The 144,179-nt window shown below is 39.1% G+C and overlaps 4 protein-coding genes and 1 long non-coding RNA gene across 6 annotated transcripts in view; 3 read left to right on the top strand and 2 right to left on the bottom strand.

The window, feature by feature from the left end:
* Positions 1–28,188: 28,188 nt before the first annotated feature.
* agr2.S (anterior gradient 2, protein disulphide isomerase family member S homeolog) lies at positions 28,189–35,015 on the top strand. The gene is given in 8 exon segments (NM_001088696.1): positions 28,189–28,215; positions 29,602–29,703; positions 30,587–30,650; positions 31,416–31,468; positions 32,185–32,258; positions 32,817–32,880; positions 33,180–33,263; positions 34,754–35,015. Coding segments are annotated over 7 exon segments (480 nt in total). The 5' UTR covers positions 28,189–28,215; positions 29,602–29,612; the 3' UTR covers positions 34,804–35,015.
* Positions 35,016–42,190: 7,175 nt separating this feature from the next.
* On the bottom strand, positions 42,191–69,959 carry tspan13.S (tetraspanin 13 S homeolog). The gene is given in 6 exon segments (NM_001095046.1): positions 42,191–42,746; positions 45,359–45,463; positions 47,693–47,806; positions 48,865–48,945; positions 51,444–51,611; positions 69,776–69,959. Coding segments are annotated over 6 exon segments (606 nt in total). The 5' UTR covers positions 69,839–69,959; the 3' UTR covers positions 42,191–42,671.
* A 4,932-nt stretch (positions 69,960–74,891) lies between these two features.
* LOC121395017 lies at positions 74,892–85,824 on the bottom strand. Its single transcript, XR_005962173.1, has 3 exons — positions 85,432–85,824; positions 82,204–82,374; positions 74,892–77,755 (listed from the first exon to the last, which is right to left on the bottom strand). It is a non-coding gene; the product is annotated as an uncharacterized LOC121395017 (long non-coding RNA).
* Positions 85,825–87,929: 2,105 nt separating this feature from the next.
* ankmy2.S (ankyrin repeat and MYND domain containing 2 S homeolog) lies at positions 87,930–113,713 on the top strand. The gene is made up of 10 exons (XM_018269210.2): positions 87,930–88,358; positions 96,590–96,654; positions 99,815–99,953; positions 103,110–103,208; positions 105,630–105,790; positions 107,389–107,603; positions 108,954–109,089; positions 110,989–111,117; positions 112,663–112,804; positions 113,229–113,713. The coding sequence occupies exons 1-10, from the start codon at positions 88,295–88,297 to the stop codon at positions 113,426–113,428; spliced, it is 1,350 nt and encodes a 449-aa protein (XP_018124699.1). The 5' UTR covers positions 87,930–88,294; the 3' UTR covers positions 113,429–113,713.
* Positions 113,714–132,871: 19,158 nt separating this feature from the next.
* syf2.S (SYF2 pre-mRNA splicing factor S homeolog) overlaps positions 132,872–144,179 on the top strand; it is a 12,965-nt gene continuing 1,657 nt past the window's right edge. The window contains exons 1-6 of one of the 2 annotated variants that reach the window (XM_018268560.2): positions 132,872–132,977; positions 136,973–137,074; positions 138,131–138,256; positions 138,622–138,739; positions 140,730–140,820; positions 143,690–143,788. In XM_018268560.2, coding sequence (XP_018124049.1) covers positions 132,897–132,977; positions 136,973–137,074; positions 138,131–138,256; positions 138,622–138,739; positions 140,730–140,820; positions 143,690–143,788 — 617 coding nt within the window. In that variant the 5' untranslated portion in view covers positions 132,872–132,896. 2 annotated transcript variants of the gene reach the window in all.

Genomic DNA, 144,179 nt, shown 5'->3' with positions numbered 1-144,179 from the left:
ACTCGAGTTTAGTAAATCTGCCCCTAAGTGTTAATGACTTTTACTACATTACCCATCTAGTCTTTTCTCGTGTAGTACCAGTACTTGGAGGCTGGTTAACTAACCGAGATGGTGAACTGCACCAGTGCAATTGCCCATAGAAACTAATCAAAAATCAAAACAAAGGCTAAATTGGTGCAATGTAATATCTTTATCTGTAAATCAAACAACCATGAATGTGGCAAGAATTGTGATGGGAAAGATCAGCAGTTTAAAGGAAAACTATAACCCCAAAATGAATACTTGAGCAACAGATAAAGAATCTTACCAAACTGGAATATATATTTAAGTAAATATTGCCTTTTAACATTTCTGGCCTTGAACCACCATTTCATGATGGTCTCTGTGCTGCCTCAGAGATCACCTGACCAGAAATACTGCAGCTCTTACTGTAACAGAAAGAAGTGTGGAAGCAAAAGACACAACAACTCTGTCTGTTAATTGGCTCATGTGACCTAACAAGTATAGTTTGCTTGCTTTGTTTGTGTGCACCGTGAATCGTACAATCCCAGGGGGCGGGCCTTATTTTTTAAAATGGCAGTTTTCCATTTATGATTACCCAATGGCACATACTACTAAAAAAGTATATTATTATGATAATGGTTTATTTACATGAAGCAGGGTTTTACATATGAGCTGTTTTATGCAATATCTACATTATGCGAGGGGTATAGTTTTCCTTTAAGGAAGAACAACAATGTTGACCCATGGTTGGGCATGTTGGACCCAAGCCAGCAAAACATTTATTGGCAGCCAAAAAGCTATACCCAGAATAACTAATCTTAGATTGTATTTGTTTTTCCAAGGAGTGACATACCAGTAGAGGAAATCGTTTCTAGTTGCATAAGCAATAAGTAAACATTTTACATTTCAGTCACTCAGAGCTCTGGGGGGGGGGGGGGGGTTCTGGCTCCACTCAGTCCTGAGTTCTGGGCGTTACATTGAATAGTTAAGCTAAAAAGTATTTTTTTTATCCAAAATTAATTATATACTTCAAATATGATACATTTATATACCTATTTATTGTACAGCGAGGCAGAATATGCTGGTGCTTTGTACATGATAATAAAAACAACAATAATAATTAAGTCACAATACCTTATCTTCCACATAACCTTCATTAGTCTCATTGGTTAACACTGGGTTATTCACAATTTAAGACACCTTCATGGCTTTGGCCCAATCAGCATTAGGATGACCAGCAAGAGGCCATGTCTATTTATGGAATGTAGCTTGGCCTGTTTGCTTAAATTCTTAAAAGGTCATTACCAGTCACAGCTCAGAGCTCCTACTTACATTCATGGCTGTATGGGATTTATTTAAGAGCTCCAAAATAAAATGGCCCAATTCTTTAACTGCTTCACTTCTGTTCGCTCTAGAGCTATTTTAGGAGAAGCAGGAAGTAAGGTTCATGTATTAACACAAGCATAAAGCGACAGTTTGAAGACAAAATCCATTGTACATTGCTGGCATTCACAAACGCTACTTGTATCCATATATGGTTCTAGCAACCTGTTCAGCCTGTTCTAATGATTACAGGTAAGGTGCATGCATGGGTGCAAGGGAACTCTGGAGCCCTAGTAGAAGGAAGTAGAGCCAGGCACTCGCAGATCAACTGCAAAGAATTTATTACTTGATAAAGGGCCTTGTCCGAAACATGTTGTACTAATAAAACTATTTGCAGTTGATCTGTGAGTGCCTGGCTCTAATTCCTTTACACAGATTGACTTGTCTTATCTGGACTAAAGGTGGCCATACACGAAGAGATCCGCTCGTTTGGCGATGTCGCCAAATGAGCGGATCTCTCCCCGATATGCCCACCTTGAGGTGGGCAATATCGGGCTGATCCGATCGTGGGCCCTAGGGCCCAACGATTGGATCCTAACAATGCCTAACGGGCAGTTGGATCACATTAACGAACAGATGCGGCCGCGATCCGACGGGATTTTTAGACTTTCGGTCAGATCTCGATCGTGGAAGCCCATCGGGGGGCCCCATACATGGGCCAATAAGCTGCCGACTCGGTCTGTCGGCAGCTTTTATCTGCCCGTGTATGGCCACCTTTACGCAGAGCTTTGAGGCTCACCAAGGCATTTTGGAACCAGTGTCTACATACATGAGCCCTAGTATAAGGAACAGGCTGTTGTGTAGCACTCATCTTCAGGAATCCCAAGGACAAAGTGAAATCCATAGTCTTATTATAGCTAGGGATGCACTGAATCCACTATTTCGAATTCGGCGGAACCCTCGAATCCTTTGCAAAGATTTCTAATACTGTACCGAATCGAACTCCTAATTTGCATATGCAAATTAGGGGCGGGAAAGGGAAAACATTTTTACTTCCTTGTTTTGTGACCAAAAGTCAAGCGATTTCCCTCCCCTCCCTTTGCATATGCAAACTAGGAGTTGGTTTTGGTTCGGCCGGGCAGAAGAATTCGGCAGAATCCGAATCCTGTTGAAAAAGGCAGAATCATGGATTCGGTGCATCCCTAATAATAGCTATGACACTATGACAAATAACACTAGTTTAAGACAAATGACAACAAATTGCATAATTTGGGCCCCATAGTAACAATATTGGTAAAAGGTCTTGTATACTTAGAACTTAATAGGATAGCTGTTTTAATGGAAACACTGAAATATTTTCCAGACAGGTTTCTTTTTTGCTCTACATAAGAAGGGTAAAAAATGTCATCAGTAATGTAGCTAATGTCCTGTGAGCCCTGGTGCCCATCTAAGTGCTAAAGGTGTGGGGCAGTTTAAACTGTCTAAACAAAGCATCATAGTTTGCAATGCACCCAAAATTTGACCACAGAGCTAAATTTATTAAGCTTTGACAGAAAAACAGATGTGGATATTATACATTGAACAACAATAATTAAAGGGGAACTCCACACAAACAAAACTTATGCTTTTTGAAAAAGCTTAATTTTAAGCAACTTTGCAATATACATCAATTAAAAAATAGACGTTTCGTGATTTTTAATAGTTTGGAACAGTTTCCTAAGCCTAGCCCCCTGCTCTCCTGCTGATCTGTCTGACTACTTTGCTGAGCTGGCTGACTACTGTTACTTTGTATCAACAGCCATCTGTCCTCAGCCTGCATCCTCCAAACCCCACAATTCCCTGCACATGTGATTTCAATAAGGAAAGGAACGTCACAGTGCAATGCATTGTGGGTTATGTAGTTCCTGCATGCTGTCTGTAAGCTGTGGACAAGTTGTTACAAGTTGTAACATCAGTGTTTAGTCCCTCCTTCCCTGCCAGGATTTCAAATGATGCAGAAAGAGAAGAACTGTTTTTCAGAATAGAAAATGGCATTTATTCATACTTCTTGAAGAAACAGGTAACTGTGATAGGTATATTAGGGGTTTCTGTGTTACGTGAGCCTCTTTATCAAATTTTGGTTTGGAAGCCGTAGTTCTCCTTTAATTATATTAACGAATGACATGGGAAATATAATAACAGGGATCCTCATAATAAAATAATTACAATGAGGTCAGAAAACATGCATTTTTCTTAATGATTATTGGTAGCATAAATATAAATATATATATTTTTCCAATAGATTTGTATGCTGGTTAACCAGCAGGGGGCACTCATTACATGTTTTTCTGCCCCAGGTGCAAACCTGGGGTAAAACAAGGACAAGGATAAACTCAATATGAAATGCCACTACAGTGAGGTGAAAAGTTCTCATTAGACAGGACAGGCACCCACAATAGCCAGCCATCTGCAGTCTCCCAAACAGCTGCTTGCAGTATAAGTTACATGTCAAACCTCCTGTTTAAAAATATCATGTCATTATTCTTTCCTAAGACTACCAGTCATTGCTTTTCTGTAACTATCCTTCCCAGTAGAGTTTAGAATCGAATGCTTGAAGCATTGTGGGATCTGCATGCAAGAAATAAAACCTGAAATAAAACCATATATTTTTCAGTGAATACTGTGGCATATATGATGTCACTTGGACACATCAGAGTGCAATGCTAATGTTGGTATGTGATGTCACAACATAAGACCCAGTCTGCAGTTTAGGTAAATTGCAGGTTCCTTTCTCATCCAGTTTACACTTAACACAATTAATTTTTGGCTGAATGTCTGTATTATAGTCAGTGTAACAATGGGCAGCCCCTAGGCACCCAGGTTTGTCAGTTTGTACATGGGTTGCTGAAAACATCTTTTTATTCATCAGCATTGCCTACAAGGTCTCTTCTGGCATGAGTTTCATAAACAACATATTTTTATTCAATATTCAAATTCAAATGAATACTTGTTTGCATCGCGTAAGTATCCTATGAGTGGAGCCCATCTGTTTTAATGAGTAGCTTGTTTTCTAAGTGCAAGAAGCATATTGGTGAAAGGGGTTGTTCACCGTTAAATTAACTTTTTGTATTATGTAGAGAGAGATATTGGGAGACAATTTGTGATTGATTTTCATTTTTAATTTTTATTTTTTTGGTTTTTGAGGCAGCTCTCCAGTTTGCAATGTAAAACAATCTGGTTGCTGGGGTACAAATTACCCTAGCAATAAAATCAGTAAAAGCTGAGTCAATTCAGGGGATGATATTTTTGCCCACACTTTACTTACTTCCTTTACCTGATATTATTCTAACCAAGTAATTAGATGATATGGAAATATTGTATTCAAATGTGCCTTTAGGCTGGAAACTTCCTTGTTCTAAATAATTCACACATCACATTAGTGTTACCTCTTCTGGCCTATAGAACTTTCCCTGGAGTGTGTTAAACGCTCAAGCACTTTGAGTCAAGGAGAGCTTACTATCTAACTATTGTCATCTGTTGCACCACAACATAAAAGTGACATTCTCAAGGTCACAGGCAGGTAACAGCTGAACGGGAACCCTACACTAGTATGCATTAAAACAACCCAGTTGATTAATTTATGGAACATTACGGACAATACAGCAAAGTATATAGTGCTGTAAAATAATGAATCCATGAGATTCCCATTGTTCCTGCATTCAATTTCCCTTCTAGGAGATGGACAGCAATACATTAAAGACTTCTTAACGTGCTGGATCTTTATAAACCCCAAATATTTAAGCAGGTATTGATGAAGTAGTGTGTGTGTGTGTTGTTAGTGTGTGTGCGTTAGTGTTTATGTTATTGTGTGTGTTAGTTTTTATGTTAGTGTGTTAAGGTGGCCATACACGGGCCGATAAAAGCTGCCGACAGACAGAGTCGGCAGCTTATTGGCCCGTGTATGGGCCCCCCGAGGGGCTTCCCCGATCGAGATCTGGCCGAAAGTCGGCCAGATCTCGATCGGATGGGACTAAAAATCCTGTTGGATCGCGGCCGCATCTGTTCGTTGATGCGGTCCCGCGATCCGACCGCCCTAGGGCCCACGATCGGATCAGCCCGATATTGCCCACCTCAAGGTGGGCATATCGGGGAGAGATCCACTCGTTTGGCGAATATCGCCAAACGAGCGGATCTCTCCGTGTATGGCCAGCTTTAGTGTTTATGTTAGTGTGTGTTAGTGTTTATGTTAGTGTGTTAGTGTTTATGTTAGTGTGCCTGTTAGTGTATGTGAGCTAGTGTTTATATTAGTGTGTGTGTTAGTGTGAGTGTTAGTGTGCATATTTGTGTGCGTGTCATCCCGACACCCTCCAACTGGGGACCTAGGTTCTTGCAGAACATGTAAGTACTATGCTGATTTTTACCCCCCACACTTTTTTTTCTTACTAGTAGAATTATGACATATGAGTAGATTCTGTTGGCTTACAGGCTTTGGATTTTGGTACCCACCAAATTAGTTGTTGGGGTGCTCAAGAGCAGAATCTTATTCCAGTCGCAGCAGCCCACCTAAAGGCAACCTTCTGGTTAATTATACCTGGAGCAAGCTTTGAATGTATTCTGCAACATATTTTATATATAATTTAGCACTGCCCAGTCAACTGTATTAAGTCCCTTTGAAATAAATGCTGGTCATTAGATCAGTCTGATGCCAACCTCTCCCCCATGGACCAATTTCTTGTACAGGTGCTTGGCCCAGGTCATAGGAATGAAAGAATTGAGATGATACCTTCATTTGTGTGGGTCTGCTCCATCATAAGGCAAGCTGGGGACAATGGAATACCATTGTATAGTGGTGCCGTATAGTATAGGACAGAAACACAATGCATTGTTTAATACAAACATGGACTTTATTAAATACTAGACATTAAGCCCGTTAAATTAACGGACGCTAGAACATATGTAGTCAAACATTTATAAAAACAGAATTGTTCTAGTCTAAAAAAAATTCGCCAGAGACGGTCTGTGGGGCACATGCGCAGTAGCGCAATCCCACGGACACAGGGACTGGACGCAGAGACACTTCAACTTTATTATATAGGATGGGAATAGGTGCAAAGTAAAAAACTGGATGCAAAGCAGAAGTTTTTGCACTTTGAATTCAGCCTTGGGGGTTGCATCCAACGCTACAGCACTTTACAGTCATAGAATGGAACAAAAAAAAGCTGCATCTACCTGTAACAACACCGCTGCTTGTCTTATTCAGTGTTGTATTCATGAAGAGCAGGCAGTTGGTGGAAGATGGGCGTCCCTTTGGATGTCATCAAGGTTGCTGCAAAATTCAGATCTACAAACTAGGGAGAGCTAATGGGTACAGGGTGCAGGAGAGCCAAGTATTTACTGCCTGCCAAGTTAGTGCAGCCACTCTCATTAAGATTTTGTAATACCAAACAACCAGTTTCATACAAATTGTTATACGGGTATGGGATCTATTATCCGGAAACCCGTTATCCAGGAAGCTTCGAATTACAGCAAGGTCACCTCCCATGACTTCATTTTAATCAAATAATTCATATTTTTAAAAATAATTTCCTTTTGTAATACTAAAACAGTACCTAATACTTGATCCCAACTAAGGTATCATGTGTCCTTATTGAAGGCAAAACAATCTTATTGGGCTTTATAAATGTTTAAATTGTTTTTAGCAAGTTTAAGTGTTCCAAATAATGGAAAGACCCCTTATCTGGAAACCCCAAGGTCCTGAGCATTCTGGATAACAGGTCTAATATCTGTCCTTGTTAAATTATTGAGAGACAGGATTAGATAGTTTTTAAGATAGCTTCCATAATATCGTCCTGAATAATATCCAGAAGGCCTTGAACATTTCAATTGCAAAACAATTATTTCTGTTAATGAATGTAAATGTCACATATACGTCATTTACTGATCTCCTAGTGCACAAGGGTGGGTGATAGTTGGAAGTAACAAACTTTTGTTTTCTCAATGATCACATCCAAAGTTGAAACAACATGAACACAATTCTACACTTTACCTATAAACTAGAAAAAAAGAATCACTTGTAAAATCTCTACGGTATAAGACCACCTTAAGGGCAGATACAGGCTCAAATTCGGGGAGATTTAGTCGCCCGGTGATAAATCGCTTCTTCTTCAGGGCGACTAATCTCCCTGAACTGCCTCCCGTGGCAAGTAAGGCAACTTTGTGCAACTTCGGAACATGAAGCGCACCGATTGCCATCCCGCTGGCGATTTACATTCTAGCCACGGGAGGCAGTTCAGGGAGATTAGTCGCTCCAAAGAAGGGGAGACTAATCTCCCCGAATCTGAGCGTGTGTCTTAGTCTTAGGGCTCTTACACAAGGCCGTTTTTTTTTCTGCATTCCCCTGCGTTGTGCTTTCTTCCATTCAGCCGCAGCAGGGGAGAAAAAAAAGCCCATGTGTAAGAGCCCTTAGAGGCAGCCTAAATGAATAGCCTTAATTAATACACTATTGGAAGGGCGCTCAAAAGTAATCAAGACAATCAAGTAATCTTGAATACACATTAACATGCTACTAATCTGCTGAATCTTTTCTGTAAAGTCTAGCACCCCACCCATGTTGGGTTAATTCATTAGGGCATTGAAGCTGTCTCCAGGTTAGATAGAAAGCTTGTTATTAGCATGCAGACGGATGCAGAGAGTTGCAGAACTGCAGGTGGCATTTAGCAAGTGGTTTCACTTAACAGACAGGTGAATTAGAATTGAGAACTGAGTAGCAGTAGTTGTAGATGGAACATATGCCAAAGGGGTCAAATATGTAAGTAGAGTACTACAGTAAATATACACAATGTGTACAAAAATGATTGGAAAACTTTACATTATTATTGAAATCTATTACATTCTGAATTGGCCCAAGGTACCTGAAAGCACTGGTGAAGTTCCTTTTGTCCAGTGACTTGTGTCACATATAATACAATGTCAGAATTTGCCAAAGGCCATTGGGAGTAAAAGGGAAGGAGCTCTGTAGGCATCAAAAATTATTTTATATTGCTATGAAAGAGTGTGCTATAATCTGATATAAGTGGAATTTTATAAGGGAACAAGCCTGCTGCATCAAAAGATCATTTTTTTTAAATAAAAAATGCAATTATGCAGTAATTAAAAATTGTCAATGATACTAGAATGTAATTGTTACTGAAATCTGTGTCTGCATGTCCCTTATTTTTTGAACTCCTGACCAGGCCCGGATTTGTGGCGAGGCCACATAGGCCCGTGCCTAGGGTGGCATATTTTTGGGGGCAGCATGCTGCCCAGCCGCTCTATATTCTGAGATTAAGGGTAGGACAACATGGACGTTTTCTGTTTGATCCGACACGCTGCGACAAAACGTCAACTACAAATCGCATGCTCCGGAAAATGTAAGAGATAGAAATGTCAGATGAAGTCGAAGCGTTGATCCGACGCGACACAACTGTCAGATGTAGACGCTGCACGCTGCATCTGCATCCGATAGTAGTGGCGCGTCAGATCAACGATGCAACTTCATCTGACATTTCTATCTTTTACCTTATTTCCGTTGCATGCAATTTGTCGCAGTGCGTCAGATCACGTCGAAAACATCTGTGTAGTCCTACCCTAACAGAGCTTTGTGTAGGAGGGCTCAATCTATTCCTCTTTACTTTTGGCAGTCCCATAAGGGCTCGATATGTTTCACAGATAGAAGCGACAGCTGCTTCCCTTTTCAGGTTAAAGTTTTCTCTGGCAGTTCTGAAATTGGCCAGGGGTGTCAGGTACCCCTAGTCTTTAAAAGTGGAGTGGCCATGTGCATGGTCTCTTTTCGACCCTACTAACTCATGGGGCTGGTTGATGCTGGAGGGAGGTGGGCCTCAGTTGGTGTAGAGAAAGGAATATTTCTGTTATAGCTCATTTTAAGGGGCCAATTTACTAACTATCGAAGTTCAGTTTTTTTCCATGAATCTTGAAAATGATGACAGCCCACTGCGCCAACTTTGAAAGCATAAATCTTTTGTTTAATTAGGCTTCTGGTGCAGGAAGTTCATGTTTATATTTAGTATACAAAATACAGCATTTCTAACATTATTCTATTTTAGACTTTAGTTGCCTTTAAGGGGGGCCGGCCGCGCTGAACTTCCTGGATTAGCCACCCCCCCTTGCAACCTGCCAAAGTTTCTCAAAACTTCTGAAAACAGCCGAAGACCCGAAGCCACAAAGCCGAATTGAAGCCCTGAAGCAACGAAAAGACCCAAAGCCACTCTCTGGGGCCCGACTGTTTTTCTATAACTTGTAAAGGGGTCCTGGCACCAAAGTTTTTTTTAAAAAAAAAAAACTTTTATTGGGGGCCCTGGCACCAATGTTTTTTATTTTATTTATAGGGGGGGCCCTGGTCAACTACTAATTATTTTTTTTAACTTATAGGGGGGCCCTGACTACCAGTTTTTTGAAAAAACTTTTATGGAGGCCTCTGGCGCCACAGTTATTTTTAATTTATAAGTGGGCCCTGACCATCAATGGCTTTTTATAACTTTTGTTTGGGGGGGTTACCGTTTTAAGAGCTGATGTATGTGTGGTCTTTTAACTGTGGTGTGGGCGGGATCTGGGAGGGGGGCTTGGTGGTCCAGGGGGCCTCGAAAATTTTGTTCTACGGGGCCCGTGATTTCTAATGGTGGCCCTGTCCACAAGTGAGCATGAGGATACCAGGAGACCAGGATTATTAGCTCCCTCAGGGGTATCACCCGCCAGCACAGCAGTTAGGCTCAATTACCCGATATTAGCCCCTTCCACTGGTCTCTACCACCTATCACTCTACCAATTTCCCCCCTTTCTCCAGATGCTTCACAATTGTTCATGGTTCTCCTTAAATTCCATGGTGAGCATTTGCAGGAGCATTCAGCGACAATTATAGTGGAGCATTTGCGCATGCACTTGACATCACTTCCAGTACAGTGTGCAGCTTGATATCCTTTCTGGGTAGCTTCCAAATTTTAGGGCAAAGTACAAGTGTGCCCTGTGATCCCACCATTTCATTGTTCTTCAGGTTGACAGCTCGGGAGTAGGGCATCTGGAGTAGGGCACCACTATTAAAATCTACTAGCGCTGGGGACAAGTTCACCTATAAGTGAGTACTACCTAAGTGCTAACTAACTCATACTCTGTCTGAGCCCATTGCCATCCAGGGAAGTAACTATATCAAGACTCTGTGAAGTCATTGCATATTTGTGCAGTACAAACACAAAACAAATTTGGTGATGTTAAAGAAAGAGTGTACTGGAAGACTAATTCTGTATGTGTGCAATCCTCCACCAAAACAGCAAGGGCCCACCTGAGAGAAAGAGTCCCATGTAATGAGAAATAAATTACTTTAATATCATTAAATCATTTTAAAAGCATGTGTCACTTCTAAAGTATGGAAGTGATACAGCAATAACTGTGCAATGTGCAAGGAAGGACGGATGATAAAAATCAACATTTCGCAATAAGGAAGACCAGTTCTAAAACTGTGAAAAAGGAAATTTGGTTGAAAGTCAAGAAATGTCAGTGGAGCATAATGTGAAACGTGGAAAAAAGCTGTTGGTTTGCCCATAACAATATAACCTGGAGGAGGACTGTGTTAATGTTGATAGACGTAAAGTACATACCAATAAATCCTTTCCATAGCACTTGGCATCAACTATAGTTGGCACGGGGCAGGCAGAAAATACTAATACGTTATTAGAAGTGGGTGGAGTAGTAGTATTAAAGAGAAGGCATTGCAGTACTTCATTGATTTAGGGGTGACCTTTTCCCATACAGCATTCACCCTAAATTAGCAGTCAAGCAAGGGATGTGATTTTAGAAGAAGAAGAAGAGAGACGAGATAAATATCCTGTGACTAGGGCACAAGATTGGCTAGGTCGGGCACTGCTCTGTGGGGTAGCGCAGCTAGAACAATTTTGTAAGTGTTTCAGCTTTCATACCTCACCTGTGCCTAATACGTTTGGTTAATTCCCCTACTTACCCACAGTGGTTTTCTAGAAAAGATATATTATGGGACAGGCAGTATGGGACTGGCAGTAAGGCTTTGTGCAGAAGCACCAACCTCTGTTTGCTAAAGCTGTTGCCATGTTCGGCAATGATGAAGATAGTAATAAACTCAGGAGGCAAAAAGGTGCAGTGATGCATTGAATGTTGTCCCTATAATAAATGCTCCCCAGTGTTACTGTGTGTATTATACTATACCAAATGTTTTCAGCATCCACGGAGGAGGTGCCTCTAGTTTTTTCAAAACTTCCCTCTTACAGATTTTTTTGTTAGGGATTCTACGTTATCTTTGTTTTTCATAAACTGATTTAGTGTAGATAGAAAATGGAGCATTTTCATCCAAACACTTAAAGGAACAATATCATCAAAAAATGAAAGTGTTTTAAAGTAATATCATGTACAATTGCCCTGCACTGGTAAAATGGGTATGTTTGCTTCAGAAACACTACTATAGTTCATATAAACAAGCTGCTGTGTAGCAGACTATATGATTATATGGCACAGATTAAATAGTGGATAGCAGATAACACCATTATGTTCTACAGAGCTTATCTGATATCTGCTGTGTAACCAGAGCTAGGGATGTAGCGAACGTCGGAAAAAAAGGTCGCGAACATATTCGCGAACTTGCGCAAAAACGCGAGCGGTTCGCGAACGGTTCGCGAACCCCATAGACTTCAATGGGAAGGCGAACTTTAACATCTAGAAAAGACATTTCTGGCCAGAAAAATGATTTTAAAGTTGTTTAAAGGGTGCAACGACCTGGACAGTGGCATGCCAGAGGGGGATCAAGGGCAAAAATGTATCTGAAAAATCTGCCTGTGTGTGCTTGGAAGAGATAGTGTAGAGGGAGAGCTGTTAGTGATTTCAGGGACAGATGATAGTAAGTTTGCTGGCTAGTAATCTGCTTGATACTGCTCTGTATTGGAGGGACAGAAGTCTGCAGGGATTTGAGGGACATTTTAGCTTAGGTAGCTTTGCTGGCTAGTAATCTACTGTTCTCTTTAAACAACTGCCATACGTTGACCTTGTAGGCATTGTTTGGTGTTTTTTCTGGAGACGGTAATATTATGGATATTTAGACAGAATGTGAACAAGGTCACACAGCTCGATGGCGGGTTGAAGAAAACAGTGTGCAAATAATGCCTACAGGGCAAATAATGCCTAAAAGGTCAACTTATACACTACTACAGCGGTAGTAAAATAAAAAAAAGTAAAATAAAAAAAAATGAATATTAAAAAAAAAAAATTAAAGTTGGTGCTGCTGAACTACTAGGAGCAGCAGATTAGCACACCAGTCCCACTCCCCAACACTGCTAGACTAATAGCACTGGGCTCTTATAGTAGTAGTAGTAGTAGTAGTAGTAAAACAACAAAAAAATAAATAAAAGCAGTCCTTACAAGGACTACTGTTATTGCAGCAGTCAGCAGATGAGATCAGAAGCAGGACAGCTGCCCACTGCAGCTACATACAGAGCACTGCAGTAGAAGGTAGATTACTAGCCAGCAAAGCTACCTAAGCTTAAATGTCCCTCAAACCCCTGCAGACTTCTGTCCCTCCAATAACAGAGCAGTATCAAAACGATTACTAGCCAGCAAACTTTCAACTGTCCCTGAAATCACTAACAGGCAGCAGCTCTCTCCCTACACTATCTCTTCAGCACACACAGGCAGAGTGGAAAAACGCTGCAGGGCTTCGGTTTTTATAGGGAAGGGGAGTGGTCCAGGGGAGAGCTTCCTGATTGGCTGCCATGTACCTGCTGGTCTGGGGTGAGAGGGCAAAAAAAAGCGCCAACAATGGCGAACCCAAAATGGCGAACGTCGCGCGACGTTCGCGAACTTCCGGCGAGCGCGAACACCCGATGTTCGCGCGAACAAGTTCGCCGGCGAACAGTTCGCGACATCTCTAACCAGAGCCTTTTTTCCATTGAATGGCTGCCCCCATGGCTACACAGCAGCTTATTTATATAAACAATAGTAGTGTTTCTGAAGCAAACACAACAGTTTTACCAGTGCAGGGCAACACTGCATTATTTTTGCACTTTCATATTTTGATGTACCACTGTTCCTTTAAGGACACAACGCACTAGGGTGACCTTTGTTTACTGCCTGTTTATGGCATGCATTAAATGCAGGTCTCCCTAGATTTAATATGCTGTGAGCCTTTCCCAGAATTTTTACCCAACACAGTAGCAGCTTAAAGGACTAGGCACTAGGGGCCCTCATTTTATAGCCATTGGTTTTAAAGCCACTCCTTAACACGCACCTGCCTTCTGTAAATGAGATCCAGTGTCCAAGTGATTTCTATATTTCTACTAATGTACAGCTGTGGACACCTGAAATGCTTTAACACTCTGGCTACTCTCATTAGCTGCACTCATACTCATTGTTTTACTGTTTTCCACAATCAACTAATCCTACTAATCAAAGAAATTCAATTAATAATAGCCTGGTAAGCACTGGTGCTGAAGGTTTCAACCTATTCTCATTGGAAATTTGGGGCCTGATGCCATTACTATAAAAAAAAAACATAGTCAAATTGATCCATGTGCATTGCTATGAAAGGGCTAGTAACAGCAAAAAAATTAAAGTGTCATAAAGTATTGAAAATATAATGTACTGTTGTGTGCACATGTGCAGTTGTCTTGCCTTGTCTGTTTGCTTCAGAAAGACAACTATATCTTATATATAGAAGCTGTTGTGTCACCATAGGGACAGCCATTCAAAACTGAAAAAGGATAAAAGGCACAGGATACACAACAGATAACTGATAAGCTGTAGTATACAATGGGATTCTTCAGAACTTATCTGTTATCTACTTAGTGTCCTGTGCTTGAATGGCTGCCCCCATGGCTACACAGCAGTTTGTTTATATAAACTATAGTTGTTTTTAGTTTAGTTGTCTTAAGTAAACACACCAGTTTTGCCAGTGCAACACAACAATACATTATATTGTCTTTTCTTGAAAAAAATGTTTTCATTTTTTGGCGTTACTGTTCCTAAAGGAATGGTGAGATATGGAGTCCAGTTAGTAAAATATTATAGCAGCCAAGTGAAGTCTGGCACCTCAGTGGCCAGTTGTAGAAATAAAAAAAGGAAAGGTTTTAGGACTATGGAAAGAGCATGATGATACTTTTGTTAGGGTCAAGGACAAATGGAGAAAAGGAGCTGTATGTGAATTGAGGTAGTAGATCTGAGTTCAAAAGAAATCAGTAGACCACCATCATAGTATTATTTACTTATAGATATTATTCCCAGCCCACCTACCACTTCTCCCATGTACTTCTTCCATGTACTTCTCCATGTACTCTGTGAACTGATGTTACACACCTACTGCACCTACACAAACCTCCACTGGTAACAAGCACCACTTCATTCCCCTTCCCATTTACACGATAAGCACTTATTGTTGTTCCTACATTTGTAATTGTTTATAACTGTCATAATGTTTTGCATTGGTATCTGCGGCAGTACTAAGCAGCTCTGCATTATTTACATGTGTTGCTGCTCTATAAATACTTATAATTTATATGTACGCTTTAAATTCTGTCCCCAACTAAATGCAAAAACTGCTGTCTGGCTGTGACTCTTGCTAGGAATAAGAAGCTTCATTAAAGGCTAGTTATTTCTCAAATCTTAACTTATTCTATTCATTCCCTCTCCTTTGCACCTTCCAATTTGCAGACACAGATATTTGTGAACTACTATTTTGTACTTGTAAAGATTAAAATAAACAGTCATTACAGAATGTCACCTGCAGCCAAGCTATATCAGCACATGTTTGCTAAAGCTAATTATTGCTAATCCAAATGAAGTAAAATATTGCAGCTGAAGTTCAGTTAAAAATCGAAGGGTAGAAAGGTGGCGGAACCAGATCCTCCCCAGCATCCGTCTTGCACAGTCAGGGTGTGGGCTGATAAAGCAGATGGGCAGTTTGTGCCTTGACAAGTTATGTGTTTCCTCGTGTGACAAGGCAAATATTTGCACTGCAGGCGAATAAAGGAAAGTTGCCTATTTTAATGTGCTACGTAGATTTCAGACCTAAGGACACCTCAGCATTCAAAAAGGAAGGCTGGTTTATTATTAAGGCCACAAATGTTAGTCAGCAGTGAATATTAATGAGCCACATTAAATAAAACTGAGATGCCAATATGTCATCTTCTGTCACATTCTATCAATTTTTACACTGGCTGATTTCAGCCCTTTAGTGGGCAGTAGCCTCTCCTCTTTTCCGCATTCGGTAGCGTTATAAACTCTGCAGATATCTGAGAAGAACCACAAGTCTCTGCATTTTGAGCCAAAATCTGCCATTATCTGATCGTACCGAAGATTGTAAAAGCGGAAAAGAGAGGAGGCTCCTACCCGTGGTAGGGCTTAGATCAGCCAGTCAGTGGCGGAACTACCGTGGGTGCAGGGGGTGTGATCGCACCAGGGTCCGCTCCCCCTCCTCCGGAGATGTGTGGGGGGCTCAGGTGCAGGCGGCTGCATGGCCTGCACCCGGGCTCCGCACCCCCTAGTTACGTTACTGCAGCCAGTGTATTACAGCTAGCTGATTTCAGCCCTGTGGGTCGGTCGGGTTCGGGCCGACCGCGCAGTCCCATTTGCTGCCAATTTCCGGCAGACGCGCCTGCTCACCCCACCCCTTTTGTGGCCTTATCTGCGGGGCAGGACAGCGTGGATCTATAAAAGGAAACTGGAAGTTGGGCTCTGGTAGGAGCGGGTGGAGGTAGGGCAGTGCAGGTTGAGTTTTACCCGACCCGCACATCATTAGTGTAGTCATAACGTTAAGGTTTATATGCCTTTTCTTACCAATAAGTAGTAAACCAATGGTATATCTATGTCAAAAACAGTGGCACTCTCTTACCTGTGGCAAGGAAGGGGGTGCAAGTCGACTGGGAGTGGGCAGAGGCAGGGTGGGGATTGGATAGGAGGATGGAGGATCAGAGTGCGCCTCGGTTACGCCACTGGTCGAAAAGGTTCTTTGGTTACAAGCTATTGCCTGATAAAGACAAGAAAGTATTCTTAATCTTTTCACGACAAAATGACGAATGCATAAAACCATAACAACCATAGCAGCTACGTTGTCCTGTCACATCCAACAAAGTCCTCACTCTTAATCCTAAATTGCAGCTGACAACTGGCCAACATGAATAGAATTCTTTGAAACCCCTGCTCTGTCTCCCGCTTAACAGCACTGTGTTCATTATTGGCTAGTGTGTTTAATATATACACGAGATGTTTAGAGGCAATGTTTCCTTTAATGTCTTCTAAGACGAGTATGAGAAAGTTATCTTTAGTGCGCTCTCTTGAAAATCAGTGTGCGCAGAGAGGTAGGTGGGTCAGAGTCTCGGCTGAATCAACATGTGTGTATACAGAATTTGTTGTGTGCATTAATGGTAGAAGTTACACAAATAAGCATTAAAAGGAACACTACTTGGAAGTTAAGGAAGAATGGCAGGGTCGTGAGGGGATTGCAGGACTAGACAGGGTGGCTACATCCTAATCACATCAGTTATCTTGCCATTTAGCATTTCATCTGAACCCTTCAATCAGTACAGAAACACCAATATATTTTTAAAAAATGAAAGTACAGGTATGGGGTCCATTATCCCGAAACCCGTTATCCATTAAGGTCAAAATCACAGAATGGCCAATTCCCATAGACATCCTTTTATCCAAATAATCCATGATTTCCTTTTTTGGAATAATAAAACAGTACATTGTACTTGATCCACAGAAGATATAATGAATCCTTATTGGAAACAAAACCAGCTTATTGGGTTTATTTGGGGGCCGATTCATTAACTTCGAGTGAAGGATTCGAAGGTAAATAGCTTTGAATTTCGAAGTTTTTTTGGGCAACTTTGACCATCGAATGGGCTACTTCGACCTTCGACTACGATGTCTATGGGAATTGGCCATTCTGTGATTCGAAGTAAAAATCGTTTGACTATTCGACCATTCGATAGTCGAAGTCCTGTCTCTTTAAAAAAAAATTCGACCCCCTATTTCGGCAGCTAAAAGCTACCGAAGTCAATGTTAGCCTATGGGGAAGGTCCCCATAGGCTTTCCTAAGTTTTTTTGATCGAAGGATATTCCTTCGATCATTGGATTTAAATCCTTCGAATCATTCGATTAGAAGGATTTAATCGTTCGATCGAAGGAATAATCCTTCGATCGTACGATCGTACTATCTGCCCTAAATCCTTCGACTTCGATATTCGAAGTCGAAGGATTTTAGTTCCTAGTCGAATATCGAGGGTTAATTAACCCTCGATATTCGACTCTTGATGAATCGGCCCCTCAATGTTTATATGATTTTCTAGTAGACTTAAGGCACAAAGATTCAAATGACAGAAAAATTCATTATCCAGAAAAATCCATTATCCAGAAAAGTCCCAAGCATTCTGCATAATAGATCCCATACTTGTATTTGAATGAATAAGACTTTCTTTGCCCCTCTCATTTACATATTAATAAATATGTATAGAATACTAAAGTGACATCAAACCTGAAAAACATAGTATAATTGTTTTCCCTCTGAGATCTCTTTTAAAGAAGTTAATTAGGTAGATGATATTGTAAGGTTTCTTGTAGAAAGGGAGGCTCCAGGCCACCTTAAATCAATGCTGTGCTTTCACCTAGGCTAACCGGTTATGCTGATGTGTCTTCCTCCTTCCTGATAAGCAGACTTGTCATTAGAGGACTTAAGGTCAGAACACCAAGAGAATTGTGGGTAAAAGCTCTTAAAATGATTTAAGAGGTTATTTAGCATTTACTAGTCTGTAATCTGAAAGTGAACCTTATTATTTGTTAGGGATGCACCAAATCCACTATTTTGGATTCGCCCGAACCCCAGAATCCTTCGGGAAAGATTCGGCCGAATACCGAACCAAGTCCTAATTTGCATATGCAAATTAGGGGTGGGAAGGGGAAAAAATTGTACTTCCTTGTTTTGTGACAAAAAGTCACATGATTTCCCTCCCTGTCCCTAATTTGCATATGCAAATTCGTATTTGGTTCGGCCAGGCAGAAGGATTCAGCCGAATGCGAATCCTGCTGAAAAAGGCAGAATCCTGGATTCAGTTCATCCCTATTATTTGTTGCTATCAATTTCTGGATCCAGACAAAACATAATACCCATTATTATCTTACCCCAAAGTATAATATACTTATACATATGTACTATAAATAGGGATGCACTGAATCCAGGATTCACGTGAAAACTGTAGGCGAAATTCATTAGGAGTAGAAAAAACTTTTCTCCTAATTCAGTTCTGTTTTCCCATAGACTTTAATAGAGTTTTCATGTTATAAACAGTGAGATACTGTACGTTTTTCTTTCTGATTCGCATCCGGCTGTATGGGAAACTCTAGCGTGTAATAAGGAGATAAGTCTTTCGCATGAAATTGAATCTGGTTTATTATATGTATAACTCAACTTTAGCTTGTGTTTTCATTTTGCTATTTAAAAAGTTCTCCTACAGTGCAGCAATGTAGTATGAAGAGCCGCTATCACCCTACGATTTACATAAATATAGCCATTCATTCTGTAACTGTCATCTACATGTATGAACAATGCTTTATTCATTTTAATTGTGCCCAGGGATCCAAAGTCTTATTTGTAATCGACTATTTTAATTTTATCTGGCTGTGTCCACGTGGGAAGGAGAAAAATCCAGCCTTGCAGATATGCAGTGGTTCTGTTTCCTGTATGAACTTACTGCAGAGGCAAAATATCATATTGAGCAGAAAATAGGATGAGGTACCCAAGGTTGGAGTAGCCTACCCGAGTAGCAAAGGATCCCCCCGAGCCTAGAGCAATTCCCATCAGTCTATGCTTATTTTTACCTTGGGGCATGTATAAAAACATATTCCATTTGGCCCTATCTATATCTAATTGCCGTGAGAACAAACCACGTTATCAATGGTCCAATGCCGGTGGCACCTCCAGTCAGACCAAGGTTGCAGCATTTGCTTGATTGTGCTCTAGGAAGTCCCATTCAGCATTCCTATAATTCACTGGATGGAGGTACAATGGAATCAGTCTGTATATGTGCACATTTTCTGCTCTATATGCCATTCATTTATTGTCCTAAATCTGATCGAGAGATGATGCTCAACCCCATATTGCTGTGCATACATTTCTAGTAAGCTCCCCATTCATTCATTTCCCTTCTTTAGATTTAACTACAACATTTCTTCCTTTACTGGATCATTTTTCAAAGGTTAACTAATCCAAATTGTACCTGTGTTGCTTCATATACACCACCTGTCAGTTATTATTTCTTATCAGCACGTAAAGTCAGCATTAGAATTCTCTTTGTAGGAACGGCAGAGTCAAGTGTTTGTTTGAAAAACTGTTCTTCTGTTTACATTCTGTTTTTTGTGAAAAGATAGAATCCCGGATCTGATCTGAGCTCAGGAATACAATGGAGGAAGTCCTGTGCAGCTGTGCTAGTGCTGAATCAGCTCTATGTGTGAGTGAAAGCATATCTGAATGATGACGAGTCTCATACGGCGTGTATTGTTTTTATGCTTATACTTATTACCAAAGAATGGGTATGTGGATATAGATTCACTAAACTGCGAAGTGGCTAACGCTAGTGACTTTTCGCCAGCGTTGCCACCCGCAGGGACATCGCCATTTCACTAACAGGTACAGGAGTCATTTCGCTAGCAAACTGGACCGTCGCTAGCATTCATTCACTATGAAATGCTTGCACAGCCGAAGTAACAGTGTTCCATGCCCGGGACGAAACATTGCATTTTAGTGAATTAGCGTATTCGTATCACATTTGTGCCTGACGAAGTGGTGCAAGGGGTGCGATGCTGCCGCTGGTGAAAATTCGCTCGTTAGTGAATCCGCCCCATGGTTGGAATTTTTTGTCTTTCTCTATAAATTCCTTATTTAGCTTATATATATATATATATAACAGAGGGTCTCATTTTTCAAAAGTATGGCAAGTTGCACTCTTCACCTTGGCCGGCAGAAATCTGCTTGTGGCACCCCAAGGTTTTATTCTTAGGCCATTTAGTACCTGCAGAGTAGGGTGGAAAATGCAAAGAATGGCACAGTAAATACAGTGCTGTATTCATGTGAAGCAGAATGCGTAGGAACATAGAAATCCCACCTCCTGAGCTGAGGGTCCCAAGATATTAATGTTGCCAGTACTCAGCACCTTCTTTTAACATGCAATATAGGAACAGCTTGCATCTTTCAAAGGCACAAGTGCACACTCTTCAGCTGGCCATAGAATTGCAGATTTTATTCTCATGTACGACGAACGATCATTCATTGCAATCTTCCGACTAAACATTCATATTAAATAAAGTAGTAAAAATAACAAACCAGACAAGGTTTTGGCCATTAATTGACAAGCAGCAGTCGTGCAAAAGTTCTATCCAACTAATAGTAGTGACAAAAACCCAATACATGGCGTCAGAAATCTTCTAACCTGTCCAATTGACCAATTGGCATGGTATGGGGCGATCCACATATGGTCTGAAATTGTACTAATGAAAAGCTCTTCTCGCACTCCCTGGCCTTCGTGTTGATTGCCCGGTGCACGGTGACGAAGGGGTCGGCACCCTCCAGCATCAAATGGGTAAGAAATCACTGGCACTCAAAGGGCAGGTGCAAGCAGGGACAATCCCTTGCGTTTATTCACAGAAAAAGCAACCCCGAAATGTTGCTTTTTCTGTGAATAAATGCAAGGGATTGTCCCTGCTTGCACCTGCCCTTTGAGTGCCAGTGATTTCTTACCCATCTGAAATTGTAGTAACCTTTCATTCGTACGACTTTATCTTTGCGTCTATGGCCAGCTTTACACTTGGTTCATTATCATTTGGTAGTTAAGTTTGAGTATCCGTAGAAGGCAAATCATCATGACAAATTGGGGATTCATGGGTGAATTGCTTGTTGACGAAATTATTTTTCCCAGGGTCACTTCTCCAGAAACATGAATTGAAACATGGCACGAGGGATGACATTTTATTGCAATAAGACCAGAATACAAGTTAAAGAGCTTCTTTCTATGCCAAATAGCTGATAACAATGAAATACATGGGTGGTCATTATCTGACTGGATCTCTAGAAGGCATCACAAAGCTCTAGAAGTTGCCCTGCTAAATTTATTAAAATCTGGCATCAATGGCTGGAGGTCAGTCCTGATGACCTCCACAGTTTTTGTTCAGGTTCTGTAGTACCTGTCTTGTAGAGATGTGTGTTCTCTATATTCAAGAAACGACCCATTCTTTCTTGTTCTATTGTTTCTTACTCTATTTTATAAAATACAATCTTTAAAGTCTTTATTTATGAAAAAGAAGCAAAAAACAAAAAGCTGAATAGAAATCCATAGTAGAAATAATACAGTAAGATTCACTGTCAATTTAATCAGTGTCAAATATACTGCAGCCATTCTAACATTTATCACAATAGTCTGGTTACAATATTGGATATTATCTTCAATCTTTTCAGAGTTAATAGTAAAAAACGGAAAAGTATGGAAAATAACTGCTGTGTCTGACTTCAGTGCCAGATTAAAAACTGACTGGTTTGTGCGACCTGAAAATGTTTTGTTTTGAAAGTTTTTAAGAATTAAATTACATTAATTCACAGAAATAAATGATTGTAAATGTGGCCCTGTGTGGCTGCAGCAATGAACCCTGTGCATGAGAATGGAAGGCCTCCATGCCTAAAGATTCATACATGTTTCTAGTTTTAAAAAATTATTTGTTTTGGTAGAATTAGGAAATATTTATCAAGCAGACAAATATGAACAGAGAACTAGAAGCTGCAAAAACAACTCACACTCAGGGGAAAAGATGGATGCAGCAGCTATTCTATAACTTGAATTGGGCAGGTACATATAGGTCATATATATGTCTTTATCTGTGATGTTGGTGAAATTGCTTGAAGTGGCCACTTATTATCATTAATTAATGAGCCCACCCTAATACAAATGTGGCGTGACCCTCAAATGGTTAAAAAAATGCATTAAAAAAAATATATTCAACAGTTACAACTTTTAAACACAATCCCACTTTAAAATATGAAAACGTGCCAGCGTTAAGATTTTTTTATGACTTTTCGGCATCATACAGGATATGATGTCAGTTACATAAGATTGAGGAGGATGTAGCTTCATCTTATATCTTAAGATAGTGAAGCAGACTCTTGTGAAACGGGTAATGTACTGAAAAAATTCGCACTGAATGAATTTGCGGAGTAACTATCGTTCGCCTGGTGAAAGGGCGAGTAACTTCATGAGCAAAGTACTCTTTCGCTAACAAATTGTCCTCTACGACTGTTAGTAAATTGGTGATGTCCCTGCGGATTGTCTTTTTGGCGAATTTTCGGTAGCGACGGCCACTTCGCCCTTTGGTAAATTTGCCCCATAGTCTCAGTCAGTATGAAGGTGCAATATTAAGGGCCATATATATGTATATTAGTGACGGCAGACAAAACATGTGTAATAATGTGAATATTGCACTAGGTGCAAGGGAGCCCTGTACTTTATACCTGGTAGTGATAAGGAGTATATTATAGTTCTCGTTTTGCCCATTGTACCCATGCCCACAATGTTTTTGTTCTCACACAACTGAGGGGAGTATAGATTTGTACAAATATTCCCCGGGACACACTCATTTTTATGTGGACACCAGCCAGTGCCAAATGGAGGTGAGCGAATTCTGGAACAAGTTTCTGAGCTGTTACCTACTAGTACAAACTGGGCAACACTAAAGAGATTTCTTTTATGTATAAGAACCAAGGCGTGAAAGAATAAAGATTCACATTAATTGGCAACCCATGATTTAAAGGCTGCCAGATCTTACTGGCAGAAAACTGTAAGAAAGCTTACCTCCCAGCCACGGAATAAATTCTAACAATAGTAAATTGAATGTGAGTCATGGACACAATTGGTACCAAAAGCTAGACTGTGTCTATAGAGGAGAACTGTAATTGTGCCATTAAATGTAAGCTTCAACTATAGCAAAATATAGGGACTCTACCTACTATCCCGAACTTTTCATTATCTACTCCTTACTGACAGTGTCATATCCTAATTATTGGTAGCTAGTAATGAGTGAATGTGACCCTTCTCACTTTGCCAAAAAATTCACTACACTGCAAAAAAATTCACGAAACCATTGAGGCCAACAGGCGTTGAAATACTCGCAACAATTTTTTCTCTTATGCATTAAAGTCAATGGACGTTTTTCTTGTAGCAACTTTTTTGTCTCTGCAACAATTCTGTTTCGTGAACAAATTCGCATATGGTGAAGTGCAGAATTTCACCGCTATCGGTAGCTATCATAAGCACTGTACCAAAGAGTCACATAATTATAGTTCTATAACAGACGTTATTCTCATTTCTGTACAGTTATTTGGAATCGCATGTGAATTTCTTGCTTTGTAACCTGAGAAAGCTTCAGTTAAGAAAAGAAAGTATCCCTCTGTCCTTTTCCCTATTCCATTTCTAACAACATGGAACAATGCTGCTGTAGTCAATTGTACATCAGACTCAGTAGCACAGGGAATAGTAAAAGACAGACAGATACAGATACATTAGCAATTACATTTCCAAATAACTTTACAATTTGATAAATATGTAATCAATGTACATAGAAATAGAATTATAAATGCATTATCCCTGACATGCTTGCCATGTTCATGTTACAAGGCATAACTACAATATGATAAAACCAAGGAGCACTGAATACGTAAACTAACAGGCTGCATTAGGCCATCAGCAGGTCTAGGGGACAGGCATGGTAAGAATTACCCCCTTTTGTCCTTGTGTATTATACAGGGTGGCAGGATGATTGATGCCTTACTGCAGAAATCGCCCTATGAAGCCATAAACAGCTAAGATGGAAAATAATATAAATTAGAGCAGAAACTTCGGGCGACTTCAGAAATCGAAGCGTTCCGAGTGCCATCCCATCGGCGATTTACATTCTAGCCGTTGGGAAGGCATTTAAGAGAGATTAGTCGCCTGAAGAAGAGGTGATTTGTCGCTGGGTGACTAATCTCCTCCAGTAGCAGTGTGTGCCACTGCCCTTATATCCCTGCACCCCCAGTGTACCTCCACCCATATACACCCATACACTGTATAATAAGTTTTATTTTCCCCGCACAGAGAATTTACTCTTATCTTTGAAAGAGTAAAGCCATAAAATGACAAATTGCCATCCCTAAAAGAAGCTGCAAGTAAAATCTACTTAAACTGACCAAAATAGGCTTTAAGCATTATACTTTATCCCTTTTGCTGTGCCCAGTGCACTTCAACAAGAGACCTGCTCCATAAACAAAGCCACTCCTCAGTTACCATGGAGCAGTAAAATACCTGTAAGCCAACACCCAAGACTGACAAATCCTCAGATTTTCTCCCATGATTAGCAAACACAGAGGCAGGGGGGAAGGTGGTTCTCAGGGATTTATGAGCTCTATTCTCCATATTACAGGGATGTTATTATGTATAAATAAAATAAATTACCAATTATATCTGTAGTCATTGATATCCACCTACACAGAGATGCTGGAGGAATACAAATCCTTTGGGTAGGAAACACTGCGGTTTTCTTGCTACTGCTAATCTCTCAGCATGTCTGTCGGCTGCTGCAAGTGCAGTGTGTAAAGTGTAATTTTAGACGCAAATATTTTGTTTTCCTATAACTGCAGCTGTATTCTGAGTTGTATTCTCTGCAGTTACACCTGTTGCATAAACCTCAGAGAACATGTTCAAAGTCATATTTGCTATGGGTCCCGTTGAATGTTCATGTTTATGTTCTTGGTGGAAGTACATCCAGGGTTCCCTTGCTCCAATAGGTGCAGTTGCCTTATTCATCATAAGAGTCAGGATGGGCATATTCAAAACCATACAGAAGTGTGTCTGGATGCAATTACCTTCAATATTTGCCTCCATTATATCCATCCATCCAACTGTATTTTTTACCCTGCCCCATCGACATCTGGCCGACTTTCAGACAGATATAGATCGGGAAAGCCCGACGGAGGGCCCCACACACGGGCCAATAAGCTCACCTGGTTCGCAGGATATTCGCAAATTTCGTGGCCATCGCTAATTAGCATCTTATAGTCAGGGCACAAGTTTCTGTCTAACCCTATAGGTGTAAAAGCCTCATTAACAAAACAATTACAACACTAATTAAACAAAAAAAAGTGTATTTTATACAATTTTATATGTAAAAGGTTTTTAACTTACACTTGCGTTATTTTACTAGTTTTAGCTTAATGAATGAGGCAATATTAGCAATTTGAGTCAATATATTATCTAAAGGAAAAGTAAAGCTTCCAAGCCATTTTTTTTAGTTTTAGCAGCACTTAGACACTTGACCTAAGATAATAAAGCATATTTCTGATACAAATCCTGTATTCTGCAAAATAGCATTTTTTGTAATTAGACTTTATATTTTTACAGAAGTGGAATTACACCAACATGTAGGCAGATGTAGAAAGGCTACGTTATCCTGAAAAAAAATGATGTATATTTTCCCTAGGTAAAATAAACCCCCTCCCTTAATTTGATGGCTGACTGACAGCTTTAGTAAGAGCTATAGAAAAATTCAGAAAAAATGAAAATCTGAAAACTGTCTGTTTAAAAGACAAATTCACAGAAGTGGAGATAGAGGCTTGTGAATTTGGTGGGAAATCTGACATTTTTATCTACACTTTTATTTTGTCTCAATTTTCCCTACTTTTGAGCATTGCCCCCGAAGCCTTTTTGGTTGATACACTCCTTCCTCAGTCGCCTGTCCCCAATTTGCTGCATTCAGCTCATACTGGTTGGCTGCCACCTCAGGCCTGAGAATGCTGTGCTGATCTAGAGAAGGGCACAGAAGTAGGTTTGGGGGTAGCCTCATATGAAGGATATTCATTCCTATTAAGAGCTGTGCAAGGCCATTAACTAATCCATGCACCATATTTAATTTCTCATGCCCCACTGTGAGCACCTGGGCATCTGGGCACAGCTATCATTATTCATCAGTGACTGTCATTCAACCATTCAGTGAAACAGAACGTACACTAATATAAACTAGGGGAAACACCTTAGAATAGATACCTATTTGTTTTGGGTGGTGGTAGAAGATTATAGGATGAGCTTGGTTTATAAGATTAGCATTAAGAGATTATTTAATTGGACAATTAGTAGAGAACATGGTAATTAGATGCAGAGATAGAAGCTCATCACACACGGGACAGTTCCCAGTCACACAGAACCTTGTATTTTATAAGACTTGATTGGATCATGCAGGAATTGTGAAGGGAGGTGCAGCCTGTGCCTCACTTAATTGCTACACTCACTAATGGAAGTCATCAGCCAACAGGGAATTAGTCCTGACCCAATAGTGTCAGACACATTTGTTGTGCAGTGGTTCCACACCTGGAATGGTCAGCCAATTCAGACCAACCAAAGCAGATGCTACCAAGGGGGCCATTGTGTTGCAAAGTATGAGTTCTTTTGTAAAGATGATACACAATCAGGATGCTTTTTTGTCTTATTTTCTAACCATGATTAGAGTCCAGTCACATAGTCCATTCTACCTTTGCCATTTTCAGCACATACAGTATATAAGGGACTAGCAGATCCAGAAGTGAGCACATCTACAGCTTCCACCACTTTCATCCAGATCTGCCTGTTTGAGACATCTAATGAATGGCTGCAGTGTAGACAGACAAATTGGACCAATCCTATCAAGACAGAGCCAGTAACCCAAAAGTAAAATATTCAGATATATATTACCAAACTACAGCGTTAAGAGGAGTTATGTTACGTTCAAAAGTCCAGTGACCCACATCCCCAAGAATATTAAATGGAAGCTTTTACCTAGTTTCACAGAATGCTTTGACTCTGTAGGTGCCCAAGGCCCTAGAAAAATCAGATTAAATCATTACCCATTTACCACAGCAATACTTTTAGTTTTTCATGACTATGTATAGCCACATTTCTTTTCAGCAAGAGCTAAAGCCAGTTTTGCTGCATATATAAAAGCTATAGCATTTTGCCAGACCATCCCAGGGTATGACAGGTAACATGAGTAGCAGGTGTATAAATCAATATTTTTGGAAAATTCTTATATATAATTGCACTGGGTTTTATGCTGCGTTTGCAACCTCAGTCAGTTCCGTGTATATAGAAGAATGCTTTAAATAATAACTATTGTACTGCCTGTTTAGTGTATCTGCAGAATACTGAAGCAAGTTTCATGCTAACTCCTTATCTGATTTATATAGAAAATGTAAGATTATGAAATACTTAAGAATGTAGTTATATACACCTTGCAGTCCAATGCCTGAGACGTCACCCATAGTGTAATATAGCTACAACTTATAAGCCTTTCACCTTGCAGGGAGAAGGGAAAGGCAGGGCTGTGAGCAAAATCATTACAATGCAAGTGAAAGCTTTAACCCAGACGGGAGTGATACTGCAACTGATAAAAAATGTAACTCTTAGTAACTTTTGTTTCCTTTCTATAACAGACATTGTTTATATCCAATCAGGCACAGACAGATCAGCCTCCAGGCAAATCAGTATACACCATTTAAGTTAACTTAGACTTGGATTAGTGCTGGGAAAAACTCCTACCAGGATAAAAATGAAGCCTAGCTGAAATACTGGTTGTAATAGCAAGTGTTAACTGATAGGCATCAGCTTATTGTGAGCAGTGGGTTTTATTTCCTAGCTTTTTTTAAAGAAGATTATTGTACAAGTAATACTGCACAGGTTATTACAAGGCTATTGATATTCTGATGTGGTGGGTGGGGCCCAGGTATGCTCAGGTGTATAAATACCAGAGGAGAGTTCCTAGCAGGTACTTACAGCAGCTGAACACTCTCCTGCCTCTGGAGTAAAGGTGAGTTGGCTCTGATTGATTTCACTGAGCACTACTTGGGTTTAGGTTACATGCGACTGAGACAAGTAACAATCAGGAGAAAGAATTCATTCTTCCTGGGTATTTATTACACGTTGCAGCTCCCACAAAGAGCTTTTTGTCCTTTCCTGACCAGGTAAACCCTGAGCATCTAATGAAAGTGTTACATTGGGTCAGTATTTGGTCATTTTTTCAGGAATGCCTTTAATCCTAACCAGCAAGAGAAGCCTGATACATGCTCCATGTGGAACTGCAATGGGCACAAAGTGGGTCTCTCTGATTTAGGTTTGGATTGCACATATTTAAGTTTATGTATGTGACAAAAATGAGTGGATATCAGTCAGGCCTTAATTAGTCACAATATCAATAGAAGACCATGGGATTGCCGAACCTATAGCCCCAAATAATCCTCATAGGCAGCTAGAAGCGGAATATGCCTCATATAGCAACATTAGTACAGCAGTTTATGTATCTTCATTGTGAAGAAGGAGGAACTGTGACTATAAATTACATTAGGGTGCAGTGTGGTTAATATGTAATCACTGAGGAACTAAACAAGCAATATGGGTACAGTAGCTGTGCTTATTCAGTTTTTTTCATAAGAACTGTGTTTTCTGCCTTGTCCACTTCATATGAAATAAAAACTTTAGCAGGAGTCCACCCAAGTGTTTTCGTACAATGGATGGAAATATCATTCTAAGAAACTTTCCTATCTAAATTCATGATAACCGTTCAATCCTTTTAAAGTTATTCCGTAAATGTAGCTGCTGAAAGCAGTACTTATTTAACCTCTTTCCTGGTTTCGGACTCTTGGAACAACGTAGCAGAAGTCAGTTATACTTCCTGGTCTGTACATCAGTTGACTGCCACGTTGTTTTCAGGAGTCAGAACCCGTCTAGCAGAAAATATAAACATCAAGATGAATATTGTTCAGAAACAACAATCTGATTTACAAACAACTTGAAACCATTTAATCCATATATTTTGGAAAGTTGCATTTTTTTTAAATTATGGGGAGAAATTGATTTTGGGTGGAGTTCCCCTTTAAGAAGAAAATGAAGAATGCGGAATCTAAAGGGTATGCGGAACTGACTGCAATTCTTGCTGAAGCTGTGGCTTTAAGAAAGATGTAAAGATATGATGAACTATTTTTAAAACACTTTATCAGCATTATATATCTCTCTGGTGTTTGACCAGAGTTCTATAAAGGCAACACATTTCTGCTATGCTGGGAATCAGTATGGCAACTGAAAAGTTCCTGCTCATGTTTATTTACATTATTATGTATTATTGCGTTATAATTATAATGATGGCTTGATTTGTTTACAAATATTACCATTTGCCTAATTGTGTTTATTGTTTCCCCAGCACTGTTAACTATGGAGACAGTTCTCAAATCCCTGTTCTTTCTCCTTGTGGCTACCTCATTCACTCTAGCAAAAGAACGGAAGCCACAAACACTCTCCAGAGGTAAAGGCACATTATCCCTGTCTGTGTTTTTTTAAAAAAAAAATCCCAGTTTGTGCTTCATTTAGCTTCTCCCAACACTATAACTCCCAGCCTTCTTAAAAGAGAAGGAAAGGTTAAATTTAAGTAAGCTTTATCAGAAAGGTCTATATGGATACACCAGTAAACCCTCAAAGTAATGCGGCTCTGAGTCATCTGTCAAAAGAAACACATCAGTTCTTTCCTTCTATTGTGTACTCATGGGCTTCTGTATCAGACTTCCTGTTTTCATCTTAAACCTCCAGAGCTTGGGCTTGAGCATGCTCAGTTTGCTCCTCTCCATTCTGTAATCTGAGCTCAGAGCTATGAGCGAGCAGGGAGAGACTCAGGCAGGAAGTGATGTCACAGCAAGCTAATATGGCAGCTGCTATCCTAAACAAACAGAGACAGTGTCTAGAGCTGGTTACTCGGGTATGGAAAAACTTTCTAAAGAATAAAAATTGTGTTCTAGCTTGCACTGTTGTGGCTAATCTATTGGCAATAAACTGCATTGGTAGCTTTCCTTGTCTGGTGGTAGCACTTGCAACTTTCAGCCCACTGCATTTCTGCTGGCTGAGACTTTTGGCAACTGTAGTTAAACAAGCCACCTTGTCTTTGAAATATATATCGGCTCTTTCAGCACCCCACTACATTAAGCCCTTAGGGTCAGCCTAGGCACCTCATTCCTTTAGAACAGTACACCTACATAATGCAAATGTGGCAGGGTTCAGATAGAAATCACATCTGTATCTGACATCTGAAAGGAGTCTGTGCCATAGAATGAGTAAGACAACAATCAATCTTTCATGCATGTGAATGCATCACTTATACTGTTGTCACATTTATATATCTGGCTCTGTTTCCGCAGGATGGGGCGATAATCTTGAGTGGGTTCAGACGTACGAGGAAGGCTTGTTCAAAGCAAAATCAGAGTAAGATCTGCATGTTGTCACGGGTGCCCTCTAGTGTTATCCTATAAGAGTGATTATTATTAATGCCATGGTATCCTATGACATATCCGTTATCCAGAAAGCTCAAATTTTTAAAAAATATTTCCTTTTAAAATATAATAATAAAACAGTACATTGTACTTGATCCCAACTAAGATATAATAAATCCTTATTGTATTAAGGATTTATTATATCTTAGTTGGGATCAAGTACAATAAATCCTTATTATATTAAGTATGAAGATCCAAATTACTGAAAGATTCCTTATCCAGAAAACACCAGGTCCTGAGCATTCTGCATAACAGGTCCCCTAAATGTACTATATTCCACAACAATATAATGCTGGCACCTCAATAACATACTTATTTATGGCTGGCCATGAAGGGGGTTTCCTGCAAGTCATACCATCATCAATCAAAATATCAGTGTAGTGCAGTCTGATGTTCTACAGAAGAAAGTTCTGTATTGTGTAGTGCAATGTAACAGGAGAAAGGTGCATTTTTTTTTTAATTCATTACTTAATAAAACCAAGAGATATATACAAAAAAATATTTTTCTACAATGTTTTCCTACTACAATTATTTTACCCCTACAACCCTTAAATTATCGGAAAAGCCAAAGGAGCAAAGATTTCTAAGATATGTAATCTGGAACCCCTTTGGTTGTCTGCCACTAAATAGACTAATTAAGCTTCTGTGTCACCTATGATAATATTGTTATTATTTTCTCTTCTCCTTTTTTCTGCAGGAACAAACCATTGTTGCTTATTAACCACAGAAACGACTGTCCCCATTCTCAAGGTAACATTTATGTAATATTGCACTGGTGTTGAATGCAACAGGTTAAAAACAAGCTCAGATCCATTTCCATTTCAGTTTTCTGAAGGCCATAAAGCAATCTAATCGTTTGTCACTCAGGTGTCTATTGTCATACAATGTGTTTGTACAGAGAAGCAGGACAAACAAGACATGCTGGCTTGACAGCTTTGTATGCAACACCTTGACTAGAAAACACACTAAGCTATAGATGTAGGAAGTCAGAATAGGAATATGATTGTGGTCAGGATAGGTTTACTTACCTATAACACAGTGAGGAAATATTAATCATAGAGCATTTGATCTATCTATCTATCTATCTATCTATCTATCTGTCTGTCTGTCTGTCTGTCTGTCTATCTATCTATCTATCTATCTATCTATCTATCTATCTATCATCTATCTATCTATCATCTATCTATCTATCTATCTATCTATCTATCTATCTATCTATCTATCTATCTATCTATCTATCTATCTATCTATCTATCTATCTATCTTTCTATCTCATCTATCTATCTATCTATCTATCTATCATCTATATATCTAATCTATCTATCTATCTATCTATCTATCTCTCTCTCTCTCTCTCTCTCTCTCTCTCTCTCTCTCTCTCTCTCTCTCTCTCTCTCTGTATATGTGTGTGTAGAACAGATTTGACAGATAAGGTTGAAATAACTCACATGGAATTTCTTTTGTAGCTCTGAAGAAAGCATTTGCTGAACACCAAGGCATCCAGAAACTGGCTGAAGAGTTTATTCTTCTCAATGTTGTTGTAAGTGATGCAGCCTGCTTGCTACTTTTGTGCTATCTGCTCCAATGGTTGACATGAATTTTGTCCCACAATGCATTGCTTGTTAGGAGAAAATCGACTTCCATTGTAACACTTATGTACCATACAATAACTGACACAATGAGAATTGCTAGTTATAAAAGGTATTTCAATTAAAGAGACAGCTATAGGGACAGTTTATAGGGGGCATATTCTATGTGAATTAATAATAATTCTATGCGAATTACTGTATGTATATAGAATGTAATAAAAGTTCGGCAGAGGAAGAGTCTATTCCTTAGAGACTGGTCTTCTCTCAGTATAACCCCCTGTTATCCACCAGGTGGCAGTAATGTGAAAAAGTCTCTATTTCAGCCGCAGAAAAAACTCCTAAATTACTATGCTTTTCCCCACCTCTTTCTATATATCATTCTCTATCTGTGCCCTAAAAATTTGCAACATTAGATCGATCCCTGCAATTTTTACATATCACTATATTCCTACTGAGCATAAGTTTTGGAATCACCGATTGAGGCTAAATGAGTTATTTTCCCTTTTTAGTATGACCCTACAGATAAGAATCTTCAGCTTGATGGCCAGTATGTTCCCAAGGTTGTGTTTGTAGGTAAGTGATCTGGGTTTTGTGCGTATTATACTGATCAACTGATCTTTAAAACAGCTGTTTTGTACAGTATTCCTGTTTGTTGCTGAAAATACCCTCAGGCACTCTCCAAGAGACGCTTTCTACAAAAGCCCTTGTTTTAACTTAATGATTTGCTTGTTAGAACATCCAGCAAGATGTTTCATTGTCTTAAGAAACACATAAAACATGTTTTATTATGTAACAATTCTTATATATTTATTGCTTATCACAATGATAATTAATAGTAATATTAAATACTGCACACATTTCTTTCTGCACAGATCCTTCCCTGGTTGTCAGAGCAGATCTCCCTGGGAAATACTCCAACCACCAGTACACCTATGAACCAGCTGATATTGATCATTGTAAGTGTGTCAGATATCTGTCTTTCTAAGTCACTATTCATATAAAAACAGATAAGTGTGAGCAAAAGCTAATGGTAAAGGATAATATTTTATATCTTGGTGCTAAATGAAAATAAATATGGAGAAGCAATGACACAGATTGAGGGAACCACAGGCAGGCCAAAGTCATGGGCCTTGCCATGTACTATATGTACTAGTCTAAAGCAGAGCTAAATCTGAAAGAAGCTGTGTCTTATGATGCTAGTTAAAGGAAAAAAAAAATACTATTCACGGGGGTGCCTATTCGTTAGTCCCCCAATTAAAACCTAACCTTGGACCCTATTCTTGTTCTGCCATCTTCTAGGGTTTCCCAAACATCTCTTACTGTAATTGGTAAAGTTTAATGTGTGTCTGACCTTTGTCTAGTACAGTGGGCAGGTAGCAAAATGCTGGCAGTAGCCCTTCTATCGACTACAATCATATTTGCCAAAAGCCAGAGTTTTGCTGCCTGCCCACCGAGCTGGAAAATGAGCAGGGAATAGATCCATGTAATATTACCTTTAAGGTGGCCATACACAGGCCGATTTGGCCGAGTTGGCAGCTTATTGGCCCATGTACGGGGCCCTCCGACAGGCTTCCCCGAGCGATATCTTGCCAGATGTCGATCGGACAGGACTAAAAATTCCATTAGATCGCGACCGCATCTGTTTGTTGATGCGGTCCTGCGATCTGACTGCCTGGTTACCCTTCGTTATGATCCGATCGTTGGGCCCTAGGGCTCACAATCGGATCAGCCCGATATCGCCCACCTCAAGGTGTGCATATCGGGGAGAGATCCGCTCATTTGGCAACATCGGCAAACAAGCAGATCTCTCAGTGTATGGCCACCTTTAGACAATACTTTAAGTTGGGGTGGTCTCCAACCTTTTTTTACCCATGAGCCACATTCAGATGTAAAAACAGTTGGGGAGCAATACGAGCATGAAAAATGTTTCTGTTAGTGCCAAGTAAGGGCTGTGATTGGCTATTTGTTAACCCCTATGTGGACTGGCAGCCTCCAGGAGGCTCTGTTTGGCAGTACCAATGGTTTTTATGCAACCAAAACTTGCCTCCATGCCAGGAATGTAAAAATTAGCACTTACTTTGAGGCCAGTGGGAGCAACACCCATGGGGTTGGTGAGAAACATGTTGCTTATCAGCTACTGGTTGGAGATCACAGCGTAAGTGGAGAGACAATGACACAAGGATACTAACATGTTCATTAATCATGGCAGTATCACTAAAAAAAAGGAGTTGTTTTTCAAATAGACTCCTTAATTCCTACCTCCCAACCAGTGATAACTGTGGGCAAAAACTCAACTGAGTAGTTTCAGGAGAGCCATCATTCATCAGTTACGCTGGGTCTATATGCAATAGGACAACTATTACCCTTGGTCAACAGTATAACTAATTTCACTTGCATTTAATTGCTCACAGCGTTCATTCACTTCTCTTTATTTTCCTCATTCTAGTGTTTGAGAACATGAAGAAAGCTTTGGTGCTGCTGAAAACAGAACTGTAAAAACCGAATATATCACAGGAGATTTTATCATGAATCGACTATGATGATAGCGGAGGTGTATGCTAAAGTGATGTTGCAATATGTCCAAGAACACACAAATTTAGTGGTGTATGAAGGAGACCATTGTTTTTTGTCTTTTTAAATGTGTTATTTTTGCTTCATCTGAATGCAAAATGATTTTTTAAATAAATCTGTCTGGGGTTATTTATAAATGATGATGTTGTTTCTCTTTTGAATATCACACACACACACTCATATAAAATCTGCAAGGTGGGTATTTTACTATGCGCCATTGTGTCTTACAATACCCAACAGCCATGAACATCCTGTTACTTATATAATTATAAATGGCTTTTAGTGGTATCATCAGTTAGAATCGGTGTTTAGTGATGTCATTTTTGTCACGAGTCAATGAAACGTATGTATTATAATAAATAATGCAGTCCTTCTAGTAAAATAACAGGATATTAGAAGTTACCTAGGAGTTTCATGACCTGTATAAATGCATTTTTTGCCTTTTCCACTTTATGTAGTCATTGAACTCCTCAGTGACTCTTTATATTCCTAATACCCTTTTTTACGACCGGGGTACATTATTCTCTATATAAACAGAACATTCTTATGTCAGAATTCATCATTTATATCAAAGTGATATAAAGTGCACTGTCGGGTACTAATATAGCAGGAGTGGAAGAACAGCAAGACTAGCAGCTCAAGTCAAGGTTTTTAAAGGAGAAGGAAAGGGGTGCCGAAAGTTAGGTACCCCCAAGTGACTGTATATACTTACCTGAAACCCCTGCCCAGTGCTCCTATCAACAGAAAATTGGGGCTCTTCCAGCGAGCACCATGGAGTGATTGCTTTCTTCTTCTTCTTTCTTTGGCCGGTGCACAGTAATGCGAAATGCCGAACTTTAATGAAGAAGTTGGCTACTTCGTTCTACTGCGCATGAGTCTGCCCTGGGAAATTTGCCGAAAGAAGAAGAAGGAAGCCGATCGCTCCATGGTGCTCACTGGAAAAACCCCTGGATCGGAGCAGTTTTCTGCTAATAGAAGCACCAGCCTGGGATTTCAGGGACGTAAATACAATAACTTGGGGGCACCCCCAAGTAAACTCAGCCTTTCCTTCTCCTTTAAATACTATGCTCCTCTAGTGACAAGCAGGGCCAATATTAGTAATAATAGAGTTTCATACTACATCAGCTGTAACAAGAAACAGTAGTGCCTCCCTAACAATGGCCCCATGTGTCCCTAATGGTACTCCCCCTGCCCCTGTACTGACACTGTGTAAATAACAGAGCAATTACAATAAATGGGAAAAAGGGACTTTTGCTCAGGGCCCACCATCATACACAGTGTCATCAATTACTATAAACAGTTTACTGCCTTTATCTGAACACACAAAAAGCCAAATAAAAATTAGAAGCACGCAACAGTATAAGTGGCAACTTTGGCCAAAATTTACAAGCTCGTGTCTACATCAAACATGAATCATACACTACCTGCTGGTGTACAGGCTGATACATTAGATAGCTTTAAGAAGGGGTTGGATAGCTTTTTAGCAAGTGAGGGAATACAGGGTTATGGAAGATAGCTCATAGTACAAGTTGATCCAAGGACTAGTCCGAATGCCATCTTAGAGACAGGAAGGAATTTTTTTACCCTTCAAAAGTTTTTTTTTTTTTTGCCTTCCTCTGGATCAACTAGCATTAAGGCCGGTTTTATATAGACTTAAAAGGTTGAACTTGATGGACGTTTTCTTTTCAACAAAGCTTGCTATGTTATTATGTACTATATATTGATGGGGGTTAAATATTAAAATCCAAATTTATCTCATTATTTTCTGAAATATACTCCGACCAAATCCGTATGGGTTATTTCCCCTTATCGATAGCTTTTTCCCGAAAAATGTCAGTGCTAGAAAAAACTCTTAAAAATCGTACGAAAATTCAAATCGTATGAATTTTTTGGCTTTTATGACCGTAAACTTCATTTTTTTGCCCGAAAAACCACAAAATCTTCAGATTTTTGCACAAAACCTAGCGCTAGGACTTCTCCCATTGACTTATATACAACCTTGTAATGTCTGAAATGGCGGATTTTCGGATACAGACTTTTTCCATCCTCGGGGTGTAATAAATCATGAAAAAAAAATTTTTTCTACAAAAAAATTGGATTTTATAGTAAAAAACTTTTCGAATTTTTGGCATTCGGACTTTAATAAATAACCCCCTTTGTGTAGGCAACTCTGCACCAGTGAAAATGCATTACAGGAATGTACGTTACAAATTATAGCTTGATAAAATTATAAGCACTCCTATAATTATATATTTAAAGGTCTGTGCAGATATGTTTGGGTGGGCTGCTCACTTTTGCAATTTTTCTTATGGCATATTTGTGAGTGTTGCCGAATTTTCTTTTATATACACAATCACTTTTAGAGAATGATGACTTTTTAAAGCAATATTGGAAGATCCCCACTAGGTGGCATTAATGGTTAGATTATGCGGTCTTCCCTTACATGTCCTCATTCATTGAGTAACCATGGTAACCAGTCTTTCAGATTCATTCAGCTTTACACTTAATGCACTCACACACACTATTTACACACTTGGGGTGTAAACAGCACCTTGTGCCCATGAATAATTAAAAAATTTGGAAAATAAAAACGTATACAGTTAGAGGCATATTTATCAAGGGTCGAATTTCGAATTCATGTGAGTTAAATTATAATGAATTCGAAATTCATGGGAGATTTGTTAATAAAATCAAATTAAAACTCAGTCAAAACTCAAATTGAATTTGATTTGAATTAAAAAAAACTTGATTTGAATTTAAAAAACTTGATTGTCAGGATGGCTACAATTGTCACCAAACTGAACCCTGGACCTCTCCCATTGACTTATTAATTCGGCAGGTTTTATGTGGCGAATAGTCAAATTTGAGTTCTTAAAGGGCCAGAGTATGATAAATCTTGAAATTCAAATTAAAACTTGAACTTGCATGTGGATGATGAATTTGAGAATTTTAACCAAAAAATTTTGTTTGAAAATTCAAATCCGTCTTTTCTTATAAATTGTCAGGGCTGAACTGTGTCCCCCGGGACTGCTCTCTGCACAGAGTGCTTGATTTGTTTCAGATAAAACAACCCTTGAGGGTGCAAAGGTTGATTAAGGAGTGCTAAATGGCTCATTGTTGGACCCCTTAGTGCTCTTGCACTAATTTCCCCCAGGGTTTTAAATGGCCCATTTTATTGGGGACTTGCATATGATCTGTCAAGGCAGCCATACACTAGATCTACTCGTTTGGCAAGCTTTCCAAACTAACGGCTCTTAAAGGGATTGTTCACATTTATTTTAACTTATAGGGGCCCATTTACTTAGTTCGAGTGAAGGAATAGAATAAAAAATACTTCGAATTTCGAATGGTTTTTTTTGGCTACTTCGACCATTCCATAGTCAAGTACTGTCTCTTTAAAAAAAAAACTTCGACCCCCTAGTTCGCCACCTAAAACCTACCGAAGTCAATGTTAGCCTATGGGGAAGGTCCCCATAGGCTTTGCTATCTTTTTTAGGTCAAAGAAAAATCGTTTGATCGATGGATTAAAATCCTTCGAATCGAACGATTCGAAGGATTTAATAGTTCGATGGAACGATTTTTCGTTCGATTGTATGTATTGTGGTAAATCCTTCGACTTCGATATTCGAAGTCGAAAGGTTTTCAATTCAGCAGTCGAATATCGCGGGTTAATTAACCCTCGATATTCGACCATAAGTAAATTTGCCCCTTAAAGTGATGTAGAGAATGATATTCTGAGACAATTTGCAACTGGTTTTCATTTTTTATTATTTGTGGTTTTTGAGTTATTTAGCATTTTGTTCAGCATCTCTCTAGTTTGCAGTTTTAGCAATCTGGTCGCTATGGTTGAAATTACCCTAGCAAACATGCCTTGATTTGAATAAGAAACTGGAATATGAATATGAGAGGGCCTGAATAGAAAGAGGAGTAAGAAAAAGTAGCAATAACAATACATTTGTAGCCTTAGGCGACAAACCGCCTCTTCTTATGGCGACTAATCTCCCCAAAATGCCTTCCCGTAGACTGGGATGGCACACTGAGCACTTCACTCTGAGCGTTTCACTTCGAGCAACTTTGGAAAACAAAGTGCTCAGAGTGCCATCCCGCTGGTGATTTAGATTGGGAAGGCAGTTCAGGGAGATTATTCGCCGAAGAGGCGGTTTGTTGCCAGGCTACTAAATCTCCCCGACTCTTCGCGTGTGTCTCTGCCCTTACTGAGCATTTGTTTTCAGATGGGGTCAGTGACCCCATTTGAAAGCTGGAAAACATCATAAGAAAGCAAATGATTAAAAAAGGAGATAATGAATACCAATTGAAAGGTTGCATAGAATGAACTGTAACACCTATTTGGGCCACTCGGGGTTAATTCACCAGCTAGAACACTAGAGCATGGGTTACACGCAACTTACACCCAGGGCAGGGCCTTCGCTAAGTGGAAGTGTTCCCTCTATGGTGTAGTGCAACTACATCCCCCCCAGGCTACTGTGCACACAAAAACAACTTGGGCGCCAGGAGGTTTCTAACAATCAGGAACGGTTTATTATGCCAAAAAGGGCAAATGACCACAGGTTTAATACTCAGGAGGAGTTGAGGAAAACAGCATATTGAGAGTTCACACAGATCAAAGGCAGGCTCACACAGAAAGTACACAGGCAATTGCAGTACAACCTTTCCCTCCTGGAAGTTGTCAGGAAACAGCTTCTACCCTACAGTCCCTCTTCACTGAGGTCCCTGACTGGAGGCAACACACAGAGTCTCTGGGAAGCTACTCCCTTACTGCAAAGACTTGTTGGAGCTCAGCTGCTCTCTCTCTATCCTATCTGCCTTTCTCTCTTAGAGAGACTATGACAAGTCTGCCCTAGTATATCTGTTCCTCATTCACGGGGTTACCTGGTCCCTGACTTGGACACATGACTTCTTCTGGGCCTATTGCACTCAGTCCCCCTGAGCACATCCAGCTGGAATCACATTCAGAGGCAAAAGAGGAAGAGGCCACTCCCTGCCCACACTATATAGGAGTGTGTCAGAGCAGTGTCATCAAATCTCTCAGCCTATCACTGTAAAGGTTATTCTGTAACAGGGATTATACCCAATAACCCAAGTAAATGGTGAAAAGATTAACTCTAGAGGGCCTGTATCCCTATAGGGCCCTACAGAACCATTCTATAACATACTAAAAGTTAATTTAAATATGGACCACCTCTTTAAGGCAAGTGATATCGGGCTTATATCCATTAGTTGGCCAAACTATCAGATCTGACAGTTGTGGAAATATGAGCCGTTGGAGAGAGAGCCCACACGGTTCCCGACTGGTAATCAAACCTGCCCAATCAACATCTGGTCAGGTATCGGCCAAGTGGTCCCATGGGAGGTCCCCACACATAAACTGCAGAATTGGTTTAAAAGGCCCAAATTGGTACAAAATTATGCATTTTCACAATGAAATCCGCATGTGTGTCAGAACACACAGCTTCATGTGGCTGTTGTTCAGGCAAAGAAACAGCATTATATGGCAGCAGCCTAAGTGTCCCAGAGGCCACATTTGAGGTAGTGGTGGGGGGGTGAGATCTGCTTTCTTCATACATGGGCCCACAAGGGGAGTGTGTAGAATTACACCACTGTACATCTATATTTGTAGATGATAGATATACCATATATTCCAACTGGTTATCTAATTGCTAATGATAATGCTTTGAAATGGTCTTCCCTTGGTATATTCCAAGGAGTTGGTCTGATGACCTTTGAATTATTCTGACCTTCACCTAGGGCCATTGTGTAACTACCTCATATAGACTGGACATGCACTAGAGAATTCTGGGAGTGAACATATGTGATAATGCTAGTAAAGGTAATTGGTTTAAATTACATTTATGTAAACTTTATTTTAACCTCAGTTAGATACACTTACATTGGTCATACCCATCACCCTTTTCACATGAAAAAAAAAAAAAAAAAGCCAGTCATATTTTGTTTTCCAGTTCTCTTTATCCTTCTCTACAGCAGTGCAAATTAAAATCCATTCTCTATCTAAAGACAACAGAGGTTTGGATTTACAGTACTAATGGCTGGACAGAATCTCTTATGCTGCCATATATACAACTGTTTAAGTTCCAGTGTAGCTGCAAAACATTCAAACACATATTTTAAACAATACAAAAAATAGTGGTCCTACACAAAAGCCATGACTATCTCATAAATTATATCCTTATAGACGGTGAGTAGTGATGTCATTTTTGTCACGACTCATTAAAATTGTTTATTATAATAAAGTACCCCTTGTTGGAAAATATGAGGATATTAGAAGTAAGCTCGAAGTTCCATGACCAGTAATATGGTCATGGAAATCCTCTGTGACTTATAACCTTATATTTTACAATAGGGTATACTTTATTCACTATATTTTTTTATATTGTATACACAACAGAGAACACAAAGTTTTGGGATGGGGGTGCCCCAGTAACTCATAGCTACTGATTCCACAGGGTGGGCTCAGATTCATTTATTAGTATTGCTCATCCTTACAGTTGATTTACTTTGTAACTTCTGTTGCATCATTCTGAAATAAATGCAATTTTAAGGAGCTATTTAAAAAGTAAGATATTTTGTATGTCTATAAACATAATGGAAGTTTTTCCAATTTACAGATGTCTTCAGTCTTCTGAAGAGAACATCATTTAGACCCTGAAGCCTAAAATGATATACTTATAACAAGAAAATATCTGCTCAGCTACAGGGCTAGTGGGAACAACGTTTGTTCAATACTTTGGGCTCTACTTACAAAACAGAGCAATGTGCAGAATTATCAGTAACGTAACTAGAGGGGGCGGGCCCTGGTGTGTGACGCGCAGCCGGGCCCCCGCCCCTCTCCGTACGCAATTTTCCACCTGGATTCCAGTGGCGCGCGAGCTGCTGGGGGGCCCTGGCCCGCTCGTACCCCCTGCTCCCCCGGTAGTTCCACCACTGATAATTATAAAAGTCATTAATAAGCTCAGTGACCATAAAAAAAAAACGATGGGACATCTGTAGAGACACTGTGAGCTATTCACCTACAAACTGATTGTAGAAGGTGTCAAAATGCTAATCCATGAGTCATTACCCAATGAAAAACAAAACTTTTTCTATAGTTAAATGGGTGGCAGTTCCATTAAATATGAGCACAAGAACAGCCAGGGCACTATTGAGAAAACTGCACCCTGGGTTCATGCCGTTTAATTCCACAGCCCATTCTGATGGTCAGGGAGTAATGCCAACTTACAGTAGCTTTGCAAAGTAATCCCCGATTGAATAGAAAATTACATCTTCCTATGTTTGCTATACAATTTATAACATGATTTTGATTTATTGAGCACGGGTATAAAAAAAAAAAAAGGAACTAAAAGAACTTAATAGTTGCAATTGCTACACAGAATGTATACATTAACAATTAAAAAAAAAAAACAGCTCTAAAAAGTTTAACAAATAAATGTGATAGTGAACTGATGAGCATTGCCTTACTGTTGGGAGAGGGACAGATATACATTACTTTATCTACAACGTATAAACCAATATATCCCAAAGAGGCTCCAATAATGGTAAGAGCGCTTTAAGCTTTAGTGTCAATGGTCAGTGATTCTTCATTCTTTCATTTTGACCAGCCATTAAACTGAGATCATATTTTCTACTTCCCGTGAAAAGGGAAAAAAAAAATTCACAGTTGAAGAAGTGTCTTTTAAACAAATCAACCACAGCAACCAAGAAAGCTGCAGAGATGCATTAAATAAAGGAATGAAGGAGTAGTCTTAGGGTTGTCAAAATCAAAGAAATGCACTGGGGTTTGCTCTTGGGTCCTTTTGGTTTCTGTATCTGTAAGTCAGCCAAACTCCAAGAATCTGCAAAAAAAATAAAAAAATTAAAAAAAAAGAAGAAAAGAAAGAAAAAGTCATTAAGAGGTCCCATGGGCTCCATTAGAAACTGCATTGTGATTGCGTGAATTTTTTTTCATTTGAATACACTCACAATTTGACTGGGAGGTTATCTATATCTATATAGATCTCTATCTATATCTCTCTGTCTATCTAGAAGACAGCTTACCGGCACTCACGATAGATCAGTATATTCTGCCTGGGTGCCAACCACAAAATAGTAAAGTAATATCTGTAAGTAGAAGTTGCCCTTAAAGCCGAAACATTAGTTGTGCCTTTGAGGGCATTGTTAATAAAATTAGTTTGTTCCTGCTAAGACCTGTGTGCGACTTCTATTTATAGATATTTCTATCTATCTATCTATCTATCTATCTATCTATCTATCTACACACACCATTAGTAATTAATTCAGACATGGCAGTTGTGAACGCAACAGAATTTAACCTGTTTGATCAATTGTGACGACCCCTAAGCAGCTGCTCAGACCACACTGAGCATGTACGGACACTCCTAACAAAATCCAAGATGGTAAGCTCCTGTGAAAACTGTGAAAGCAAATCAATATGGATTTTACTCACACATATTTTGTAAATACAACATATTTTACAACCATTTTACATACCGGGGTGTCCAAAAGGCAGATCAGGATTTAATAATTTGACCTTTAGCTGGTGATCAGTTGATCTCAAGACACTGTCAACAAACAGCTTGTCTAAATCACCCACCTGTCTCATGCTTTTCTTTCAGATATTAATTATATTAAGGTTACATAAGAAATAGTTGTTTGTTAAATATATCAACACACATTTTCTCAAATTACAGAATGCTAACAATCCTTTTATGGATGTAGATCATAATGCGACAACATCACTAAAAGCAGACTTCACATTAGTAAAGTATGGGCACTGCTGGTTTACTATGTTTAGTTACTGTAATTAAACTGGTTACTGGGAGGAGCATTTATAGATGAGCAACAACCTGGTCCCAGCTGAAAATATTCTGTAACCCAATTCTATCAAGTGCATAAAAACTGAAAAAGTCAAACACAGTCATTCCAGCTCTTGTGAAACTGCAGCTTCCAGTATCCTCCAAGCAGCTGTATAATCCTGCTTGTGAGGTTCTTTGTTCATATTTGCAGACTTGCAAAACAATTTCATTGGAGTGAAATTCACGACCCATATAATAAAAGTATAGTACAGCAGCTTTGTTTTACTCATAACGCCCACACATTGAGCCAGTTTCTGTTTTCAGAAAGAATGTTCAAAGAGACACCGTTGTCATATAATTACCCAATTTAAAATACAATCTTAATAAAGCTGGATGGGAGATCAGATTAACCAACACATTTCAGGTTCAAAGTTAATTTGTTTAGGCCTTTTAAAGGAACAGTAACACCAGAAAATGCAAGTGTTTAAAAAGACAATGACAAAAAGGAAATGACAATATAATGTCGTGTTGTCCTACACTGATAAAATTTGGTGTGTTTGCTTCAAAAATACTACTATAGTTTATACAAACAAGCTGCTGTGTAGCCATGGGGGCAGCCATTTATGTACAGGATACATAGTTGATAACAGAGAAACCCTAAAGAATCTCGTTGTATATTTCAGAGCTTATCTGTTATCTGCTGTGTATCCTGTGTCTTTTTCAGCTTTGAATGGCTGCCCTCATGGCTACACAGCACCTTGTTTGTATATAAACTATTGTAGAGTTTCTGAAGCAAATACGCCAGTTTTACTAGTAAAACACTATATTAAATTGTCATTCTTTTAAAAAACTTTCATGTTGTTGGTGTGCGTGCTGCTTATGAGAAAAGTGCAGAGATCCTGAAAGTTCATCTAAGGGCTCATTGCTAAACATAGTGCAATATTTGGATGTAAATCTCAAAGTTGATCCCCAAAGCATCAATAATTGAATTATTACCTGATTAACATTCCACATTTCAGCTGTGGCTTTGGACACCAGCCAATAAGGGAACCGTGGAATTACCACCAGGTTCAAACTGTCGGTATATCCATGGTTCCCTTGTCGTGACCACGAATGCAACTGCATGAAGGCTTAGTGCCTGCTGTATATTGCACAGGAGCATGTACTGGCACAAGTACTGTACCTGTGTGAAGGGAGTTGGTGAATGCCAAGATGTGTTTCAATTTTAGCATTCTGTACTTGTACCGGCAATCGAGTCCTATACAATCCTGATATCATGTAAAAGAGCACTGTTGTTTTTAAATACAAGTAGCCATGTGTACATGAGAGGGAATATATTTAGATTGGAATATGTGCAGTAAGTGTTACCAATAGGTCATGATGGTTGTTTTTTAACAGATATGTCTGCTTTTTTAATTGTTAATTGAAGTTCCTAAACACGACTGTCCCTTCTCAACCTGTCCAGATAAAATACTGCTGCATGAATATGACAGTCCCCTCATAGAACATTCACATGGAATTTTTTATAAATGGTCATTTAACATTTTATTCCCCTTCTGATGGCAGATTTTAATAGGCAGCAGTTACTATATGGTGGAAAGCAAACGATTTTGCTTTTGAAAATTGAATGGGTTGCATGTTGCTTGACTCACCTCGGTAAAGCTGAAGAAAAAACCAATTCCTCCCACAACTCTTAGCACTTCTTCTGCATGTTTTTCAATTATTGGACCGCATGGATGGCAACCCTGTGTGCAGGTCTACAAGATGGAAGAGAAGCCATCAGACAGAAATCACTTAAAGGAACATCATGTTATTAGAGATTTGTCTTTGAATAAAAAAAGCTCAAACGGGGATTTACAAATACAGTCCATTTTCTGATACTGTAAAGCAGGGATCCCCAACCTTTTGAATCCCTGAGCAACATTGAGAAGAAAAAGGAGTTGGGGAGCGGCACCAATATGAAAAATGTTCTTGGGGTGCCAAATAAGTGCTGTGATTGGCCATTTGGTAGCCCCTATGTGGATTGTCAACCTACATTGAGGCTCTGTGTGGCAGTACACCTTGTTTTTATGCAACCAAAACTTGCCTCCAAGCCTGGAATTCAAAAATAAGCACCTGCTATGAGGCCACTGGGACCAACATCCAAGGGTCTGGAGAGCAACATGTTGCTCACAAGCTACTGGTAGGGCATCACTGCTGTAAAGCATAGTGAATAATTTTTTTTTATGGGATTCCACCGACTTTATTTATAGAAATTTGTTAAAAAAGTTGGAAACAGACATAGGGATATTCTATAATCCCTTACTCCCAACACCAAAATTGTTTTATGGTTAACCAAAAACTTCAGATAGATGACCTATTTTATTAACATATATTGAAAGTGCTGCTCAGTTTGGGGTCAACTAACCCTTCCATACGCCCTGGTATTGTTGCACCCCTAAATGGAATCATGAAGTGCACAGAAAATCTTGCACACAGCCAGAGGTCACTTTGCGGGAATGTAGTTTATCAGATAAGAGATAAACAATCTGTTTAATGAAATTATGTTTATCACTATGCCCGAGGCACAACAAAGAGGGAAGGGGTGAGTGGGTAGTAAGTGTAAAAATAAAACAAAGACCCATAAGTGCTTTATTATAAAAAAAATATATACACAGGTTTTTATATAAAATTAAAAGAATAGGTAAAACATTTTCCGCATAAAAGAACATTTTATTTACGTTGCTAACACAAGATAAAAACCGTTTATATAGGGTTTACACTGGCCACTTTGCATGTCCAATATGGATTTCCATGCATATGCATATATTTGTTTATGGATAATAAAAGAAACAAATGGTAGAAATATGGAAACAGGTTATTTTCAACTATAAAAACCCATAACAATAATACCCCTCCGAATTGTGTCTGTTACCCTCCCATTTAGACTGTAAGCTCTACGAGGTAGGGTCCTACAGCTTTTTGTCTCCCTGACACTGAGCACTTAATCTGTATTTATATTTTATATTTACGTGAATTGTATTTTTAATGATGCACTTATTGTTACATTTTATTTCAATGACCACTTGTTTGTTACTTCTAATTTATTGTTTTGCTGTACAGTGCTTTGCCCTCAAGGAGCGCTATACAAATAAAAATATACATACATAACAACCAATACGTTCATAGTATTTACTGCTCTTAAAGGGGAAGGAAACCTAGTTGGCGCAAAAACCCTCCCCCCCCCCTCCCGTGTGTTGCCCACCCTCCCTCCTCCCCCCTGGCCTACCTGTCCCGCTGGGCAAATGCCCCTAACTTGTTACTTACCCTTCTGCGCAGGTCCAGTCCAGGGAGTTCACAGACGACTATCTTCTTCCATGCGATCTTCTTCCTGCTTTGAACGGTGTTTTGGCGCATGCGCAGTAGATCGTACCGGCGAAATGCTCCTACTGCGCATGCGCCGGTCAAAGCAGGAAGAAGATCGCGTGGAAGAAGATGTCGTCTGTGAACTTCCTGGACTGGACCTGCGCAGAAGGGTAAGTAACAAGTTAGGGGCATTTGCCCAGCGGGACTGGTAGGCCAGGGGGGAGGAGGGAGGGGGTTTTTTGCGCCAACTAGGTTTCCTTCCCTTTAAGTTTATTCTTATCTGCTGCTCTACTGATTGGTTACTGTTTGTTTCCTGACAGAGCAAACTTTGAAACCATTACTACCTTGCCCTCATAAAGTTTATAAAACTGCGCTTATGATTTTTGGAATGAGGCAGTATTTTTCCAGTGGCGTAACAACCTATTCAGCAGACTCCGCAATTGCTGTGGGGCCCAGGCAACAGAGGGTCAGCGGTCTGCTGTATCATAGTCCCTCTCTCGACCATCTATTAACTTAGTATTACTTTAAAATAATGGTGTGGGCCAATAGGTGCAGCTCGAGTAGGTTGGGGGGGGAGGAGAACCAAGTTACTCCACTGTACTTTTCATTTTATTTAAATAAAAACACGATCAAATACTTACAGCTCCACAGGTGTCATTTTGAGAATAGGTTTTAAATCCACAACAGTTCAGGCTTCTTTCAATATCAGTATGAGCTCCATTTGTATGGTTCCAGCCGACTTCCAAAAGTTGTTTCTAAAAACATAGATTAGGCGGATAAGAGCCACCGTTTATGAGCATGTATGTTGTAGACATTATCTGAACCCATATTTTATTTAAGGTATGCAACTTATTAAAGCCCGCATGCCCAATGTGCTTACATGGGTCATGGAAAACTTAGTAAACTTCGAATTTCTACCTTTTCTATTTCCAGTTAGTGGTACATTAGTTCTTACAATATGCAAGTTTATTGAAACCATGCACAAGTAGGGATGCACCAAATCCACTATTTTGGATTCTGCTGAACCCCTCTAAACCTTTGTGAAGATTCAGCCGAATACCTATTGAATATCACCTTGTCCTTTAAGGCATTGGCATAAATAATTAAAATATTAGCAAAGATTGATGTTAGTGGCCATCTTCATTGAAACTGATACTAAAGGGCTTTGGATTGGATTGTACAGAAGCCCAAAATGTAAGATGTAGCTTGTTGGGTCTAATTCAGCGTTGAGCTTTAGTTCTACTTAAAAGACTCAAAATTGGGTAAAAAAAAAAAAGTAGTCATTTGTAAAGAAAATTATTTTCATATAAGCAGAAAGATATGTTAGTTGATTTTTTGCAACATCAAGAGGCACATTTATCAAAGGTCGAATTTCGAATGCATGCGAGTTTTTTTAATGCTATTAAATTCAAATATACTTGAAATTCGACTGGGGGTTATTTAATAAAGAAATCGAATATCTAACTCGGACAACCGACCAGAAACTCGAATCGAATTCGACTAAACTCAAATCCAATGTCAGGAAGGCTACTAACAGCATAAAAATGGTCACTGGACCTCTCCCATGGACTTATACAGTCAATAGTCGAATTCAACTTTTTAGAGGGCCATGGTTTGATAAATCTCGAAATTAAAATTAAAATTTGAATCGAGTTTGAATAATTCACAATTTGAATTTGAGTTTTGACAATAAAAAAAAATTTGAAAATTTGAATTTTCAATACGACCCTTAATAAATCTGCCCCCAAAAGTATCTCTACCATAGAATTTCAGACTTGACCATAAAAAGAAAATGAGCAGTTTATTAACCTACCTGCTGATCGCTGTTTAAGGCCAGAGATGCGCACGATACCGAAAACTGTACAACGAAGACCAAAAATAGGATGATCATGTACTGAAATGAAGTTAAGGTCCTTGAAACCTCTGAAATATAGTATGTCAAAACCCCTTTACGGTAGTACGGTTGTGAACACTGCAGATAAAAACGAATAGTAATGCTGCAGAGATTTGTTAATAACCCCTGTCATTTACCGGCAGAATTGCTACTTGTTACAAGCTTATTTTCATTTAAACAAGCCAGTGAATGTGTGTTTAGGCAAGCTTTGCTCCCTTGTCTTCATGACCCTGCTTATGATTTAGCTCATTGCCGGACAGATGACTAACAGTTCTCATATGGTCATATACATTTTCCCATTTTAACTTAATATTCTTGTTTGTTTCAGTGATATTTAGGCACATCTCACCTGTGGCCATCACTTTGGTCACTACATGGTATTCTCTGTGTGTACCCATTAAACTATGCCAACAAAACACCGGGTAAGACACAATATCATGAAAAGTCAGGAAAAGTCTGGCATTTCTAAACATATTACACTATGGATATTTATTTTGTATACATATACAGTAGAACACTTTTTGAGTCACAATTGTCATAACAGTGTAAAATCTGGGAAGATTTAAAAAAAAAAAAATGCAGCTTGTCATAATGGGTCCGCACAAAACGTGTCAATTGTGGAAAACATAAAAACTGGGGTCATAACATCAAAAAAATGATTTATGCTTCTTATAATGCAAATGTTTCTTTTTATGAAGCTGATACATGTCATTGACAAACACTACATGTATTATGTAATGTCTAATCATAATCAGAAACCAATCCTAACACACTGCTTCACCCACTAACCAAACACTCCATTACTTTACAGAGTGACTCACAGACACACCTACGTTTTAAGCAGCCGCAGGATACACAGGACACCCAGAGCAGAACTAGCCCGTTCACTGTTTATTCATTGACAATATTTGTGTATTAATGAAGGTTTAGGGTAATGGCACACAGTACTATTTGTCGCCCACATTTTGCAGTGGCTTCAAAATGCCAAAAAATACCCTGCCATAAACAATACTGAGAATTGCCTCTGCTAAAAAAAAAGCATTCAAATCACATCAGGTGAAATTTACTAAAGGGCGAAGTGACTAACACTGGCGAAAATTCGCCAGCGTGACGTCATTTCGGGACTTGGCCGATTTACTAACGGGTGCTGGCATAAATTCTCTAGCGAAGGAGATAGACTGTAGCGCTACTTCGCAATCTAACGCCAGGTGAATTTCCGCGAATGGACGTAACGCAAATTCAACAGGATGCGTATTTTAATGAACGTTACCTCTTGTGCCAACTTGCCTCGCCACCTCAGACCAGGCAAAGGGCAATAGAGTAGATAGCCAAAAAATGCTGGTGATTTTTCAGTATTTCAGGCTGAAAAGATCATAAATTTTTTTTAGGGTACCCGGCTTCCCCCCTACATTTCCTTACATATGTCACAAACTATACACTGGGCACATGTGTAGGGCATTATAACAACTTTATTTTATTTTATTAAGGTTTCCCAGGCTTGTGTAGTGTAATGTATTTGCTGCAACATATTGAAATTTAACTTCCCGCCGTACTACTTCGCTTTGCTTGCCTAATTAACGCAAGCGAAACTTCGCCATCGATCGGTGCCTTGGACGCAACTTTGCATTTTAGTGAATTAGCGGTGTCCTGACAAATTTTCGCCTGGCGAAGTGTGGCGATGTGAGCAAAGCCGTTGCTGGCGAATTTCTGCAGGTTAGTGAATTTACCCCATAATCTTTAAAAATGCATACAAAAGCATTTCTGCACAATTACACAATTCAAGTGTTTTAGCCAGGGCAACTAGCAATGTTAGGGGCAGTATTACCTACCTCTCGCAATTTGGGACACCAGCTTTAAATCAACAATCTGTATCTCAATTCATATAAACACCTAATAGAGCTGATGGGAAGGTTGTTATAAGAGTGGTTGTAAGAAAGTGCTATTTAGCCACTTGAAAGATATTCCAGAGAGGGGTCATATACTTACTCATTTTAGTATTCAGACAATAGGGTGACCATAGGTGATGTTGTCCTTAGATATGCTAGCTATATCTGTGGGCTGTAATAATTATGCTTTATGGTCCAGTTAGGGTTGCCACCTTTTCCGAAAAAAAATACCGGCCTTCCTATATATTTATCTTTTTTCCCTATTAATAACATTGAGATCAGCCATCATTTTAACCGGCCAGGCCAGTAAAATACCGGCCAGGTGGCAACCCTAGGTCAGGTTGACTTTCCATAATCTCGACAGGTTTGTATTAATAACTTCAGCAACTGGTATTGTGACTTTGCTTTTGTGTCTGCACCCACAGTTGTCTATAAAACTATTAAAACTGACTGATAAGTGAGAATTCGGACACCAGACTAAGTATCTTTTTCAGAAATAGCCTCCTGCTGGCTCTAGACGGCCAAATTATAGCCTTTACAAAGAATGAAACAGGTTTATAAATCAAACTCTGTTGTAGAATACGAGTTGGTTTTCATTCACTAAAAGGATACAAAAAACAGTAACACCTGGTGATGTTTAATTGCTCCAATGAGCCCAACCAGAGCAATGAGAAATAGTAGGATTCCAACAGCAACGGCGACGCCAACCACTCGCAAACTGGAAACGAGGCCAAATCCTATTCCCCAGGCTGCAACTCCGATCAGCAGCAGGCTGACCATCTAGAAAACAATACATTGCATTAATATACAAGCTACTGTAATAACTATACAATGCTTACATAGGAAATTCATGTTTCAGACAAATTTTACCATAGACATTTAAGACAAAGATTTGTCTTGGCTTATTTGAACTTCTATTCTCAATCCGATTCCCAAGGCTTCAATTTTATGCTTTTTGTTTGTTACTTATATTTCTATTCAGGCCATAAAACTATTTCATATTCCAGTCTCACACTGAAACCACCACCTGGTTGTTAGGGTAATTTGGACCCTAACAACCAGAAAGCTGTTGAAATACCAAGCTGATGAGCAGCTGAACTAAGAACAAAATAATTCAAAAACCACAAAAAAGAAAAAATTAAGACATGGGGCCTTATGTATCAAAATCCTGTATTTTATTAAGGGATGCACCAAATCCACTATTTTGGATTCGGCCGAACCCCCGAATCCTTTGCGAAAGATTCGGAAGAATACCAAAGCAAATTCTAATTTGCATATGCAAATTAGGGATGAGAAGGGGAAAACATTTTTTCCTTTCTTGTTTTGTGACAAAAAGTTACCTAATTTTCCTCCCCGCCCCTAATTTGCATATGCAAATTAGGATTCAGATTCGATTCTGCTGGCCAGAACTTGCAAAGACACAAGTGAAATAGACATGAAGAGTGAGAGACTTTTTGAGAAATGATGACTGATGCTAGACTAGGTTCTGCGAGTTTCTGGGTGTGCTTTATCTTGTTCGATTCCTGACTCTTTTGGCATGTTCCTGGCCATGCTTACCTCTTGCCTGTCAGCCCTATATCTGATTTCTTCATTTTGTTTTGCTTGACCCCTCTGGTGCCTTATTACTTGACGTTTGTTTTGCCATCTTCACCCCTAGTGTGCTTCTTAGCGGTCCTTATGGCCCACTGGCCTCCTAAGTACTACTTGTTGAAGGGCATATCATTTATGATATATGGGTCACATTTCTATGTGTTTAGTTTATCCATGACTTCATTTTATGGCCTTATGTAGTCAATGGATAAAAATTACATAGATAAAAAATATATAAAAAAAATTATGTATTTATGATGGCCAAGATTTAATTAAACTGGTGTTTTAGAACAGCAAAAACATTCCAAACAAAGCAATCAGTTTTCAAGGGTATGCAAAGAAAGATGAATGGCACATCCTTTCCTTTCATTTATGCATTTGATGATGTGTGAGACGGAAAAGACACGTTGTGGGGTTAACTGTTTAGGAAGTCCAAAGCCTGGAATTTCCTTTGGAAAAAAAAATACAACATTGTGAAAAAAACAAAGTTGAGCTAAACTAGAAAAGTATGTCGGGAGACTGTGATCATCATCATACAATTAAATAGAAAAAAGAAATCCCTTCTTTATCAATCAAAGCATATTCACATTCAGAAAAAACGTTTTTTTAAAACCACGGCTTCTATACAAAAATAGGATGTTTGCACCTCGTGTCAATGTGTAGAATATTGTTGTATTATTACTCAATAGTGTACCCTTTTAGGTGGTGCTTGAGCTAAAAATCTGTATTTATTTAAAGTGCTAGTGCAATAAATTAGTCTAATTCATTTACTTTCATTGTTACCCCTTAAAGTGCCTTGGTGCTATTTACAACTTAAGGTGACTTGCGTAATCAATTCTTAGCAGCTTTAGATTAGTTTATAATTCATTATCTCTTACATAAAAATATCCAATTAATCAGTTATAAATTGAATACGTGCTTGAATTAAGAATATCAATTCACCCAGAAAAATTCATATACTTGCTCAGATTGCATAAAAAGTAGGAAAGAGGAAATTAATAGTGGGTGGAGAAGTCCCGTTAAGGCTATCTTATCTTTTTTATATCTTCGAGACCCCACAAAGCTGGAGAAGTCAGGGCTTCTGAGACTGTGGTCTCAATATTATCTTATCTGACTTATAAGAGAACTAGCAATCCTACAAAACCACAAATCCCAGGGCCCTTATTAGGGAAAGCAGGTTGCTGAGAGAGAGAAACGGTTTCTGAGCAAGAACCAATAGAAAACAGTTTTTCAAGATTTTTCTAAAAAAAATAAAATAAATAAATTCAGTTAAAAATACAAGAAGTTGCCGACACGCGTTTCACATTAGCTTTTTCATAGGCAATCATACAATGTAAAAATTAACAAGCATTTTGTGTTTTTTGCAGCTAAAATGTATTGTAATGACTAAACAGCTCAGTCTACAATGATTACCAAAAGAGGAGTATAAGTATGTAGACTTATCTTTCACAGTAAGTTCTGTACAAAGAGTTGTGCAATGGCCTAGTTGGACCTGTACGATTCATGTGATGTTTGCTCATTACCATACTGTCTAAAAGTAGAAAAGCGGGAGTTGAGTCAATAAGAATTATTTTCAGGCTTGGCTCTATTTTCATGGTAGAGGGGTACTCTGGGCACATGGAGGAAGATCAGAGTTATAGAGAGAATACATAGGGAGGTCTGGAGGACAAGAAGTGGTAAAGGCAACCAGAAAGAGCTGAAGAATCTCAAGAGAAAAGACAAACCCAGGGAAACAGACACACTAGTGAGGAAGGGGTCATTCTTCCACTGTATAGAGCACTGGTAAGGCCCCATCTAGAAAATGCCGTATAATTTTGGTCTATAGTGCTTAAACAGGACACTGAATTAGAGAGGGTACAGAGGAGGGCAACTAAGATGGAAAAAGGTATGGAAGAAGGACTCGCCAAATTGGGGTGGTTCACGCTGGAGAAGAGGTACTTAAGGGGTTATATGATAACTATGTATGAATATATAAGGGGATCATATAATAATCTCTCTAATGCTTTATTTACCAGTGGGTCTATCCAGCTAACACAAGGTCACCCATTCCAATTAGAAGAAAATAGGTTCCGCCTAAATATTTGGAAGGGTTTTTTTTACAATGAGAGCTGTGAAGATGTGGAATTCTCTCCCTGAATCAGTTGTACAGGCTGATATATTAGATAGCTTTAAGAAGGGGTTGGATGGCTATTTAGTAAGTGAGGGAATACAGGGTTATGGAAGAAAGCTCATAGAACAAGTTGATCCAGGTACTAGTCCGATTGCCATTTTGGAGTCAGGAAGGAATTTTTCCCCCTCTGAGGCAAATTGGAAAGGTTTCAAATGGGGTTTTTTTTTGCCTTCCTCTGGATCAACTAGCAGTAGGGCAGGTTAAAATAGAGTTAAAAGGTTGATGGACGTGTGTCTTTTTTTCAACTTAACTTACTTTGTTACTATGTTGTGGGAAAGGGTATAGAGAAAGTAACTAGAGGAAAATAAAACAAGAGACACTTTGGGGTAGAAAGTAATAAACAAGGGAATACCAGACAAAAAGAAAGCTGCTCATTTCACACAAATGCTCTAGACTTTTTTTAATACTATTACTGTTTTTCAACTGCCAGGTTCATATACAGTGTAGTATAATTCCTGCAGGACAATAGATTGTTCTGTGCAGCTGAATGAATGTAATAAGACCACAGGGCAACACAAGGCAGCATTGTTGCATTACTCTATGTTCATTGAGATATACCAGGGGATATTGTGAAAGAGCTGTACATCTCCTCTAGGAAGGTTGTGAATATCCAAGCCTATAAGTCATGGCTGTGATAGCTGGCATCTGACTGTGGTGTTATGCTGGCTGCACTATATACCATTGTTTATTTTAATAAAATGTCAGTAAACAAAACTTTGTTACCTAGTGCAATGCTGTACAACTGGCGGCCCATGGTCTGTGTGCCCCCCCCCCCCACATGAAAGTCTGCCTACCTTATGTAAGCTTTAAAAGGTATCATTACTGAGTAACTGGACCCTGCATTGTGTAAACCTCAAATTCAGATGGTAAGCTCCTGCACTGTTAATACCTGTAACACCTCTATTGTACCTACTGGAGAAGCACCAGCATTACGTCACTGTATGTAGTACAATATGAGCACACTCTTAGAGTCCTGTTAGGTTTCTCCGCCTCCTGCTATATTTTACCTTCCCTATGCTCCCTGTATGTCATACTCTGCCTGTCCTTTGCTCCCTGTGTGCATGTCATACTCTGCCTGCCCTATGCTCCCTGTGTGCTTGTCATACTCTGCCTGCCCTATGCTCCCTGTGTGTGTGTGCCATACTCTGGCTGCCCTATGCTCCCTGTGCTCCCTGTGTGTGTGTGTGTGTGTGTGTCATACTCTGCCTGCCCTATGTTGCCTGTGTGCGTGTCATACTCTGCCTGCCCTATGCTCCCTGTGTGTGCCATACTCTGCCTGCCCTATGCTCCCCCTGAGTGCCATACTCAGAGTGTGTGTGCGCATCCGTCTGTGCACGTCCGTCTGTGTGTACACTGTAGCAGTATATCACACTTTGGCAGTGAAGAAAGCAGAGCCTTCCTTCAACAGATAAAATTAGAATGTGGCAACATGTTTTGGGAAGTGAAAAAGAGACTTAGCAGAAAAAGAAAGGAGAGAAAGAGAGGTGTTAATTGCTACCAACAGCTACACACTTTATATGCACAATTTGACTACTGAGATTGTGTGTGATCCAGTGTTCATTGATCTTTTATCTGGAAAAACACAGCCTAAAGCTAATATACTGTATGTGTGTATAAATATATATAAATATATATATATATATAAATATATATATATATATATATATATATATATATATATATATATATATATATATATATATATATATATATATATATATATATATATATATATATATATATATATATATATATATATATATATAATCCCTGTATTACCAGTAACGCTGATATTCTTAGCGGCTGCAGTCAATTGCAGCTGGCTACAGTGTGGTGCAATCTGCCCTGTGCGGATGCAGGCCCGTTTTGCTTTCCATATAACGAGGTCATAGCAATAAAATTATCAACACCCCCTGCTCCCCTGGTAGTTACGCCACTGTGTATTAAGTCCCTATTCCCTATTGATTTCCTTTACTATACTATCAGCAAAAAAAAATGAACACATTTGATTTTTTTTTTTATATACTATACTGTAGCAAATTCAGTGCTCTCTGCTTACAAAAACCCAGAATGCTTGCGTGAGCTTTCAGCATTGCACACAAGAGAGTCCCATTGCTCCACTCAGCAAGAAAAATCTGTGCCTGTAGTGATTGCTAAATTCATAACTTGGCACGAAAAAATGCTGGTTTCCAAGGTTACAAATCTTCTTGTAGACCCGGATAAGATTTAGCTAGGTATGTGCAGGGCCAGATTAGGCCCATTTGAAATATAAAGCCTAGTTTCAAAACAAACATATGCACATAGAGCTGTTATATATACTCGAGTATAAGCCGAGTTTTTCAGCATCCAAAATGTGCTGAAAAAGTCTACCTCGGCTTATACTCGGGTCAGCGGGCAGTAGCTGAGATTGCAGTCACTTTTAATCATTCCTATACCAACAGTTCACTTGGGGAGAGACTGCTATATCCCACAATGCCCTCTGTTGGTTTTATGAAAGAATAACAGTGCGCCCTCTGTTGGTTATATCAAAGAATAACAGTGACTGCAATATCACACAGCGCCATCTGTTGGTTATATCAAAGAATAACAGTGACTGCAATATCACACAGCGCCATCTGTTGGTTGTATCAAAGAATAACAGTGACTGCAATATCACACAGCGCCATCTGTTGGTTGTATCAAAGAATAACAGTGATTGCAATATCACACAGCGCCATCTGTTGGTTATATCAAAGAATAACAGTAACTGCAATATCACACAGCACCATCTGTTGGTTGTATCAAAGAATAACAGTGACTGCAATATCACACAGCGCCATCTGTTGATTATATCAAAGAATAACAGTAACTGCAATATCACACAGCGCCATCTGTTGGTTGAATAAAGGATTAACAGTGATGGCAATATCACACAGCGCCATCTGTTGGTTATACGAAAGATCAGTGATGGTTTTATGACACACAGCACTCTCTGCACAATTCTCTGTCACCATCAACTTTGCAAAGAAGTCCGGTCGATCGCTGGGGGAGTCTCTTTGGCGGAAGGTGCGCTGCTGGGAGACAGGGCTGTAGTTGTGTCTAGGCTTATACTAGAGTCAATAAGTTTTCCCAGTTTTCGTAGGTAAAATTAGGTACCTCGGCTTATACTCGGATCGGCTTATACTCGAGTATATACGGTACTCTTTTTGTGGACATTAGGAAGGGATAATTAGAAATACCCTTGGCTGCGGGTGTGTGGCTCACTGGCAGGCCAGTCCAACTCTGAGTATGTGGCTAGAATTGCAACAATGTTGATGAAAGTTGCACTGGCCTCATAGTTTAGTAATCAGACAGAACACCAGTATAAATATGCAGTTTCATACAGCAATTGTATCACAGCAAACTAGTCGCAGTCTGTGGATTCTTATAAAAGTTAAATCTGCTATTTATTGAATAACCTTTTCCTAATTAATTTTTATATTATTTCAAAATGTGTCTTAATCAGAACCTTAATGGTCAGCACCTCTACCTTGTAGTGTTGGCACTACAGAAATAAAGCAAAAATAATAAAGGCATGAGACCAGTTATCCAGAATTCTTGGTTTTCAGATAAGGGGTCTTTCCATAAATCGGATCGCCATGCCTTAAGTCATTTCATCTTTTAGTATGCTATATGGCATATTCTTTTTAACTTTTCAATTGGTCTTCATTGGTTTTTTTTCATAGTCTTCTTCCGGCTTTCAAATGAGTGTCACTGACCCCATCTAAAAACAAATGCTACCTGGACTTGTATAATGTAATGTATTTGCTGCAACACATCCGTGTAACTGTATCATTCCCGCCGTATGCAAATTAGCCAATGCTAGCGCATCTTCGCTTTGTTTGCAGAAGTAACGTTAGCGAAAATTCGACAGCGTTCGGTGCCCTGGATGCAACTTCGCACTTTAGGGAATTCGCTATGTCTGCAAAGCCGTCGCTTGAGAATTTTCGCCGCTTAGGGAATTTGCCCCTAAGTGAGATGGCCTTCCTGTTATTCAAAGCTTTCTGGATAATGGATCCCATAATAATGCAATAATAATGTTGGGAAGATATTAAAATCAATATAAAGGTAAAACTTCCACCCAAAACATTGAGGCAGAGTAGAAAACAGATCAGCCAATGACCTATGGGATGACACAGATGCTGTATACCTAAAACACCAAGTGGAAGAGCCAACAAATTGCAGACCATAAAGAAACTACTAGAATAGGGAAAGCTTGCACTGAAACCCAGCCTAGTGTCTGAAAAGCACACATTTCTGTTCCACTTGCAGTCACTGAATACACCCCCCACACACAATTCTATTCATAGGCTTGAAACCATGACGCTTATTTAACCCCTTGTCAATGCAGTTTGTGAATGGGAAGTTGAATCTTTCAAAAGCACCAACAAAGGATGCATGCAGTAACCATGGCGACACACATACGTAAGATTAATGTGCACGACATTGCTATTAAATTCACATTTTACAGTCCTTCGTAGGGAGGGGGAACTGGGCTGAAATGTCAGCGGAGAGAGAAATTGATATATAAGGGGATTACCTACATTTCATGGAACTTTGTTACTACTTAGATACAGTTGTATGTAATCTATTTGTCAAAAATGTTTACAATATTCCAAGACCATTCCAAATGTGCCCACACTATGAAAAAGGAGGTAATTTGTGAGGTTAAAAGACGTTTCAACAAAAAAAAAAAAAAAAAAAAATAAATTACTATAAGTAGCTTCATAGATAAAGTACATCAGCTTGAGTCCCCTTACACTGTATATGAATGATAAGACTGTTACTAAGCAACAAGCAGTTGCAGCTAGTTACAAAGACTGATAGTAGCTGTGTCGATGTTAAAGTTACAAACATCTTTCTTATATAGACAACATATTGGTTTGCGTATGGCTAACTGTAATGATGCTCAGTTACAAAACTACATCCCATGAGCACTGAAGTCACATCAGTGTGACTGTATCTTGTATATGTCATTTACTCATACACCCCCCCATGTGATAATTTGCCTAATGTAATCCGATTAATACACAATACATGCCAGCATTACAAAAGGTGGTTTTTTGTTACTTGATTGCCATCAGATCTCTGGCGCTGTGTTTTTACATGACAAAGGCACATTCATAGTAGATAGCACTGGGCAATGTCAATTCTGCAGCCCTGTGTTTGCCATGGGAATGCTGATATTTGTAGTTTCATTGCTGCAGGCAATAAGGTTTGGGTATTTTTTGTCTTATGGGAAAGCACTGGAAATTTAGGAAACAAAAAGCATGGGCAGCACAAGAAAACGAGACACCAGTGCCTTGCGAGTAACAAGAGGAGCTTTCTGTGTCTCCTTACTCTGCATAATTCACTGCCATATTTATTACTGGCTTTTGGCTACACTGACACTTCATTAAGCACCAATATAATGATACCTGCTCCCTTCATTTCAGTCTACAAGGAACCTACAAAAAGATGTCTTTTCTTTACAGATGAATATAACTGTGAATAAGTGCAAAGATAATGCAAAGTAAATTGATATAAAATGCAAATATGTTCAAATGTACACAGAAAAAGTGGTGTGTGCATTTCTGCAGTATTATATATCTTACTAGATCCCCCCCCCCAGTTCAGGTTGTATTTTGTAAACTCTGCATTCTCAGCAGAACTTAACATGTGCTTCACTGACTGTGGGTCCTGAAGACAGAGTTAAATATATTAGACTATAATTGTATTCTTGTTTACAGAGTAAAATCAACAGCCGGATAAGGCTCTCTGCCATACTTTTGATTTGGGTACAACCTGATTCTAATACCTGTATTTTATACATGGCTTTTAACCACTTCTTTTTATTATAGAAAAATAATGGTTTATACTATATTAGCTGCTGTGTAGCACTGAAATCAGCTCTTTTTAAAGGAATTGTTCAGTATAAAAATAAAAACTGGATAAATAGATAGGCCGTGTATAATAAAAATTGTTTCTAATATTGTTAGTTAGCCAAAAATATAATCTATAAAAGGATATAATCTATAAAGGCTGGAGTGACTGGTTGTCTAACATAAAAGAACACTACTTTGGTTTCTCTTTCTCTCTTGGTTTCCACTGATTGGTTACCAGGCAGTAACCAATCAGTGACTTGAGGGGGGCACATGGATAAATACAAACATAAATGTAGGCTTTTGAATCTGAGCTGCATGCTTAGGATCAATTGCAAACTCATTGAACATTTAAGTCCCATGTGGCACTCCTTAAAGTTGCTGACTAACTCAGAGTTAAGGTGGCCATACACGGCAGATTTAAGATGCCAATATTATTCCTCTAGAACGATTCTGCAATTTATCTGCCCATGTATGAGGCGTTCCGACGGGCCTCCGTGACCGATATCTGGCCAAAAATCATCCGGATACCGATCGGGCAGGTTTGATTTACCTTTGCAATCGAGAACTGCATCAGCTAGTTTATGTGGTCCTCATCACGTAGGCGCCCATCACCATAATCCGATCGTTTGGAAGTAGGGCTGAATGATTGGATTAGCCAGATATTGCCCTGCCTTTAGTGGGCATATTGGAGAAAGATCTACTCACTTGGTGAGGTCACCAAACAAGCGGATCTTATAGTGCATAGCCACTGAAAAGCAGGAAATTGTATTCTGCTCTGTTATGTTAGATATCCGGACACTCCTGCCATTATAGATGACATTTTTGGCTAACTTACTATTAGATACATTTTATTCCCTATAAACACTGAACTGTTCCTTTAACAAAGAGATACAATTTAAAGGGTGGTTCCCCATAAAAAGCAACTTGCTCATTATATGCAAGTGCAATTTAAAGGGTGGTTCCCCTTTAAAAGCAACTTGCTCATTATATGCATGTGCATGGGTGTGTTAGTGCAAGCGGGGCCCAATTAAAAAAAAACAAAAAAAACTACTGTTACCCCCAAACAGAGTGCAGGCTCTATTAGCCCCCCTGATGGGGGGAAACTATTTAAAGGATAACAGGTGCACTTTAAGTTAACTTAGTATACTTTAGAATGGCTAATTCTAAGCAACTTTTCAATTACGCTTCCTTTTATTTTTTATCGTTTTTGAATTATTTGCCTTCTTCTTCTTCTGACTCTTTCAAATGGGGGTCACTCACCCCATCTAAAATGTATTGTTGTTGCTACATTGTATTACTTGTCTTTCTATTCAGGCACTCTCCTATTCATATTCCAGTCACGTATTTAAATCAGTGTATGGTTGCTGGGGTAATTTGAACCCTAGCAAACTGAAGAGCATCTGAATAAAAAGCTAAATAACTAAAAAACCACAAATAATAAAAATGAAACCCAAAAGCAAATTGTCTCAGAGTATTATTTTCTACAATCATACTAAAAGTTACTTTGAAGGCGAACAACTCCTTTAATTTGATAAACGTTTACAATCCCTTGCAGCCCATTGTGTGAAAGATACTGAACATAAAGTTCAGATTGATTCAGGCAGAAAAAACAGCAACTATGTAGTTGTTGACAGAGTAGAGAAAGTAATGCAACAATGCGGCAGAACAGGGCAGGCCAGACTGGCATTGCGCAGTGCTTAGTAAATAGATATACAGATACATAACATTGAAGGATGAATGCATGCTGCCAGTCCAGTTTTACATGAGTGCAAAGTTCACACACATGCATTTTAGTTTTAGGAAAACTGGTTTCTGATTCCTTTCTTCCAGACTGTACACCTGTTACCTGGGAGGCAGTAGCGAGTAACAGCAAGTCATCTGCTTGGCTGCTGTTCTGTGACTGAGAATTATCATAATTGCTAGCAGCCAGTGCAGACAGGAGACGTGGAAGTCTCAGTGACATAGAATGTGAGTCACTATTCCAACCAGGACTGTGTCACCTTATAAATTCAGCCATACAAATCATTATGTCTTATATGACGTAAGTTAGACATTAAAAGTCAGTTCTGTATCTCCCCTCCTGCTACAGAGTCACAATTCTGAGCAACTAGACAAAATGGGGGTCATTTATTAACACTGGGCAAATTTGCCCATGGGCAGTAACCCATGGCAACCAATCAAATTGCTGCATTCATTGTTCTACTTGCAGCTGGCTTTAAAAAGCTATTCACTGATTGGTTGCTATGGGTAACTTCCCATGGGCAAATTTGTTCAGTATTGATAAATGAGCCCCATGTTGTCTGTTGCAGTCCTACAACAGAGGTCTGTATAATGGACACCACTTAGGTGCTCTAGATATATTATCTTCTTTTCTGTCTTCCAGCTTCCTGTTTTCTATATAAAGCAGGGGTTCTTAGAGGGGAACCATCTCAAATGTAATAAAAGCTTCATCATACTGAAATAAGAAACTTTCTAAATATAATCAAATATTCAAGATTGTTTCTGAAAGAATCAAGTTTATCTATCTAACTATTACTCTCTCTCAACGTCTGCTTCTCTTCATTCTCTCTTCATGCAGGAGTTTGGTGTCAGATATTTCTTGACAGTTAGATCCAATATATCTTATAGTGCGGCTTCCTTTCCTAGCAGATGTATTAGCGCTCACTCAAATAACTGATTCCACTACAAATAAAATCTAACAAAATAACTGCCTTTTGCACAAATCCTGCATGTAGAGAGACATGATGTCCGATGCTTTTAATAGAGTGAGCTCTATTAAAAGGCAAAATGAGCCCCCTATAAGATATATTGGATCTAACTGTCAATGATTATCTGACACCCAACTGCCGCATGAAGAGAGAATGAAGAGAAACAGATGCTGAGAGAGGAATAGTGAAGATAAACTTGATTATTTCAGAAATGGTACATCATTTTTTAATTAATTGTATTTAGCAAACTTTTAATTTGGTATGATGAAGCTTATATTAAATTTTCATTTTCACGATAGTTCCCCTTTAAACTACTGGTCACGCAGATTCATGGGCCCCATTCTTCATACAGTAGAAAATAGTAATTGCAATTAGGTGCATTAATGGTTCTAAACAGGTCACTACGCATATTCACCAAATGAAATTGGGTCAGAGAGCCACTAGTGACATTTTAGTTCTGTTGGGGTGACATATGATCAGGCTTGGTCTGACACAGATCTTCAAGGCTGGAAAAGCATTTCATGCATGAGCTGCATCAGGTTGCGGATGCCACACAGCCCTATGTTATATGAACATTGGCTCAGGGTGCCAGGTAAAGTGACCAGCCTGTTTTTAACCCCCTCTTGGGTTACCAAATCAGACATAAATCCCTACAAGCTGATCTATTCATATATGGGCAGCTAAAGTTCAGTTTATGTACATATGCCCTTGCATGCCCTTTTTAATCAGATTTGGGTAACCACGAGTGCCAAACTTACACTCAATAATTACATTTATAGGATCTTCTTTCAGCTGTGTGCTGGCACATATTAAAAAGCACAGCAGCTAAATGGAGGGCAACCCACCGTCTGTACATGCCCTTAAGCAGTATTTGATTTTCACAATGCCAATAACCATTTGACCGAGTTGAACATTTCCATCACAAATGCAATGTAGTTTTCATTTTCAGCAGGCTACTCAGACTTTCCAACACACTCAATTTGAATTGCTAGGTATTACACATTTGCTGCCACACTGTAAATAACACAGAGAAAATAATCACATAATTATATGATGATAGGCCCAAATTACCTGAAAGACAATGGCATGCAATTAGTCCCTTACTAAGCCACCCATTTGCCTCTGTGTATTCCTAATTCACCCATACCCCTTTTTCTTTGCTAAGGCACCCAGGGATCTGCATATTCCAAATTCAACCATGCCATTCCCTTTGGAACAGAAACAAATGTTTGTGAAAGTATCAGTTCATTCAAACAGTGGCAGGCATGCAAGTGTGGGAAAGTATAGTGTAAATATCATCTATTTCCCCTTATGGAAACTAGATTTAAAAAAGAAAATAAAACTGATCCTGGTCTTTTTCAAAAGAAAATAAAAAAAAGAATGCATTTTTAAAAAACATGGAAAAACCTACACATGTAAGGGATTTTATTGTCACCTGGGATTTGCGGCCTTAAAGGGGACTTAAAGGGGTTGTTCAACTTTAAGTTAACTTTTAGTATGATGTAGAGTGGGATATTCTGAGACAATTTGCAGTTAGTTTTCATTTGTTATTATTTGTGGCTTTTGAGTTATTTAGCTTTTTATTCAGAGGCTCTCCAGTTTGTAATTTCAACAGTCTAGTTGCTAGGATCCAAATTACTCTAGCAACCATGTGTTGATTTAAATAAGATTTTTAAAAGAAGAAAGAAAGAAACCTTGTTTGTGACTGTATAAACTTCTCCAAACCTTTTGTGCTTGATACACACTTTCCTTAGTTATGTTTATCACAATTAAATTGCTACTTGGTTCCTGTCTATCCAGTTGTTATTTAATTGCTTAACAAATAGCTCTTTCAGCCTGGACACCCAATTGATACGTTGTAAAATCCCCAGGGTAAACTGATAACACTGGATTACAGGAACTACTTGATATAACAATGTTGCTTAATGTGAATTTACACTTAATTAAAATAATTGTAATAAATAAGTGCCATGCGCAGTATTCACCATGTGGATCTCAAAATAAATCTTTTTAAAAATGTACTCAATTATTTGTTTTTATGAATTGTGTTTGACAACGCCGCAAAAGAATGATAACACTTACAATTTAACCACAATTAATTCTTCAATACTGATTTATTCGCATTGATTAATGCTAAGTGGCGATAATGTGTAAGGCTCAGATTAATCATTGGCTGAAAAACATCTCCATAATTCTACTATTTAATTTGTAAATTATAATGTGATTAATGCAATTAATTACTTTCAAGATTGAAAATTAATGGAGTATATAAATAGTGCACAGAGTGTAAAGTGACTTTCTTCTTTTAAAAATTTAGTTAAATACTACTTGAGTGTCTGGAGAGTCTGGGTATTTTAATATTTTAAGAGTTAACTCTTCTCTTCGTTAATACAATTTGATTTAAATAGGAGACTGGAAAATGAATAGGGGAGGGTCTGGATAGAAAGATGAATAATAAAAAGTTGCAATCACAATACATGTGTAGCCTTACAGAACATTTGTTTTTTCAGATGGAGTTAGTGACCCCCCATTTTAAATCTGAAAAAATTAATAAGAAGAAGGCAAATACATTTAAAAAAACTATATAAAAGAGAAATGAATAGAAAAGTTGCTTAAAATTAGCCAGTTTATAACATACTAAAAGTTTAACTTAAAGGTGAACCACCGCTTTAAAGGACCAGTACACTCCTGTATTGTTCACACATGTAAAACGTATCAGTGCAGATAAAAAAAGAAAGAAAGGTAACACTGTGCTGAATATATTGTATCACTTAGTGGCAAGGAGTCCCAATCACACAGGAACAGGGAGTGCCCTTCCAGGAGTCTATGGCGCATGCTTGACATGTATAAGATTTTTCTAGCTTTCAGCCTCCAGCGTTGGTAGGTCTGGCTTGTCAGATTACTGCTAACAATTACTATGAAAGTCACATGGTTCTGGTCATAATTTATAGACGGTCAAAATGAAATTTGGAAAGCGCACACCCATTAGCATGCTGAGGTGTTAATCCAAGGGGGGCTGCCCAATCATAGCCTCCTGAAACATGTCATGTCTGCACACTCAGACTTCTATATACGAATCAAAATTTATTATATCATATCATTAAAAACTTACAAACATCATAGAAATTAAGTTTTTAATAATATGATATAATCAATTTTGATTTGTTTATATAAGTCTGAGTGTGCAATCCATAGATATATCTTTTTCTATAATTTATAGACGGATCGGGCAACAATAGGCAAACCATAAGAGAGCTCATTTACGGACATAGGTGCTGTATTGCAAAAGTGACTTCCCAATAGCAACCAATGAGATATTTGCTTTTATTTCAACTAGAAATTGTGATCTCAATGGTTTAACTGTCCAACTGCCTGCATTACTCCAAATGCCACATTACTGGATAAAGAAACAATGTCAGAACCTACCATCCTGCTCTGCTAAGGGATAAGAGAGAAAATGTGATTTCTGTATTCCCTACATGGGTAGTAAGATATATATATTAACACACTATGCCATCCCCAGTTGTGAATAAAAATTACTGGACAAAAGGTGAGTCACCAATGTGATGTCACAATTACAGACTAGCTCACGTGCAGGTATCACAATCACTCTTGCTTACATATATAACTATAAAGGATGTATCAGGAGACCGTTGTTTATTTATACCGTGTCATAAAGTTGTGTGCAATATTATAACAAAGGCATACAGTGAATGAACAAAGGTAACAGAATGGAGCAGATACCCACATATAAAAGCACAGTAAGATAACATTCCAGTTCCAGTGCATTTTCATGGTTAGTCAGTAAGGGCCAAACCACTCTAAATAAAATATAGATACCCTTCTGTTGGAAGGAGAACACACACTGCTTAGCCATGGAATTTAATAGGCGTATACATTGCCAGAGCTAGTGTGTAAAGAGGCTTCATTTAATAGAAACCCTATTCAGTGGCGTAACTATAGAGGAAGAACAGGGAACGGGGGGGGGGGCAGTCAGCTTCCACTCTAGTATTAAAATCCACCCTCCCCATCACCGTTCATCTTTAAATTATCGAGTGGGAGGTGTGGGGGGAAGTGTGCTGGGTCCCTCTGAGGGTTTTTTTGGTTGGGGTGGCTCTCTAATTACACCGCTGCCCCAATTTTACCATTTCCAGGAAAATGTAAAATTAGGGAAAAGATTTATGCATAGTATATTGGTGGGACCACAAAAAGCAGTGTAAAAAGCAGTGTAAAATGCAGGCAAACGTAAAATCAAGGGATGTAGCACTGAGGATTCACTGTAAGGGTCTGGCCACACAGGCAGATTCTGGAAGATTAGTCGCCTCTTTTTCGCAGCGACTAATCTCCCTGATCTGCCTTCCGCTGGCTAAGATGAAAATCGCCTGTAGGCAGGCACTCGAAGCGATTCGTTTTGCCGAAGTTTCCTCGTGAGGCAATTACGTGCGACTCCAAAAATTGAAGCGATCCGAGTGCCTGCCCCAGGCGCTTTTCATTTTAGCCAACGGAAGCAGATCGGGGAGATTAGTCGCCGCGAAGAAGAGTCAAATAGTCGCCGGGTGACTAATCTCCAGGAACTGTACTTCAAAGAGCCACTAACAATACTTTACATTTATTATAATCCTTTATATAGCCAAAAAGTAATTTATGCAGCACTCATATAGGGAGTTAAAGACTAGTGATGGGTATATATTGTACCCAGTATCTCCATGATCAGCATGGAATCACATTTGGATTATTGCTCAGAGGAGGCACAAGGGCTGCTGAGTGCTACCCATGCCATCAATCTTTATTTTAGCTCCAAATGTGTATATTCTACATCACTACAGCTCCAACTAATGCCCCCAGCAATTATTATTCTATAAAGCCAGGTAACACACAATATGAGCCCTAATTAAGTCAGGTGCCAATGTTAACAATATCATAAACGTAATGGAACGGAGTATGACTTTCCAGTGGAACAATTGCTGTGAGCAGTTTATTATAGAGCAGGTAAGGTAAGGACAGACGATAAGAGAGAAGGATAAAGGGCACACAAACACGTAGTAGTGAGACACGGGGCACCAGGGTTGTCAGGTTGGGCGGTATCCAGACAAATTGCACTACTAATTTAAAGCCCAGGCGGGTTTTGAAAAGAACAAACTAGCCAAGGTATGAATTTGGGCTACAGTACTTTTTAGGCCTTTGTCTGGTTTGTACTTTGGAAACCAGCCAAAGTTTTTTTTGCCCTAATGTGCCAATCCTGCGTCTCCCAGTGCATTTTGGGTAATGTAGTTTTTGTTTAACAATTTGCCAACTGCAAAGTTTAATGTAAGACTACAATACCTATCATGCAATGGGACTGACTTGTGTCGAAGTCGGTAGTTACCAGATCTTGGGCTCACCCCAGTCTCCCGTCACGCTTAAGCATTTTCTGGTAACTTTCCTCAATTTCAGACAATTTTGGGCCAAAAATCTTTTTGAAAAAGCTGTATTTTCACATATTTTCAGTTATTTTTTAGACTTTTTTTTCACTACGCATATTGTGCTATTTTTGGGCTACTTTTGAAGTGCCTCTTGGCTAGTTTTGGGCTGATTTTTAACTGACTTTGGCTGTTTTTGAAAATTAGACCTGGCTAACCCTGCAGGGCAGGGACAGTGATCACTGAGCCGAACAGACAATGATCACTGGGCAGCTGAAATAAAAATACAAGGCTGCTAAGAAAATGGAGCGGAACCAGCAGGATAGTGATCTGTGCTACCCCCTGATCTCTTTCTGCAACTAAAGGTGGCCATACACGGAGAGATCTGCTCGTTTGGCAATGTCACCAAACAAGCAGATCTCTCCCCGATATGCCCACCTTGAGATGGGCAATATTGGGCTAATCCGATCGTGGGCCCTAGGGCCCAACGATTGGATCCTAACCATGGGTAACGGGCAGTCGGATCGCGGGGCCACATCAACGAACAGATGCGGCCGCAATCCGATGAGATTTTTAGTCCCGTCCGATCGACATCTGGCGACTTTCGGGCAGATATCGATCGGGGAAGCCCGTCGGAAGGGCCCAATACAGGGACCAATAAGCTGCCGACTCGGTCTGTCGGCAGCTTTTATCGGCCCGTGTATGGCCACCTTAAAGCTGGCCATAGATGCAAAGATCCGATCGTACTAATCCTCGATTCGTACGATTTTCGGACCATGTGTGGAGAGTCAATATTTTTTCGTCCCACGGAAATCAGTCATTCAGATGATCGGACAGGTTAAAAGATTTGCGATTTTCAGAGGGAGACTGTCACTAGCTTTGGTCAGACATAACTTTCGTACGATTGCTGTCAGAGACAGAACATCGGCTGATCTGTTCCTTTACTACTTTATTTGATCTGAATGTTTAGTGGCAGGTCAGGAGATGGGGAAGTCCGATCGTTCGAGGATTCGAACGATCAGATCTTTGCATCCATGGACAGCTTAAGAATCAGGGCTCAGCGTTAGAAGTTTCCCAGGCGCAGTGAGTTAATGGCTGGCGCTAGCGCAGGTGCAATGGGTTCCCTGGCAGCTGCCTCCCTGGCTGGAACACAAAGTAATGGCTGCAGCGCATTATAAAACACACGATGACTTACAATATAGAGCAGGTTCAGCACACACAGGGAGTTCTTGGAGCAGGTGAAGCCTCCGCACACCATGGTGGTGACTCAGCCAGTCAGTCCGATACAAATGTCGCCTCTGTAGCAGCCACAACACGGATAGAGAGTTCACCAGGCACCCAGTGAATGGAACGAGAAGCTGGAAGAAGATGCGACAGCTGCAACTACTGCGGTTTCTCCACCTTCTCTCTCTTTAGGTGGAGATAAGGGGAGGGAGTTTCCATTGCCCGTAAACTATTGGCATCGCGTGCAGCTACTTAGCGCCCGCTACCGGTAAGTCTGCGCCGGTATGGATGTTTATGGCTGTTGCACTCGTCACGCTATTGATCTGTTTGATGACGTTTTTGTGATTTATTGGTGCGCTGTTGACCTGTTAGAAGGCGCAGTGAGTAGTGGCTTTCATTCAGCAATATGCCGCCATATTCGCACCTGCCTTGTTGTCAGGGTTAGCCAGGTCGAATTTTCAAAAAACAGCCAAACGCCAGCTACAAAACCAGCCAAGAGGCACTTCAAAAGTAGCCCAAAAATAGCACATGTGCAGTGAAACAAAAGTCTTAAAAATAAATGGGGAATATGAGGAAATACGCCTTTTTCAATTTTGACCGATATGCACTATTTCCATGAAGCAAAATCGGAAAGATTTGCCCATCACCAGGGGGCGTAACTACAGAGGGGGGCTCAGGATGTATAGGGGTCCCTAATTCATATACAATTTCAATAAATGTTGGTAAAGCAGTTCAATCTCTAGTCATTTTGTTGGCCAGCAGATTTTTGCCCCCCAAATTGTCTGAAATTGAGGAAAGTCACTGGAAAATGCAAGAATATGTCGGGAGACTGGGGTACAGAGCCCAAAATCTGATAACTCCTGACTTCTACACAAATCAGTCCCATTGCATTCTGTGTATTGTAGTCATACATTAAACGTGGCAGTCTGCAAATTGTTAAACAAATACTACATTACCCAACATGCATTGGGAGACACAGGCTTGGCACATTAGGGCAACACAAAACGTTGGCTGGCTTCCAAAGTAAAAACAGCCAAAGGCCCAAAAAAGTAGCCCAAATCCGTACCTTGGCTACGTTGTAGTTTCAAAACCCGCCTGGGCTTTAAATTAGTAGCCCAATTTGGCTGCAACCCAGCCAACCCTGCTTGTCGTCTTCCCATTCGCCCGCTTTTAAAGCTCTCAGATGTTTCCCATTTCCAGGAAAATTGGTGGTATGTCAAACTGATCGCTAAATCGTCAGAAGATGCCTCCAGAGGAAACTTAGGGCGACTTAAGCTGGCCATAGATGCAAAGATCCGATTGTACGAATCATCGTACGATCGGACTTTCCCATCTCCCGACCCGCCACTAACCACTTAGATAAAAGTCTTACCAGTCAGATTAGTTAAAGAACAGTTCAGCAATGTTCTGCCCCTGACAGCAATCGTACGATATCTATGTCCAACCAAAGCTAGTGACAGTCTCCCACTGAAAATCGTACGATCGGCAATACACGCAGAGATATTATCGGCAGCCGACAGAAATTTTCTAACCTCTCCGATCGACCAAACGACCGATCTCCGCCGGACGAAAAATGACGGGACTCTCCACACACGGTTCTGATCGTACAAATCCTCGATTCGTACGATCAGATCTTTGCGTCTATGGCCAGCTTTAGAGATCAGTTGGACATACCACCAGCAATTCCTGTTCCCAGCAATAGAGAGGCATTTTCAGGAGATTTGTCGCCCTCAGCCATGTCTAAAAAATTACAGCCGGCAAATATTCCTGTGTGCCAGTTTGCTCTGACCCTACTAGAACTTTAAATGGACTGTTGCCTGCCCCCCCCCCCACACACAACTTAAGATAGCTCTGGGCAGCCCCAAAGTTGTTTTGTGTGTGAAAAAGCAATCACACATAAACTTCCTACACTCCTTGTCATTTTCTGTTTGGCCTACACTTGTCACAGTTGTCACCTTTTCTGGAAAAAAAAATACTAGCCTTCATATATTTTTACCTTTCTTCTAACTGGGTGACGCACAAACTGCTCCCAAATATATTAACCCCCCACGCCTGTTTGTATGGCTGTGCATGAAAATATAAAGAAGAAGCAGCTGGGAAGGGGGGGATTTTCAAACTATAGAGAAAGCTGACCACGTGGTCTGTTCCACACAACAAGCAAATTACCAGGAGTGTCTGGGAGCTTTCCACTGACTACACTGGAAAGTACAATCACGAATTGGAGATCATGATGTCCAATGTAATATCCCTTAAGATTATGGTGTTCTCTCCCAACCTGCAGCCATCTCCTATTATTCCTCTCCATATGAGTAGCTGGCTGTATCAGAAGGAGATTCCTTAGAAAGTCTAAAGCACATGTTCCCCTGCCATCCCTGCCTGGCAGTGCCAACATCTTACTGGCAGAATAGCCCTTTTTCTGCAGCAACTGTCAGATGCCTTATGGATGCTGCAGAGTGACACATACTGCCTAGAACTGAAATAATTCCTGCTTTATCCTATTTTCCATACCATGTTACACATGTAATAGTTCCTCCCCTGAACTATACTTTTCTATTCACACCTTTGCCTCACCCACCTCAAGTGTTACACTAGGGATTGTCATGGAGACTGAGCTAGGAACCTACAGAGCCTAAACAAGATCTCATGTAAACAAGTGAAGTCTTGGGTGACATTTCCATGAACTACTCAAATAGTGTGAAAGAACAAATGGTAAAAGCTATGCATCAAATTAATAATTCACTGGGCAAAGGTGCTCAGCAGCACCACTGGCACCAGACTAATTACTTGAATTTATTAGAATTCTTATACAATACACTCGACTGGCAGCCTTTAATAATGACCAGGATGACATTGTATTAATAACAATGAAACCAAAGAAAAACAGAAATAACAGATTATTGCATAAATTGGTATATGGATTCATACATTTTTATCCACAGTCAGTGCAGTGTTTTTTCTCAGACTTTCAGCAACATTGCAGGTAGTGCCCGGTGCAAATTGACTGTGATCCACCAATGGCATTGGGATGGTATAATTTCCTCAATGCCAAAGCATGCAATAACAATAACTGCATTTGCATTTTGCATTTCAGCCAGTTGCATCTATAGCAGCAAACTGTTAAGAGAGGCCTGAAGAGAGCCTTTGTAGCAGGTCAAGCGTGCGCCGTAACTGTTAAATTTTAAATTCCATGAAAAATGTTCTTAGGAGAAATTACCAAAACAATGGTACATACCTTGTGCACTTTTAAATTGTGCATAATTATTTTAGTTATCAGGTTCACTAAGGGGAAATACTCAACATGGCAGAAAATCTTGCTTACACACACAATTTCTAAATGTCCCAGGGAGCACTCACTTTAAAGGACCAGTAACAGTAATTTTTTTTTAAACGAAAATAAAAAACACCAACACAGTTTAAACTTTTAATTCGCAAAGCTTTTATTAAGAAATTACTTACTGATTCTCTGCATGTGCTCCTCTTCTGAAACGGCGACAGGGCGACGATCCATCATGTGGCACTCAATTTCTCCTCCCTGGCTATCTCCTATAGAAGGCAGGGAGGAGAAATCGAGCACCGCACAATGGATAGTCGCCCTGCCGCCATTTCAGAAGAGGAGCACATGCAGAGAATCAGTAAGTAATTTCTTAATAAAATCTTTGCAAATTAAAAGTTTAAACTTTGTTGGTGGTTTTTTTTTCGTTAAAAAGAAAATAATTACGGTTACTGGTCCTTTAACAGAATATGCTATCATAGCATTAGCCGATACAAATCAGATGGTTGGGTTGGAGAAGGTTGGTAGGGGGAAGTTAAAGGAACAGTAATACCAAAAAATTAAAGGTTTTTAAAGTGGACCTGTCTCCAACACATAAAAAGCTGCATAATAAAAGTCCTTTGCAAATTAAACATGGAACATCCATCCATGCTATAAAGGTGTTTAAATATCTGAGCTGTCAATTGGGGGACATTCAAGTACTTTCACTTTCCATTCAGCAATTCCTGCATGTCACTGCTCTCCTCACATTGCACCTTCCCTCCTCAAGCTCTACAATTATGTAGAGCACTTGCACATTGGCATTAGCTCCCCATTCTGGTGCGTACACAAGATTTGTCAATAACCGTGTCCATAAAATGTCCTGCCTGCTTGCTGTTGTTGTGTAATTCCAAGACTAAAGCAAACACCATTTAAATAATATAATGTAAGAAAAGTTAATTTTGTGCAACAAAGAATTTGGAATAATTTCTTAGGGAGACAGGTCCCCTTTAAAGGAATGACAATATAATATTCTGTTGAGCTGCCTTGGTAAAACTGCTGTGTATGCTTCAGAAACACAACTATAGTTAATATAAACCAGCTGCTGTTTAGCCATGGTGCAGCCATTCAAGCATTAGATAACAGATACATTCTGAAGAATCCCATTGTATACTACAGAGCTTATCTGTTATCTGCTGTGTATCCTGTGCCTTTTCTCCTTTTTTTCCAGCTTGAATGGCTGCCTCCATGGCTACACAGCAGCTTGTTTATATAAACTATAGTTGAGTTTCTGAAGCAAAAGCACCATTTTTACCAGTGCAACACTACATTATATTTCCATTACTTTAATACACTTTTTTTTTGGTGTTACTGTTCCTTTAAAAAAACAAAGCTGACAGTGGGTGAAATGTTGGATACCACAAGACATTTGTCATAAACATATATGGCAACTGCTTATCAGTCTGTGACCCACTAGAGCCCTTTTATGTCCTGCAGGAAGGTTGGCTGCAGCAGGTCTGGACTGGGAGTCAAAATAGGCCCTGGCATTCCAAGTACAGAGAGCCCCAATCAGCTCCCCACCAGCCCACTAAATAGTGACTTTCTATGTCATCTTATGACAGCCCCACAGATTGCCAGTCCAGGCCTGGGCTGCAGTGACCAAAAAGAAACAAAGACAGAAAAGCTGCCTTTGGTTATCTGTTTGCTTCTCTAGCTACAATCCTAAAAGACAATGTGCATCCCATTTGCTCTTCATTGCAACAGAAATAATCCATGCTGCAGCTGAATTAGAAACTGGCTTCAGACATTTATACTGCAATATGCATTGGTGTTAATGACCAAAGGCAATTGCCTAGGATGGTGAGAAAATTAGCAGAACTGAGTGATATTTGTAAAACATTAGGGCTAATTTACTAACATTGGCGCTAGATTGACCAGTATAGTTACCATTAGCAGCATCGGCAATTCATATTTTTCTACTACTAAATTAAAAAATGGAAGCATCAATCTGATCGGATGCTTTGGGTAATTGCACTAGTGCAGGAATATTTTGGTTTAAACACAGTCATAGTTGTTACTGCACTATAGGCCACAGTATTTAGCCTCCCAGTCTTGGAAACTGCAGTCCTGCAATGGGACGGACGGCATGTGTGTTACATATCAAATATGTACATTTCAACTGTGAACTTCATATATACCTGTATGTTCAAGATGTGATTGTCCAGCTGAGCTACAATAAATGTCTGCCTTAGCACGGGCGTTTTTGGAGCGATCCGACGTGCTGGGCAAAAACGCAAGCATCAAGTTGGATGAGACGGAAATAAGGTAAGATATACAAATGTCGGATGAAGTCGCAGTATTGATCCGACACAACACGACCATCGGATGCAGATGCAGTGCACAGTGTCTGCATCCGACAGTCGTGGAACATCGGATCAATACTGCAACACCATCCGACAATGCCATTACTTACCTTATTTCTGTTGCATCCGACTTGACGCCTGCTTTTGTTTCGCATCGCGTCGAAAAAGCCTGTGTAGTCCTACCCTTAGTGCTCATGGTGTGCTGTCAATTCCAAAGACAAATCTATCAAAGCTCAACTAATGCATTCCTGAATTTTGTGCAGTGGTTTCCAAAAGTATAAAATCAAGGTTACATTTCGAAAATCCATGATGGGCTGCACTTATTGAATTACATTTTCATAGCACTATTCAAGCCAGGCTCTAACTGTAATTTGTAGACCCATAGATCTGTACAAGATGAGTAGCTATGAGCAGTGTCTTGTGATCTACATTTCTACATTTTATGCTATTCTACTCATTCAGTGATGGAATTATAGTTTAACAATTAATGGCACTATCAGGGTGGGTCAGGCATGAGTCCTGTCAGCGACCAAGTTCCAGTGTGGACCTGGATCAAATGAGAATGAAGCTTGTTGGAAGTGGGCTGGTTTTTCGGGCTAATTGGAGTATGTTTGGACATACAGTAACTGGGTGTGGCAGGATCAAGGGTGTGAGATGTTTAGACATTAGGCTTTTTTTTTGTAAATTAAGTTTGCATTCTACTTAGCTGGCATGGCCAATCCCCCAGGGGAGCCAAGAATGTAGTGGGCTAGCAGCCTACCATGGGGGAAAGGGCATTTGCCTTCACTTTCTCCAATTTCTGTAAAATAAAATTTGCAAAAAAGTGTTTCTTGTACAAAGTGAATCCTGCACTTATAGCTTTCCCATGTTTTGTTGTCTGAATCTTTTCTTCACATACTGTAGGAGAAGGTTCAGCTCCCAAACAGGTAGTGCATATCAGATCTGTGCTTTTAGATGTCACTGATTGTTTGGTAGAACAAAAGAAAATGTCACACAGCTTTAGATTTACTGACTCTAAAACACATGAACAAAATAAATGCATGTAAGATGTGTCAACCTTTTCAGGATTAAAACTTTTCAGAAAACATTGGAGCATTTCACATAACACGCCTTCCCTCGAAAACCCCTCAAATCATTTTCATACAAGTAAGCTAAGAATAAGGCACTGTACTGTGATTAACAATAATGTAAATGCTGCTGAATCGGATTGTTTGCCGTACAGGTTCAGTAGTTTGTCATGTTGCCATCTTGTGGTTATTACTGGAATTAGAAGAATCTAGAATTACAGGTTTCCAGTGTTTCCAGTGTACCTTTCTCAAAGTAAACCTTTTCTTAGAGACTGCATTTCCACACTACAAAGATTGAAACTATTCCTTTGCCACAATAACTGCATTCATGACAATATTATGCAATATCTGTTGTTATTAATCTATTTGTGGCTCCAGTATATGTGCATGGTTGTGAAATTGTGTGATTTGTGGTGCCATAAATCCATCCTATAGTAATGGCCAATAATATCGGCACCTCTTTACTTTTTGCAAGTAGCTCTCAAATTTAAATTAAAAAAAAAAATCTAGTGCAAAATAAATATGAAGTTGACAAAGCCAGGTTTCCTTGCGTCACCATTAAAATTACAGAATTATGCTCAGAACATTGACTAATTTTTGACACACTATAATTGATATATGGTAGACTTTAAACATCCTGACAAAGAGAGGGGTTTCTCCTCTGAAACATTGGCTGTGTGATTTGTCCAATTGGTACAACAGGATAAGCTTCCCTGAGCAACTACAAGTCTCCTCTTTGCTCTATTAATATTTGGTAGCACATCCGTTGGTCAAATCAAGCTGGGAGAACTTTCCTCATCTCTCGACAGTTTTGCACACTCTTTGCATACTGCTCCATTCCACCTAGGTTTAAAAGTTGATTTTTTCCCTACTGCAGGTTTTCAGATCTATTCATAAGTGTTCAATGAGATTTAGCTCTTCGTTCACTTCAGAACTGGGAAGTATTTTGTCTTTAACTGTTCTTGGGTGCTTTTTTAAAGTGTGCTTTGGATAATATGTCCCGGTGGAAGACCTAAATGCAGAGATCAAGTTTTTGCTCAAAGATTTAAGGTAAGGTAAGCACTTAGGCTTGGGCCAGACGATGCATACAATTGCGAATTCTCCACAGACAGAAAATACACTGCCCTGCTGCTCCTCTTGTCCTCTGAACTGCAGCGAGAAATGCAATATGTCCCTTTTCGGTAACAAAATGCACTGTGACTGCCTGCACCCAAGCATAGACAGTGCCTCACCCTGGACAAAATTCAAATCATTTTGTTTAATGGAAAGTTCTGCAAGGGAAAGAAGGACAAGCTTAGACATAAGTAAAAGAACTATAAATAACAATAATAATAAGTTAAATAAGTTAAATTCCTAATTAAGATCTATATGTGCTTTTGTCTGCAGTGACCATATCTGAAAAGCCTCCTGTTGTAACTCTTGTTTGTTTCAGATCCTGTTCTTGCCTTACAATCACTTTTTTCAAGACCTACCTGGGCTATTTTATGTTTTTTCCAAATAATAATATTATTATAAAAATAAAATAATTTTTTTCCTGTTTTTTTTTTACGTTTATCACTAGGGTGTCCTCCTTAGGGGGATGGTAGTTACGTATTAAAGACTTGTGTTCATTCAGTCTGATCTTAAAGGGATACTGTCATGGGAAAACATTTTTTTTCAAAACAGATCAGTTAATAGTGCTGCTCCAAAAGAATTCTGCACTGAAATCCATTTCTCAAAAGAGCAAACAGATTTTTTTATATTCAATTTTGAAATCTGACATGGGGCTTAGGCTACAGCGCAAAAGCGTCTGCGCTAATACACACGCGGCGATGCGTTTTCAATAAGGGCAACTATTGAAAACGCATCGCCGCATGTGCATTAGCGCAGGCAATTTTGTGCTGTAGCCTATGGGGAAAAGACGCTGAGGCAGACTTGGCGATAAGTCGCCAGGCGACAAAATCTCCCCGAATCTCCTCGTCTGGCCTTACCCTTACTGCTGTACTGAAAGTTGGAGTGATATCAACCCCCTCCCTTTCCCACCCAGCAGCCAAACAAAAGAACAATGGGAAGGTAACCAGATAGCAGCTCCCTAACACAAGATAACAACTGCCTGGTAGATCTAAGAACAACACTCAATAGTAAAAACCCATGTCCTACTGAGACACATTCAGTTACATTGAGAAGGAAAAACAGCAGCCTGCCAGAAAGTCACATGACATGGGGCAGCTGGGAAATTGACAAAATGTCTAGCCCCATGTCAAATTTCAAAATTGAATATAAACAAATCTGTTTGCTCTTTTGAGAAATGGATTTCAGTGCAGAAGTCTGCTGGAGTAGCACTATTAACTGATGCTTTTTGAAAAAAAACATGTTTTCTGATGACAGGATGCCTTTAACCATTCTACTGGTTTGCCCAGCATAGGCCATGCAACATGAACAATTTATACAGTAAATAACCCCTTTGGAGTTACATGTGTGGAAGCCACTTATGGGCAATTGGACACCTTTACAAGGATGTGCCTCTTTGAATGTCCGCAGTTGTGGCAGAGAAATGTTCCAGTGGGGCATTTCTCATTTGTAACCTGCTTTATCCTTTTGTTAATCCTATCACCTATTGCTACCCCCTTTTATAAAAATGTTTGAAAAAATAGGTGGGAGGGAGTGCCTGTATGATCTTGTTGTGAAACCAGTTTTATGGGTTAAAAACGCACTACCTGCAAACAATAATACTGTCACTGCCAATTGTAGGCTGATTACAAGTAATGACACATCTAGCATTGGATTCTTTTTATTATGCAAACAATTTTGTTTTTCAACCAGTTTTTACAATGAGACCAGATAGAAAAAATGTTAACTGTTGCGTGGCAATGAAGAAATCTCAAAAAAGTGAAACAGTATCAAAATGTCAATTGTAGAATGACAGTCTCCATTCTGTCACATTTTCTAACAGTTTAGGTAACAAGTGGGTAACATTACTTACTGTAAATAATCATTAATAAAATAGAATGAATAGTGTAGAAGAATCATCCCAAACTGATAAATGCAGAATAATATGTTCAATCCGTAAAGTGGCCACTGCCACTTTGCTGAGAAAACTCAGCAAAGATCCAACATTGTTCTGTTGTCAAACAGAACTATAATGTTAAAAGCTTTATGTCCATTTAACAAACATATATATTACTGATTTGCAGGACTGAAGTTATTAAACAAAATAGCAATGGGAATCTATTGGCTGTGCTCCTCTGAATGCTACGGCTCTTTGTTGGCAGACTCCAAAGATGCCTGCAAGAAGAAAAGAGTGGCTGAGCAATTATTTTGGCAAGTTGTCTGGGACTACACCTGGTAACCACCCTTTAAGAAGTGACTACAGCACAGAAAAGAACATGTTTAAAAAAAAAAATACTACTACTATAGACTTACCCACAAATAGTGGAATCCTTTATGGTGCTCTATTTTACAACATTGTAGTAACAAACCTAGTCTGTGTCCACTGGGTGGCAATGTTGGCTATTTATAATTTCCTGGTGGGTGTGTAGTGCTCATTTCATTGGTGAGTAGAGCAAAGTGTAAAGCTGGGCATAGACGCCCAGATCCTCGATTCGTACGATTTTCGGATCGTGTGTGGAGAGTGCTGACATCTTTCGTCCGGCGGAGATTGGTCGTTTGGTCGATTGGACAGGTTTGATTTTGACCCGACCGATCCCGCCGGAGCCCATTGCGCATCGTAATCGGATCGTTCGACCATACGGCCGAATGTTCAGATTACCCCCGATATAGACATGCTCGTTAATGGCATATCGGGGAAAGATCCACTCGTATGGCGATGTCACCAAACGAGCGGATCTTTGCGTCTATGGCCACCTTAAAGGAGAAGGAAAGTCTAAAATCAACTTAAAGGAAAACTATACCCCCAAAATGAACACTTAAGCAACAGATAGTTCATATCATATTAAGTGGCATATTAAAGAATCTTACCAAACTGGAATATATATTTAAGTAAATATTGCCCTTTTACATCTCTTGCCTTGAGCCACCATTTCGTGATGGTCTCTGTGCTGCCTCAGAGATCACCTGACCAGAAATACTACAGCTCTAACTGTAACAGGAAGAAGTGTGGGAGCAAAAGACACAACTCTGTCTGTTAATTGGCTCATGTGACCTAACATGTCTGGTTTGTTGGTGTGTTTGTGTGCACAGTGAATCCTACGATCCCAGGGGGCGGCCCTTATTTTTTAAAATGGCAATTTTCTATTTATGATTACCCAACGGCACATACTACTAGAAAAGTATATTATTATGAAAATGGTTTATTTACATGAAGCAGGGTTTTACATATGAGCTGTTTTATACAATATCTTTTTATAGAGACCTACATTGTTTGGGGGGTATAGTTTTCCTTTAATCTCTAAGTGTTGACCATGAAAAGAAAATACCTTTACTAGCAAGCATTCCCACATTCGTTTTTTCATTAATCTTTGGGCTGCAATTGTTTTTTTTAAAAATTTGGAACATGTAGATAAAAGCATACCAATGCTGCAGTACAGAAATCGTTCTCAATAGGGCACACGCATGCGCAGTAGCTCTCAGCCGTGCCACGCGCATGCACACTAGGTTCTTGTGGGTTCCCTGTGAAGCATGACGTTTTGGTCACGTGATGATGCCGTTCGTTCGTCATCGCTGACCTCTCTGCCTCCACCTCATTGAATCAAGCTCCAATCGCGCTCCTGCTTCTCTGTTGCGTGAAAACAAAGGGAAGCTTTGAAGCTCCTGCGCTCGCTCTGGTTTTAATTTACAGTTTGTCAGCGAGCGCAGGAGCTGAGGAGCGGAGCTAAAAAACTAAATCAAGCAACCCAGCGTGCGGGTCTGTCTGACTGAGGTCTGTAGTAATGCATTATTAATAAAGGAAAGCTCCTTGTTTGCAAAGTCAGTCAGACAATGCATGTAAGACTACATCACCGGGGTCCACGTAGGATGCGCATGCGCAGTACAGAGGAAGCCAATTTGAAAATGGCGGCGCCAAAATGTTAACAGCGCCGAAAGTTCTGAATGCAGGTGCACAGAAGCAGCAGTGATCTTAAAGTTTTTAATGCAACGTTTCAGGAGGGGGCCTGATGGCAAACCTAATGAAGTAGGTTTCATTTTTTTTGTTTCCTTCTCCTTTAAGTATGGTGGAGATAGAGGCTTGTCTGCTGAATGTAGTGATCAAATTAAGAATAAATGCATTCTAAATGATGAAACCAGCACAATCCAGTAGTCATGACACAAAGCTATGCAAAATTATACTGCATATCACATTTAAATCACTTTGACCCACTGGCTGCCAACAATGTAGAATCTAGATTCCTACTGATTGGAGTGCTAGGCAACACGTAGGTCCCAAAGGGTAAATCATCATAAATTCTACTGACAAACATGCTTGGGAAAGAGAGAGAAAGGTGGAGAGAGGTATTTTCATTTCCCCTTATATGTATTCATGAGTGAACCTGTCCTGTTTCGCTTTGCTGAAAAATTTGTGAAACTGCAAGAAAATTTGCTGAAAGAGAAATGAGCTGCGTGGCAAATTTTTGCCACAGTTTCACGAATATTTTCACCGGCGGCAAAACCTTAACACAATCTGTTCATGGAATAATTTTTCGCTCATCACTACTTATATGTAAAAATATCATTTTTGAGGTTTGCAGAGTAAAAACTTAATTTGACATAATTCTGAACATTTTATGGCTTTTTTAGGCCTTACCTCTTTTATGGGACATTTGTGAGAGAGGCGCTCCTGTAGCTCCTTCTGGAGCTCTTTGCGTGTTCCTAAAGTCTGCTGGGCCAATAGAAAATCAGAGAGCTCTTTCAAGTCAGTGTCATTGAAATACTTGGCAAAGTGCTCAACATTTTGCTTGTTTGCTGGAAACAGCTCCTACGAGACAATACCAAAGTCACAATGCTATTGGTAAAGAACAAGATAAAGCTGTGGGTAAATAAATCTCATGTAAACCTGTATGTATGTAACTATAGTTTTTTTATTTTTGTTGTTAGTGTTTCTGACAGAGGCCATGATTAATACTCAATTTATAAATATTGTATTTGCATTATAGGCAATTTTCCTCAAGGCTTACAAAGTAAGTAAGTGAGGTTGAAAAAAGACACACATCCATCAAGTTCAACCTTTTAGTTTTTTTTTTAATCTGCCTAACTGCCAGTTGATCCAGAGGAAGGCAAAAAAAACCCATCTGAAGCCTCTCCAATTTGCCTTAGATGGGGAAAAAATTCCTTCCTGACTACAAAATGGCAATTGGACTAGTTCCTGGATCAACTTGTACTATGAACTACAGTATCTCCAATAACCCTGTATTGCCTCACTTGCTAAAAAGCCATCCAACCCCTTCTTAAAGCTATCTAATGTATCAGCCTGTACCACTGATTCAGGGAGAGAATTCCACATCTTCACAGCTCTCACTATAAAAAACCCCTTTGGAATATTTAGGCGGAACTTTTTTCTTCTAATGGGAATGGGTGACCTCGTGTCAGCTGGAAAGACCTACTGGTAAATAAAGCATTAGAGAGATTATTATATGATCCCCTTATATATTTATACATAGTTATCATATCACCCCTTAAGCACCTCTTCTCCAGCATGAACATCCCCAACTTGGCCAGTCTTTCCTCATAGCTAAGATTTTCCATACCTTTTACCAGCTTAGTTGCCCTTCTCTGTACCCTCTCTAATACAATAATGTCCTGTTTGAGTGATGGAGACCAAAACTGTACGGCATATTCTAGATGGGGCCTTACAAGTGCTCTTGGAAGGATGATCCCCTCCTCCCATGACTCTATGCCCCTTTTAATACAGCTCAAGACCTTATTAGCCCTTGATGCTGCTGACTGGCATTGCTTGCTACAGCCAAATTTATCATCTACAAGGACTAAAGGAGGCCCTATAAATGTCTACAAACACCACAATCATGGTCTTAAAACAAAGTATATCAGGAAATGCTTTAGTATGTAGAGCTTAGAAAAGAAAAGGAAAATAGTAGATAATCTAGAGACATTCAACTAGATCAGGGGAATAACCTGAGTTCATGAGGAAGGCAATTTGTGGCAGTGGATACAGAACTCTACCATCCTGTAGAGCTGGTAGGATCTAACTCAGTAAAGCAAGCCAGCACAATTTAAGCATGTATGGGATAGATACAACGCAAACTGGAACTAAGCACATAATCGGCAGGCAGGCTGGAACCACTGATTCTTTTCCGTGATGCAACTGAATGTTTCTGTTTGAAGACTCAGAAACAGGGTAGAAATGAAACACTGGCCTATGCCAAATCCATTGTGTAGTGCAATATGCCCCTCACAGCTCTCTCTCCACACAGTATAACTTGAAAATAAAGTATTATAAACCCAATATTCTCATGTAAGAAAAAGATCTGACTCAGAAACATGTACAGTATATGGCCACTGTAAAAGCAGGTGACTTTTTCACAAGTAAAGATATTTCCAGCAAACGGTGACTATCCTGATGAGTTCTTCTGTGAGTTCTAGACAGGCACAAGCCTTTAAAGTTAAATATATATAAAATGGTGTAGCCCTTTGTACATAAATGTGAAGGTGTTGTTTAAAAAAGGCAGTCATCAATACTCCATATGCAACTTCCCCTTAGCTCAAAAGATGTCTACTTTGTTTTGGTCAGAAATTAGCAATTATTGTCATCATTACACCCAAATAATAGTGAAGCTACCTTATTTTAAGAGTAAAGAGTTAAGTATAAGGGCAAGTCCAGGAAAGTTAATGTGCTGCTATTTCTGTAGTTATAGATCTAGAGGACATCTACTGGATACAAAAAGGAAGCTAAAGGGGTCATTTATAATGTGCAAGGCAGGTTGCATCCATCCAGGTCCGGACTGAGAATTAAAAAAGGCCCTGCCATTTCAGGTACACAGACACCCAAACAGCCCCCACCAGCCCCCTAAATACTCACTTTCTATGGCACTTATAGCAGCCCCTCTGGCATTTGCCAGAACCCACAGACTGCCATTCCGGGCCTGCATCCATCATAAGCTAAATGCAGAACCACAGTCCCACTAGCTTTGATAAACAGAGGGTGTTGTTGCTTGTAAGCCTCTGATGCCAACTTAAAGGGTTTAGTTTACCCTTGAAAAAAAAATGGAATACTGTGTGTTCCTTGCAAAGAGGTTTTTTCCTGATTCCACTGTTATATATGTGCACCACTACACACTTTGCGCTTTCACCTTATCTATGCAAGATACAAACAACACATTAACCAGCAAGGGTCTTAATCAATTCCCCAGTGTGCAACATACAAAACATTTCTATAAAAATAAAGCAAAAACAGAACATTATAAAAAAGAAAAGATTATGTCGACATTACAACACACATATGAACATTCTATTCATGTCACCATGTAAAATGCCGATCACATCTCTGCCAGCTTACTCTGTCTTCCCTGTGCCTCTGTACAGCTGTAATCCTGTTAATGACTTTACAATCACAAGCAAAGTGTTGCTTGGAATGAGACAGAGGCAAAAGCGTGTGCCAAACTGGTAAAGGAACTAGGAGAAGGGTATATGGGAATGCAACGGGCTGTAATACTGTATAAATGTATGAATACAGCAACAGGTATTATGCTAATACCTGCTTACAGACCGATCGTCAGACGTTCCAAACCAGTTCTAGCCAGCAGGTGCTATCCCTGCTCTTCAAGACTGTTTTGAGTCCACCGACTGGAACATGTTCAGGGAGGCTGCGACGGCTGAAGATAGTACAAACTTGGAAGAGTTCACATCAACTGCGGTGTGCTACATCACCAAGTGCATCGATGATGTCACTATCTCCAAGACCATCACCATACTGAAGTGAACTGAATATATTCATAAAGAACCATAAACATCTGGAATACTGTACACAAATGTATGTCTACCTTGCCCAACAGGACTCAAGGACTCACACTTGATATACCTTCATACAGTCCTATGTGTAGCACCATGGGTTCTGGAGAGACGTTATTTTGTTTCCACTATGTACTGTATTACTGTATATGGCTGAAATGACAATAAAATCCACTTGACTTGAGGTGATCAGTAAGGATGTTGATGTGTAAAGATTTCAAACATTTTCTAATCACAGTGTATGGTGGAAGCACCAAAAATCACTTTCACATGGCAAAGAGAATTAACACCAAATCCACTTGTGTTTTCACAATGTAAAATAACTGCCAAAGGAAACATTGGGCTAATTCATCTGCATTTACACATTTCCCCCCAATATTGACATATGTAAAATGTTTATTAGTAATGTAAGGAAATTCAAGATTAATACAGAGATGTGTGCAGATCAAAAGCTACTTCACCTCACTAATTGCATTCACTCAGCCTCCCAGCTTTATTTCACACCGTGTTCCTTGCTGGTGTATAAACCACAAAATTACAACTGACATTTGCTCATTATAGTACTATTTGGAGCCTTCTATCTATAGTACGTGTAAAAGTGCGTAGTGATAAATGTAACAGTCAATGTATGAGTAAAAGTGAGAAGCAGGGAGTGTAGCTGTGGTGTGTATGTATATTAGCAAGTACTAGTGGGTGCAGCAATTGTATCTAGCATAAAGTGCATGTATTATAGTGTGTACAGATCAGTGTATCAGTAAGTGCCAAAGAGTGTAGCAGTTGTGTGTGTATGTGTAATTGAGAATACCGATTAATGTACGAGTTATATGTGTCATAGCGAGTACAGGTGAGTGTAGCAGTGTGTGTGTGTGTGTGTGTGAAATAAAACAAATAAGTGTAGCAGTGTGTGTGTGTGTGTGTGTAATAAGACAAATAAGTGTAGCAGTGTGTGTGTGAAATAAAACAAATAAGTGTAGCAGTGTGTGTGTAATAAGACAAATAAGTGTAGCAGTGTGTGTGTGTGCAATAAAACAAATAAGTGTAGCAGTGTGTGTGTGTGTAAAAATACAAATAAGTGTAGCAGTGTGTGTGTGTGTGTGTGTGTAATAAGACAAATAAGTGTAGCAGTGTGTGTGTCAAATAAAACAAATAAGTGTAGCAGTGTGTGTGTGTAATAAAACAAATAAGTGTAGTAAGTGTAGCTGTGTGTGTGTGTGTGTGCGTGTGTAATAAGACAAATAAGTAGCAGTGTGTGTGTGATAAAACAAATAAGTGTAGCAGTGTGTGTGTAATAAGACAAATAAGTGTAGCAGTGTGTGTGTGTGTGTGTAATAAAACAAATAAGTGTAGCAGTGTGTGTGTGTAAAAATACAAATAAGCGTAGCAGTGTGTGTGTGTGTGTAATAAGACAAATAAGTCTAGCAGTGTGTGTGTGTGAAATAAAACAAATACGTGTAGCAGTGTGTGTGTGTAATACAACAAATAAGTGTAGTAAGTGTAGCTGTGTGTGTGTGTGTGTAATAAGACAAATAAGTAGCAGTGTGTGTGTGTTTGTGTAATAAAACAAATAAGTAGCAGTGTGTGTGTGTGTAATAAAACAAAAAATTGTAGCAGTGTGTGTGTGTGTGTAATAAGACAAATAAGTGTAGCAGTGTGTGTGTGTAATAAGACAAATAAGTGTAGCAGTGTGTGTGTGTAAAAATACAAATAAGTGTAACAGTGTGTGTGTGTGTCTGTGTGTAATAAGACAAATAAGTCTAGCAGTGTGTGTGTGTGTATGTGTAATAAGACAAATAAGTAGTAGTGTGTGTGTGTGTGTGTGTGTGTAATAAGACAAATAAGTGTAGCAGTGTGTGTGTAATAAGACAAATAAGTAGTAGTGTGTGTGTGTGTATGTGTAATAAGACAAATAAGTAGTAGTAGTGTGTGTGTGTGTGTGTGTAATAAGACAAATAAGTGTAGCAGTGTGTGTGTAATAAGACAAATAAGTTTAGCAGTGTGTGCGTGTAATAAGATTATAAGACAAATAAGTGTAGCAGTGTGTGTGTGTGTCTGTGTGTAATAAGACAAATAAGTCTAGCAGTGTGTGTGTGTGTATGTGTAATAAGACAAATAAGTAGTAGTGTGTGTGTGTGTGTGTGTAATAAGACAAATAAGTGTAGCAGTGTGTGTGTAATAAGACAAATAAGTTTAGCAGTGTGTGCGTGTAATAAGATTATAAGACAAATAAGTGTAGCAGTGTGTGTAAAGTATGGGGAGTAGTGGAGCTGTCAGTCAGTGCCTCCACACTGCACTGTCCACTAGATGTGCTGCTGCTGATCGTTCCATTACCCTGAGCCCGATATGTGTATGGCAGGTGGCCCTGGCACTTATTGTAATGCTGCTCGGGTGCCTCCGCTGTTACACACAGACAGACAGATACAAGCAGACAATAGGACTCCGGCTGAAGGGCAGTCTCTCTCTCTCTCTCTCTCAGACAAACTCACACCGCTAGCTGGCAGCAGTGAGCTCAGCCTGATGGAACGAACCAACGCCGCGCAGTGATAGGGGGAAGCATTTTGAAATATCAGTTCCTTTCATGGTTAGACGTGCTGTGTTCCACTCAGAATATTGCTGGTGGGCAATGCACAAGTTTAACTTTTGTATCAGTCCTACAAATTGTCTCGCATGTGTTGCAGAGATAAAATAGTGGATTTTACTTAGGGGGTGTGGAGTGGTTTCTGCCAGGAAGCAGGAGCAGTGCTGTTGCCAGGAGTTGTGATGGTGGAAGCTGTGAGAGGGTCTGTGAATAGATGGTTGTAGCTAGTTCCGAGTGGGATTTCAGGGTTGTGAGAAGGTCTCACTGCAGTGTCTGAGTGGAGGCTCAGTGTTACCTGATCGCACTCCGCTCCCTAGAACCCTCGTGGTAGTGCTGTGTGTGGTGTGGAGGCTGCGGCATGGCTCCCAGGAAAGGAGAGCTGACTGAGGACGAGAGGCTGCTGCTCACTCACATCTCCCAAGGTGGGTAACAACTCTGGCTTGCTTGGCTGTGCAACAGGTTAAGGGAAATCAAATGGATGTCTTGTTAGAGATTGGGCCCTACACGGATGATCAGTGGGCATGGAGGGCATGTGTAATGCAGGGAATATACTGTACATGAGGGAGATATCCACCCTGCAGCCCTCCAGCTGCCCACTTCTACTTATGGGGAAGCTGTGGTTGTTTCAGCTCTTCCAGCAGCCACATCCCTAACATAACTTTATAGTGTGTGTTTAGTGGGAAACATGGAATCCATTTTCTACAACTGACCAGTCATACAACCCCCAGTAAACATCACACACACAACATATCAATAATTACAATGAGTAACAATAGCAGATTACCAGGTTAGACTGTGGTTAGGAGAGAATGATATTAATATTTTATAGTTTTAGTTTTATAGTTGCTTTCTGATTCCTCCTCCTGTCTAATTACTTTGCATTGTTGTTAGGGTCAGTGATGCAGGACACCAGGTAGGGATTTACACTGTAAACTGCCATGGACAAAACTGCCATAATGAGAACTCGAATTACAAAGATGTATTGCAAAGCATTATACAATGCTTCCTACTAAAAGTCTATTTGAACTTTGAACTTCCCCTTTAAGCGCAGGTGGCTCTTTTCAGTTGCTGAGCCGCTCATTAACTGGCTATTGATTAGGTAAGACACTTTCTAAACACTGGTAGCCACCAAGGCCCCTATATTCTCAATTATTGATGTAATAAAAGTTGTTCTATTTGCATGCACTAGCGCTAGTAAACCATAGTAAAAAAATTGGCAAGTAGCATTTTCTGGGCACTTGGGCACAGTGTTGGATTGGTTAATAGTGGTGCAAATGCTATATTTTTTTTTAATTCACTGTATATAATACCCTTATTCATCTGGGCCTCACATGCCTATTCTTGTCGTCAACTCCCAACCAGTACTCATGTGAAATAACACTCCTGAAATGAAGATTAAGGTTACAGGGGCCTGCAAAAATTAACTTTTTATCTTATTATAGTGGAGAAAATTCTTGAGGACGGAACCAAATAATTATTATTTTATTATTAACATGTATTTATATAGCGCCAACATATTGCGTAGCACTGTAAAGTAACTGTGATTATACAACTACATCACATGAATTACATACATAGAATATATGGAGTAACAAACATCACAATCAATACAGGTACAAAGAGGTGAGGAAGGCCCTATGCATAGGCATACAGTCTAAAGGGAAGGGAGTAATACACAAGGTGTGGGAGTGGGCAAGATCGAAGTAAGTGGGTGAGAAATGTGGTGTTGTATGTGGTGTTGCGTTTGGTAGTTAAGCAGAGTGAGGGTAGGCTTCTCGAAAGAAGTGCGTTTTCAGAGATTTTTTGAAAGCAGAAAGGTTGGGAGAAAGTCGGACAGATCGTGGGAGAGCGTTCCAGAGGAGGGGTGCAGCCCTTCCAAAGTCTTGAATGCGAGCATGTGAGGAGGTAATGAGAGAAGAGTTGAGTAGCAGGTCAGTAGAGGAGCGTAGTAAGCGAGTGGGTGAGTATATAGAGATGAGTTCAGAGATGTAGGGTGGAGCAGAGTTGTGAAGTGCTTTGAAAGTCAGTGTCATTAATTTGAATTTGATTCTGAAAGGTAACGGAAGCCAGTGCAGGGATTGACAGAATGGCGAGGCAGAGGAGGAGCGGTTGCTGAGGTGTATGAGCCTCGCAGCAGTGTTCATTATGGACTGGAGAGGTGACAGTCTCTGGAGGGGGAGGCCAATTAAAAGAGAGTTACAGTAGTCTAGACGCGATATGATGAGAGAGTGAATAAGAATTTTGGCAGCGTCTTGGGTGATAAATGATCGTATTTTGGATATGTTCCTTAGGTGGAAGTGACATGATTTAATAAGTGACTGGATATGAGGAGTGAATAACAGGGCAGAATCTAGGATAACCCCAAGGCACCGGGCCTGGGGAGAGGGGGTGATAGTGGAATTGTTAACTATGATGGATACTTCGGGGATGCTACTGGTGTTTCTTGGAGGAAAGAGAACCATTTCAGTTTTAGAGAGGTTTAATTTAAGGTAGCGTTGCGACATCCAGGTAGAGATAGCGGACAGGCAGGAGGAGACGCGAGTTAGGAGTTCTGGGTTGAGATCAGGAGATGAGAGATGGATCTGAGTATCGTCAGCATAGAGGTGGTAGTGGAAACCATACGAATTTATTAATTTGCCAAGGGAGTATAATGCAGTGCTTTTGTTTTACAAATGTGGTATGAAATACTTTTCTCTTTTTTTTTACTAATTTCAGTGCAAATTAATAGGAGATGGGCATGTTGTCCATGTTGAATTAAATTCTGTTTAAAGGTCTAACTGGATCTTGATCCTTGGCAGGCCCTTGTGCTGCCGACTCTCTGCAGTCCTACATTTGCTCTGCCTATTATTACTGCGGTCTACCTACAGTGCCCTCAATAATTTTTGGGAAAAGGACACAGTTTTCTTTGATTTTAAATTTTACACTGAGGAGCAGAAGGATAAATCAAACCATTCAGATGTGATTAAAGTGCGCATTCCAGACTTCAAAATGATTTGCATACATTTTCAGTTTCACAATATACAAATTACAACACTTTTTATAAATAATGTTTGGGCCGATTGGCTTCACGTGTGTTTGTTATTACTCATGTGTGTTGTATTGCTTCATTGGTACATGGATAAAATGCCTAGGCTTGATTCTACCATTTGGAGACTGTTCTGTAGTTGCCTTTGTTCAATATGAGAAAAGCTGTGCCAACTATAGTCAAGGAAGCTACTATGAGGCCGAAAAACAAGAATTTAACCATGAGACATTGTACAGCATGCTGTACTTCAAAATAAGCACTACAGTTTATCCCCGTGCCATGCTTTAGGATGGTTGAAGCTTGGCAAAATGTTATAACCATGTAATGCTTTTGTTGCAAACTCCAGTTATTTATACAAATATGCAACAAGACATAAATAAGGGATTCTTAAATGTGTTGTTTACCTTCCAACACTTTTTTCAGTTCAGTTGCTTTCAGACAGTTCACCAGAAATAGGCTTTTTTCAATTATTATTTTCTACTGTGACAGTTTTCTAATACTGAAGTTGGCTTTTTAATCTTCTAAAGTCTTTCTGAAGCAGCTTTGGCGGGGGGGGGGGGGTCACGTACTCGATAGCTGTTTTAAATTGATCCATTAGCTGACTCATTTCTTATCTTTGGCTGAGCAGAATCCATGCGTTTTATTATAAAATTGATGCATTAGTTGCTAATTTTCTACATATCAAATAAATGTAGCAAGTTGTAACAGTTCACAATCTGTACCTGGATTACTGAGTTGAGACTGAAACACCAGAGGGAGCTTTTAGTGTGTTCTAGAATGGCTAATTCTAAACAACTTTTCAGCTGGCCTTCATTATTTATTTTTTTATAGATTTTTTTTAATTATTTGCCTTCGTCTTTGGACTATTTCCAGCTTTCAAATGGGGGTCACTGACCCTATCTTAAAAACAAATGCTCTGTCCAGCTGCAAATGTATAGCTATTGCTACTTTTTTATTACTCCTCTTTCTATTCAGGGCATCTCCTATTCATATTCCAGTCCCTTATTCAAATCAATGCATGGTTGGTAGTAGGGATGCACCGAATCCACTATTTTGGATTCGGCCAAACCCCTGAATCCTTCATCAAAGATTCGGCCGAATACCAAACCGAATCCAAACCCTAACTTGCATATGCAAATTAGGGGCAGATAGGGGAAAACATTTTTACTTCCTTGTTTTGTGATTAAAAAGTCACGCAATTTCTCTTCCCGTCCCTAATTTGCATATGCAAATTATGAATCGGTTCGGCCGGGCAGAAGGATTCAGCCGAATCCGAATCCTGCTGAAAAAGGTCAAATCCATCCCCCCCTTTATGTTGGTTTGTAATCTGCCACTTTTTTTCTTATAAAATTTGCTATAAATAAAGAATTTATAAAAAAAAAAAAAAAAAAGGCCAAATCCTGTCCGAATCCCAAACCAAATCCTGGATTCAGTGCATCCCTAGTTGCTAGGGTAAGTTGGACCCTAGCAGCCAGATTGCTGATGTTGCAAACTGCAGAGCTGCTGAGTAAAAAGCTAAATTACTCAAAAACCACAAATAATAAAAAATTAAAACCAATTGTGAATTGTCTCAGAATATCAATCTCTACACCATACTAAGTTTTTATTTATTTACAGCCCCTTTAAACTTACGTTTTGGAAAACTGGTTAACAAATGTTTGGAAGGCGAGCAGCCCCTTTAATGTATGCTGATGAGGGAGCTGTTGCTTTGGTCACTAAGGTACAACAACATCTTCCCCTATAATAGACATTAAATGAGGCTACCAGTCCGTTCTAAATCATATTTTGGCTCAAAAAGCTGATTTCATGACTTAGTTTGGGTCCCCTGAGTGAAAGGTTAACACTGGAATAGAGGGGCAATCTTCTCTTTGACTACTCCAATCTAAATTGCCTGCAGAATACAGTTGTGCTAGAGACAAAAATTACGCATTTTCATCAGCATCATTCCAAGCGTGTCTATGTAAAGTTAATTACTGGCAAGTTATGTATAATCAAATACTGTATCTGTACTGGAACAGTCACTTTTCAGATGATATACAGCATGGGATAGATGCTCATAGATAACACACCTAGGGGCAAATTCACTAACTTACGTCCATTCGCCTGATGTTAGATTGTAGTTCAACTTCGCACTCTATCTCCTTTGCGAATTTACACCAGCGTTAGTCACTTTGCCCTTTAGTAAATTTGCCCCCTAGAGTGAGAGGAGCAGGGAGGAAGAATATTAATCTTACAAACCAAAGCAGTTAACCAGTGTCTATGAAATACAAGTTTTAAGGGGACTTTCCCCTTTAATTTAAATTTGTTTTATGTTCTAGATGAGCCTAATTTGAGCAGATTTTCAATTCTATGAAGAGTGAGGTTTGATATAAGTGAGTTGTTTGTATTGCACTAGATAGAATAAAAGGCCAGCTTGAGGGCAATGAATCAAACCTTATGTAACGGATATGAAATCTTTATTTTGTGCTAAGCTGCACTAGACATAATTAAAAAGATAATCTGCGGTTATTGTAACAAGAGCAGAAGGGAGATAAGCCACCCCTGTGTAATGATATAGATTAGAAGATGGCAAATTCAGACTGCCTCTCTCTTGGCTAATCTTCTTCTAGGTTAACTCTTGGGAGTTTAAATGAAGAATTGCTTATCTCTTATGTGCTTTCTATGGCTGCCAAGGCTTGGAAATGCACAACAGAGTCCTGGACTGAAAATTAAAATAGGCCCTGGCGTTTCAAGTACACAGAGGCCCAAACAGCCCCCACCAGCCCACTAAATACTGACTTTCTATGGCACCTTTTGCCAGAACTCACAGATTTTATTACGGAAACATCCGTAATAAAAAGTATCAAAAACAATACATTTTTAGCCTTACAGAGCATTTGTGTGGTGTTCATACAAATGGTATATAGATGTCACTGTGCTCAGACTTATACTGTGCATACTTCCTGATAGCTTTAAAGTGAAAGTTACTGTTGTGTAATGGCTGCATGAGTCTCTGCTCATAAAGCACTGTTATACTCTACTCATCCTCGGCTAACCAAAACATAACAATTTGTTTTTTGATGGGGTCAGTGACTCCCATTTGAAAGCTGGAAAGAGTCAGAAGAAGAAGGCAAAAAATTTAGAATCTATAAAAAATAAATAACGAAGACCAATTGAAAAGTTGCTTAGAATTGGACATTCTATAACATACTAAAAGTTAACTTAAAGGTGAACTACCCCTTTAAAACCAATCAGAAAGTTAATCCTATTTATTTTGATCATACTTTTTCCAGGGTACTAGAGTTATTCCCTGGGTCATGTTTAGACAATTATGCCTTCTATAATAACATGGAAACTGCGCCTTTGTTATACAACGTAATAATTGAATCAAAAATGTAGTTAATACAAATATTATGCAGTACAGTTATAAATGTTAAAATTTCGCACCAATATGGTCTTTGTAAAATCGATCTTACTCCCATATATTTCCTCACCCATGGGAACCATAGCTATGAATATACGTATAGATACCCTAGAAGTACTGAACTCCATAGGGTTTAAGTATAAAATGTGACGTCAGACTCCTAATTGAACCCCAAAGGCAAACGTGTTTGTAAATGAAAAATCCAGTATACCTCCCTCCTTGCCAGAAGGCTCATATAGTCGCCTCCTCTAACTCCTAGTTTCACTCTTACTATCCCTTGGTTGAGAAGTAGGTGGTGTCCCCACCACTACACTGAGCAGTGTCTAGTAATATTGCTCTTCTCAGTTGCATGTGGATTTCTAATTTGACTCAAATGTTCTTTTCTACTTTGTGCAACCTACATATTGCTTGCCACACTTCAAACACGTCATCAAATATATCGCGTGTGGAAACATGTAACATGGAAACATGAAACATGTAACCCTTACACACAAGGTAGTGCTCAACTGCAGAAAAAATACTTTATAAAAATACTGTAAACTATTTACCACAGACAGGACCGCCATCAGAAATCGCAGGGCCCCATACGACAAAATTTCCTGGGCCCCCTGGGCTGCGCCCACCGCAAGCCCCACCTACAGGTCCGCCCCCCATTAAAAAACATTTGTGGCCAGGGCCCCCCCATTAAAAAATATTGGTGGCTAGGACCCCACATGAGAAAAAAAAATTGATGGGCTAAATTGGTGGCCAGGGCCCCTTAAACGTCCATGCCTTCCCGAAGTCTGCAGCTCTCAGAAAGATGGGGGGCCCGGCTAATCAAGTAAGTGTGGCATGGCCGGGCCCCCCTTATCCTCATAGCCCCCTACAACTCTCCCCCCTGTCCCCCCCCCCATGGCGGCCCTGACCACAGACCTCAAAGAGAGATGTGGATTAGTGATCTGTGGGCCGACCCGATACCCGCAGGTTTGGATCGACCTCGCAGTGCTCCTCGCTGGTGGCCTCCTTCAACTGCCCGCATCCGACTTCCGGGTTCCTGTTTTATACTCTTGCTTCTGCTCGCCTGCCCCTTTTGTGACGTCCCTGGCAGGGCGGGTCGGCGCCGGTCTATAAAAGGACCCCCGGAAGCGGGTCGGGTGCAGGTCAGGGAAACCCTGACCTGCATATCACTAGTGTGGATACACTCAGTTACCGCTGTTCTTATCCCCCCCTTATAATTATGGATGATTCGGTTCAGGTTTCGGCCTTTTTCAGCAGGGTTCAGATTCCACCGAATCCTTGAACATGGCCGAACCAAATCCTAATTTGCATATGAAAATTAGGTGTGGGGAGGGAAATCACGTGACTTTTTGTCACAAAACAAGGACTTAAAAAATATTTTCCCCACCTTTTCCTTCCCTGACCCTAATTTGCATATACAAATTAAGATTTGGTTTGGTATTCTGTCAAATCTTACACAAAGGATTCTGGGATTCGGCCAAATCCAAAAAGTGGATTTGTTGCATCTCTACTTATAATGAAAGGAGTGCTATTGCTAGTAATATTGTATATGCCCAAATGTCATCTCAAAACCATTATCATGTCAAAAAAGTGGACTTGTAGTTTTTTTTTATAATCTAAAACCTGTATCTGGTGATCATGCATCTACAAATATCTTTTATCTATAAAATGTCCTATTTCTATGTGGATTCTTTTGCTGGTGGACAATAAAATGAGGTTTATTCCTGTGAATAGCTACTGTGCGTGTGTGTTTGGGAACTTTGTCCAATCTCTTAATAGGGATTATTTGAACCTAATATGTATATGTATAACTTTGAATTATTTGTCTTATTTTGCTGAGTCTCCAGCTTTCAGATGGGGTCACTGATTCCATCTAAAATAATCTTTGCAAGGCTACAAATGTATTGTTGTTGCTACTTTTTAATTACTCCCTTTTTCTATTCAGGCCCTCTCCTATTCATATTCCAACCTCTCCTACAAATCAGTGCATGGTTGCTAGGTTGCTAAAATAAAAAGCTAAATAACCCAATAAACACAAATAATACAAAATGAAAACCCATTGCAAATTGTCTCAAAATAGCACACACTACGTCATACTAAAAATTAAGTTAAAGGTGGATAACCGGTTTAAAGGTAAATTGAATATACACAATATTTTTTTCCTGTACACTGTTTGATATGTTAAGTCTGCCATCTTTAACTGCTTTTTATATTGCTATAATCAACAGGGAACATTCAGGAAACTCGAAGGCTATTAGGAAGCAAGGATGTCCGTGTTAACTGTTTGGATGAGGTACGTGATATTGCTATAGTTGCTATTAAAATACACAGTGCAGAACTTATTACCTTATATAAAGTAGTCTTATGTTTTCCATATTTACAGTATATATAGTGAGCCATGTACAGAATAATCTGTGTTATTAAAACTCAGAACGTATTATTCTGACGCCATATTTTTATTGTTCATGTCCTAAATGGTTACTTTGCACTCTGCACACAAACAGAGAATCTGTCCAGGCATGTAGTTCATGACCCAAGCCGTAGGCTAAAAATTATACCAGAAAAAGACATTTTATTTCCGCTCCAGACTCCAATACCCTTCAATAAAGATAAGCCTCTGAAATAAACGAACTGCTGAACAGGAAACCGCTATTCACATTTTTGGATCAAACAGTGATATCTCAAAGTAAATATCAGTATTTGATTTCGGTCGGGTTGTTTAGTATTAACCCCATTGCACTTCAGTCTTCCCTCTTTTCTGCATTTGAGCAGATCCTTTGGCGTAACCCTTCATTACATCTCCATACATCACTAATTAATTACAGTTGTCCGTTTATGGCACTGCAGCCATTATATGTACAAATTTGCATTAAAGGGCATGGCATACAGGGTGTTTTGTTTCCCCTGTGAATTGTGGTCACAGGTGGATGACAAAACACCTGGAAATACCAGGTAAGTGATGTAGAATACAATAGTTTTACTACTTATGGTGAACTAAAAACAAATATGGCTATAAATGCCAAGTTTTATATTCTGAGCTTATTGTACCAACCTAAAGGTTCAGCATCGCTATAACAGTGATGATCCAGACAATCAAAGTTATGGCAGGAGTTTCCCATTTTGGATTTTATTGTGTTTGTGTTGGTGACATTGCACATGCTCAGTGTGCTCTGGGCATCTGCTGAGAAGCTAAACTTCAGGGTTGTCGCTCTCCACACACCTGTAGAGTGAGGTAGAGACTTTATTATGCTTCATTCATAATACACAAGATGGTGAGTGCATGGGGAGATCTCCACATACCACCTGCTTATGAACAGGGCTCCTTTGCAGAGCACATCTAGTAGCTGCTTATGGTACATTTAAGGGGGAAACCTGTTTGCTCTTGTATTGCTCCAGCTCAAAAGACCTGTAACAATTACATTTAATTTAAATGTATTTATTTATGGTGGTAATTCTGTCGAAAATAAATCCTGCTTGTTGTTTATAGCATGCTTGCCACTTTAAATCAGACAATTCCAGCTTCTCTTTTCACACAACCAAATCTATAGTCAAATATCCTCAAGTGATGAATGAATGTTGACTCCCCTCATATGTTTTCATTGATTGGTTTACTAAATAATTTAAAATTGTTTTCTCCGGTGAAGAGTGTCATGCTTCTCTTCTGTAAACCCTCTATTTTTTATTCTGCTCGCTTCTGGTACAACTTGATCTTTATGGCTAGGATTTCTAAAGAAGTTTATTGCTTACTGACTTTATCGCACCATAAAAGCTGCATCTAATGTTACAGTCCATATAATCCTAAAGTCTAATCGAATCCATCAGAAAACGCACAGCTAATATTAATGACACATTTCGGTTCTACGGAAGATATTCCAGTGATCCCCCAAGCCATTGTTAGCACGGTTTAAATCTGGCTTTCTAAACTGAAGTTCTTTTTTTTCAATATTTAAGATCGAATGAATAAGCAGTATTTAGATTTTTTAGAATGTACTTTTGATTTTTTACATAAAAAGTTTTGTATTTTAAAACGTGTAACTTAATAAGATATTGTACCTCTTCTAAAGCCAAATGATTGGTACATGATATATTTTTCCCATCTATAAGAACTTTAATGACTGCCAGGAAATTGAATTAAGAAAATGGCAGATACATGGTAGAATGCATTTGAGCAGTTTGAGCACAATGGGGTCTTAGAGCTTAGCAGCAGAGCTCCACATTTTAAATCTTAAAGGGATACTATCATGGGAAAACATGTTTTTTTCAAAATGAATCAGTTAATAGTGCTGCTCCTGCACTGAAATCCATTTTTCAAAAGAGCAAACAGATTTTTGCTATATTCAATTTTGAAATCTGACATTGGGCTAGACATTTTGTCAGTTTCCCAGTTGCCCCCAGTCATGTGACTTGTGGTCTGATAAACTTCAATCACTCTTTACTGCTGTACTGCAAGTTGGAGTGATTTCACCGCCTCCCTCCCCCCCCCCCCAGGAGCCTAACAACAGAACAATGGGAAGGTAACGAGATAGCAGCTCCCTAACACAAGATAACATTTCTCTGCAAGATCTAAGAACAGCATTTAATAGTAAAAACCAAGTCCCACTAAAGCTGGCCATAGACGCAAAGATCTCATTCGTACGATTTTCGGAACATGTCTGGAGAGTCCCGACATTTTTTGTCCGGCGGAGAACGGTCGATCGGACAGGTTAGAAAATTTCTGTCGGCTGTGGGTAATATCTCTGCATGTAATGCCGATCGTACGATTTTCAGTGGGAGACTCACTAGCTTTGTCTATCGTACGATTGCTGTCAGGGGCAGAACATCGGCTGATCTCTTCTTTAGCTACTTTATTTGGTCGGAATGGTAAGACTGATCTGAATGGTTAGTGGCAGGCCGGGAGATGGGAAAGTCCGATCGTACATTGATTCGTACGATCGGATCTTTGCGTCTGTGGCCAGCTTAAGACTGATTAAGCTGGGAAACTGACAAAATGTCTAGCCCCATGTCAGATTTCAAAATTGAATATAAAATAATCTGTTTGCTCTTTTGAGAAATGTATTTCCGTGCAGAATTCTGCTGGAGCAGCACTATTAACTGATGTGTTTTGGAAAAAAACATGTTTTTCCATGACAGTATCCCAGTTTGAAAAATTGTTAAAGTGATTGTGACACCTCTAGTTTTGTGCTTCGATTTCTACTTTGATGGCAATAATAACTATTAATCACAAAATTACCGATGTAAACCAACACATTTGTAAAATATAATGTTTAAAACCCCCCCCCCCCAAAAAAAAACGTTCTCATATGGAGAAGGATACTACTTCCTGTAGGGGGCAGGTACTACTGCTTTCAGCCTTTCTTATGTCACACCCACTCCTGCAAATAATAAAGGCCATGTTAAGTAAGAAGATCACAAATAAGTGAAATAAAAGTGAGGTTCCTTCTTTTTCTTTGCAGCACGGAATGACTCCTCTTATGCATGCAGCCTACAAAGGAAAGGTGGATATGTGCAAACTTTTACTGCAACATGGAGCAGATGTCAACTGTAATGAACACGAGCATGGGTACACAGCATTGATGTTTGCTGGCCTTTCAGGTAAATATTCCCATAAAAATCAAGATCTAAAGATGCTTTTTGTGCTTCACCCATTGCAGTGTCTCACTCTGCTATAAATATCCTATATATTATTCATATAAAGGAATGTTTGTCATGTTAGCAAGTGTGGTTTATTATCTTGTTTCCTTCATTCAAATATAAATAAATATGCATAAGTCATTGATTTTCTTTATCAATGATGATGTGCTCAGAGTGAATAACAGTTTAAATATCCTCCCCCTATTGTGAATTTTGGCTCCCTCATGACGTCATTAGAGCTTTTACAGCTGTTTGTTTCCACAAATAAAGTTCATTAATTTTCAGTGCAAAGTGTCATTCCCATTTTCCACCATCGGGTGTCAGTGTTGTGCTCCAGTGCCAAGTCTTTCGTGTGTGTGTGTATATGCACATACAAGGATACTTTGTTCTTGATTAAAAACAATGTAACAAAAAGATGGAAATATGTTACTAAGAGATATTGGAGAACAATCACACTGTAATCAGATACTTTGTATCAACACTTCCTATGGAGCAAAAAGTACAAATCAATTTATGTAGTTGTTAACTTCAAGGAGCCTCAGGTTAAAAAGCAATTTAACTGCAGTTGCCCATTCAGTCCCCTGGGCATCACACAACCGTGTTTGTGTATCCAAAAGGCTTCTCGCCTCCGTAATCTGTTATCAAGGTCACCACCCCTAGGTGGCTTAGGTACATGATCGATTGGCATACACTTGAATGTAGATGGATCATGCCTCGCTTCATTCCAATGTTTTGCTACAGGTTGTTGTGCTATATGCTGTTTGTTTGCATCAACTTTTCTGTTCATATGGAAAGTTGCCCTAATGCTGGTCCTATGCATGTCGATCCTCTCTTTTAGTTTTGCCACAATAGATTAGGCCACACGTGCATTTGATGACATTTATTACCATTGTGGATGTGCACGTTAACCTGTGTTTGATTTCATATCTTTTGCCTGTCCTCGGATGTCTAAACTCCTTGCCCACTATTAGAAAACTTTTCCATAGACTGAAACAGAACTGTGCACAAACCCTTAAAATGAAAAAAATTTTTTTATTTTAACCCACGTTGCTTTACCTTGAATTGCAAAGCTGCATGATGTATAGTTTAAAAAAATAATGCAAATTCATTTTTTATTCTATAAAATGCTTTGGCAGAAAACAGAACTGTTCTTTATGCCAGTTACCAATTTAACAGCACCAAAGCCAACATAAGCTGCTAAAAGCGAGATGGGGAGCAACACATGCATGAGAAAAGTCCCAACTAAAGGCTGTTTGGTAGCCCATTTGTTTACGGACAGACTACAGGAGGCTCTGTTTGATAGTATGCCTGTTTTTATGCAACTAAAACTTGTCTGCAAGCTTGGAATTCAAAAATAAGTACCTGCTTTGGGGCCACTGAGATACAACATTCAAGTGGTTGGGGATCGCAGCTGTAGAGGTTCAGAACTTTTATAGATAGATGTTTCTCAGCTTTTCTCACAATGTACCAAAACTTTTGTGATGGTTTCTCTTTTGTTAAAAATTATACCTAACTTGGATTATATTGTTATTTATGTGAGATATATAACCCCCTAATCTGCCTGAAACCATGGCCACTTTTAGGTGCTTAGGTAAACCTATACATATTAGGCATAAAACTGTTCAGAGAACTCCAGGGGGTGATTTGTCTTGATACCTAATAGTATGTGGGAAATACAATGCTGCAGGGTGGAAGTTTTGAGGTGATTTTTGGAAATGTCACCAAAATCGGCAAATTTAGGAAAGGTTTGCTTTGGAGTAGACCTGCATACCCAATTTGGATTCAGGGGAACATGTACTTTCTGAAAATATGTTTTTTTTGGGATGAATGTACTTATTATATCTTTGCCCCCCCCCCCCAAATGATGTAAATGTGTTGATTTTGCAGTACCTGAAATGACAGACCATATTGGGGGTCTTCATTGTGGGGCCCCTATATGCCATGTGCGTAGGTAAACTTATACATATTGGCCATAAAACTGTTCAGAGGTTTTGCCTCAGAAACAGCATTTTTGATGTCACCCACAAGTTTTCTATTAGATTCAGGTCCGGGGATTGAGCTGGCCACTCCATACCGTCAACCTTGTTAGCGTGGAACCAAGATGTTGCTCGTTACTGGTGTGTTTGGGTCATTGTCTTGTTGAAACACCAATTTCAAGGGCATTTCTTCTTTGGCATAAGGCAATATGATATTTTGATGTATTAAAACTGATCCATGATCCCTGGTATGCGATAAATAGTCCCAACATCATAGGATGAGAAACATCCCCATATCATGATGCTTGTGGCACCATGCTTCACTGTCTTCAATGTGTACTATGGCTTGGATTCAGTGTTTGGGGCTCGTCTAACAAACTGTTTTTGTTGGATCTAGGGGCCGCAGAAAATCTTGCCTCCATCAGTCCACAAAGTTGAGCCAAAATGTTAGATGAATCTTTGCCATTTTGGCTATTCTTCTATTCATTTGAATGGTAGTTTTCCATTTTCTTCCACGTCTTTCAGGTTTTGGTTGCCATCTTAAAGCACTTGAGATCATTTTAGCTGAGAAGCCTATCATTTTCTGCACTTCTTATATGTTTTCCCCTCTCCAATCAACTTTTTAATCAAAGTATGCGGCTTGTCTGGAAAGACCCATTTTACTCAGAGAGAACTGCACTATAACCAACATGGACAACATTTACTGCCTTCCTTCCTTAAATAAGGGCCAGAATTTACACCTGTTTTTTCACAGACTGAATGAACTCACTAATTGAACTCCACACTGCTATTATGTGGAACAAGCTATTATTATTTTGAACACTGCTATTATTTGGAACAAGCCTCCATTAATTTAATCATTCAGTTACACAGAATTGGCAGCATACATGGGTCTGTTGTTTTTCTATTATTCTACTAAAACTACTAATAGTTATGTACGGACGTATATGTATGCATGTGTTCTAAACGATCCAATCAGTGATGATCAGCTTCTGTGAGCCGCAGTTGGTCTGAAGCAGAAATTCACATGGAAACAAGCGCTCATGCACTGCTAAATCTTTGATTTGCTAAAATAAAAAAACTTTGTAAATCTGAAATGAAACCAGTACTAAAATATTTTTCTTTTCTAACTGAAATACAGGGAAAAAAGAAATTGCTTGGCTGATGCTGGAAGCTGGAGCTGACACAGATGTGGTCAACTCCGTTGGGAGAACAGCTGCACAAATGGCAGCTTTTGTAGGTAAAACCTTTACTGACCGTTCAATTTACAGTCCAATTGTTTTCCTTTGCCACAGGGCATTCTTGTAATCCTACAAAAACAAGTTTGATATCCACTGTTTCTAATTATATTATGATTCACTGGAGGAATTTGCATTTTTTTGTTAGTTGAAGGCATTCATCAATTGCATTATTTGACTTTAAATAGAACACATCTAACGCCCTGCTTTTGCACTTTTTTTATTGTTTATTTTTTATTGTTCTAAAGTATTGTACCCTAGCAGAGGTTTCAGTGTGCACCTAGGGCTGCAAAGAGCACGTTCTCCACTGTGTAGCACACCGTTTTGTTTTACATCTAACCCCTGATCACATGGCATGGGAAATTCTAAAATCATGGCCACAGTGTGAAGCATTATAAGCCTAAGCCAACCATCTTTTATAATCACTTTTATGAACATATATCATTTTACATGCAGAATTAATGCTTGTAAATGAGCCTTACGAACTATGGGAGCAAGCTGGAATGATGCTGGTTGAAATGCCATGGTCCAAAGACCATACAGCCATTTAATTTAGGCTCCTCAGGTTGGATCTCTACTAACCCAAAAAAAAATCTACACCACCCTATATACTGTACTTCAAAGTTGGTATCCAATACAGAGGGAAGCTTTGCCTTAAATCAATTGGGCTCATTTATCAACACTGGGCAAATTTGCCCATGGGCAGTTACCTATAGCAACCAATAAGCGATTAGCTTTTTAAAGCCAGCTGCAAGTAGAAGAATGAATGCAGCAATCTGATTGGTTGCCATGGGTTACTGCCCATGGGCAAATTTGCCCAGCGTTGATAAATGACCCCCAATATCTCTATCTTACCTTTCCTAAAATAATAAGCAATGTGAAGATGCTGCCATTACAGCAGAAGATGCCTGAGTTGGGCCAAGTAGCTTTGACTCCTTAGGCTAGGGTGGTGATCTGTTCCCCCTTGCAGGGCAGATGCAGGTGAAATATAACAGGGTGTTGTGCTTGTGGCTACATGCAAGGGGAGTTTTTATTCAAAAGTAGACCTTCTTTACAGTTGTGCAACATCATTATTTACAATTAATTGGATTTGAACAACAGACCGACTATGAATATTTTCTGGTATTGCGCCCTTTTACCCCAAATTCTTGGGCAGGTGCATTTGTAGCCTGCCTCTAGTTCAGCTAATTTTACAGTTTATTTCAATAGACTCGCCTACATTTATCTTCAATGCCAGCTTTTAAATGAACCCTTTTATGCCTGTAGTACATAGGGGTAGACAGGTGCCTACAGAGACTTATAAATATAAAATGGCCGGAGGAAGTGACAAATGAAGAACTGTGGAAAAACACTAACCAGCTACCAATAGAAATTCAGTTAAGGAAAAAGAAGTGGGGTTGGATAGGCCGCACACTCAGGAAGGGAATCTCTAGGGATCAAGAAGAGGGGGACAGCCTCGAAAAACATGGAGAAGATCAGTAGAAGAAGAAATTAGAATGAGATCAAGAGAATAGCAACAAATAGATCTAAACGGAGAGTCTTCACGGATGCCCTATACTCCACTGGGAGTCAAAGGAATAGATGATGCACAGGGGCAACACAAGCCACACACTGAACTTCTTTTACGCTTACTTGGTTCTCCAAACTATAAACTAGGGATGCATCGAATCCACTTTTTTGGATTCGGCTGAACCCCCGAATCCTTGGCGAAAAATTCGGCCAAATACCAAACCCTAATTTGCATATGCAAATTAGGGGTGGGAAGGGTAAAACATTTTTTACTTCCTTGTTTTGTGATAAAAGTCACGTGATTTTCCCTCCCCTCTCCTAATTTGCATATGCAAATTAGGATTTGGTTCGGCTAGGCAGAAGGATTCGGCCGAATCTGAATCCTGCTTAAAAAGGCCGAATCCTAGCCAAATCCTGAACCGAATCCTGGATTCGGTGCATCCCTACTATAAACTGGGTTGGGATTAATGCTGGGAAAATGAGAACCCTTGAATAGAATCCTTTGTTGCTATCCAAGTATTCTACATAGAAACGTGCATTAAGCCCTTTGTGTCTGTGCTATGCTAATAAGACTCCAAGAAAGGGATTTATTAATACTAATACACATAAATACCATTTATTCTTTAAGCCCAACAATAAAATAACATTTGGCAATGGTTAAATAGTCATTTGGATGTATATAAATGTATATATTTGCCTTTAAATAGACACCAATGGTTTGGGATCACTCGCCTTCTATAATGAAAATTTCCTTCACTGCATAGTTACATTTTTAGAAGACTGTACTGAAAATGTTACAGAAGTTCTTCTGCAGTGTAGAAGTCATGTGGCTGCATTGATAAACATACATCATTGTAACCAACTATATAATAGGCTTTCGATAGACTTTAATTTATCATTTCTTAATGTTTTAGGCCAGCATGACTGTGTCACAGCAATCAACAATTTTTTCCCGAGAGAAAAACTGGATTATTACACCAAACCTCAAGGGTTAAATAAAGAACCTAAATTACCGGCAAAATTAGCTGGACCCTTGTACAAAGTCATCACAACCACAAATTTGCATCCTGTTAAGGTAAGGCCTCCCTCCCAACTCCCAGAATTAATTTACTACTATTGTAATATGACATATTACAATATTGTTATCCTATTTGTTCTTACATAGTGATTATACACTGATTATTTTGGGTATGGTGAACGTGGGATGTTTGGCTTAGAGTATGGCGTTCTGAAGGTAGCAAAGAGAGGAAGTTGAAGGTTAAAACTGGTTATACACATGCTGGTATTGACTTCTGATAAATCTACTCTTGACCAAGTAGAAAACTTATTGGCCCCTCTATATACCTGTCTGATTTGAGTTCAACCAGCTTAAATCCTGTTGGGTAAGGGCCACATGCATCTAATACTTCTTCTGCAAACTTATGTGATCCAATTAGCAGGTCTGCTGGTGCTAGTGTATCTCCCAGCTTTACTGTGGCATGCTAATATTGTCCTAATAATGTATGCAACAGAATAGATCAAAGGAAAAGTAACACAAAAAAATAAGTGTTTTAAAGGAATGACAATATAATGTATTATTGACTTGTACTGGTAAAACTGGTGTATTTGATTCAGAGACATTACTATAGTTTATATAAACAAGCTGCTGTGTAGCCATGGGGGCAGCCATTCAAGAACAGGATACACAGCAGATATCAGATAAGTTCTGAAGAATCCCACTGCATACCACAGAGCTTATGTGTTATCTGCTGTGTATCCTGTGCCTTTTCTCTTTTTTTCTACCTTGAATGGCTGCTGCCTATATAAACTATTATAGTCTTTCTAAAGCAAGCACACCAGTGCAGGGAAACGGTACATTACATTGTCATTCCTTTAAAACGATTTATTTTTTGTGGTGTTATTGTTCCTTTAAGTACACAGAGCTGTACACAGAGCTTCTCAGAGGCTCTCCCCCCACCAACCTTTTCTAAAATCTACCAAATGGTCATGATTATATCCATTCTGAGAGTGTACGGAAACGAGGGTTGACTGTTCATAAGCATATGTATTAATATAAATGGTCTCTACAAACCGCAAGCTATATCCTCCTCCTTTTGACTCATTACACTTTGGGTATTTTGTTCAAAATGTGCCTTCTCTACCTAAGTTTCAAGTCATCTGCAAAAGTGATATGTCATAGGCATGCTTGTATTTCACGTGACTGGCTTACAGCTAAGCTGGCCATAGATGCAAAGATCCGATCGTTCAATCGGACTTCCCCATCTCCCGACCATTGTCAGATCAATAAAGTAGTAAAAGAACAGATCAGTCGATGTTCTGCCCCTGACTGCAATCATACGAAAGTTATGTTTGACACTGAAAATTGTCTGATCGGCAATACATGCAGAGAAATTATCGGCAGCCAACGGAAATCTTTCAACCTGTCCGATCGGCCAAATGACTGATCTCCGTGGGATGAAAAATGTCGGGACTATCCACAACAGAAGCCATAGTGAATCAAAAGTGAATCAAGTCTTGAATTGAGGATTCGTACGATTGGATCTTTGCGTCTATGGGCAGCTTTAGAGTGGACTGGACTAGGAAAAGTTCTGAGAGTTATCTGGGACTTTCATTTTATTAGTGCAGATTCTTCATTTCACCTAAAAGGTTGTCCGTTGTATTTTTAACATTCAGATTGTCTATCTAATAAAAGAGAACCCCCTTTTGATGGAGACAGAAGCTTTAAAGAAGTGTTGCACCGTGTTGGATTTAATCTGTGAAAAATGCATGAAGCAAAAGGACATGAATGAAGTTTTGGCCGTGAAAATGCACTATATCAGTTGCATATTGCAAAAATGCTCTACTTTTCTCCAGGATCAGGAAGACAAACTTGATACATTTATTAAAAAGTAAGTGGTTTGTAATGCTAAATGTGTTGTGTGTGCTTAGAATTAGGGATGCACCGAATCCACTATTTTGGATTTGGCCGAACCCCCAAATCCTTTGCGAAAGATTCAGCTGAATAACGAACAGAATCTGAATCCTAATTTGCATATGCAAATTAGGGTTGGGAAGGGGAATATATTTTTTACTTCCTTGTTTTGTGACAAAAAGTCACGTGATTTCTCTCCCCACACCTAATTTGCATCTGCAAATTAGGATTCGGTTTGGCTGGGCAGAAGGATTCGGCTGAATCCGAATCCTGCTGAAAAAGGCTGAATCCTGGATTCGGTGCATCCCTACTTAGAATCTTATTGCCTTTCAAGTATAAAGGTCACAATTTTAGAACATCTAGATCCATCAAAACAGCTGCTGAAGTGGTGTCTATGGAGCAATACTGGATTTCTTCCAGAATGCTTCTGTTGTGTTACTGCAGGCATGTCCAAAGTCAGGCCCGAGGGCCAATTGTGGCCCATTTTCACATTTACACCAGCCCTCAGCTTCCATCATGAAATTAATAATAATGCGGCCCCCCAGCAATGCAATCAGGAATTGCGTAGCCATAGCAGTAATATTTGAAATGATCTGCCACTTGGTCTATACTGGATGTGTGCTGAAGGTGTTAGTAATAGACACGTACTGGCACGGAGTGACGCGCCGCTATCACATACTTCTTTAAGGCTGAAGGTGTCAACAGACATTCTGACATGCCAATACAGTAAACTAAAGACGTATGTGAGAGTGGCGCATCACTATTTGTCAGCCACCTTCAGCACACAGGCAGCTATATAGACCAAGTGGCACGCGAGTCCTTGTTTAAATGAGTTTGATGTTAATGGTTCAAAGAATGTCAGGCTGAATGGTCGCCCCCACACATTTTCATCTCACCAAATCTGTTGTATACTGCAATAGGTCACATGGACACCTGGAATTGTAGAATGTATTACTCATGGCAGTCTGACCACAGAAGCCAGTGATAGAATAGTGAATCAAGCCTTGAATATATCCTCCATGCAATGCAATGAATGATTGCTGTTATAGTTGTCAGAAGGTGGCATTGAAAGGCTTTAATGGTTCACTTACAATAATCAAAGTAAACTCCAAAAGTGCTACTTTGGTTGTTTAGGAGTCTCAAACACAGCATTTGGCACACACAGCCCTTTTCTAACAGCATAAAAGACTATTCACGATGAGTGCTCATGAATTAAGTACTTGCGTATTATAAGTATCCGCTAATGAAGCCTTTTACATTTTCAAATTAAAGGTGTACATGTTGAATATTATTGCATGCAACAATTAACGCTCTGGCCAATTTCCAGTTTATTAAAAGGCAGAGATCCAGACTGCTTCCCTGTGTTCCAGGAGAAGCTTATCCGAGAATGCATCAGGAAGTTCCCCTACTGTGAAGCAACATTACTGCAGCAGCTTGTCAGAAGCATCGCTCCAGTGGAAATTGTAAGGCATTTTTATGTTACATTTCTGGCTCACAATATTTGCCAATGTGCTGCTTTGCTACTATGTGGGATTAAATGCAAAATAATGTGGTTCTAGTTAGCTCAAGAATTTTTAGTTTGCCACACTAAAAATCTCGTGGGGGTATTCTACCTACCAATAATCGAGATTTTTCAAGCACATTTCACAGAATCACAGAAAGATGGCAGCCGAGTTCAACCCAATATTCATTAAATGGCATGTTCACACCAGAAGCCCTCTATAGAGAAAATGGACCAGTTGAACTATATACCCAATATAAATCCATTAGCATATTGACACTCCTGGGATGGGGGCACCTTGTCACAGAGGGGGTCGTTGACCCCTATAACTTGATTTTTGGCATGGTTTACATCCACAAAATAATTAGCGGCTGCTCCAGAACCTAGTGTGCATGTTCTAGGTCAGGTGATGTCCGCTCTTCCGCTCTTTCCTTCTCATGCAATGTAGCAATCCCATCCTTTTTATTGTGTACTCTGAAATTCTTCATTTACTAGCATGCAGCAAACAGCATCCTCCTGCTTTCATTTACAGTACATTTATTCAGTAATTCTTATATTGTAAAGAACATACTCGGATTCACAGATGTGGAAGCAAATGTTCATGTGTCATGTGACACTGGTACTCCACCATTGCCTTCACTTTCATATAGGGATGCACCGAATCCAGAATTCGGTTCAGGATTAGGCCTTTTTCAGCAGGATTCGGATTAGGCCGAAACCTTCTGCCTGGCCAATCTGAATCCGAAATCATAATTTGCATATGCAAATTAGGGGTGGGGAGGCTGTCTTTTTTTCACAATACAAAGAAAAAAAAACAATACAAAAAAAAAATCACACCCCTAATTTGCATATGCTAATTCGGATTCAGGGGTTCAGCCGAATCCAAAATAGTGAATTCGGTGCATCCCTACTTTCAAAGGAGCTGCACTGAAAACAGAGGTTAAACAAGATATAAAAGTAGGCAATCAAATATTTGTTTTTTATGTTGATGAAAATAAACTTGCATGTCTAGCTGGCCTTTTACTTTTTATATTTAGGTGGTTTTTAGCCTAAAGGTGAACATCCCTTTTTACTCTTTGTTTTGGAGTGGTACAAGTTTCATTCTGTTAACTAACGACCATTAGGGGGTTCAGAAGTTGTAGTCCGTCAGTTAGAGCAGTGCTTGTTCCATGCAGTGGGCTGGTTTATTGACTTGATACTTTATTTTGACTGTGGCACATGTAATAGCCCTTAGTAAAGCTGCAATAGACGCAAAGATCCGATCGTACGAATCAAGGATTCTTAAGATTTTCGGACAGTGTGTGGAGTCCTGACATTTTTCGTCCGGCGGAGATCGGTCATTTGGTTGATCAGCCAGGTTAAAAGATTTCTGTCGGCTACCGGTAATATCTCTGCATATATTGCTTATTGTATGATTTTCAGTGGGAGACTGTCACTAGTTTTGTCAGACATAACTTTCGTAAGATTGCTGTCAGGGGCAGAACGTCGGCTGATCTGTTCTTTTACTACTTAATTTGATCTGAATGGTTAGTGGCAGGTCGGGAGATGGGGAAGTCCGATCGTTTGAGGATTCGAACCTGGCGACCCTTTAAATTTAGTCTGCAGCTTGTTGCCCTGTGTGTGGCATCTTCTCTCAGGGCTGTTAGACAAATATCTTATCAAGTAGGCTTGAAAACACCTTTTGGGCAAAGACCAGTGATCCTCCTCAGTGGGTCTGTATATGCCCATATCCCCTTATCTGTTGACCTTGCCACACAAGCAGATCTATTTGTGTATGCCAGGCTTTAGGGGTTTAGGTTTAGGGTTGCACATAATTTAGATTGAGGAGGTTGTTGACTTTATTTATACTGTGTCATTTTAGGGCTCTGATCCCACTGCATTCTCAATACTTACTCAAGCTATTACTGGACAAGTGGGCTTTATCGATGCAGACTTTTGCACCACGTGTGGAGAGAAGGGAGCCACCAAGAGATGCTCCGTGTGCAAACTGGTAAGCTTAATGCAAATTATCTTTCTTTTTGCATGTTAAAGACTGATGACTGGGAAAATTGCTGTGCTTATGAGTTAGTCATCAGAATGCCAGATGTACTCTGCCCAATGCAGTCAAGCTGAAAAGAGTGGGGTTCTAAAATAGCTTGCTCATAATTTTTAGGCCAACATTACTTACTATAAAATTGCAAGTGCACCTATAAAGAACAAAGTATCCTAGTGTCATCTCCCTGTTTAACATCTATTACTTCTATATCTCTTTTATTGAAGGATCACTGCTATACTTCTCTCATGTACAGGGAGGCACAACATTCACTTGTCCTTGTCCCGCTCACGGGACAAGGACATAAACTTTCTACAACACACTGGGGCTCATTTATATAACACTTTTGCAAATTTGCACCAGGACAGTAACCCATAGCAACCAATCAGTGATTCGATTTTTCCCAGAAACTGCGAGGAAAACAATGAAAGCTAACATCTGATTGGTTGCTGAGGGTAACTGCCCATGTGCAATGGTGTATAATGAAGTACCACCATGAAGTCTTAAATGGGAAACAATGAGCTCTCCAGTATGACTCATTCTGTAGCCAGTGATTTTCATTATGTCACCATAAATGCAACAATAATTTAGTTGCAAAGTGGTTCGCTAGATAAATTTACTGAAAGAGACCAGAACTATGGAGCTCAGAACTGGTTTAAGAAAGCAGTGCAGGAGCTCGAATGGCTTCTAGGCAGCCATAACATTAAGCGACTGAACACCTGTGGGATGAATTGGTAAGTGACTACCTGCTGGTTGGCATGATCACCCCAATATCCTTTCCCAACCTCATTAATACTCTTGTGGCTGAACAGAAGCAAATAGACCAACATTGCACCAAAATTCTGCCTGAAAAGGGTGTTTAGCAGCAAATACTGTTCCATTAATATGAATTCTGTAACACCAGAAAATGAAAGTGTTTCAAAGTAATGAACATATAATGTAGTGTTGTGTTGAAGTGGTAAAACTGGTGTTTTTGCTTCAGAAACTCTTCTATAGATTATATAAAGAAGCTGTTGTGTAGCTATTCAATGCTGAAAAAGGAGAAAAGGCATAGGACACACAGCAGATAAGATATGCTCTGTAGTATACAATGGGATTCTTCAGAACTTATCTTATCTACTGTGTATCTTGTGCTTGAATGGCTACCCCCATGGCTAGACAGCAGCTTGTTTATATAAAGTACAGTTGTGTTTCTGAAGCAAACACACCAGTTTTACCAGTGCAGGCCAGCAGTACATTATATTGTCATTCACTTTTTAATTTTTTGATGTTTCTGTCCCTTTAATTTCCTTGTTTATGGAATGAGATGTTGGACAGGAGGGGGTGCTAATACTTTTTGTCATTCAGTGTAAGTTGGATTTTAATTATTTGTAATTTCTCAAAGATGGCTTTATTGCTTTGTGCATTCTGGAGCAGTCCCCCTTGGGAAGTGTAATTAAATGAAAATGCTGTAATTTAGATTGAACTTGTAATTGGTAATATGATAACTATTATCTTCTTTAGGTGATATATTGTGATCAGAACTGCCAGAAACTTCACTGGTTCACACACAAAAAAGTCTGCAAAATGCTGAAGGAGAAGAGAGAGAAGCAAGAACAGGAAGCAGCCAAAGAGAAGAGAAGACAGGAAAAGCTAGCTCAGAAAGGTACCTGTGCTGTAATGTACAAGGGCTCATGCACAGCTGAGTGTGACTTTATCATGTGCAACTACTATTTCTATTGCATATATACATACATATATATACATATATACATATACATATATATATATATATATATATATATATATATATATATATATATATATATATATATATATATATATTATATATAAATTAAACTTATAATTAATTAATAGGAATGAGGTCCCTGTCTTGAAGAGCTTACAGGCTATACAATCTATGATTGTGTTGGCAAAACCTCTTAGGGCAGAGACAAATGCTCAGATTCGGGTGAATTCTAGTTGTAACATTTGGTTATACCCCATGACTGTCTGTACTGGAAATCTCCCCATATCTACTGGACATGTTTTCATTATCTTTGTTTTTTTTTTTAATTGTGATTTGTTAGCAGAGGAAATAAAAATTGATGAACAACTTGCAGAGACGGAAGGAGCATGTAATTCCCAAACAGACGCATCCGGAGAAGCAGAATGTTCAGCCATACAAAGTGCAGCAGAAGGATTGGAGGGAAGCAAATTGGTTTCTCCTTCCTCTGAACACACTGCTGAAACTAATTTTTCTCAGACCACAAATGATACCGAGGCATAAAGGTGTTTCCATCAGCTTACAATCAATTCTGTGAAATGTTCTCTCAAGATCTGGAGGGGCAGAAACTTTAGAAAAATGTACCAGTCCGTAAAGTTTGTGGCATCCGCAAAGGCTTCTGCCGCTATATGTCTTGTGCTTGAGAGATGCATTTTGACTGCTGAGCTTGGTATGGTACTGTGAATACTTATGTGCTTAAATATTTACCATCCACGGAGTTGCAATGACACACACAGAGGTTGTGGTTAAAAAAAAAAAAAATCCCCCAGTCCAAAGATAGATATAAGCTTGTATCAGATATTTTTGGGTTCTCTCACTTAATATGCTTCCTGGTCTATATGAGCTATTGATCAATAGTCTTTGTCACCGCACCTATGTACACCTATTTTATAGGTATTTTTTAGGAAGTGACAGAACTGCTACTAACTGACATTATAAACTAAAAGTGCTATGCCGTGGCCACGTGCCCTTTATTCCCATTACTTCTATACGTTCTCTTGTGCTGCCTACAGAGTAGAGAAGTGAAGCTTTGAAGACTTAAAGGACTACAAAAGGCCAATTCACTTGGAGTGTCAATTTAAGCGCCCCCCCAGCGGATCTCGTTCCTAACCTTCGGCTGGCATTCTTTTTCACTAAAATTGATCACACAAATACTTGCCTTAGTAGACCATGGTCTCCTAAGTCTATACAGTCTATATGGTGCTCTATTGGGTCAAATTGTAGATTAAAGGAATGACTGGCACATCAAGCAGTTCCTTTCAATAAGATTCCCCTGCTATGTTTGTTATATACAATGTTTTGGTTGAATGTCCTTTAAGCAATCTATGTAACTTGTATGTAATGTTATATATAACATATACATATTAACAGAGGGGAATCTCATGCCATTACATTGCCTTGTGCTGGTCATTCATTTATATTACTGAAAAGTGCACCATCTTTAATTTTTCCTTGCATAGACCTGTGCCTGTGCATTACACCAACTTTAGTATAGTGTATATGCACCAGCCCTGAGCTACACAAGGAATCCATGGTTAAATATCTGATTCACAGGTGGGTGCCTAACAAATTAGAAACCGCCATGTATTGGCCTTTTGATGTACTTTCCCTTACTTTTCCAAAACTATAACTGCTTTGCCTGCCTACGGAAACCAAAAAGATAGCTCTGATTTCGCTTTACTATAATCAGGAGTTATATGAAGCTATTCTTTTTTTTTTTTTTCCATTAAATTACAGTGTGCCGCTACCCTTTTAGGAAAATTACTGGGGCATGAGGGACTGGAATGTGAATAAGAATAAAGCATAAAGAAATATAAGTAATAAAATGCAACAGTAACTAAAAAAAATACCTGTTTGTCAAATAGTTTGTCTGTGGGCGTCACTGACCCCACGTAAAAGCACGAAAGAGAGAAAAAGGATGATAATTAATAATAAAAAAAATCTATAATCTATATCAAAGAGTTGCTAAGGATATGATCTTCTGTAGCATACTAAAAGTCCGTGCTTATCTTCTGACCTGCAATTAACCATTCCGAATAATATAAAGTAGTAAAGAGAGCAAATCACATAATGCACATCCCATTAATTAACAGACAGTAATTGTACAAAAGTTATGTCTGACAAATAGTAGTGACAATCTCCCATTGATATCAGAATGGCAATACATGCAGAGATATTATTGTTGGCAAGATCCACAAACGATCCGAAAATCGTACAAACCTTTGTTTCATATGATGTATCTTTGCGTATCTTAAGCAAACCACATATCCTACGCTTGGCTTTCTGACTGTAGATGAACATATAGTAGTAGCACTTGCGAGGGTGTTTACGTTTTCTTACAAATGCAGTATTTCTGCAAAGTTTGCCGAAGTATGAATCTAATATGAACCAGTAAATAGATTTTCTTCTTAAAGGGACAAAGAAAGCCCTATTCACTGGGGGTGCCACATTGTTAGGCACAGCTTCACACTGAAATGTATTGGTTGCAGGAGCAAAGGACTGAAGCTGATTGAGCAATTACAGCAATAACGACTTTCATTGCATATAGGGAAACCTCCAAATCTTTCCTTTTTAGAGAGGCAGGAATGGGATATTGTTTTTATTTGAACATTTATAAGGTCGCCCCAAAATTATTTTGTTGGCCATAGTCCAGAAGGCAGTAGTGTAACTCCTATTTTTAAAAGGGTTTTGTTCCAACTAGGGATGCACCGAATCCAGGATTTGGTTTTGTAACAAAACAAGGAAGTAAATGTTTTCCCCTTCCAACCCCTAATTTGCATATGCAAATTAAAATTTGGTTCGGTATTCGGCCAAATCTTTCAAGAAGGATTCGGGGGTTACGGCCGAATCCAAAATAGTGGATTCGGTGCATCCCTAGTTCCAACCTGTACATAATAGGACCCATTTGTCATACTGTGTAAAACGATTAACACCTGAAACACGGTGTAAAAAGTTGTGTTAAACAAATGGCAAATATATTTAGGTTTGTCATTTTTTACACCTCCCAACTGCCACATTTGATGTCATTATTTGACACCGCTTCAGACCCTCATGTAAGTGTCCAGTAAGAACTGGTGGAGGCTGCTTTGTAAAAAAAAAAAAAAATCAGTTGGTGTTTGACAAGAGATAGTTGGTTCATTTATAGGGTTGCAATCTTTTCTGGGGCCAGAAAACGGGGGGGGGGGGGGCAGGGGTGGTTACATCAGGGGCGGTGACGTTGAGATCAGTGATTGGCTGATCGGCATGTCATTATTTTCAATGTCCTGTCCAGATTTCCAAATTAGGAAGGTTTCACCTGGACAACCCTTCCAAATACCGGGCTGTCCTGGTGAAATCCCGACAGGTGACAATCCTATTCATTTATAATAATGTTGCACCCATGAAATGGCTTTTTTGAACACTGACAATAGTCAAGCAATACAGCTTTGTTTTTCAATATTCATTTTAATTATTAGTAATTCACAGTGTAAATTACTCTCACCTGTTCTAGATCATTTGTAGGTAGATTTAATAAGTTTAGTACAGGTATGGGACCTGTTATCCAGCATGCTCAGGACCTGGGGTTTACCAGATAATGGATCTTTGTGATTTGGATCTTTGTACCTTAAGTCTACTAGAAAATCATGTAAATGTTAAACCCAATAAGATTGTTTTTCTTCCAATAAGGATTAGTTATATCATAGTTTGGATCAAGTGCAAGGTACTGTTTAATTATTACAGAGAAAAAGGAAATATCTTTTTAAACATATGTATTATTTGGATAAAATGGAGTCTATGGGAGACAGCCTTTCCATAATTAGGAGCTTTCTGGATAATGGGTTTCCTGATAACAGATCCCATACCTGTATAAGAAGTTCTTTTGGTTGGTAATGTAACAGATCAGAGGTAGGATTTCTGTGAACCATAGAGTGCAGAGAGAATAGAGCATACTGAAGCATGGTTAGTAGCGTTAACTGAGAGTGAGTTTAGCTCGGCATATTTGCACCTGGGCAGTTAACGTGATCATACACAGGGAGATCCGCTCGTTTGGCAATGTCACCTTGAGGTGGGCGATATCCGGGTGATCCAATCGTGGGCCCCAGGGTCTGACGATCGTATCAGAATGGAGGCTATACGGGTGGTCGGATCGCAGGACCGCATCAATGAACCGATGCGGCTGTGATCCGACAAGATTTTTTTACCCTGCCCGATCGGTATCTGGCCGACTTTTGGCCAGACATCATCCGATCAGGGTCGCCCGTCAGCTGGCTCGTGTATGGGGGCATTTAGCCTTAGCAGCCAATCAGATTGTTGCTTTCCTTGTTCTCCCTGCAGCTTGCTCAAAAAAAGATAACCGATGATTGTTTCTATGGGTTACTGCCCAGGTGAGAATTAGGGCAGTATTGAGGAATGAGCTATGCAGATAAAATGTGATATCAAATAGACAGAAGACATGAGAAAAGGGCCTGTCAGAACTTTCTAGTATTTTTGTTGATGCTCTCAACATGAACATCCAGTAAAAAAAAAAGAGAACTGTTCTTTTAGAGGGGACCGAAAGGCAAACGTTAGCCAGGGTCCCTTGCAGACCCCAGCCACAAAAGTTTATATTTTGTAATGTTCTCACCGGTTTCATGAATACTTACTGATCAGGGATTGCTTTAATCCTCAGAGGCGACATACATATGGACTAAGGGTAATGTCGCATGAGGCTGTGCATCAACTTCTCTCTGCCTGTATTTCCTCTGCAGACTAAGAAACACCTAGATAGATGCTCTATCATCCACTGTGTCTCTGCAGTGAGCTGGGGGTGGACACATGAAGCTGACCTGCCTTGTAGGTGGAGAGCAATAAGTAAACCTCTGCACCACAGGTTAGCATTAAGCTTTATTCAAGCTAGGAGATGGGGGGTTGTACTGGGTTCATTCTCTGTCTTGTAAAAATCTGCTAAATATTAATATGAAAAAAGTGTCCTAATCAGTTGCACCTTTTCTTTTTTTTCTGTTAAATTTGCCATGTGAAACACTTCTTAGACTCTCTTCTCTGTACACATTTACCTCTTGTATCTGCTGTATTGAACTGTAAATGTCACCCGGTGTCAGATTTGGCATTTATATTCTGGACTATCTGCAAAGTGGCACCAAATACAAATGTAATGATGGGCCAGTGATAGAACTTATATTGTCTTTGATTCAAGTCACTCTTTTGTTCTTGTTATTTGTAAGCAATGTGTTTGATGCATGTAAAATAATATTTCAATACATTTTTTAACATGCCCCTTCTGGTTTTCTTTTAATTTTCTTCATTCTGCTTTAATAGCTTTGGGATTAGCACCTTGCAGTACAGGTATGGGATCCGTTATCCAGAAACCTATTATCCAGAAAGCTCGGAATTACGGAAAGGCCATCTCCCATAGACTTTATTCTAATCAAATAAACTAAAGTTTAAAAATGTGTTTCCTTTTCCTCTGTAATAATAAAATAGATCCTTGTATTTGATCCAAACCAAGATATAATTAATCGTTATTGGAAGCAAAACCAGCCTATTGGGTTTATTTAATGTTTACATGATTTTCTAGTAGACTTAAAGTATGAAGATCCAAATGACAGACCTGTTATCCGGAAAGCCCCAGGTCCCAAGCATTCTGGATAACACGTCCCATACCTGTATTATTAAAGGGATCCTGTCATCAGAAAACATGTTTTTTTCAAAACGCATCAGTTAATAGTGCTAATCCAGCAGACTTCTGCACTGAAATCCATTTCTCAAAAGAGCAAACAGATTTTTTTATATTCAATTTTGAAATCTGACATGGGGCTAGACCTTTTGCCAATTTCCCAGCAGCTGCCCCTGGTCATGTGACTTGTGCCTGCACTTTAGGAGAGAAATTCTTTCTGGCAGGTTGCTGTTTTTCCTTCTCAATGTAACTGAATGTGTCTCAGTGGGACATGGGTTTTTACTATTGAGTGTTGTTCTCAGATCTACCAGGCAGCTGTTATCTTGTGTTAGGGAGCTGCTATCTGGTTACCTTCCCATTGTTCTTTTGTTTGGCTGCTGGGGGGGGGAAAGGGAGGGGGTCATATCACTCCAACTTGCAGTACAGTAGTAAAGAGTGATTGAAGTTTATCAGAGCACAAGTCACATGACTTGGGGCAGCTGGAAAATTGACAATATGTCTATCCCCATGTCAGATTTCAAAATTGAATATAAAAAAATCTGTTTGCTCTTTTGAGAAATGGATTTCAGTGCAGAATTCTGCTGGAGCAGCACTATTAACTGATTCATTTTGAAAAAAAATGTTTTCCCCATGACAGTATCCCTTTAAATATCCTGTCCTATGGGAGAGTACAGATCTGAAGGTTGAATGGGACCAGTAAATTCCTAGCCAGATCATTGCCACTCATTGCCCCTACCAAACTGGCATTTTGTTAAGGAAAAGGTTCGAAAAAGTTTTTGTGACTGCCTGCTACGCAAGCTGAACATCTGGGTCATGTTATTTAGATATTATTGTATATAGTGGGGCCCAAATGGCACAGGAGATTGTGATCTAACAATAGATCTCCTGTTAGCTTGCTGGCCTATAGATCAGAACTGTCTACAAACACTGAACACATAACAGTCCTGAGGGTTTCCCATTTTCGAGGAATGGATGGATTTCATTTAAATGCAGCATTGTGTATTTTCTTTATGCTGAATTATTTCAATGTGATTTGGTGATCTCAGGCACCCCTCTGTGTATGTTCATAATTTCTTTCTTTGGATAAAATGAATTCCTAACCTTGAGCTCACTTTCATGAACTGCAACCTCTCAAGAGTAAATAAGGGTGCCATCTGCTGGACTGATAAGATAAAAACAAAGTTTACATTTTTTCCTTGATTGGGTCAAATTAAAATATTAAGTCTGATGTACAATTACATATACTTGACCTTGATTTCTTTCCCGTGGATCTATTATAATTGTTACCCACTCTGCATAGTTAAGTATTTTATCTTTTTCAAGCCATCAAGTTTTTTTTTTTAATATGTAAGATGGGCACCCGGCCTGGCCACAAGGTGGACCTCACTGGTTGAGGGGGGGGGGGTTATTGCCTAACATGTTGGCACCCCTAATGTATAAGCCTTTGATGTGAACGTCCTTTCAATCTACATTTATACGTAACACAAGCTAACTGTAAGGAGTTTATTTACCTCCCTCTTTTCCTCAGCATAACACCCGGTACCTTGGGGTAAGTGAGAATAAGGCAAATCAACGGAAATAATGCTAAAAATATCTTAATATCTGCATGTCATTTTGGATTTTTCTTTGTAAAACATTGTTTTGAGAAAATTTTACATTTGCACAATTATTATTCAATTCCCAGACTCACAATTTAAGTTCCCCACAGACAAAAGGAATTATTATTATTATTATTATTACTGCTGCTGCTGGGGAGCCCTCACCTGTTGTGTGTGTAAAACTGAAAAATGAAGCCTTCCCAGGTCTGGACTGGGAATCAAAATAGGCCCTGGCATTTCAGGTACACTTGAGGCCCAAACAGCCCACACTTGAGGCCCAAACAGCCCACACTTGAGGCCCAAACAGCCCACACTTGAGGCCCAAACAGCCCACACTTGAGGCCCAAACAGCCCACACTTGAGGCCCAAGCAGCTCACACCAGCCCACAAATAGTGTCTGTAAGATAAAGCCTTACGCATTTCGTGTCATCCAGGGACCCTTAATCATATTAAGTGTCCCTGGATGACACGAAATTCGTAAGGCTTTATCTTTCTAAACATAATGTAAAATAAAGAAACATTTTATTTTTATACTCAAATTTTGGCTCTTGGATTCTACTATTTGTTTGATGGATTTTCCGGAGTCATTGAATTGCCGTGGGTGAATTTTCAGTTATGCAGAGCTGTCAACCTCCAGGATACTTAGGTCAGGGGACTTGCCACCACAATGTTTCTGGGATTGCGTCATGCGCATAACCTCTCTTGAAGCCACAGAAACCAGGCTGCACATGCGCACTTCGCTCTGCTGACACCACTGAAATGTTCTGCGCATGTGTACACTGGATTTTTGCCTGTAAATGTATGTATATTTTTAATTGCATCCTTGAGGGCAAAGCACCGTGCAGCAAAACAATACATTTTTAGTAGCAAACAAGGGGGTCACTGCATTGATAGGTAACAAGTGCATTATTAAAAATACAATTCACATAAATATAAAATATAATTACAATACAGAAGTGCTCAGTGTCAAGGAAACAAAAGGCTAGAGGACCCTACCCTGTAGGGCTTACAGTCTACATGGGAGGGTAACAGACAGACACAGTTCGGAGGGGTATTATTGTTACACTGTTATATAAGTGCCAGTTCCCGTTTCAGGTGTCATCTAGGTGCTTCCAGATAGGCCCAGACTGGCAATCTGTGGGTTCTGGCAAATGCCAGAGGAGCTGCTATAAGGTTCCATTGAAAGTCAGTATTTAGTGGGCTGGTGAGGGCTGTTTGGGCATTTATGTGGGCTTTTTGGGCCTCTGTGTACATGAAATGCCAGGGCCTATTTTAATTCTCAGTCCAGACCTGCTTCCAGAGGTAGTCTTCGAGTTTGATTTTAAAAACACTGAAGTTGGATTCTCTCCTGAGAGATTCAGGAATGGCATTCCATATATAAGGAGTCGCAAGAGAGAAATCAATGGAAAACGGCAGAAATCATCAGGGAACAGGTGAATGCTTAAGAGTGATGGGAGACCAGGGGACAGAGTGGAAAATCTGGTAACTCCAAACAAAAATTGGGGGGGGGGGGGGGGTGACAATGTTGCTTATGCTTTATGTCTTCTTTAAAGGGAATGCAAGGTAATCTGCTTAAGATTCAAATTTTCATGTTCCCAGTATTGCGGGTTTTTTTAAATTTATGATTTAATCAATTCTAATCGAGATTTAACATACTAAAATGTACTTTTCGGGGCCTATTTACTTAGCTCGAGTGAAGGAATAGAGGAAAAAAACTTCAAATTTCGAATGGTTTACCTTAAGTAAATTTGCCCCTTCATCTCTCCAACTGAGATACTGTAAAAATGACTGAAAAGTGGACATTTCAATATTATGATATACTGTACATAATCTGTTCTTTTAAAGGGGTTACTCGCCTTCAAATTAACGTTGGAGAATTATTCATTAAAGTCCGATTTTTTTTTTTCTGGTCGGACTTTTAAAGGGGGAAAAACAATTTATTCGTCATAAAAAAAAACTCCAATGGTGTTAAAAGTCCAAATAAAAAAAGTACTCCAACTCAGATCGTCAGAGTTCGCGTAGAAGTTAATGACAGATGTCCCATTGACATTTTGACAATATTCTGATCTGCGCTGGCTTTTTTTCAATAATCCAAAGATTTCATGGTTTCAGGCAGGAGTTTTCGGGCGACAAATCTGAAAAAAATCTTATGATTCAGATTTTTTTCACAATTTTATTAAGTCTTTTCCCGCACAAGATGTTTTGTGAAAATGTAATGATAAATAGGGAGGGGAAGTCAGTGCGGATTTGGTTGGAGTCGTTTTCAGAAAATAGTGAGAACTTTTTGGATTTTGATAAACTCTCTAAATGTGTAGCCTCACAGACAATTTGTTTTTAGATGGGGGGTCACTGACCTCCATCTTGAAAGCTTTCCGAAGAAGAAGCCAAATAATTAAAAAACTATAAAGAAGGCATAATTAAGGCCAGTTCAAAAATTGCTTAGAATTAGCCATTCTAGAACACACTGAAAGTTAACTTGAAGGTGAACCACCCCTTGAAATGAAATCTTGGCTTTCATGAAATCCACCATGAATGTTTGAGTGTGATTACTTCGAGCTCAATCAAGATGAAGCCATTTGAGATATTTCTTAAAATGCATTTGTCCATTAATTAGCAATAAGCACAGCAGAGCCGATTCGCGATTGTGAGACAATTTAATATGACTAGGTTATTTCTGATAAATTTGGACTTGGACTTGGTTAATGGAAGAGAGAGCTGCGTGGACAGAGAACAAAGCATGAAGCTCTCTCTAAAGCTAAAAGAACTGTTTATTCAGAGAACTGGCTGGGATTCTTTTTGATTTAGAAAAGATTAGCACAATGATTGTACAGAGGAAGCAAGGAGGTAATTTGAGATTTAGAAGTATTTTCTACACTTTTATAAACCTTTTGTTTACATTTTTTCAGAGTGTTTGACGCAAGTGCAAGGACTATGAAGTGTGTGTAACTTGTATATATGGGCAGCATGAGATAATGTGTTTACATAGCAAATCTCTCGGCAAATCAAAATGATTTAATAATGGCAGATGTGCTCAGTACATTTATTGAGTTTTTGCAACACACATCATTATTTCATCATTGTATTGAGTGGCCAATTGTTTAACCATTCCCTAGACTTGCATTTTCATTATTATTTCACAGTGATAAAGCTCCAGTTTTGTTTGGCCTCTCTTATTGCTTTTTAAATAAGGTACATCACTTCTATATACAGTTATATGAAAAAGTTTGGGAACCCTTTTCAGTCTGCATTATAATTTACTCCACTTTCAACAAAAAAGATAGCAGTGGTATGTCTTATTTCCCAGGAACATCTGAGTACTGGGGTTTTTTTTTTGTGAACAAAGAATTTTAATGAAGCAGTATTCAGTTGTATGAAATTAAATCAAATGTGAAAAACTAGCTGTGCAAAAATGTGGCTACCCTTGTAATTTTGCTAATTGGAATGCATGTAACTGCTCAATACTGATTACTGGCAACACCAAATTGGATTAGCTTGTTAAACCTTGACCTTCATACGCAGGTGTGTCCAATCATGAGAAAAGGTATTTAAAGTGGCCTTCATTTTCCAAAGTCACCGAAGTTTCCTTGTGAGGCAACTTCGGGCGACTCCGGAAAATGAATCGCAGAGTATGCCTTCCCCCAGGCGATTTTCATTTTAGCCGGCGGAGGGCGACTAATCTCCCCGAATCTGCTTGTGTGGCCTGACCCTTAGGGGAAGGCTACAAAAAGCTATCTCAGAGGAACTGTCCGTTTCAACTGTAAGGAATGTAATCAGGAAATGGAAGGGCACAGTTGCTGTAAAACCCAGGTCTGGCAGGCCAAGAAAAATACAGGAGTGGCATATGTGGAGGATTGTAAGAATGGTTACAGACAACCCAAAGATCACCTCCAAAGAAGAACATCTTGCTGCAGATGGTGTATCTGTACATCATTCTACAATTCAGTGCTATTTGCACAAAACATCTGTATGGCAGGGTGATGAGAAAGAAGCCCTTTCTGCACTCTCGCTTATTGTATGCAAAAGCTCATTTAGACCAGCCACAGTAATTTTGGATCAAAGTGCTTTGGACTGATGAGACAAAAATGGAGTTATTTGATCATAACAAAAAGCGATTTGCATGGCAGAAGAACAACACCACATTCCAACAAAAAACACCTGCTACCTACTGTCAAATTTGGTGGAGGTTCCATCATGCTGTGGGGCTGTGTGGCTAGTTCAGGGACTGGGCCCTTGTTAAAGTCAAAGGTCTGACGAATTCAACCCAATATCAACAAATTCTTCAGGATAATGTTGAAGCATCAGTCACAAATTTGAAGTTAGACAGGGGTTGGAGATTCCAACTAGACAATGATCCTAAACACACTTCAAAATCTACAAAGGCATTTATGCAGAGGGAGAAGTACAATATCCTGGAATGGCCGTCACACTCCCCCAACTTGAATATCATCGAAAATCTATGGGATGATTTGAAGCAGGCTGTCCATGCTCAGCAGCCAACAAATTTAACTGAACTTTAGAGATTTTGTATGGACGAATGGTCAAAAATACTGCCATCCAGAATTCAGACACTCATCAAAGGCTATAAGAGGCGTCTAGAGGCTGTTACATTTGCAAAAGGAGGCTCAACTAAGTATTGATGTAATATCTCTGTTGGGGTGCCCAAATTTATGCACCTGTCTAATTTTGTTATGATGCATATTGCATATTTTCTGTTAATCCAATAAACTTTGTCACTGCTGAAATACTACTGTTTCCATAGGGCATGTTATATATTAAAAGGAAGTTGCTAGTTTGAAAGCTCCGCCAATGATGAACAAAACTCCAAAGAATTAAGAGGAGTTCCCATTTCCTTTTTGGGTATAAATAAAGGCTTTCTACATTCTTCACTACCCCATACTTAGTAGAACAAGCTGAGCAAGTAATCTACTGATGAGTCTTTGTAAGTGTATGCAGCTTTTTTTTCATTAAATAGTTTTTTTTGGGTGGGAAGATATTTGTACCCTCTCCCCCTGTAAATAAAAATAACTTGTTTTCCTTGCCAATACATACTACTTGATGTTGGTACTGTTATGCTGAATAAGGACCCCTTTGTCACAGAATAGTGGCTCACAGATGGTACCCCTTAATTATCTGTCTTACGTGTTAGAGGTCCCTCTGTCAGTAATCTTTACCCCTTTTTTCTCAGTTAAAGAATGTGGGAGGCAGTGCTCACTTCCCATATAAATCCCCTGGCTATTAAGGTAAAATGAAAATAAATGATGTTACCTCTGGGTATGCAGTAAACAAAACAATCTTTTTAAAGGAGAAGGAAAGTTATAATCACTGTGTGTGTGTGGGTGGGTGGGGGGGGGGGGGTTAGGCACTCCATGGTTATTACCTGATAGCCCAGCTAATGTTCCTGTTGGCAGAAAACTGCACCGGCTTAGAATATATCTATGCAAGCACCACAGAGCAGGTACACAGATGTAGCAGAGTCTGCTTTGCATGTGCTAGTCCAGGGCAACAGAAGGAGGGGAAAAATAGTGTTGTGCTCATACATAAGTACCCTAGGCCACCAGCCTGGGGTAATCAGGTAAGCTAATATAATAACTTGGGGAGGGGAGTGCTTAACATTTGGTACACCTCCGGAAAATTTTGGACACTGCACCCAGGCATTTCTGTACTTAGTGACGAGAGTGCCGACTCCTTCACAGTCTAATATATATATGTCTAATATATATATATATATATATATATATATATATATATATATATATATATATATATATATTGAAGACTTCATAAGCCCTCACTTATTGGCATGTACTGCAAATCTGGCATATGAAGGCTAGATATATAGAATAATTACATACCTGAGCTTTGTACTGATTTCTGAAGAGACAATTTAGATGCACTTTCTGCAGCAAGTACAGAGTCTGTTCTTCCAATCCTAATTACTGTATAACTGCTGTTCTTTCTGGATTAAACATTTTAAATCCTTTTGTACAATTTCTACAAGAAAAAAAAAAAGTTTATCTGGGACTGGAAGCAATACTGTGAAGTGTTAAGCTACTTTAGGTTTTATAACAACATGGTTATGCTAAGGAAATTCACTGCAGGGAACCAAGCTGAACTGGCCAACTATTTCTTCACGGAGAAATCCTGGCTGGAATTGAATCTAGTAGTTAGCAATGCTACCCTCTGTGACAACATGCTGCTGTGACATTTTAATACAAAACACTAACATTCACAATTGGCCTTTTAATGTAAGATAACAATGTGAAATACATGTAATATTTTAGTGAGTGAACTATAAAGTCTTTTGGGATAAGTATGTATAAAAATTAAAACTAGGTGAATAGGCTGTGCAAAAAAAAAAAAAAAAAATTCAATATAGTTAACCAAAAATGTAAAGTATAAAGGCTGGAGTGACTGGATGTCTAACATAATAGCCAGAACACTACTTCCTGCTTTGCAGCTCTCTTGGTTTCCACTGATTGGTTACCAGGCACTAACCAATCAGTGACTTGAGGGGGGGCATATGGGTCATAACTGTTTGCTTTTGAATCTGAGCTGAATGCTGGGGATCAATTGCAAACTCACTGAACAGTTATGTCCCATGTGGCTCCCCTTCAAGTCACTAACTAAGAGTTAGAGAACTGAAAAGCAGGAAGTAGTGTTCTGTTCTGTTAGACATCCTCTCACTTTATAGATTACATTTTTGGCTAACTAACTATATTAAAAAACATTATTTACTTTGCACAGCCTATCTTTTTACCCGGTTTTTATTTTTACATTGAACTGTTCCTTTAAAGGACATGTAAACTGTATATATCACTTGGGGGTGCCAAAACATTAGGTACCCCCCCAATGAAATCAATTTGGGCTAGTGCTCTTGTTTGGATAAAACTGCACCCTCTTGAAGAAAAACTGTCTAAGCACTGCTCCAACATTTCACTTAAAGGAATTGTTCAGTGTAAAAATAAAAACTGAATGGATAGACTGTGCAAAATAAAAAATGTTTCTAATATAGTTAGGAAAAATGTAATGGATAAAGGCTGGAGTGACTGGATGTCTAACATAATATCCAGAACACAGGAAGCAGGAAGTAGTGTTCTGGCTATTATGTTAGCCATCCATTCATTCCAGCCTTTATACATTAAATTTTTGGCTAACTAACTATATTAGAAACATTTTTTTTATTTTGCACAGCCTATCTATTTACCCAATTTTTATTCCATCATAGGCCTGTTTCCTCCAACCCCCCAAATGTACTATATATGGTGAGCCCTCCATTTATCTGCTTCTCACTAGATATCTCTATTTCGCTCACAGCCACTGCCTGGTCACAGCACAAACTGCCGTTGAACTTTTCTCTAACTCTTTATCTGTGGAATTTCATCCTTTAAATTTGAAGTTATTGTGGAGGTTGCTTATGGAGGAATTAAAGTGTGGGCAAAGTTAAGTTAAGGAACTTTATAGTTTCTCAAGAACAAAAAAGGCAAATGTCTCTAAATGGTACAGTACAAGCCCTGATCTCAATCAAACAGATTCTGTGGCACTGCTTAAAAACTGATCTGCACAACTATCTCCTGAATGTTGTCAGCCCTCCTCTGTTTTAAGGAAGCTTTCTGTACTTACAGTATATAACTGGCTTATAACTGTTTTTTTAAATAATGGAATTATTAAAAAAAGTAAAATATATATATCGGTATATAAGCTTATTGTATAAAACCATGAACAAAATAGAATAATATCTAAAATATTATGTATTGTGGTAATATACTGATACTGAGGATTGCAAATGGAAACTGTTGGGTTGCTCTTTCTGTGCATATTACTGTTGTCTGCACATTATTCATTTGGAATTTCACCTTTGTTTTGCTGTGATAAATGTGTATATTGGTTTTTCCCCTGGGCCTGAACCTTAAAAATGTATTTCCCCATCATAGGTTTTTTTTGTGCAGTTAAAGATGATAATACAGTCTGACTTGGCTTTGATAGAGTAAGGGGCATGATCAGGGGCATGGACATGAAGTGGATTTCACTGGGTGGTGGCAAAAGATTAAAGGAGAACTAAACCCTAAAAATGAATAAGTGCCATATTGTATATACTGAACTTATTGCACCAGCCTAAAGTTTCAGCTTGTCAATAGCAGCAATGATCCAGGACTGCAAACTTGTCACAGGGGGTCACCATTTTGGAAAGTGTCTGTGACACTCACATGCTCAGTGGGCTCTGTGCAGCTGTTGAGAAGCTAAGCTTACGGGTCGTCGCAAATTATCAAGTAGAAAATGAAGAATTCTGATGGTGATTGCACTGGTTTCTGTGCTGCCATGTAGTAATTATCTGTATTAATTACTAATCAGCCTTATATTGTGACATTTATATTCTATGTGTGCTGTATATTTTGAGTCGGTCCCTAAGTTCAGTAAGTGACAGCAGCACAGAGCGAAGATGTGGAGCTACTGGGGCATCTTTGGAGACACAGATCTTCCCTGATAAATAGCAGTGGTTGCCTTAGGCTGGTACAGAAGCCCAAAACATAATGTACAACATTTCTAGCCTAGTTGTCCTTTAAGCATCCCCTATTGAAATAGATTGCTAAGTTTTTCCTCGGATCGGTGCATTGGCCTGTGGAAAACTCTCCTGCACCATCATTCCTACCCTTAAATATTCAGCCATTCGACTAGAGGAGATCATGTATGTGCAGAGGAGTAAAACTGATGTGGATTTTACTTTGGCATGTTTCATTCAGTACTGTTTTCGAGTTCAGAATTGAGAATATTTATACATATTTTGGTCACTGGAAAATTCTCCCTGGTGGTATTGTTTGCTTGATGAGACAGATGTAAATATCATGCCACACAAGTTTAAACAACACAAACCAGAACAGGCAGACAGAGCATATAATTTTGGGATTCTAATTTTACTAATCAGTCTTAATTTGTAGCTGTTCTGTATCACATATTTCAGAATACAGAAATAAAGGCAATAAAAGAGAAATCTGGTTTTGGTTTGGGAAGCACATAAGTTCTTCGTATTGCATGGAACAAGCAATTTAAGTTGAACTAGCTTTTTTTATTTCAACAAATTTTGTGATTCACTTACTCTGTCGGTCAAGGCGTTGGGCAGAAGGAATGCAATGGATTATGTACGGGCATTAACTTGACTCTTGAGCCAGTGGGTTATTAATTAAGCCAGCATGAAAATTAGATATTTGATATAAAGTGGCTGAACGAAATTACAGATATTAGGGATTTAGGGAAGGACTACAAGGACGTTTTCGGCGGCGATCCGACGCGCTGCGAGAAAACGCCAGCATCAAATCACATGCAACAGAAATAAGGTAAGTGAATGCATTGTCGGGTGAAGTCGCATCATTGATCCGACACGACTGTCGGATGCAGACGCTGCATGCTGCGTCTGCATCCAACAGTCATGTCCTGTCAGATTAACGATGCAACTTCATCCGACATTTCTATCTCTTACCTTATTTCTGACGCATGTGATTTGACACCGGAGTTTTGTCGCAGCGTGTCGTATCGCGGCAAAAGCATTTGTGTAGTCCTACCCTTAGACACAGTGGGGCTCATTTATAAACCGTGGGCAAATTTGCACCTGGGCAGTAACCTATGGCAACTAATCAGAAGATTGCTTTCACTGTTCAACCTGCAGCTGAATAAAAAAAACGAATCACTGGTCACTTGCCGCAAAGCAACATTTAACTCCCAAAATGTAAATTTTATCTTATTGTGCTCTGCTCGAGATACAGAGTTCCATGAGCATAAACAGGTAATGGAAGTCCTTGGTTGCTTTTAATATCCTCATATTTTCCAACAAGGGATACTTTATTATAATACACAAGTTTTAGTGATTCATGTGCCAAATATGATATCACTAAGCTCCGTTTTTAACTGATGACATCACTATTGTGTTATATTACTACAACTTCTACAAGCTGCTTTATAAGGATAGTAAATCTTAAATGGGCTACATTAAAGATTAGTCATCCCCAGGGGAGTAACTATAAAGGAAGCAGAGGCCCAGGAGGTATAGGGGCCCCATGAGGCCCTAATTTATATACAATTTCTATATATATTGGTAGCACAAATCAATTTGTATACATTTTGGGGGCCTGAAATATTTGTTGTTGGGCCCAGTACCATCGAGTTACGCCACTGGTCATCCCTTTCAGATTTATTGCAGTCGCCTGCAGGTTAGCAAGTCAGTTATTGTTCAGCAGCAGTGTATGTAATGAGGTTAAATGTTTCAGAGAGCCTGGGAAGTATTAAAGCAAAAATTAAATAAATAATAAATAAAATTAAATAAATAAAAAAAATTATGTAAAAACAGTTGTAAAAAACAGTGAATAAAGTACCCCCTCTTGTAAAATATAAGGATATTATAAGTTACTGAGGAGTTTCATGACCATATAAAAACACAAGGCCGAGTGTTTTTATACAAGTCATGGAACTCCGAGGTAACTTCTAATATCCTCATATTTTGCAACTGGGGGTACTTTATTTATTATATTACACAAGTTTTAGTGAGTCATGTGACAGAAATGACATCAGAACTCATCGTTTATAACTGATGACATCAGAACTCACCGTTTATAAGGATATAATTTAGAAGATATTCATGGCTTTTGTGTTTTATATATTAAATAGCCATTGGTGCATTATTCTGCTTTAGTTTTCTGGTTTTGGGGTCTGGTGATAATAAAGAGCAGAAGGAGTGAGAAGGAATGAGGGTTTCAGGCCCAGACCCTGTTGTGATAGAGGCCACTACTATTATGAGTTCTCAAAAATACAACTGTACCCCACTATAAAGTAGAGCAGTGACACTAGGGATGGGCGAATTTGACCCATTTCATTTGGCAAAAAATTTGCCACCGGCGAAATGTCGCCACACCCATTAAAGTATTTTTGACGCACGTTGTTTTTTTTTTTTTAAGCACGACACCATACAAGTCTATGGGCTGCGAAAAAATTCGCCCATCCCTAATTGACACCTTACCCCTTTAACTCAATGTCTACTGCACTTATCAGTACAGTCCAGATCCTTAAGGCATTTTGAAGCCTCAACTTCTATAAAGGAAATTGCCCATTAACACAAGCATGAACAGTTCAATGTTTTACCTTATTATGATTGAGCCATGGGAACTTAAGCACCTGAAACCTAGATAAATCTGTTCTCTCCTTTAACCCTCTGCGAAAAGAAGAAACATGCATATAAATGTTTGTTCTATTTTCTTGCCAGCAGAGTGTGCTTATCTCACTTCAAATATATATTTTTTTAAATGCCCTCCCAGGTTATAAAATCACTAATGCAGTTTTAGGTTTATGGCACACGTCTCATGTTTTCAAGCCTCTAACTATCCCCTCTTTCTCAGCTCTGCCTTTGGATTCAACCACAAGAGTCTAGTGGTGGGCTAAGGTTAGGCCTGGATTTGTATTGTAGGCCAAGGCAAATCCACCCCCCCCATCCCCACGGATATGCACTAGGGACTTGACACGCAGGCAATTTAAGGTATACCTCCCAACTGTCCCTTTTTTGGAGGGACAGTCCCTCTTTTGACAGCTCAACCCGCAGTCCCTCATTTGTACTGGAAAGTCCCTCTTTTCTCTGCACTTAATTGGCTTTTAGCAGAGAGCCCAGAACAGTACCCTCGATATTCGACCCATAGTGAATCGGCCCCCAAATGTTACCGATAGCTAATGTTGATTGTTTTTGACTGAACGGGCTGCTTTTGTAAGTAATTGCTACTTGATGTTCCTAAACCTGACTGTTTTACCAACCAGACTGTCCCTTCTTAATTAGAGTTTCTAATGCTAAGACTGTTGAAGCTCAAATATGGCAGCCCCCTCATAGAGGAACATGGGGAATCAAATGGGTAATGTAAAAGCATCTGTAAATACTTTTTATGGCAAATTATAAAAAAAAACATGCAAAGACAATATTATAATAGATGTAAAAAAAAGGTTTAATTTCTGGTGTCAGTATCTCTAAACAACTAGCTAAGGTTTTTGTTTTTTTAAATCAATGATGTGGAAAGCATTATTTACTGAATATCTAAATATCAAATGACTGTGATTATATAAGTGATTATATTTCACATGCTGCAAGTTTTTTAGACAGATCCTAAAATTCTGGACTTGGCGAGTTCCTGCTTTAGTTTATGCTCAATCGCTAAATCAAAGCATACTGTGCTTTATTAGCCCCTGTGAGTGCCCATAAATAAATACAGGCTGGATACACGTAACGTGCTTTAAGGCAGATAGTATATGTATTATCACTTTTATACATTTTGTTCAGTAACAGCGCTGAGTGTTATTTCCCATAGTCTGGTTTGTTAATACTTATTTCGACCCCATTTTCCATTTTTCTGTAGACACTGCTTTTGCAGCTTATCACTTATTTACTGTGAATGGAAAGCTGTACTTAGCGAGGCATTACCAGTCACTGGTGACTCTGCCTCTACAACTAAGTTCAGAGTCCAAAATGGAAGCACTAAATGTAAACACTTTTATTGTGGTCGCCATATTAGCAATATCCGTTGCCAGGGGACAGCGAAACGCCACGCCTCCGCTTGCTCATTCATCCTATCGGAGCTGGTCTTTGCCAAAGCCAATTGTTAAGCCGTTTACGTCAGGATGTTTACAGAATGACGGAAATACGTCACTCAAGTAAGGGCAGAAAGCATTTATTAGTGTGTAAGGGCGGAAGTTGTTCGTAATGGCGACTGAAGTAAAAGCAGCTGGTATGGATAAAGAGAAGGCAGAGGTGGGTGCTGTTCAGAACAGGCGAGGGGTGCGGGTATGTAACGGGGTTCTTCAAATTAACATTCCATCTAGGTTTGAATGTGAGCCCTTATGGCCCTGATTATTCTTCTGTCCGGCAGTGTCGGGAGTTGTAGTTTAGCAGGAGAAGGGGAGTCGCAGGTTACATATGTTTGATGTTCCTAGAACTGTAAACCGATCCATAGGCCGCACTGAGTTCTGTTTTAGTAGTGATGACCAGAGGGAAAAGCCACAATACTGAGAGCCCGAGCGTGGCCTAGGATAATATGTACTCCATTAATAAACACAACCCCATATTCTATATGTCATCCTGTGTGTGGATCTACTATCAAATGAGGCCCCACAGCCCTTTTCTCATGTGTAACTGATGTTTACAGTTTTAAAGCTGATGGGAAATAAACATATATATATATATATATATATATATATATATATATATATATATATATATATATATATATATATATATATATATATAGTGAATAAAGTACCCCCTCTTGTAAAATATAAGGATATTATAAGTTACAGAGGAGTTTCATGACCATAAAAACACGAGGCCGAAGGCCGAGTGTTTTTATACAGGTCATGGAACTCCGAGGTAACTTCTAATATCCTCATATTTTACAACAGGGGGTACTTTATTTATTATAATACACAAGTTTCAGTGAGTCATGTGACAGAAATGACATCAGAACTCACCGTTTATAACTGGTGACATCAGAACTCACCGTTTATAAGGATATAATTTACAGGATATTCATGGCTTTTGTGTATTATATAGTGAATAAAGTACCCCCTCTTGTAAAATATAAGGATATTATAAGTTACAGAGGAGTTTCATGACCATAAAAACACGAGGCCGCAGGCCGAGTGTTTTTATACAGGTCATGGAACTCCGAGGTAACTTCTAATATCCTCATATTTTACAACAGGGGGTACTTTATTTATTATAATACACAAGTTTCAGTGAGTCATGTGACAGAAATGACATCAGAACTCACCGTTTATAACTGGTGACATCAGAACTCACCGTTTATAAGGATATAATTTACAGGATATTCATGGCTTTTGTGTATTATATAGTGAATAAAGTACCCCCTCTTGTAAAATATAAGGATATTATAAGTTACCGAGGAGTTTCATGACCATATAAAAAGGCCGAGTGTTTTTATACAGGTCATGGAACTCCGAGGTAACTTATAATATCCTCATATTTTACAACTGGGGGTACTTTATTAATTATAATACACAAATTTTAGTGAGTCATGTGACAGAAATTACATCACTACTCACCATTTATAACTGATGACATCACTATTCACCGTTTATAAGGATATAATTTACAAGATATTCATGGCTTTTGTGTATTATATATATATATATATATATATATATATATATATATATATATATATATATATATATATATATATATATATATATATACATACACAAAAGCCATGAATATCTTGTAAATTATATCCTTATAAACGGTGAATAGTGATGTCATCAGTTATAAATGGTGAGTAGTGATGTAATTTCTGTTATATATTATATTATATATATATATATATATATATATATATATATATATATATATATACATATACATATACATATACATATACATATACATATACATATACATATACATATATATATATATATATACATATATACATATATACATATACACACACACACACACACACACAAAAAGTCCAACATGTGTATTGCACACTTGATGAAAAACAGTGATTAAGCTGTACTGGGTGCGTTATCTCAAAATGTGGAGTCACTCAACTAAAAATATGTACATTGTCCAACGAGATCGTACACTATGGTATAAAAGTTTAAAACATAGCGTTTATTTTGTAAGCATTAAAACAGCCTAGGTAAGCTTAAATATACTCATCCAATGGAGATCTGTGCAACGTTTCGGGTGCTTGCTGCTCCCTTTCTCAAGCTGGTCTCCATGCAGTACTAGGACTACAATTTCCAGAGGCTCGCTTAAAGGGATCCTGTCATCGGAAAACATGTTTTTTTTTTTTCAAAACGCATCATTTAATAGTGCTACTCCAGCAGAATTCTACACTGAAATCCATTTCTCAAAAGAGCAAACAGATTTTTTTATATTCAGTTTTGAAATCTGACATGGGATAGACATTTTGCCAATTTCCCTGGTGCCCCTAGTCATGTGACTTGTGCCTGCACTTTAGGAGAGAAATGCTTTCTGGCAGGCTGCTGTTTTAACTTCTCAATGTAACTGAATGTGTCTCAGTGGGACATGGGTTTTTACTATTGAGTGCTGTTCTTAAGCTGGCCATAGACGCAAAGATCTGATCGTACGAATCGAGGATTCGTACAATTTTCGAACCGTGTGTGGAGAGTCCCGACATTTTTCGTCCGGCGGAGATAGGTCGTTTCGTCGATCCGACAGGTTAGGAAATTTGTCAGCTGCCGATAATATCTCTGCGTGTATTGCCGATCGTACGATTTTCAGTGGGAGACTGTCACTAGCTTTGGTTGGACATAGATATCGTATGATTGCTGTCAGGGGCAGAACATTGCTGATCTGTTCTTTAATTAATCTGACTGGTAAGACTTTGATCTGAATGGTTAGGGGCGGGTCGGGAGATGGGAAAGTCCAATCGTACGAAGATTCGTACGATCAGATCTTTGCATCTATGGCCAGCTTTAGATCTACCAGGCAGTTATCTTGTGTTAGGGAGCTGTTATCTGGTTACCTTCCCATTGTTCTTTTGTTTGGCTGCTGGGGGGGGGAGGGGGGGTGATATCACTCCAACTTGCAGTAAAGAGTGATTGAAGTTTCAGAGCGCAAGTCACATGACTTGGGGCAGCTGGGAAATTGACAATATGTCTAGCCCCATGTTAGATTTCAAAACTGAATATAAAAAAATCTGTTTGCTCTTTTGAGAAATGGATTTCAGTGCAGAATTCTGCTGGAGCAGCACTATTTAAAAAAAATGTTTTTCCCCATGACCGTATCCCTTTAAGCCCTGTGGCGTCCCATCTGGTCGGGATGATGTCACCTTTGTGCGCAGCGTAAATACGCAGCGTTAGTGCGCAGGCGACGATGTCAGCGTGACGTTGCGGTGCAAAAGCATCCCGCTGGCGTAATATGGTGAGGGCACCGTGGACGTTTCAACAGTGGCCACCATTTTGGAAATGTCAATAGACATTATTGTTTCAATACACAATAAATAGAAGAATGGCCAAAAACATACATTGATAATATTGGCATGATTATGAACATCTTTGAAGGAATAAAGATTATTTTATACAGAATGCATGAATAGATAAAGGTTATAAACATCCCAGACGGATAAAGCTGATTGATAAATAGATGAAGGTCAAAATCCTTGTTCAGGCCCAATGGGCTAAGGGTTTTTAACCTATGTATCCATTGAACTTATGTCTTTTTCAATAGGAGTACCCTGTCACCTCACCTTCGAGGCTGAGGTACCTGTTGGATCACCCTAAATTTTAAATCCTCCGCTATGTGTCCCTTTTCTATACAATGTTTAGAGACTGGTAGAACACTATTGCGAGTATTGACCGAGGATCTGTGTTGTGAAAATCTATCCCTTACTTTTTGAGTGGTTTCACCCACATATACAAGATTACAAGGGCATACTAACATATACGCTGCAAAGCTAGTATCACAGCTATAATGACCCCGACTTTTATACTCCCTGTTCGTTTTTGGGTTGGTAAATGTAGCTCCAGTTAGAACATAATGACATTGTGCACATCCCCTACATCGAGACATAACTTCCTTTGGGGGCCCCATGAAGGTGTATTGTCTGGATGAAGGTGTTATTTCTGCCTTTGAAACTTTTTTGCCTATATTACAACCCTTTCTAAACGACATCATAGGCTGGGTGTAACTGGTCATTGTTGTACATGTCTGTTGTCCTGATGGGTTAATGCTTAAAAAACTCTTTCGCTATCACATTTATATTAAATTCAAATCTTATACGTGTTAAGGTTTCCCCTGAGGAAGAGTCTGCTCCAGCCAGTGCTGAGGATTTGGCTGCCCAAAAGAGAGAAGCAAGATTAAGAAAATTTCGAGAGTTGCACTTGAAAACGGTAAGGAATGGGCCTCTAACAGTTATTTCCATTGGAACCAATTTCATAGGATGTCGCCTTTACTCTTTGATCTGTTATGTTTCCCCTTTTGGTTTCTTCCTGCTGTGAAAGCTGTATGCACAAGGTACGGATTTATGTATTTGGCACCTGAATAACTTGATATTGGTATCCGCAATTTTATAATTAATAAATATTATCTAATTGTAGGTCTCTCTGTTTGTTATAATGTTGTTATCATATTGATAGATGGCCGAGTGGCAAGCACACAGGCATAAAAATAAAGTTAGTGCCCCAGGTCTACCTTGAACTATACTCTGTTTATTGTGCCATAAATAGAAATAGGAAAATAAATGGAAGCTGCATGTTTGATGTGTGTTTATAGGGTTCTACTGTAAGGTAATTTTTCCCATACATTTGTAAATTAAATCCTTATAAACTGCACTTTTAGATTCCCTCCCCCACCCACACTGCCTCACAAACACTTCAGCTGCTGATGCTTTTGTCCACCTGTTATTGGCTGTGGTATAACAGCTGTGGGCAAAAGCAGAGGAGAAGACTAGCGGGAGGGAGCAGAAGTTATATGGACAGGCAGCAGTTATGTGACTTACACTTCAGATTTTTTATAAATAACAGTAAGGAAGACATTATCTGTGTATCATTAATCTCTTTCACACTGTTGGTTGTACTTTTAGTCAGATAAAGTCAAGTTTGTGTGACTTGTCAGGTCACAGCCCCATTAGTTTTGCTTATGAGGATGGGTAAAAGCTCCTTTACTTTAATACAGCTTTAGACTGGCTGTCCAACAATATTGGACATGAGTGAGTCAGTCAGACCTTCTGGTTTAGTTTTATGACCTAAAGTGTCTCACCTAAATAGGCCTAAATATTTTTAGCATGATTATCATTTGTTATCTCAACATTATTTCGTTATATCCAGCTGTTCTTGCCTGATCTGCTTTTTGAGGCATCCAGTTTTGCACCCCTGTTAGGAAGAGAAGTTTCGTTTAGATGGGTAAACTTTTTTTCATATTCTTTGATCTGCTTGAATATATTACAGAATGAGGCTCGAAAGCTAAATCATCAAGAAGTGGTAGAAGAAGACAAACGACAGAAGTTGCCTAGTAACTGGGAGGCACGGAAAGCCCGGTTAGAATGGGAGCTCAAAAACGAAGAGAAGAAAAGGGTAAAAACTAAGGACCAGTTGTGCTTTAACACTTCTAGCGTATTTAAGATAGAAAACTGATATATCTTTTTTCAGCTTTTGACACACATTTCCATACCCCTGTTTACTGACATCCGTCGGTGATGGCACAAGATTATAATTATTAGTGGACACTAATTAGTTAGTTAAGTTAGAGGGCCAGTTCATAACAATTGGTCATCCTTGGTGCTTTGCATTAACTATAATAACCATACATAGAGATTTGCCTGCATCATCATGTCATCTTCATCTCTTCCTGAAAAAGCCTCTTTGTCCAAAATGTGTTAATAACTAAGTGTGCCATATGCTGTAGTGGTATGGTGAATCACATTCTTTGCTTTCTACAGGAATGTGCAGCTAATGGTGTTGACTTTGAGCGGGCAAAGCTTTTGGAAATAAGTGCAGAAGATGCTGAAAGGTGGGAGAGGAAAAAGAAAAGAAAAAATCCTGACTTGGGATTTTCAGGTATACTTGTATGATGCACAAATCCATGAATATCCTGTAAATGATATCCTTATAAACATGTCATCAGTTATAAACGGAGCTTAGTGATGTCATTTTTGTCACATGAATCACTAAAACTTGTATATTATAATAAATAAAAGTACCCCTTGTTGGAAAATATGAGGATATTAGAAGTAACCTCGGAGTTCCATGACCTGTATAAAAGCACGAGGCTGAAGGTCATGGAACTCCTCGTGACTTATAATATCCTTGTATTTTACATTAGAGTGTACATTATTTACTATATATATATATATATATATATATACATACATACATACATACATACATACATACATACATACATACATACATACATACATACATACATATATACATATATATATATATATATATATATATATATATATATATATATACAAGCTTTATGTGTGACTGGTAGAGGCATATTCAACAAGTCAGAATGCATTTACTTAACAGTAGTGATGATCAGCGGAAGCTAACTTCTCAATGATGAAATATAAATAGGCCGTGGGTGTGAGTAAACTTTGACAACAGTAAAGAAAGTTGCTAATTAAGCCAGTGAGGTAAGTTGGGGTTACTGCTTGGGAGGCACAGAGCTATTTAAGGTAGAAACATTACAGTTATTTTCAAGGCAAATGCATTTGCGTTCTAAGCATAATTTAATACAATTGATGGACATTAATGGAATTCCCATTGGAGGAGTTATAATTCATAAGTGATTTTTTGAAACCTTTAGTTCCTTTATAAATTCGATGCAAAGCACATCTGTGAAAGTTTTATCTCTACAAGTAGCTCGTTCACATGGCAATGGTTATGCAGGCTACCCAATATAAAGGAATTGAATAGGTATAGGAGCAATAGAACCACTGCATTTGCATTATAAAAAAGCAAAGTAAAGCTTTTAGTGTAAGACTTTATTAACACTATTATTATTAACATGTATTTATATAGCGCCAACATATTTCGCAGCACTGTAAAATAAATGTGTTTATACTTCTAAATCACACAAATTGCATACGTAGAGCATATGGAGTTACATACATCACAACCAATACCAGTACAAAAGGTGAGGAAGGCCCTGTACAAAAGAGCTTACAATCTAAAGAGAAGGTAATAAAACACAAGGTGTGGGAGTGGCAAAGATCAGAATTAAGTGAGTGAGAGATGTAGTACTGTATGTGGTATTGCATTTGGTAGTTAAGCAGAGTGAGGGTAGACTTCTCTAAAGAAGTGCGTTTAAAGAGATCTTTTGAAAGCAGAAAGGTTGGGAGAAAGTCAGAGAAGAGTTGAGTAGCAGGTCAGTAAAGGAGCGTAGTAAGCCGCTGGGTGAGTGTATAGAGGTGAGTTCAGAGATGTAGGGTGCTTTGAATGTCAGGGTCACTCATTTTATGATGAAAGGTAGGGGAAGGTTATTGTCAGAGAGGAATGATGTTAGTCGGTTGTAGACTAGATGCTCAAGTAGTTTAGAAATGAAAGGAAGCAGTGAGATAGGTCGGAGGTTATCAAGATTGTAGAGATCAAAAGAAGGATTTTTTCAGAATGGGGGGGGGCAAGACTTCTGGATTTAGCTGAAGAGAACCCAACTTGAGACTATTGTATTTTGTCTCATTAATTAGACATTTGACACTTGCAGGATCAATAAATACGAAAATACATCTGTGGTGTTAGGGTCTCTTGATAGTATAATGGTTACTCACCACACTAAGGAACTGGCCCAGGTGCACCGCCCTGAGCCCTCAGCACAGGGGGCGGGCAAACCGACGCCCCAATATGGAGCAGGCACTCAAATGAAGGCAGACTTCCACCAGGCAAATATTCAAAGTAAAAAGAGTTTTATTGTGTCCACAACCTGACGCGTTTCGTGTCCCAAACACTTAATCATAGGCTCAGGATTGCAGGATCAATTTAACCTTTTGCTTTTGGAGATTTCTTTATGTTTTGACATTGTTCTGCTTTTGGTTGATAGACTATGCAGCAGCACAGCTACGCCAATATCAGAGGCTGACAAAGCAAATTAAACCAGACATGGAAGAATACGAGATGGAAAAAGAGAAACAGTAAGTCCACATATTTTATAGTTTTTCATTGCTTGTTTTTCCTCGCATACCATAGCCATATATTTATAAATAAATTGAATGCTAACGGTGCTTTTTGAAATGTTTTTTTTTTTATATAAACAGTGGGGTTCTTGATCCAGTGGAAATAGGTTTGCTTTGCAAATTTGTACGATAGATTAGTTTTGTTGTCAGAACCATAAAATAAATGTACTTTTTATATAAACTGCTTTATAACAAGTAACAATCAGCAGATTTCATTTCCTTTAAACTAGGACTCAAAAGCTGCTACATTACTGTATTACAAAAGGTCAAAATTACATTCATTATTTGAAAGAGGTTGGGCCCTTTTCTGCTTTTAGAATTATGAGTCTTATTAGCTCCTTTATGAAAGGCTTGGTTGAATTCTCTTTATCAATAAAACCATTTCCTGACATTATGAACATTTTCACAATTTTTATCCGAAACAGTCCTTATGATCTTGCTCATTTATCAAACCATTTGTACTCCAGAAAGTATTCTTCAGTTTATGAGCTGTCGGAAACCATCTTATCTGTTGGCTAAACTGAAAAGGCTATAGGAAAGTCCAGCAATTTTTTTTCCACATTTTTTCATTCTGGGAAAAATAATAAATATTAGGGATGCACCAAATCCAGGATTCAGTTTGGGTTTTCGGCCTTTATCAGCAGGATTTGGATTTGGCTTTTTCAGCACGATTCAGCCGAATCCTTGTGCTTGGCCAAACCAAATCCTAATTTGCATATGTAAATTAGGGGCTGGTAGGGTAATCGTGTGATTTTTCGTCACACTTTTTTCCTTTCCTGCTCCTAATTTGCATATGCAAATTAGGATTCAGTTTAGTATTCAGCAGAATTTTTCACCAAGGATTCGGGGATTAGCCCGAATCCCAAATAGTGGATTCGGTGCATCCCTAATAAATATGATAAATTTAATTTTTTTTTGCTGGTGACAAACTAAGTCCATTTCATCCAGAGAGTACAACTGATTCTAAAGTGACGACATCAACTGAAGACCAGTATATCTAGCTAACTTCCCTACGAGATAGAATAACTCCATCAAAAATAGAAGTCAGCTGATGTAAATAAAGTGCACTATTCTAGGTACTAAAACACCACTCAAAAGGCGATTGGCAAACTGGGTCTTCATTAGAGATTAGCAGTTGGCACAGCAATTCTTTGACAGGATAACAAAACTGAAATTTAATTTGGGCCAAACCATTCTGAAATTTCACTATTGAGGTCTGAAATTCTTGTTTACAGATAAATCAAATTTGCATCTATGTGGTTACAGCCAAAAGATTGAGTGCAGACAATCGCAAGAGAGCTTAAAGAAACATGCATCCCATAGTCATCCTACATATATAATGTTGATATTTTGCCACTTTTTGAGTTTCTGATTTAGTCAGGATCAGGTACACACTGACCAAACAGAAGTACCATTCTATTCTGAAGAGGCATGGAAACCTTTGACTTAAAGTTGTGTAGAAGAATGGTTATTTTAAAGTTGGGCAATTATTTTGTGTGTACAATGAATCCATTCCAGGCTTAATTGAAGTCCAAAGAGAAAGATGTGCTGACTTACATGGCTTTCCCAACACCGAACAGCCTTCATTTGCAGTGTGGTTCCCTGGAAGAAAGAACCTTAATATATAAATACAAGTATGGGATCTGTTATCTGGAAACCCGTTATCCAGAGAGTTCCAAATTATGGATAGACTCCATTAAAATAAATCCAAATTTTAAAAAAACTATTTCCTTTTTCTCTATGCTAATAAAACAATACCTTGTACTTGATCCAAACTGAGATATAATTTTCCTTATTGGAAGCAAAACCAGCCTATTGGATTTATTTAATATTTACATGATTTTCTAGTAGACTTAAGGTATGAAGATCCAAATTACAGAATCCATTATCCGGAAAACCCCCCAGGTCCCGCACATTATGGATAACAGGTCCCATACCTGTATTGTATGTATCCCAACTGATGTGGAAAAACTAATGAAGTGTACATAACTGACATTTTTCAATGAAACCTTATAAGTAACAAATCATGTTGCTTGTTATACTTGTTAGTTCTGTTAAATGCATAAACTAGGAAAAACAGATAGAAGGTGGATTATAAGACCAATATGTTAAAAAATATCCAATTTATTGCTTACATATAATTCACTAAAAACTGTCCGGCCAGGAAACACAATGAATAAATTATTAATAAATATGCATAAAAACAATTGCTGATTAAATCCAGGGGGGTTATCACATCTGTGGAGTGGGGAAATTGTAAAACAGGCTTGAGACTGCTAAGCGTTCAAACCCGGCTGTGCCCTCAAGATAAAAACGGAACAGAGAATCTGGTGAGATCAGTCCAATTATTTTTGGGGGCTCTAACCGCTGGCAAGGAGGAGGGAGTGGGGGACGCCCCAATACATCTCCTAGGAAATTGACTTTCTATCTATAGCCATTCATCTATCTGCCTGCTAATTCACTAATAAAAGCACTCTGCGTATTTCACTGCTTCACCATATGGGAAAATCTTGATCCATATCCCCAATTTGAAATAACGTTTCTATCTTGCTGAACTACAACTCACAGAATTTTTTGGCAATCTACAAGCATACACTACAACCAAGGAACAGTTAATATATTATATATATATATATTTATATTATATTTTTTTTTTTTTTTTACAGAAAAAATTATTAATAATTTATTCATTGTGTTTCCTGGCCGGACAGTTTTTTAGTGAATTATATGTAAGCAATAAATTGTATATTTTTTAACATACTGGTCTCATAATCCATCTTCTATCTGTTTTTCCTTATATTTGTACCTTGGTTTCAATCTTTTCTAGAGGTGAACTGTTCTACCCCACATCGGACAGCTTGTACCATGGGACTCATGTACCCTCCCAATCTGGGATCGACAGAATGGTCACAGATCTTGAAAAACAGTAAGATTTCTACTAATGTATATATGTATTTGTCTGTCTCTAATGCCTGTAGTTTGCCTTTTATAACTCTAACTTATATCTGTATTATTTAAAATATTCAGAATTCTATTTTATCACATCAGTCAAGCAAAATGAACTTTAATTACACTAAATAAATTATTAGAATCTTGTTTCCATCAGTCTGGGAATTCATAATTACAGCAAGCAGGCAGGAGCCATTTTGTGGAAACTGTTATTGAGACAAGCCTTGCATCATCTCAGAATCTTGTTTGTGCACCAGAATGAGGGACCCGATGTCCATCCCCATGTACTGGCTACACAATTAAATGGTTAAGAGAACTGGGGAATGTGTGGAGTTCAGTGAAATCTAGGAAGTGCTGAATGGCATAGA

Source organism: Xenopus laevis, chromosome 6S (assembly GCF_017654675.1).
Source record: "Xenopus laevis strain J_2021 chromosome 6S, Xenopus_laevis_v10.1, whole genome shotgun sequence".
Lineage (NCBI taxonomy): Eukaryota > Metazoa > Chordata > Amphibia > Anura > Pipidae > Xenopus > Xenopus laevis.
This window is presented reverse-complemented; position numbering and strand designations above follow the sequence as displayed.

Coding starts and splice junctions, on each gene's coding strand:
- ankmy2.S (XM_018269210.2), top strand. CDS start 88,295: ATGGCTCCCAGGAAAGGAGAGCTGACTGAGGACGAGAGGCTGCTGCTC. Junction 103,209..105,629: donor ACAAATGGCAGCTTTTGTAG/GTAAAACCTTTA, acceptor TTAATGTTTTAG/GCCAGCATGACTGTGTCACA. Junction 105,791..107,388: donor CAAATTTGCATCCTGTTAAG/GTAAGGCCTCCC, acceptor TTTAACATTCAG/ATTGTCTATCTAATAAAAGA.